The 121,483-nt window shown below is 36.6% G+C and overlaps 8 protein-coding genes and 1 long non-coding RNA gene across 13 annotated transcripts; 5 read left to right on the top strand and 4 right to left on the bottom strand.

Annotated features, from left to right (window-relative positions):
• Positions 1 to 3,226: 3,226 nt before the first annotated feature.
• On the bottom strand, positions 3,227 to 6,414 carry LOC131801179 (ATP-binding cassette sub-family F member 3-like). Its single transcript, XM_059119375.1, has 8 exons — positions 5,695 to 6,414; positions 5,397 to 5,614; positions 4,694 to 5,341; positions 4,464 to 4,637; positions 4,225 to 4,405; positions 3,851 to 4,160; positions 3,690 to 3,781; positions 3,227 to 3,616 (listed from the first exon to the last, which is right to left on the bottom strand). The coding sequence occupies exons 1-8, from the start codon at positions 6,037 to 6,039 to the stop codon at positions 3,464 to 3,466; spliced, it is 2,121 nt and encodes a 706-aa protein (XP_058975358.1). The 5' UTR covers positions 6,040 to 6,414; the 3' UTR covers positions 3,227 to 3,463.
• A 5,569-nt stretch (positions 6,415 to 11,983) lies between these two features.
• Positions 11,984 to 33,249, bottom strand: LOC101901319 (histone-lysine N-methyltransferase ash1). Its single transcript, XM_011295764.3, has 6 exons — positions 32,606 to 33,249; positions 25,633 to 25,740; positions 19,339 to 25,569; positions 17,015 to 18,679; positions 14,682 to 14,936; positions 11,984 to 14,609 (listed from the first exon to the last, which is right to left on the bottom strand). The coding sequence occupies exons 2-6, from the start codon at positions 25,717 to 25,719 to the stop codon at positions 14,430 to 14,432; spliced, it is 8,418 nt and encodes a 2,805-aa protein (XP_011294066.2). The 5' UTR covers positions 25,720 to 25,740; positions 32,606 to 33,249; the 3' UTR covers positions 11,984 to 14,429.
• A 1,415-nt stretch (positions 33,250 to 34,664) lies between these two features.
• On the top strand, positions 34,665 to 39,905 carry LOC101901036 (transcription initiation factor TFIID subunit 6). Of its 2 annotated transcripts, none has more exons than XM_005187211.4 (6): positions 34,665 to 34,824; positions 34,912 to 35,855; positions 35,921 to 36,366; positions 36,432 to 36,617; positions 39,150 to 39,513; positions 39,697 to 39,905. In XM_005187211.4, the coding sequence occupies exons 2-6, from the start codon at positions 34,977 to 34,979 to the stop codon at positions 39,781 to 39,783; spliced, it is 1,962 nt and encodes a 653-aa protein (XP_005187268.2). In that variant the 5' UTR covers positions 34,665 to 34,824; positions 34,912 to 34,976; the 3' UTR covers positions 39,784 to 39,905. The 2 variants fall into 2 exon arrangements, with proteins under 2 accessions (XP_005187268.2, XP_011294065.2); XM_011295763.3 differs by having other exon boundaries at positions 34,905 to 35,855.
• Positions 39,906 to 43,357: 3,452 nt separating this feature from the next.
• LOC131801178 (uncharacterized) lies at positions 43,358 to 55,981 on the top strand. Of its 2 annotated transcripts, none has more exons than XM_059119373.1 (3): positions 43,358 to 43,933; positions 44,118 to 44,142; positions 51,685 to 55,981. In XM_059119373.1, exons 1-3 carry the CDS (start codon positions 43,670 to 43,672, stop codon positions 51,978 to 51,980), a joined length of 585 nt encoding a protein of 194 aa, XP_058975356.1. In that variant the 5' UTR covers positions 43,358 to 43,669; the 3' UTR covers positions 51,981 to 55,981. The 2 variants fall into 2 exon arrangements, with proteins under 2 accessions (XP_058975356.1, XP_058975355.1); XM_059119372.1 differs by having other exon boundaries at positions 43,371 to 43,933; positions 51,670 to 55,981.
• On the bottom strand, positions 44,162 to 46,210 carry LOC109613374 (general odorant-binding protein lush). The gene is made up of 5 exons (XM_020038101.2): positions 46,021 to 46,210; positions 45,816 to 45,956; positions 45,716 to 45,751; positions 45,226 to 45,340; positions 44,162 to 44,295 (listed from the first exon to the last, which is right to left on the bottom strand). Exons 1-5 carry the CDS (start codon positions 46,087 to 46,089, stop codon positions 44,207 to 44,209), a joined length of 450 nt encoding a protein of 149 aa, XP_019893660.2. The 5' UTR covers positions 46,090 to 46,210; the 3' UTR covers positions 44,162 to 44,206.
• A 6,481-nt stretch (positions 55,982 to 62,462) lies between the features above and the next one.
• Positions 62,463 to 75,812, top strand: LOC101887352 (venom protease). Of its 2 annotated transcripts, none has more exons than XM_059119371.1 (6): positions 62,463 to 62,760; positions 68,142 to 68,278; positions 70,893 to 71,062; positions 71,805 to 71,941; positions 72,804 to 73,383; positions 75,405 to 75,812. In XM_059119371.1, exons 2-6 carry the CDS (start codon positions 68,194 to 68,196, stop codon positions 75,675 to 75,677), a joined length of 1,245 nt encoding a protein of 414 aa, XP_058975354.1. In that variant the 5' UTR covers positions 62,463 to 62,760; positions 68,142 to 68,193; the 3' UTR covers positions 75,678 to 75,812. The 2 variants fall into 2 exon arrangements, with proteins under 2 accessions (XP_058975354.1, XP_058975353.1); XM_059119370.1 differs by having other exon boundaries at positions 62,464 to 62,760; positions 68,139 to 68,278.
• Positions 75,813 to 76,479: 667 nt separating this feature from the next.
• Positions 76,480 to 77,444, top strand: LOC131801177 (uncharacterized). The gene is made up of 3 exons (XR_009341726.1): positions 76,480 to 76,780; positions 77,066 to 77,238; positions 77,392 to 77,444. It is a non-coding gene; the product is annotated as an uncharacterized LOC131801177 (long non-coding RNA).
• A 117-nt stretch (positions 77,445 to 77,561) lies between these two features.
• LOC131801176 (lon protease homolog, mitochondrial-like) lies at positions 77,562 to 84,199 on the bottom strand. 2 transcript variants are annotated; one of them, XM_059119368.1, is made up of 9 exons: positions 83,644 to 84,199; positions 83,321 to 83,573; positions 81,596 to 82,067; positions 81,404 to 81,533; positions 80,165 to 80,699; positions 79,910 to 80,102; positions 79,122 to 79,844; positions 78,096 to 78,285; positions 77,562 to 78,020 (listed from the first exon to the last, which is right to left on the bottom strand). In XM_059119368.1, the coding sequence occupies exons 1-9, from the start codon at positions 84,025 to 84,027 to the stop codon at positions 77,850 to 77,852; spliced, it is 3,051 nt and encodes a 1,016-aa protein (XP_058975351.1). In that variant the 5' UTR covers positions 84,028 to 84,199; the 3' UTR covers positions 77,562 to 77,849. The 2 variants fall into 2 exon arrangements, with proteins under 2 accessions (XP_058975351.1, XP_058975352.1); XM_059119369.1 differs by having other exon boundaries at positions 81,596 to 82,013.
• Positions 84,200 to 97,419: 13,220 nt separating this feature from the next.
• Positions 97,420 to 114,452, top strand: LOC101900237 (cysteine sulfinic acid decarboxylase-like). Its single transcript, XM_059119367.1, has 6 exons — positions 97,420 to 97,946; positions 108,609 to 108,796; positions 108,964 to 109,089; positions 109,485 to 109,833; positions 113,568 to 114,056; positions 114,115 to 114,452. Exons 1-6 carry the CDS (start codon positions 97,665 to 97,667, stop codon positions 114,295 to 114,297), a joined length of 1,617 nt encoding a protein of 538 aa, XP_058975350.1. The 5' UTR covers positions 97,420 to 97,664; the 3' UTR covers positions 114,298 to 114,452.
• The last annotated feature ends 7,031 nt before the right edge of the window (positions 114,453 to 121,483 follow it).

Genomic DNA, 121,483 nt, shown 5'->3' with positions numbered 1-121,483 from the left:
ATTCACACAGTTTCTCTCAGCTGAGTTGACAGTCGCCAATCACTGACGAGTGATAACTCAGGTCGTTGCCGGCTATTCACTGGAAAATGTGGTACCAACAAGAACGACACCTTTCCATGAATATTCATCCGTTACAACGCAACCAAATATTTAATTGAATTCATTTGTATAATATAAGGCCTTAAGACCATAGAATCATATTATACATGGTACAACAAAACGGTAAGGTAGAGCCAGCAGCTGATTACAATTTTTTTTCTAAGTATGCCCGACTTCTGCCAATTTTGTGTATGTATTTATTATTTTGAAAAATGAAAAAAAAAATCTTTTCAAACCAATGTGTGGAAGAATCGTACACTGCGGCTTGCGCATCAAAGCTATTTACCCGTTTAGCCATTAAATTGAAAATTTGAACAGTTTGGATTATATTTTTGATAGAAAATCCAGACATTCCATTTATTTTTCGCACCCGTTCTAAAAAAAGGAAAATATGAAAAAAAAATGAAAACAACTTTTTGTATATAATTTTGAATGGGTCTGACAGGAAGCGGGCGTTGCCTCAGGGATGTATTTCTGTACTTTTACGAAGCTGTTCTACCTCTTTATTGTACCATGTCGGTTAATACGAGCGCAGACGGACCATCGGCTGTTATGGCGGTCCACACCATCACCTTGGCCGGCGCTTGAGTTCTGTTGGCCAAACGAAAGTGCACATTTTCACCTGGTCTCTTTGGCAAGTATGTAAACGCGATCATTTTGTTTGTTTAGAAACTGCTGGACAACTATTGTTTTCTCATCGGAGAAAACCAAATTCGACAGTTCACCATTTTCGGCCAAGCGAAGCAACTCTTTAGCTCTTTTGAGTCTATTTTCTTTCTGGTGCGGTGTAAGTTCTTGAACTTTTTGGAATTTAAATGGCTTTACCCTGAGCTCTTTTTTTCAACATTTGCCGAATGGAATATTGCGATATGTTCAGCTCACGATCAAGTCGCTTCTTTACTTTCGAACCATTTCTGCTGATGTTGCTGTTTTCTTCCGTCCACCTCCTTGACATCGGGCTACGCTACCAGTATCACGGTAACGAGCGATGGTACGAGACATAAAAGATTTATTCACATTTAAATGCTGGAGTGCTCTAACGGATATCCACTTGTGGTTTTCAGCCAAATATAAAGAAATCACACCATTACGCTTGATTTTCATCACGAATAACTTATTTTCTGGAAAATTCTCACCAAAATGCTTTTGTATCCAAACTTGTTAACAATATAATGAGCTGTCACTGGAATAATTTTAACAGCTATTGGATGAGTGGATTAGAAATGATAGCAGTCTGTAGTTGGTTGCAGTTTTTTCATCTTACCCTGTATGGCTGTATGGTTATTCAAAAAAATATTAATGATTTGATTTGCTCTTAAGTAAGGAAAGACTTGATAATGGAATTGTAGAATTTGTCTTCAAAATTTCATTTGGCTGCGACAATATCGCATGCAAAACAATAAAGGTAAACTCATTTGCTAAATTGAATATGGCAACCCTTTTCTGACGAATTCGACCTTGTCATTTTTTAAATAAAATCTATTTTCATATCTAAAATATGTTCGTATGACGAGTGGCAGATTTAAAAAAAAAAAATAAATATTTTATTTTTGACGTTCCTTGGAACGTAAAAACAGTTGTTTATTCCATAACTCAGGACTTAAACATATAAAGATAAATATTTCAAACTCATTAAGTGGAGTACATAGGAAATAAAAAGAATACAGGTAATCGCATCGACACAGCTGCTGGGACAATGAACTGTCAAATCATTTTGGGAATTGAAAATTTTGAATAAAAAATTATTCAAATTTGTAAAAATTATTAAAAATATATATATTTCCAATTCGGACTTGTGTTGCCCATTTGGTGCACAATTAATTTAAAATCGGACAAAAATATATATGGGAGCTATATCCAAATCTGAACCGATCTCGATAAAATTTGGCAAATATATTTCTGAGCTATATTTGATATATTTCCCTCAATATCGTTGTTACGAGTGCATTACGGTTGTGGGTAACAAATATAATAAATCGGATGAACAATATATATGGAGGCTATAGCTATATCTGAACCGATATTCACCAAATTTGATATACTAGCTTCTCAATTCGGTCGTAAATGCCAAATTCCATCCCATTTAGACAAATATTAGACGTTTGGTGCACAATAAAAGGTAAATCGGACGAAGTTATATATAGGAGCTATATCCAAATCTGAACCGATCTCGATAAAATTTGGCAAATGTATTTCTGAGCTGTATTTGAAATATTTCCCCAAATATTGTTGTTGCAGAGTGCATATTACGGCTGCGGAGAACAAAAATAACAAATCGGATGAACAATATATATGGGAGCCGATTTCGATAAAATTTGGTATACTTATTTTCAGGCCTAATTTGGGTTTATATGCAAAATTCCATTCAATTCGGGCTGATATTACTCGTTTGGTGCACAATAAAAGGTAAATTGGACGAAGATATATATGGGAGCTATATCTAAATTTTGACCGATTATCTCCAATTTCAATAGGGTTCGTCCTTGGGCCAAACAAATGATCTGTGCAAAATATCATCTGGATTGGGCAATAAATGCGACCTGTACTTTGTTTACAAAAATACATGGATATGCATACATTGACTCAGAATGTGATTCTATGCAGATCATCAAAAGGAACTATGGGTCTATCTCGTTTCCTTTTGCCTGTTACAAACAAATGCACAAAGACATAATACCCTGACCACCTTGTGGTGTAGGGTATAAAAATTTGACATATCAATGTTCCCAAGCGTTGATGCATCTACCTGTATTCTTCTGCCATGATAAAAAGGGTTAATAGAAAAGTGTGAATGTTTGGGATTGAAAGAGCCCACATTAAAAAGAATTAAAATAGTTTTCTAAAAATATCCTTTCTTTTATTACAGGTTTGGATCATGGCCTACATAAGGCCGGCCAGTAAGCCCATCTGGCAGAGTCAAATCACAACAGTGCATAAATTGTTGTCCACAGTAGATGTCCTGGACTACCCTATGTAGCCTTGGCATGAACCATGCGTATTTGAATAATACGGCAGGGTGATTATTTTGCATGTCAATGTTAAAATAAATAAATTTTATGTTTTAAAAAATAAAAAAGATATCTCCAGTTTTTTTTTTGCTTATAAACAAATTTATTACAATAGTGTATTTGTTGTGGTGAGTCGAATTTTCTGCATCAATATTATTTATTAAATAAATTCTTTCTATTTTACTTAATGTCAAGGCCAACCTTTATTCCACTTAATCTCATGTGTATAGATTACAAAAAAAAAAACTTTCATTTTTTATTGTTGGCCTTAGTTTATGAATATTTGTATAAGTTTAGGACATTTTTTCTGTTAACATGAAACCCCGCTTTAATTCAGTGGACAAACAAACAGTCATTTAACTATTGGCTTCAATTTCTTTGTAGACTTCACGTTTATATTCATCTAGGCCGCCTTCGATTGCTCGTACAGTTCGATTGCCACAGACCCATAGTTCTTTGCAAACAACCTTAATGAGGCGTTCGTCGTGAGATACCAGAATGACACCACCCTAAAGGAAGATACATTGAAAAAAAAAAAAACATTATATATTGTGTTATGGAAAATTGCGCAAAATTGCGAACCTTGAAAGCATTAATGGCCTTTCCTAGGGCATCTATTGTTTCGATATCTAAATGATTTGTAGGTTCATCGAGTACTAAGAAATTTGGCTCAGCTGAAATGCAAAAGATTTGATATTTGTGTCCACTGCGAAAGTACGAAATTAAAACAAATCCATACATACCCATACACATTTTCGCCAAGGCTACACGGGATTTTTGTCCTCCCGACAAACTGGCCAGACTTTGTAAAGCCAAGGTGCCGGATATACCAAAACTACCGAGTTGACGGCGATACTCTTCATCGGGCCTGCCGGGAAACAATTCAGCCAATACCCCGACACATGTCAAATTCATATTCAAATGATCAACGTGATGCTGGGCGAAATAACCTATTCTGAGACTGCGATGAAGTGTTATGTTACCAAGTGGGGTTGTCAGTTGACCCACAATAATTTTTAACAGTGTCGATTTACCTGCACCATTTTCACCAACCTGTTGAATGCAAAGCATAGGTTAGGTAATTACAAAAACACGCACCTTAAAATCGCATACATACAATGCAAATTCTTGAGTCTGAGGTAGCTGAAAGATTGACATTCTTAAAGACGGGTAAGGTATCCTTTGGATTGTATCTAAATTCAATGTCGGATATTGCCAACACGGGTGGATTTAATGGTTCAACATCGGGGAATTTCAGTTTGACTTCAACTTCCTTTTCAACTGGTTTCAATTCAGGCCTAAATTCAAATTCAATTTTAACTAAATCAAATATCGATATATTCCGCAAAAACTTACAGTTTTTCCAACATTTTGATTTTTGATTGTACCGAAGCGGCACGATTTGCATTGTAACGGAAACGATCAATAAACTCTTGGACATGTTGTCTATGGGCCATTTGGGCTTCATATTCACGTCTTTGGGCCTTCAGCTTTTCGTTTTTGGTCTTCTCAAACTGTTCGTAGTTGCCTCTAGGAAAGACAAGAGGAAATTACTTTAATTTTCATTGTTATATAGAAGTTCGTACTTGTAAGCTTCCAGTTGTTGGGAATGTAAGTGAATAATATCTGTTGGTACGGTATCCAGGAAGTTGCGATCGTGGGAAACAACCAATATGGTGGTGGGCCAAGTTTGCAGATACGTTTCTAACCATATAATGGCTTTAATATCCAACATGTTGGTAGGTTCATCAAGCAACAGCAGATCGGGTCGTGAAAACAAAGCTCTGGCCAAAGCTAAACGCATACGCCAACCACCGGAAAATGACTTGGTCGGTCTCTGTTGCATGTCGGTGTCGAAACCCAAACCTTTTAGAATCACAGATGCTCGCGCCACTGCCTTGTCGGCTTCGATGTTTTGCAATGCCGTATACACTTCGCTCAGTTCGGCATTCAATTTTGCATCCTGGGTACCGCTATTCAACAGTGACATAATTTCCTTTTCTCTGGCCAATAGTCTGGTACGTTCGGTATCGCATTCAAGCACACTGTCAACGGCCGGTGTATCATCGCCCACAACTTCCTGTTCGACATGAAGTACCGAAATGTGCGAAGGTATTTGTAATTGACGTTCGGATATCATACGTAATAGAGTGGTTTTTCCCAAACCATTACGACCCACAAGCCCATAGCGGCGCCCGAACGACAAAAGGAGATTGGCATTTTGCAGCAGTACCCTTAAAGGAAGTTAATTAATAATAGTTTATCATTAAAAATCAAACATAATCCTACTTGTCTCCGAATGCCAAATCAAAGTTCTCAATTTTAATGTCCATGGAGCGATTTGTTCCCTTGGCATCCATTTTTGTGGCTTTTTTATTCGTAACCTGGGAAGCTGTGGCTTGCTGTAACTTAACTGGAGCCTGAGGCCCCTTACTGGCATCTTGCCGCTTCTCTTGTTTCTGTTGTAGCTTGGCCTGGGCTTTCTCCAATTTTTTGGCATCAACTTTCTGCAATAAAATATATCATTTTTTTAAAAGTCAAATTCTTGGAGATCTTTTAATGAGTTTAAGCTATCATAAATACCTACATTGCCAGCATCTTTATTGACCAGCCATATGCTGTGCATGTCACTGTCACCGGATTCCATATTTTTGGCCATTTCAGCAATATTTACCGGAGCATTGAGCACCTTTTGTTGGGTGGTGTTGTTATTGCCAATATTCATGATATTAAAAAATTGCTCACACAGTTGACGAACATCATCCTCGGACTTTTCACTGTTGACACTTTGTAATATATCACCCACAGCATCGTAGATGTCATCAGCTGTTTCAAAATCCTCAATGGATTCGAGCACACCCTCAACATAATCCTTCGACTCATTGTCCATGGCCGGGAATTCCTTTTTCAGGATTGCAGTAAATTTACTCATTTTATTGGCGTCGCTGTTGCTCTTGTCGTATGGATGAATGGAAAAGGAAATTGTGGTCTAGATATATGATTTTTCCAATGGCGAGTATTTATGTGACCGTGAAAAACCGAAATACCCCTTTTGCAGAATCCACCGAGTTCAACTCTCACCAGTTGCTGCCAAGTGACGTGTGTCTGCTAGCTCTCGTTTGTTGATTAATTCTATTGAAATTTATTTTGTGAAATTCAGATGAGCGTGAGTTACAGTTTGTTGTTTAAGTTATCTTTAACACTCTGGAACACGCTACAATTGTATTTTTAATAATTTTCTGAATTCCCAACAAAAATTAATCAAACCACACGTCCCCAGCAATGCGTGAACTGTCAAAAGTGTTCTCTTATTCTTATTACGTTTAGCAGTCACAGTAAAATGGTAGCTCTTAAAACAGTAGAACAGGTTGAGAATTTTAACGGAAGCTATTTAAAAACAATTTAAACGTTTAGCCATGGTATAATTATTACAGGTAACAGCAAGTCCCAACTGATTTGACTCTAAAGTAATACAAGTGTCAAATTCGTTATGACGTTTTGTGATTTAATTCCATTTCGTGATATATAATAGGTATACCCCTTTTTTTTTAATAATTTTTTGCCTAACAATAGAAAAAAATCGCCGTTGTACTTAACAAAACACCAAGGGCGATGGTTCGAAAACTTTTTTGCGGTTAAGGAACAGCGACACCACGTTAGATAAAATATTCGTATATTTCATGTTTCCTAAAATTGCAAAATGTTTAATACTTTATGTATGTATGCTTTTTGGGTTCAACTTGAAAGGGATGTTGCCTTTTCCACGATTTTCTAGTTATTGCTTGAAGTGTTGAAAGATAAGGACCAACAGCAAAAAACTATACATTCAGGGGAATAATGTGAAAGCATTAAAATTAAATATTTTAAGAACTTTTCTTCTGCATTTTTACTTTAATAATCTAAATTTTAAAAATGTATATTTTTGGAATTGAAATAATTTATTGAAAATTAATTATTTTGTTTACATTGTTGGACACATAACTCTGACACTTGTATTACGTACAAAAACAAATTTGTATGTGGTTGTTGTTACGATTGTTGTACAACAACACTTGCTGTTACCTGTAATATTCTACCATGACGTTTACCCATGATATCATGGTAGAAGAATATAGATATCGACACAGCTGCTGGGACAATGAACTGTCAAACCAATTTTGGAATTGAAATTTTTTAATGAAATTTTATTTAAATTTGTAGAAATTGTTAAAAAATGCATACAGTAACAACCTCCAATTGGCGTCGTATAGGAAAACATATACAAATCTACTTATTTTTGAAGAAATATTTAAAATTTTTTGACGTATCAATGTCCTCAAAGCGTTGATATACCAAAAATATTGAAAAATATCTCCAAAAATAAATTAATTCTAAAAGATTTTCTTATACAATGACATTCAGAGGTTGGTATGATAGGTGATTTTCAACAATTTTTACTAACTTAAATAAATTTTCATTCAAAATTTTGAATTCCAAAAATGTTTTGACAACTCATTGTACCTGTTCATGCGCCTACTTATATTATTTTACCATGCATTTTACAATGAAGACAAAGTAAGCGAACTTTGCGAAAACTGTTTCAGAACCTGCAAGAATCCAGGATGCAATAAGGAGGTACAACAGCTTCGTAAAACTACTGGAATACAGCCCATATTCTCAGGACGAACTTTTGCTCTGCAAGAATCTACTAGTTTTGCATTTTTTTTTCGATTTCATAAAGAGAAAATCGGTTAACACATATATGACGCACTCTTTTACTAATTAGGAAAAAGGTAATTAGCATGGTTACCATGGTAGAAGAATACAGGTACAGGTGCATCAACGCTTAGGAACATTGATATGTCAACAATTTTAAAATGTTTTTGCATAAAGCATACAAGCATATTTTTACAAGTTTTCTTATACGATTTCAATCGGAGGTTATTAAAATATGCGTTCTTAAACAATTTTTACATTTACATTTTTAATTCCAAAATTGGTTTAACAGTTCAATGGCCCGTCTGCTGGCTGTGTCGATGCGCTTACCTGTATTCTTCTACCAATAGTTTCCGTTCCCTTACATTCTAACATTTCTTTCTTTTACTAGCTTTATAAAATATGAAAACTTTGAAAAACGAGAAAACTTTGTGGTGTCAACAAAATCGATGATTATTTTTTCTAAATATTGACATCTGTAAGCTATCCATTCTTGGTGATTTCTTTGGATTGCATCAACTATCAGCTGTAAAACAAATCATATTTGTGTTGTGCTTTGAGGCCAAACATCGAACAAAAGAAAAAAAGAAACAAATGAGCAAATGACCCAATCTTCAAAGCCAGTTGACTACCAAATTTAATGTTAAAATCATAGAACAAAAGATAAACAAATAGCCAATAAAGTGTATAAAAAAATTGATAATAAAACTGATTTTCAAAACTTGAAAATTTATGGGAACACCCTGTTATTGCGCCATGGATGAAAAAACCTGGTTTGCGACTCAACTAACCATGGTGTTTTTGTAGCTCGAGACGTATTTACTAACTGCACATTGACTCGCTCGTTACAATCACCGAATACGGGGAATAACACTGTTGAGCCAATTTATTGTATTTCATGATTTCAAGACAAACGCATTGCGTTCGCCGGATTAAATCAAAAACTTTAACGTATGTCTGGTTTATTTTACTGCCAACAAAAATATGTCCGAAATTTGCGAGTCTATCTTTGAAAAAAGAACATTCCAATATACTTGGAAAATTACAAACTGGTCTTTGATTATACCTGGAACAGTAGTGGAAGCCTCTACTATAAATTGGACGTGTGGCAATATAAAAACTACATGGTGTCTAAGTCTAAACAAATCGGTTCCGATAAGAATATCCGTCGATGTTGATCTTGGATTCGGACCCCTAAACTTAGTTTTTCGAATTTCTTTATCAGGGGTGAAAAACAATGAAGTGCAGTTTAATTATGTCGTCGAATGGATCGAAATAATAATAAAAATAATAAAACGCGGACTCGTGTCTTTGAGATACAACAGCGTGATATCGATAAGATTCTATCAGAGGATGCAGTGAAATTTATTTTCGACATACAAGAACGAGGGCAATACTATAATGTCAAATTGAAACCAATTCCCTTCGTTTGCAACTTGGCAAAAGATCTTTCCAAGATGTTATCCAGCGGAGAGTTCAGCGATGTAACTCTCGTTGCACAAGATGGAAGTGAATTTAAAGCCCACAAGTTTATATTGTGTGGGCGTAGCGATGTTTTCGCAGCAATGTTCCGTAATGAATTCCTGGAGAGCAAAACCAATCGTGTGTCAATTGATGATATGGACGCCGAGGTAATGCAAGAAATGCTAAAGCATGTATACACTGGGAGTGGAATACCCACACATATGGCTCCAAAACTCGCGGCTGTTGCCAACAAGTATGCACTTTTGGATTTGAAAAACATGTGTGAAAGTGTATTAAATGAAACAATGAATGCCGCTACAGCTGTTGATACGCTTCTATTGGCTAAAGGATATTACATGAAACGTCTTGAAAAAAATGCTTTTGATTTTATAGTAAACCACTTTACGGCCGTCGCCGAAACACCAAATTGGAAAAATTTCAAAAGTACGTATAAGGACTTATATGTTGAAATTTTGGAAAATGCAATGGGCAGACGTTTGTAATTCCATGTCGGGTGCAGAATATTAATCAGCCATTGACTATTTTTTTGTGTTTTCATTGAATTTTTTTAATAAAGGTGTGTTTATTTTTAATTTGTTTGTTTTTTCCTTTAGTTTTTAATTTGGCTCTGCTTAACACATCGTTATGGTTGTACGGAGCAAGATTTACAGATAAGATCTGTTGTGAACTTTATTTTAGCAAATTGCCATTGCGATCATTGCTGGCCATGGTTGCACCAGAAGTATGATTAGGTTCTTGAGGAAGTGCGGCACCTCGTATTGACGCTAAGTGCCTCGGTACTGTCCTTGAACAAAAATTAATTTGGAAAAGGAACATCGAGGAGCGAGCGAAGCGTGGCTTAATCGCACTTTATTCTTGTAGAAACTCTATAGGGAAGAGTTGGGGACTTAGCCACATATCAAATCTTTGCTATCAGGAAAGCCATGGAAAACAGAATCAATGAACTGAACAGACCGGTGACTATATATGTGGAAAGTCAGGCGGCCTTAAAAGCTCTCAGTGAAGCCACCTTGACGAAATCTGACCTAAAACTTATGGTGGGCCTAATTACAGGTCACTGCAACATAAGGACCATGACTTAAAAATGGGGGGGGGGGGGCGGTGTTGGGGAGGCAAATCCGAATACTGCAGGCTCTGTCAGGACGAGTAAGTGCTCCATCGTCTCTCTGACACTAACCAACACTTTATCGAGTCAGACTTGTCCTCTTTCTGAAACCGAACCAGCAGTCATGCCTCAATTTGCCAGAAGATGGCTAAAGACAACACGCTGATCACAACGTGGATAAAGGGTGAGATAAAAAAACTGCAACAAAGTCAAACGGCATAATTTTTACATTTTTTTTAATTTTATTGAATGAAGCAAAAAATATTGGAAATAGCATCAAATTTTCGAATAAGTTTAGATTTGCTCGAATTGGTCACCTTTGGCACGAATTATGTCCAATGAAATCGTCACACGCTGCCCAAATGTTGCTCTGCGGCCCATTCCCGACGAAGCGCTTGCTTGAGGTGATCGACACTTTGGTATTTTTTTAGTGCCAACCTTGCTTTCCGAAAATACTCCAGACACAATAGTCCAACGGATTGGTATCCGGAAATTTTGGTGGCCATTGTGTGCTGGAAATGAAGCGAGGAACCTCATTTTGTAACCATCCTAGGGTGGCGCGAGCTGAGTGCGTCCTGTTGAATGTCCAAGGTCTGCGGCAAAAATGTTTGCGTGCCCAAGGCTTTAACACAACCCTCCAGAATATTTTCGCGATAACATTCGGCATTTATTCTGATGCCACGGTCGATTAATACGAGCGGAGAGCGACCATCGGCTGTTATGCCGGTATGCTGACCTCTTTGGCAAGTAAACACGATCATATTGTTTGTTTAGAAACTGCTGGACAACGAAAGTTTTCTCATCGGAAAAAGCCAAATTCGGCAGTTCACTTTCACCACTTTCGACCAAGCGGAGCAACTCTTTAGCTCTTTTGAATATATTTTCTTTCTGTTGCGGTCTAAGTTCTTCGACTTTTTGGAATTTCAATGGCTTTACCTTGAGCTCATTTTTTATATTTGTCGAATGGAATATTGTTCAGCTCACGAGCCATTTTTTTTATAGCCAAATATAAAGTAATCACACTATCACGCTTAAATTCCATCACGAATAGATTTTTTTTTGTGGAAAATTCTCACCAAAATGCTTTTGTACGCTTGTAAACAATATAATGAGCTGTCACTGGAATAATTTTAACAGGTATCGGACGAGTGGCTTAGTCATTTCTTTCTTTCTTTATTTAATTCAAACTTAATACTAAAGCCTCCAAGGCCAAGCAGTCTGAAATTTGTTGCAGATTTTTCAACTCACTCAGTACACTTTCACCCTCTTCGTTTCTTCCTTTCCTTCTTTAAACTTTCCCTTCTGATATATTTTCTTATTTCCCCTTATTCTCCCATTGAACTTCTTCTTCTCACCGAGTAAAGTGGTTGTGTTTTAAACATATCATCATCGCATCCTTTAACCTAACCTAGTATTGATGATTATGCCAGGGTAAGTTGAAAAGAAAACTAAAGCTGAATTCGGTTTTTTTTTTGTTTTGTAAAAAATATATATGTATATTTCAGTTTTATTGAAAAATGGTAATAATAATAATATAAAAAAACAATATTAGATAAAATTTTGTTTAGTAAAAAAGAAATAACAATGAATATGCATTAAACCATGTTTTGCAGAATTTTATTATTATTATTATTATTGGAGAAAAAATGTGCTACTTAAAAATAACTAAGTAGAAAAACTATGGTGTATAAAAAAATAAAACTATATTCAAAAAAAAAAAAAATAGGTTCAGAATAAAAAGAAAAAAAAAAACAGCTAAATTCAAAAAAAAAAAAAAAATTATAATAAACAGCAATAACACAACATTAGTTCAATAAAGAGCAAAGTAATAATACCTAAAATTGTGGAAAGGGGTTGGAGAAGTATGTTCAATATATTACAGCATTAAATGTTAAACAAGAGTTGTTATAAATATAATAAATTCATGATAATTGGGTGTGGGTGTGTTGAAGTTGTACGGGCAAATAAATTACAAACAAAATTTCCTATAATTTTTTCAGGTTAGTTTCGAATACTAACCCTTTGATTTTTCTTTTGTTAAATTTACAAACTAAATATAAAAAAAAAACAATATACATATTATGTGTATGTATATAAGAGAAATATTAAATAAATAATAAGCACAATTATTGTTAATAAATTTTGTTTAAAACAAAGTCCACCGATATAGGTATATCTTCCATATAAAGTCAATAAATCATATAATAATTATTATGTAGTCATCATCATAATCATGTGAGTGCGTATAAAAATCGTATAAAATATTGTAAAATTTGAAGAAAAAACAAGGCTTTTTAAAAACAAGAATCTTTTTTCAGAAGAAGAAACAAGTGAAAAAAGATGTAAGTTCGGCCGGGCCGAACTTTAAATACCCTCCACCATTTGGAACGCATTTGGTAATTTTCAAAAACAATAAAATCCGTTGGAAATTCTGTTAAAATCTTAAAAATACTAAATGTAACTGTCTATACGACGACATGGACCTGCATAGGTAATTTTTGTCATAAGCCATTACAATATTCAAATGCGAAACTTGAAAAAAAATCGTCGAATAATGTAACGTTATACGGAGGCTATACGAAGACGTGGACCTGTACAGACAATTTTCTGTCTCAGGCTGTAGTATCCATTACGAACTTCAAATGCCAAATTTTAAACATTTCTGGTGAATAATGTCGCTAAAATTATCAAAATACCGAATATCGGGAGGTAACGTTATACGGAGGCTATACGAAGACGTGGACCTGCACAGGCAATTTTCTATCTTAGGCTGTAGTATCCATTACGAACTTCAAATACCAAAGTTGAAACAATTCCGGTGTATAATGTCGCTAAAATCATCAAAATACCGAATATCGGAGAGTACCGTTATATGGGGGCTATACCAAAACGCGGACCCACATGGCAAATTTTCAATACCAAAAGTCCTGCAGAAATAATATACATTTTTTTTTTGGACTGTCAAGCGAGCTCTCCTATGTTGTAGAGAGCATTGGCGATCCTCAGGATACAAAAAGCCAGGTTGTACTCCAAATGAAGGTAAATTCGTAGAAAGTGACCTCAAGTCCAATAAGTTTATTTTTCAAAATGATTTGCCAGATTACTCCACTCCAATGAATTTATTTTCCAAACTGGTTGGCCACTAGTGAAATCGATTACAATCCAATCAGCGTTTATCCCAACATGGTTTGCATAATATACATTTGAGAAAATTTTTATCAATCTAATTCAACAATTCGTTTGGAAGCTAGAGTGATTTCCACAGACGGACAGATGGATAGACGGACGGACATCGCTAAATCGACATAGAAATTTATGCTGATCAAGAATATATATGTATACTTTATGGGGTCTAAAATGTACATTTCGAGGTGTTACAAACGGAATGACAAATGGTGGAGGGTATAAAAATAAAAGGGTTGGGCATTTGAGTTGTTTTTTTTTTTACTTAGCCAACAATTTGGATAGGAAACCAATGTTTTTTTTTTTTTCGATGCTGAAAATTAGACTAAAACTGGGAAATGATATTTGTTCTGAGAATAAAAAAATACCAAATTAAACATCATAAAAGGATGATTTGTTGGGTTTCTTTTCGATTTGATTCTTGATCACGTGCAGTGTGTATACAGAAGAAGACGACTCATATTCTTAATATCTATAATATATATCATCTTAGACTAAGATCAATAAATAAAAAAAGAAATACCTAATAAAATGTACAATTTTGTAGTTCCCTAATGTAAATGTTTCTTATTTTTGCAATCATTTCGAAACTCTTTCTTTCTATACTAAAAAAGTGTTATAATGTCTAATTTGTAAAATACATACATACATAATTTATGTAAAATTGATAGTAGAAGCGTGTCGTTTTAGTGTGGATGTGGGTGTGTGGTTTTGTTAGGTATATAGATTTGATTATCTTAATTATAAATCTCAAATTTATGTTACAAAAAAAAGGGTGTTTATTTTACAATTTGTTTGTTATTGTTTTTAATTTTCCTTTCAGCAGCATTTATGCTTCCATGGACGAAGCAGCATTAAACAAAATCTTTTCGTATTGCAAGTGGTGTTTTTCGCTGGCGAGCTCCACGTCCTGACAATAAATAGGACAAATCTAATGGTGTTTCGTTATTGTTTGCCATTGGTTTTGTAAGTTTTTGACGTAGTTTGAGGGATTTCAAAACATTTTCCAAATGCGAACGTTTCTCTTTGAGGGTCTGCAAGAAGAAGAGAAAAAAAAAATGAGCATAAGATAAATAAGAAAGGATAAGACAAATTTCTAAACTTACAATTTTTGGTGAGGCGGCAGTTCGTATCGGCATAGTTGTTGTTGCAATAACTGTCGCTGGGCTCTTGCTACTTTGCCGTTTCGATTTGTTTGAGCTTTGTGGTGTTTTATTCGTATCCAACTGCTTTGTTGTATGACCTCCACCAACAACATTATTTTCAGCAGCTACTGCTGGTGAACTCGAAGCTATGCTTGGACATTCACTGTCAGTCTTTTGTTTACGGGGTTTTAACAAAGCCGGATCAACATCGTGTGGCTGCAAAGGAGGGGCATACAACATGGCAAATAAGTTATTAATAATTTAAGCAGATACTATTTAGGGCCTCCAATAAATAGATGAAAACATGTTTAGCCAACCTCAAAATCCCTAAAATGTTAGAGGCTATATCAAATTCTAGCTGATTTGTTTGGAAATTGGGCTGGCAGCTTGAAAATCCAGAAATGCCGATATGCCTAAAATTTGTTGGAAAAGTAGATTAAATTAGGTTAAAGGATGCGTGGTTGCCTAAAACACAACCACTCCACTCGGAAACCTACTCGCCCACTGTGTCCATCCTTTTTAGAGAAGAAGAATTCCAATGTAAAAAGAAAATATAGCAGAAGAAAAGTTTAGAAGAAATAGAGGAAGAAGTAAAGAGGGTGCAATATATATCCACGTTTTTTTTTTGAAAATTTCGACCTTTTGTGGGGGAGGTACCAGAAGGAGTGGGCCGATATTGTTCATCTTAACACAAGACCTTGGGTTAATATAAATATTGGGATGTGTGGAATTTGAAGACAGTCGGACTCTTACATAACATTTTATGAGAGTTGTAATTATTCAAAATTTTGACCATTTGTGAGGGAGGTACTTGATGGAGTGGACCGATATTGTCCATTTCCACACCTGCCCTAGCACTGACGCAAATATTAGGATTTGCAAAGTTGGAGCAAATTTGGATTATCCTTTCTCTTTCTGTGCAAAGAATATATTTTTTGAACATTTCGACCTTTTGTGGGGGAGGTACCAGAAGGAGTGGACCGATATTGTTCATCTTAACACCAGACCTTGGGTTAATATAAATATTGGGATGTGTGAAATTTGAAGACAATCGGACTCTTACATAACATTTTATGAGAGTTGTAATTATTCAAAATTTTGACCATTTGTGGGGGAGGTACTTGATGGAGTGGACCGATATTGTCCATTTTCACACCTGACCTAGCACTGACGCAAATATTAGGATTTGCAAAGTTGGAGCAAATTCGGATTATCCTTTCTCTTCCTGTGCAAAAAATATATTTTTTGAAAATTTCGACCTTTTGTGGGGGAGGTACCAGAAGGAGTGGACCAATATTGCCCATCTCCGAACTCGATTTAAGTTTGACAAAAATATTACGTTGTAGCCAATTTGGACCAAATCGGATACTCCATTCGAGAGTTATCGTGCGCACCAGCCAGACAGACGGACGGACATCGCTAGATCGACTCCAAATGTTCTGAAACGGATTTGGTCCAAAGAGACCTAGGGTCTAAAACCGTTATTTCGACTAGGCACGTTTTGGCCGTATCAAATGATATATACCCTCTGTAGCCATATGGCTGAGGGTATAAAAAGATATTACATCGCCTTCCAATCAGCCAGTTCTGATTGTTAAAATGTTAAAACAACTGAACACGCGAAAAGTTCAGAGCCCGACAAAAGTTCTGAACCTGTCACTACCCACCCTCATCATTTTCGTAGCCAGTGCCGGATGATCCCGCTACTGAAACCAGCATAGACGAATCATGCCAATGAGTTGAGTTCAGTTGTGGGTGAGATGAAAAAACTGCAATTAACTTCAGACTGCTGTCATTTCTAAACCATTCGTTCGACAGCTGTTAAAATTATTCCAGTGACAGCTCATAATATTGTCTACAAGCGTACAAAAGCATTTTGGTGAGAATTTTCCAGAAACAAAAAGATATTCGTCATGGAATTCAAGCGTGATAGTGTGATTTCTTTATATTTGGCTGGAGACCCACAGGTGGCTATCGTTAGAGCACTCCAGCATTTAAATGTGAATGAATCTTTTGTGTCTCGTACCAACGCTACAAGCCCTCGAAACTTGAAGCTAAAACAGAATCAACAAAAATACAACACACCTTGTGAGTGAAGCTGTTGCGGATAGCCATCTACAATTCCAAAATGTCAAATTACAGCTACTTTGGTTGGCAATTGAGGATCAATACTTTCCTATTGAACTATTGCAAAAAGTGAATCTGCATTGAATATGTTTTCCAAGTAGGTAAACCACCCATTTCTTTCCGTAAAGTTATCATATTTTTTTCTCGAAATTTTCCCATTTACTTACCGCATACGTTTTCGATATTCGCAACTTCTCATCGAATTTACGAAATGCATAACTTTTCGTACAAGTCGGATGATTTGTTTTCGCCTTGGAAAAGAAACGCGCCGACTTATCCACCCGCAACTCACATATGAAACAGTGCGTCTCATCGTTGCACTCGATCGGACGTCCCTTACAAAATGTCGTACGATCCAGAACCCAACAACGGCCAATGACCAAATTAATGGGTACAACTTCGTAGAGGGGAACGCGAACCACTTCGTTGGGATAGAATTTACGTGATGGCTCATGGAATGTCTCGTGTGGACGTAGAAAATGATGACCGAATATGAAACGTTCTCCCTTGTCGTCTTTCCACAAACGTTCAACGCGAAAAATATCGCATTCATTGTAATCGATTCCGCCAATTGTCTCGTAGGTATGCTTCTGTGTGGGCACCACATTACCGCCCGCATCTTTGACGGGTATGTCACGTAAAACATAAACAGCATCACCCTGACGCACCTGTAAGTCCTTGCCACGCATCAAGGTGAGATAATAACGATGGCCCTCTTCGGTGAAATCATCCAAGGGTATTTCTCGGTCCACTTCACGTGGTTCGCAACGTTCACAGAGATAGTTGTCGGCTTTCACATCGGCTTTGGTGCATTCGGTGTGTTGCCATACCATGCAGCGGGCACATTGTATCATCAAACCTTCGTCCTTGAATAGGCCACATATACAACGTATTATGTCCTCATTTGACGTGGAGGAGGAGGAGGAGCAAGGCATTGAGGGATTGTGATCTGTTGTTGTTGTGTTGTTTTGCTCATCTTGCTGTGCTGGAGTAGTTGGGGTTGCTGCCAATGGTTCTCGGAAATCTTTGAGCAATGCTTCATCACCAAGTATTTCCAATAAGGCTGAGTATTGTTTTTGTTTTTCCTCCACAAAGGATTTTTCCAGCGCTTCCAATAGCTGCAGCTTTGCCGCATCATTTTTTTCCAGCAACATTCGTGTGTCCTTGAAGAGTTTTTCCATATCCATATTGAATTCACTTGGCTGTTTATAGAAACCTTGCTCAACATTACTTTGTATTGATTTGAAATCGTGGAGCTCGGCTTTCTGTTGACTCTTCAGGGAGGCTTTTTTCTTTTTATTGGCCCCTGCCAAAGTGGAATTTGATAAGGTCAGTGATACCAGAGAGAGATTATTCTCGGGATTCTTCACGGCCTCCAGACTTGTGCAAATGTCCCGCAAGATCTTGGCCATTTTTGCCATTTTCTCGAGTTCAGGATCCTGCACGGCCAATGTTAGACCGCGTGTTTTAATATTTCGAGCTGTGCACAAGGCTGTTATCTGGGCCGCCAATGATGCTGGTGTTGAGGGACGTCTTTGGGATATGGCGCCCGGCATTAAAGGGCTGGGACTCGTTGCCGGCGTTGTTGAGGGTGTTTGTGTTTCTGCTCTATCGGCCGCTTTACGTAGCATAGTTTTTGCTCGTATCTTTTCGAAGTTCCTTATCAAAAATATTGAATATTGTTTGACAAATTTTCGCTCTCTCTCGGACAGAGGATGCATTCGGGTTGGTGTCGGTGCATCTTTTGGCGTTTGTTTTTGGGTATTCTTCTTGGCTTTACGTTTTCGTTGTCGGCCCTTGGCATCGCCCTTCGACGGGGTTTCACTGGGCGCCTGCAAAGGAGAGAGAGAGAATTGAGCATTAGAAGAATTCAAAAAAAAAGAGATAAGTTCGGCGAGGCTAAACTTTTTATATCCTGCAACATAAGCGACTGAAATTGGAGCTAAGATATAACTATCTATTGCTATAACTACCGCAGCAATGGAAAATACGGATGGGAAATTCTAAATACGATTCCAAAATCGGGACCTATGCCTTTTTTGCGAAAATGTGTTTAACCTATTAGGACTACAAAATATTAAATTGCATTAGTGCTTTTAAAATCACCAAAATTGGAAGAATTTTTGTGTGAACAGCAAACTACTGTGGGAAGAGCCCATAGGTTATGAAAATCTATCTTCAGCTTATTTCATTGTTAAACCTGAAGCTTGTTCCTTCAGCCCTTGACATACTTCAGGCTTGTTTCATAAATCGATTTAAAAAAAATCAAGTTCATCATGAGGTTTCGAACGAATATTCTAAGACATTGCAATCGTGGCCCCGTCCCGTATTCCCAAACACTAGTACTCGCTTGATTCGTCACCTATTTCTAAAGGACTTTTTATACCAATTTTCTTTTCACTCTTTCTTCGTTTAAGTTTTGGTCTCCTTATCCTTAATTTCAGACCGCCCCTCGAATTTCCCCCAAAAACCTTTTGCGGATCACACTTACCTTCGCCTCCACGGGCAACGGTTTAATGCGCTGTGACTTGCCACCAATCACCCCGCGACAATTGGGCGTATTGCAACGACACGGTTGGCCTTCCGATGGATTGAAGAGCGAAAAATTATAATCGTATGTCAACTCCTCGCCCTCCTGTATCGGTCGCTTGGCAAAGAGGGCCATACGTGACAGTCCGTTGACAGACCACTTTTGAATTTCACAATTTGGCTCACACGAATGATTGACAAAACGACAATCGCTACCCATGCGATGGCCATCAATGACCAGACCACCATCCAGATGCAGGCAATAGTGATGGGTGTCGTTGAGATAAATACTGGCCATGCGATCTTTAAATTCTCTCTCGGTAACCACCTCACCCACGTATTCCAGGATGTAAGTGCCCTTGGGTATGGGCAGTTTAGTGCGTACACCCCATCCCTTGTTTTCGGTCATAAAACGCTCCACACCCGGTGCAATTTCATGTTTTTGTATCTTCTGATTGCGACACTTTTCGCGCGTGGGACAATTCGAGGGCGAACATTCGGTGTAGACCATGCGATTTAGACAGTTATCACCACATCCCATGTCGGGTTTACAATTACACATGGGATGGTCGTAGGCTGCAATCGGTGGTGGTTTTACATTTTCGGCATAGATGTTGGTGCGTATTTTCCGGAAATTCCATGAGGCCACGGTGATGCGCGACGGCAGTTTGGAATTGGTATAGGCCCACCATATATCATAGGGTAATTCAAAATCATATTGGGTACGTCGAAAATACCGTTCACAATAGGGTGGTGGAGGCAAAGTTGGCGTTACTGCCATCGTTTCAATGACCTCCTTGGCATCTTTTGCTTCTGCAATCTTATCGCCAGCCCCCAATTGTTTGTTATCTCCATCGGTCTTTTTATCTCCACTGCCATCTTTCTTATGGGCACCCTTCTTGTTGCCACTGTTATTCCCATTACTGCCCGCTACCGGAGTAACTTTGAAATAATCCGAAAATAATCCCGCAACCAAATAGGTTTTCTTGCCCAGCTTCGATTTTTTGGAAGACGACGATGAGTACGTTGATAGTTTCTCCTCGCTGGTATCACTTTGTTCGGCTCCTTCAGTACTCACATAGTGGAGATTTTCATGCAAAGGTAAAACATCATGTTCCTCATAGTTCAAGTTGCAATCTTTGGCTGCTGCTGCTAGTTCTATTTCCTCCCGGGTTGGTTCGATTTCTATGGGCAGAGACGGTCTTGGGGCAACAGTCTGGCATTTTGCTGTTATGGCCAGGGGGTGTATGGAGTTACGACGCTTCAGTTTGATTTTACAACTCATCAAGGAGCTGGGATCGATGCCAGCCGGTAATTTGATATTGGCATCCAAAAGAGATTTTACCGTTTTTGATATGGCCGAAGGTGCTTTCCGTTTAGTTGTTGTAATGTCTCCAGTGGCTTCCTTATTACTTGCCTTGGTTTCTTTGAGGGGTTTAGAGCGTCTTCGGGCTCTTGAGGCCAACGGTTTATCATCATCATCGTCAAGCGTTTTTGCTGGCAGGGATTTGGACAACTTTTGAACCACAGTGGAACTGACATCCACCACCACCTTTTCTTGTTTATCTAGTTTCCTTTTCACCTCACGCCTTCCATGCCTTGACTTGGGTGTAGTTGGCTGTTCAGTCTTGGCATTTGGATCCTTGGTCGCTTCAGCTCTTTCCGTTTTTTCCCTATTTGTTTGTGGAGATTCCTGTAGTCTTTCGAGAGCCACCACCGACAGCCGTGGCGTACGATTGTTACGTTCCATAAATGTTTGTGATGTCTCACCTTCCTGGGGTACACGATCACACTTTTTGGCCGGGTGGTTAGTTAAAGAACCTACGGTTGGTGAAACTTTGGTGGGAGAGGAGTCCATTCGATGATCCCCCTCCTCAATATCAGCAGTAACATCATCCAAGCCTAGATTTTCCTGGACCTTACGTTTTTTACGCCTTATCGTTGGAAATCCGGTGCGGTTTATTTTCTTACGTTTTCTTTTCAATATCAAATTGCCGCCGGTTTTGTTAAGCAATGATTCCACAACACCGCGTTGACCATTGCTTTTGGGTGGCACAACCTCATAGCTTTTATTTATGTCCATAAGCAGAGGCGACTCAATTTCCGATTTGGTAATAATACCCGTTGCTGAATCGCTTAACTTGGCCATGGGAGGAATTTGAATCTCTAACTCAACGGAAGGTTCAAATACGCCCGGCGGTGGACAGGAAGATGATTCCGATTCAATTTGCAGAGTAGATGATAATTGAGATTTATTTTTTCCAGCACCCACTTCATCGCCCTGATGGTTGGTGGTAGCTATGCGTGATACCAAGCCCTCCAGGCGGGACCTTTTTTTGTTAACAGCTTCGGTGACTTGTTTGAGGCTATTTAAGGACTGCGGACTTATGTCCAGTAGTTTGCCACCGCTGATGGAGTCACCCACAGCCACGCGTAGTGGTGATAGTGTGCTACCAGTTTTATTGCTACTCGAGTCTTCACTTATCGAATGGGGGGCGTGATGATGATGATGATGGTGACCCTGGTGTTGTTGCAGTAGATGTCGCTTCTTTGGTGTCAAATTCGCTTTTGCTGTCCGGGCATTGAATTGCTGCTGAGATTTTGTGTTTGCGGTGGTTTTGGCTGCCGCTGCAGCTGCCGCCCATGCCTCCGAGTTATTGGCAAATAATTTTGCCGCCACTGCCACAGCAACTTCACTGGATTTTTCTCCCGGCGTTAACAGATAATGACGCTTTTTCAGTGGCAGTTTGTGATCGTCGGGACTAGAACTGCTTGCCTTTTTGTGTCGTCTCTTGGAGGAGGAGGATGTTCCTTGGTATGGTGTCCCCGACGGGGTGGCGGCGCTACCTTCTGCCCTTGCCGAAAGCATGGCAAAGTCAAGATTCTCGGACATTTTTCGTTTCTTAAGGGATTTTTTGTCACGCGCATCTCCTCTTTTACTGACCGTGTTGGAGGGCAATGCCACCGTGTTAGAACTTGATGCTGCCTGGGCCGCGGCCGCAGCAGCCGCAAAACTTTGCTTTAGTTTATTAGCCTCAGCCATAAGTTTTTCCTTGAGCGAAACATTACCACCACTCGCCGCTGAAACCTTGTCACTTATTCCCGCCGCTGCCGTTGTTGTTGTTGTTTGTATTCGACATCGTGAGGCAAATGTATTGGTGAGTATTTCTATTTCCGTTAGTAATTTCGAATCGATAACAGAATTTTTACTTGACGAAGAATTGTGGAAACGAAAAAGTTTCTTTCGTCGTCGTTTTCGGATTTTGGTGGTGCCCACCGAATAAAATGAACTACAATAACTGGCCACCGAGGAGCGCCGTGATTTTATCTTACGGGCCGGATGTTGTGCCCCCGGCAACTGCATTAACAAATCATGGGCAAATTCGGAAGTTGTTGAATTTTTACGCTGATGTAACGCAATTTTGGCTTGCGTGGGTGTGCCGGGCAAATCCAAGGATAGATCAAATATTTTCGCCTGATTACTGCTGCTCAGACTGGCAAAAGATTTACTTGATGATCCTCGACCAAAATATTCCCCCGTCGCTATATAACGATTTATTTCACCATACTTTTTACTGGCACTGGTGGTGGGTAATTTTTCCAATGATGGCTTACAGACATATTCATTGGACTCCTCACTGCTCTGACCCAAAGATAAACCGGCCAGCTGTAAAATATCCTGTTCGTCTTTGAGCGAACCCATTGTTGATTTCGGCATAATGGAGGCGCGTCGTTTTCGACGAAATTTCGAGGATTTCGATGAGGTGCCCAAAACACTTTCTTTACAATCGCTTCGATAACCGCACGATTTGGCTCGTGACTTGCGGGAGGCACAACTTTTGGTGCTGTATCGACTTTTACAGCTAGCATCACTTTTGTAACCCGAATTATGGGAGTGTTTTGAATGTTTCGAGGTCACGCGAAACGATGACGAACCGTAATCAGAGACATAGCCACTCTTGGCTGCCAAAATTTTACTACAAACTGTGGATTTAATGGAGCGATCCCGTATACTACGACGATCGGTGTCAGTGAGACCACCATCGCTTTTATAACCCCCACCACCGCCACCCCCGCTGTTGCCACCACCCGTGGTGCTGCAAACACTGGGACGACGAAATTTACGATTTACATCGATTTTTCGCCACACAGGGTCAAGCTGCAAATCATCTTTTGTGGCTGTTATTTGATGGGAATTGTTCGCCGGCGCATTGTTGCGACATTTTTCGCCAGTTGCACCTGCCCCTCCCCCCAGTGCAGCACTCATTGATTGTCTACGCTTATTTCTGGGCGGAGGATAAAGGACTCTTTCGGTGGCATACATACGTTTGTCCAGCAGGGCGATATCAATTTTAGGTTTGCTTGTACTTGAAGAGGATGCAGTCTCATTGAGCTGCTGGTGCTGCTTTTCGGGCGTATTATTAACAGTTTTATTGGGAGAATGTGGGGAGGAAGTGGCATCATTGCCAGATGCCGATGAAGCCAGTGTTGTGCAGGGATGTGGTGATGTACTTTGCGTCGATATACTTGTGGTGGAAATGACCCCCGAGTCAGCCGATTCATTTATATTCGCCACTTTGTGTGGCAGCATATTGTGAAGCGGTGATGACGATGACATTGAATTTTGTGTCACATCTCGAAGCGGTGGTGGTGGTTTATCGGGTTTTTTGGGTCTACCTCTACGTTTTTTGTTCACCACACTTGCCGACGACGAGGCCACACTCTCCGACTGAGAATTACTGTTGATGTGGGCCAGTATTTCATGCTGGGCCATCACTTGTGATATTTTGGGAGGTTCGCTTTCGGATGATTTGGAATTTTGACCCAACATTTGAGTCTTTTCATTGAAATCTTGCAATAATGTTGATTGATATTTCGTTTTGGCCTTGGGATAATGGGATAACATTACATCGTCATCGTCGTCATCATCCGAATCACCTACCACTCTTTCAACAGCTGCCCTTATATTGGGTAAATCATTATCGCTGCTGGATAGACCAATGTGATCACTACCTCCACCAACTCCCCCACCACCGGTAGTGGAAGAATTCAAGGTTAAGCCAGCTAACAATTGACTGCCCAGCATATTATTTGAATTGTGTTTAACACCCACTGCGGTTAGTAGCAAACGTGGAGCCCTTTGTGTTGTTGTTGCTGCTGCAGCTGCCGCTGCCACATTAGGCAACAATTTATTCGATAAGGGTTCATCATCTTCTGAATCCGTTGAAAATGCATTGTTTTGCTGAGAATTAATGAGGGTTTTCAATGTCTTTAGGGTACGCTTGGCTTCGAGGGCGCCCTTCAGCAAAGCTTTTTTTCGTTTTACTTTTCTCTTGGAGGGTTTCTCGGGACCAGTGGTTGCAATTGTTGTATTAGTAGCCTCTGAGCAACCAGAATCGGTAATATCACTCTCCGCCCCACCACCAGCCATTGTGGTTTTTGTCAGTGATGGAATCAGTGATGCCAATGATAAATCATTCTTCTCTCTAACGGCACATGGACTCACAATGACAGACATTGGTGTTGTTGTCATCATCGTCGTAGTAGTCGTCGTGGATGATGTCGATGCTGTTGGTGGTGTTGATGATAGCAATGTTTTCATTTTTTCTTCAGACTTATTTCGTTTACTCTCTCCAACACCGGATGATGATGATGATGTTGTTTGTTTATTGGCTGACGTTGACGGCGGTGGTGGTGGAGAAATTTTCAATTTAATTGATTCTAAGCTATGGCTGATATTTACTAGTTTTGCTTCTCCTTGGTCTTTTGGTGCAGCCACAGCCGCCGCCGTTGCTGACGCTGCTGCAGTTGCAGTTGCTACCTTTTTATTCTGCCCACCTGTTGCTGTTGTAGAAGGTCTTATCGCTGATATTTTCATACGCAAACAACCATCCGAATCGGTACGTTGTATACTGAATTGCGTGGCTAATGCAATATTGGAAACGTGGAGATGGCTGCTGTTGCTATTGTTGTTACTACTGTTGCTACTGGTGGTACTGCTGTTACTGGTGCTGGTATGACTGCTGTTGCTGCTGTTACTAATGCTGTGGTTACTGCTGCTGCTGCTCCTGCTATTCGATGTCGCCGCTGAGCTCGAAGACGTTGATGCTGCTGTTGCTGTGCTGTTTGTGATTTTCTTCTTTTCATGTCTTTTTTTATGTTTATTATCTTTTTGTGAGCTTTCATGTTCATTCTAAAATAAAAGAAGTCAAAATTGTATATTTAAATGTTTTTCAACGACAAAGAGAAACAATACCTTGTTTTCGTGTGTAGTTTGTTCTTTACGTTGCTGATGCTGCAAATCCGAAACATTCCTTGTTTTTGCATCATTCGATGTGCTCATTATTTATTGGAAAACTTGTTCCTGCAAAGAAATGTTAAAAAATGAGAGAGATTAGTAAAATGAAATGTAGAATTGCCGGTCTGTTCGAAAATCCTTTCGGTGGTTTATTTATAAAGATTCTCTTCTAAACCAGAGATATTAAGAAACACATTTCGGTCGACTATGCTCTTGGTATGAAATATATAAGAAAATCTTCCTATAAAAGATTGCTCTAAAGTTCCTTTTCGCACTTTCATTGATACCATGGAAAATAATACTTTTGACAGGCATACAAATTTTGATTTCAAAGTGAAAAGCCCTACCCTTACGCTTTTTACTTTTATACAATTCGTGGAATATTGAGACTCTGTGCGAAGCAAAATTAAAGACCCATATGTTGAGCAATGTTAAAGAACGAGTGGTCGAGCTTCATGGAACAATAGCGATGTCCGCCTGTCTGGCTGGCTGGTGGGCACGATAACTCTTATAGGGAGTATGCGATTTGATCTAAACTTGGTACATCGTAATATTATTGTCAAACTTAGATCGAGTTCGGAGATGGGCAACATCGGTCCACTCCTTCTGGTAGCTCCCCCACAAAATGTCAACATTTTCAAAGAAAATATTTAACCGCACAGAAATAAAAAGGATAATCCGATTTTGCTCCCACTTTGCGAATCCTAATATTTGCATAAGAGCTAGGTCAGGTACGAAAATGGACAATAACGGTCCACTCCATCAAGTACCTTCCCCACAAAATGACACAATTTTGAATAACTATAACTCATATAAAATGTGAGGTGAGAGTTCGATTGTCTTCAAATTACACACATCACAATATTTGTATTAACCCAAGGTCTGGTGTGAAGACACGGTTGCCTTTTTCGGATTTTGTGATCGTTGTCAATGATTTGAATAACCAAAACGATCACAAAATCCGAAAAAGACAACCGTGTTTCTCTTTAAATTACACACATCACAATATTTTAATTAACCCAAGGTCTGGCTTGAAGATGGAATATATGGGTCCACTCCTTCTGATACCTTCTCCACAAAGTGTAAAAATGTTGAATGTTAATAAAGCTCTTAAAACACGAAATTAACATCAGATTCCATTTAGACTTGGCATATCTCAATATTTCCATCAACACAAGATCTGTTATAAAAATAATAGATATCAGACCATTCCTTCTGGTACCTCCCCCACAAGTGGTCAACGTTTTGAATAACAAAAACGATCATTAGATCCGAATAAGCATCCGGTTCTCTTCAAATTACATTCATCACAATATTGTTATTAGTCCAAGTTGTGATGTGAAGATGGAATATATCGGATCACTAATTCTGGTACCTCCCCCACAAAGGATCAAAATTTTGAATATTCATAAGACGCGAAATTAGCATCCGATTCCATTAACTCTTTCCATAAACACAAAATCAGTTTTAAAATTATAGAGATCGGATCATTCTTTCTGGTATCTCCCCCACAAAGGGTTCAATATTTTGAAATACAAAACGCTCCATGAAAGCGAAATAAGCATCCAACTCTATTCAAATTTCACACCTCCAAATATTTTGCTAATATATATCTGCGAATCCCTTCTGGTACCCAACCCACAAAAAATCATCAACATATGCGGCTGTCTTTTTTCGAAGTTGGTCAAAACTCACAAATATTTCATTGAACATCAGGAGCCAAAGCAAGGGTGAGGGAACACCTCTCTGTGGTGTACCTCTGCTGACAGTTTTCCTAATGCAACTTTCTACTAAGCTTTATCTTGTTTTTTAGCATTCTATCAATCTATTTAATGAGAATAGAGGAAATACCAGAGGCATATAGCTCATTATGGATCTACTCCAGCTACACATTATTGAAAGCCCGGCTATCGCTATACCTTTTTCTGCATTCTTTTCTTTACTCTTTTTTTATTCCGAATAAGATCAATGTAGCGTCGAACTTTGAGTAGAGTGTAGATAGCCACTACAGCCATGCATTCAATATTTAATTTTCTGGCAAGTACCAAAAGAATCAAACCCCCCACTGTAGTTTAAGGTGAAACTTCCGAATCCAACACCAGCATGCATAGGCAAGGAGTTAACAATTTTTTAGTCTTAGGTTATGTTAAGTTATCTACACGGATCACCTCAAAAATATTAACCTATGTTGCGCCATTTGGGTTGTGATTTCAGGGTTTTTTTTAAAAATATTACCATATGTGGCGCCAATATGTCCAGATTTCGAAGGTATTACATTTTTCAACAAAAATTCATTATTCACAATATATAGGATAATATATATGGGAGCTACAGCTATATCTGAACCGATTTCCACAAAATTTGATGTACTTGCTTCTAGACTGAATTCGGACGGATGTTTGGTGCACAATTAACCGGAAATCGGTTGAAGATATATATGGGGGCTACATCCAAATCGGAACCGATTTTGATAAAATTTGGCAGAGGTACCAAAGATCATTGTTGTGAAATGCATATTACGAATTTGATGGACTTAAATACCAAGTCGCTATATCTGAAGTACCGGTTTAGTTTAGTTTAGTTTATTTCATACAAGTAATGCAAGAAGCTGTATTTAGCCGAAAATATACATTACAAATACATACAATATGGCAGCATACAAAAATTCATTTCAATTTTGTGATATAAAATTACTGTATCAAAAAGTGTGAATATCTAAATATATATCAGTAAAACAATTGGTTCCCCAAAAATAAATAATATAATTGAATTTAATTCAATAATGATCATTATTTTTAAAGAACTGCTACATAAGAAGAGGTTACAGTCTAGTTCAAGTTGCAGTGAATGATATGTATTTATTTTTAAATACACTGGATGGATAGACAAAAGTACGAAGCTGGACAGGAAGTACATTCCATGTCCGAGCAACCCTAACAATAAATGATCGTTCAAACACTAAGGAGGAAAAGCGTGGAATAACAATCTGTGTATGACGGGTTGAGTGAGAAAAAACAAAACTGGTACGCAATACTACAGGAGAGTTAGACTGAATAATTTTATAGAATATCATTAATAAACGTTGCTTAACATATGTATTGAAAGTCGAACCTAAAAATAGTATTGAATAATTTGAGACGTGATCATAACGTTTTAGCCGATAAACGAAACGTAATACCATATTATAGAGTTTCTCAATCTTTTTAATGTTCTCTTGGCAAGTTCCGGAAACAACCTCAATGCAATAACTAATTCTGGACATAAGTAAAGCATAACCTAACTGCTTTCGAACAAATTGAGGCAAATACATATTATTACAATACAATTGACGTAATGTAGACATAACAACTGCAAACAGAGACTGAATATGGCTATCAAAATTGAGTTTATTATCAAGAATACAACCCAAACATGTCATCTCATCAACACATACTATGCTAGAACCATTCATATTAATTTGAAGCCTAGGACTTAATATACATCTCGTTGATTTAAAAAACATATATTTAGATTTTTCCACATTAACAGAGAAGTTGTTAACTATAAGCCAATGATTAATTGACTCTAAAGTGGAGTTAATATCTACTTCCAAATTAGAAATCAAACTATTCTTAAAAAACAAATGCATGTCGTCAGCATAAATGAACGGTGCACAAGGGTGACTACTGATCTCGTCTGCGATATCATTTATATACAATATAAAAAGAAGTGGCCCCAAAACAGATCCCTGTGGGACACCACTATTAATAACTAGTTCCCTAGATGATGTTCCATTAAGGCACACAAACTGTGATCGGTCATGCAGATACGAATATATTAATTTACAAGCAGTGCTACTAAACTGAAAGTTATTCTTCAACTTTTGTATCAGCAATACATTATCGACCCTGTCAAAAGCTTTCGATAAATCAAGAGCTACAAGTACACCAAAACTGCCTGAATCAATAGCCTCCCTTATCGTATCCGTGAGGTGAAGCAAGTGAGTGACAGTGCTATAACCACGCCTGAAACCGAACTGAAAATCGCTCAGTAACTTTTTATCTTCAATGTAATCCAAAATTTGAAACTTCATAAGATGCTCTAATACTTTAGAAATTGCAGGGAGAATACTTATAGGACGTAAACTTTCCATACTATTACATCCTTTGTTCTTGGGAATAGGTACCACACGTGCACTTTTCCAACAAGAAGGAAATTTAGACGTCATTAAAATAGTATTAAAAAATCGCACAAAATAGGCAGATAAATATGGATAGACAAGCTTTAGAAACTTTACAGGTATGCCATCTGATCCAACAGCTTCGGACTTAATAGCACCTAAGGCACGAATAACGTCACTATCAAACACACAGTTAAATGAAAAAGAATGGTCTTGGCCAAGATACCCAGTGAGATCCACGGGTCTCGGTCCCAAGGAGGAGGGAGGCTGGACAAAAAATTCGTTGAGAAGATTAACATCAAACGTATTCTCAATAGAATCTGAATCCTCGCCCAAACAACCGCCAGCGCGTATCTTTTTCCACATTTCAGCGCAATTCAGACCTGCAAACGAATTTAAATAGAATTTTCTCCTCTCTTTCCTCAAAACGGATTTGGCTTTGTTTCTGTATACACAAAATATTTTCCAATTTTCCGACAAAGGTTGCCTGAGATACTCATGATATGCCATATCACGTAATGATCGAGATAACATAGGATGGATGAATTCAGTCGTAATTGCCAAAATTCAGTCCATTTGGGCTGATATTAGCCGTTTGGTGCTCAATAAACATGATATCGGATAAAGCTTTATATAGGGGAGATATATCCTAATCTGAACTGATCTCGATAAAATTCGACAGAGGTATTTTCGAGCAGTATCTGATTTCCGGTACAAAATATCATTCTTGGGGAGTGTATATTACGCATCTGGGGGACTTAAACCCCAAATCAAATGAAACATATATATTTGATGTATTTGCTTTTAGACGGAATTCGGTGGGATATGTCAAAATTCGGGTCATTTGAACGGATATTGACTATTTGGTGCAAAATTAACCAGAAATCGGTTGAAGATATATATGGGAGCTATATCCAAATCTGAACTGATCTTGACAAAATTTGCTACACTTATTTCAGAGCTGTATCTAATATCTGGTACCAAAGATCATTGTTGTGGAATGCATATTACGCTCTAAAACCCAAATCGTATAAAACTTATATATGGGAACTATAGCTATAGAACTGATTTTCTCCAAATTTGATGTACTAGCTTCTAGACTGAATTCGTTTGGATATGTCAAAATTCGGATCATTTGAACTTATATTGGCCATTTGGTGCACAATTAACCTGAAATCGTTTGAAGATATATATGGGAGCTATATCTAAATCTTATCCGATTATCACCAATTTCAATAGGGTTTGTCCTTGGGCCAAACACATATTGTTTGCAAAATGTCATCTCACGCGGATAATAAATGCGACCTGCACAAAAATACATGGACAGACGGACGGGCTGACATGCATAAATCGACTCAGAAAGTGATTCTATGAAGATCCTCAAAAGTAACTATGGGTCTATCTTGCTTCCTTCTTCATGTTATAAACAAATGCACAAAGACATAATACCCTTATCACTATGTGGTGTAGGGTATAAAAATTAGGTTTTGAGGCTAATATTGACATTTATCCATAGCCAAGACGATTTTTTTTTGCCTAGGCGATGTTCGGATCCATCCATAGGTGAAAGTTCTTAATTCCCGGTGCAAGGCCAGCAACCCCGAGAGCCTTAAGTAGTCTATGGTATTGATGAGTTTTAACTTCCTTCTTAGGTTTTTAATTTCATTGGTGGAGTCAGCACCCTGTATGTGAAAGGATACACATATAGGGCGATTTCAAGGACCATATATTGCTCTTATGCAATTCCAAAGTCATTTATATGTTGTTTCTTCCGTCTTGCTGTCATCCTTTCGATATTCCATTAGAAAACTCGTTTCCACACCTGTAAATGCACTACAAATCCGTTTACTTAACATAGTTTCTTAACTTTTTGAAATTTATTATTTTAAAGTGCCTCGAAAACTCAACCACAATATTAAGAACCAAAAAATACAATACGTGCGAGTCTTGTTCACCGTACTTTGTGTGTGCGTGTTTCATTATTTACCCCCTTTAAGGGGCGAGAGACATACATATAAATTTCGAAAGTGTGATTGACACACAATAAATGCAAATTACAAATGAAAGGAAGGAACAAAAAGAAAAGAAAAGAAATGCAAAAAACGCGCGATCATATCAATTAAAAAACCAACCACATAAACAACAAGCCAACCAGCCATTCATCCAACCAAACAGTCTGCCTGTTAAAGAAACTCGAACGAAAGTGGCGGCACAACACGGCAACGAAGAAGAATGGCTGATACAAGGCAAACAAACAAAACAAGAATTTCCTCCAAATCCCTAGCAGAAAAAAAGGACATAACATCAACAATAGCAGTAACGGGAATAGAGGCAGATGTTTTCACAACACCACCACAAAAAGAAGGGGAAATGGGAAGGACTACAAAAATTGCACTACATGCCACCACTGGAGGCTACAAATGTACGCCTAGTCTAATGTTTGTCTAAAGCTCTTCTTCTTTCTCAGGTACATAGACGACTTTTTTTTGTTCTTCGTGGACAATTTTGTTTTAAATTAGGTCACTGCTTTAAGAGGCCCATGTATGATATGACATCAAATCTCAGGGCCATTTCATTTGTAATCCACAAAATACACACTTCCACTTCTCTTCTACATTTGCTTTGTACGTAATAAAATCCAATTCTCCAAGCCAATTTTGGTTGGTTATCAAACCTTAAAACTCATTTGGCCACCAGTTTCACCTTAAATTTAATGATGAAAGTTAAAGAATCAGTGAAAAAATGTTGTGTATGCAGCCAGCATTCACTTACACAATTTAAGTTTCATGTATCTGCTCTGCTGCTGCTCTTGTTGTTGTTGTTGTGGACACATTCATCTATACTCGATTGTTGCAACTGCTGCTTTGAATTTTTTTCTTTTCCTTTTTTGTGAACAAATAGAAGTGAAAATTTTCTCACAGTCCACAAAAAAAATTAAAATAATTAAAGAAATAAAAACACAAAACCGAATTTACAACACTTCACTTTTGTTTGATCTGTTTTTTGTTTCTTCTTCTTCTTTATCGTGCACTCTCTGCCTTTTATATTTTCTTTTATTTTTAACACATTCTTTTGTTTTTTCTTAATGCATTTGGCTGCTTTGCTTTGTTTTTTCTTTTCTTTAAAATGGCGCCGTTTATTTTTTCTTCTTTTTGGTGGTGGCAGACAAAATTTTCACTTTAGATTTTTTCTTGTTTGGACACGTTCTGTTTAAATATTCCAGGCTTTTTCCATTTCACCATGAAGCTTAGCTTTGAGATTTAATATTTTTTTACAATTTTTATAACTTTTTGTTAGTTTTCCGTAATATTATTCGCATTAAAAACTAAAAACTTAAACCACACGAAAATAAAAATGACAATGTAATCGATGGAGAAGAGACATTGCGGGATGTTCACACGGCATGCTCTCGATTAAGCAGGGTACACACCATCAGCTGTTCATGACATTATACTCATGTAATGACGTGTTTACAATACAGATTGCTGCAGAAATTACTTTTAAAGGAAAACTTATATCAAGTTTAAATTTTAAAATTGGCAATTTTATTTAACTTTTAATTCCAATGAAATGTAATATGCATTTGTGTGGCTAAGTTTTCATTTACCAACAGATAGTGAATTCAAAAATTATTCTTCCTTTGCTGGGAAATGATTTTTTCACGAAAAATTCCCTGAAAACAAGCAAACTTACGAAAGAAGACAAGGTTGTCAGCAAAACTAACAGGGCTCCAAACGATACGAAAAAAAAGTAAAAGTACGTTTAGATTCGGAAATCCACTAGATCTCAAATGCCAATATACGTCAAATAATATCCATGGGATTTTTTTTTTTTTTGATTACTATTAACATGACGTATACGCTGAGAAATTGACATTTTAAATCGAGTGAATTTAATAGTCAAAACGCTTTCTAATAGCATATTTAAATAAACGTTTTTTTTCTTTATGTGTATTTATTTGACGTATTTAAACATACTATAAGTTATTTTCAGCGAGTACATACAATGGATCATACTAACAAACAAAATGTTTCTAGACAATTAACGAATTTGAATAAATTTTCATGCAAAATTTTCAATTTCAAAATTGGTTTGACAATTCATTGTCCCAGCAGCTGTGTCGATGTGACTACCTGTATTCTTCTACCGTGATTCATATCGAATGCTTGGCATTAGGAGGCGCATTGTTGTTTTCAATTAAAGCACCCATGGTAGAAGAATACTGGTGATGCATCAACTCTTGAATACATTGACATGTCAAAAATTTTAATTAAAGAATTTCCTAATGTTTTTACACATTTCAATAATTTTTCATTGAAAATGTTCAATTCCAAAATTGGTTTAACAGTTCAGCTGTTTCGATGCGACTACATGTATTCTTCTAACATGGAAGCACCGTGAAGTTGATTTTTTCTAGCAATAATAGGTTTTGTCAAAGTTATTTGTTTATATTTGCATGTTATGTAGAAGCTACCATTCCGCTGCGAATGCTGAACGTAATAAGATTAAATATATTTTTTAAAGTTCACGCATTACATGTGTGTTTCTATTAATTTTTGTTGGGAAATACTTAAATTATAAACAAACACCTGCCATCTATATATTCGTTATTCGTGTAAACAAATTACGCATTAACATCGAGGAACGTTTTTCATTTTGTTTTCATTGACCCTTTACTTTTCGTGTTATCAATGCACTGTGATAACATGGAAAACAAAGGGCTAATTCCACGGTTCATTTAGTGAATGCTTCCAGCTGATTGTGTTGTCCTCATGTCTCATTCGTAAACAACTGAGATACTTGGTTTTTTTTTCTTTCTGTTTATTTTTCTTGGACATTATATTTTGCCTTCATATTTGTTTCATTGGGGACGTCTTTTATTTTGGTTTGTTGCGACACGGCATTCACTCTGCACAAACAGGAGGATATTGGAATTGTACACATTGTTGGGACGGGATAATCAGGAATATTTTGAAAAATAACAAAAAACAGTGAGTAAAATCCCAAAGTTTTTTATTCAATTAGTGAGCTAATTGACATGGGGTTTGTCTGATATGATGCTTACCTTTAGTTTCTAGGTTTCCGTGGACTTTTACTACCCGGCGATAAGACTTAACTTATTAATTTTCCAAATAAGAAAGAAATGAGTTCCTCAGCGGCAGCCACCACGGTGGGTGATATGATGTATGGCACCACCTTATCGGCCGAGTCCATGAAAGTTATTGCCGAAAGCATTGGCGTTGGATCACTACCCGACGATGCCGCAAAGGAATTGGCTGAAGATGTTTCGATAAAAATCAAACGCATCGTTCAGGATGCAGCCAAATTCATGCATCATTCCAAGCGCGAGAAATTGATTATGAGCGACATTGATCATGCCTTGAAAGTTCGCAACATAGAACCACAATATGGATTTACATCGAACGATTTTATACCATTCCGCTTTGCTTCGGGCGGTGGCAGGGAGTTACATTTCAATGAAGAAAAAGAAATGGATTTGACGGAGATTGTCCAAGGAAACGTGGCAAAAATTCCACTGGACATAACATTGAGAACACATTGGTTGGCCGTTGATGGTATACAACCTACCATACCAGAAAATCCACCACCACTTTCCAAAGATCATCAAGCCTTGGATTCGGTAAATCCTGTGGTAAAACTGGAACAGGGCGTGACCAAGGATACAGCTGGTAAACCAGCCACGGGTAAAATACACAAACTTAAGAATGTTGAGACGGTGCATGTCAAGCAACTGGCCACCCATGAGTTGTCTGTGGAACAACAGCTGTACTATAAAGAGATTACAGAAGCTTGCGTGGGCTCGGATGAACCACGTCGTGGTGAAGCTCTACAGTCTTTGTCCTCAGATCCAGGTCTACATGAAATGCTGCCACGTATGTGTACCTTCATAGCTGAAGGTGTCAAAGTGAATGTGGTGCAGAACAATTTGGCGCTATTAATCTATCTGATGCGTATGGTCAAGGCCATGTTGGACAATCCTTCGCTGTATTTGGAGAAATATGTAAGTTGCGATGGATGGGGTTGAAAAAGTGTGAATTCTAAAAATATATATTTTTTCTTTTGCAGCTCCACGAATTAATTCCCTCGGTGACCACATGCATTGTTTCCAAACAATTGTGTATGCGCCCCGAGCTGGACAATCACTGGGCGTTGCGTGACTTTGCCTCTCGTCTTATGGCTCAAATTTGTAAAACTTTCAACACTTCCACCAACAATTTGCAGACCCGTGTTACTCGCATCTTTAGCAAAGCTCTGCAAAATGACAAGACCCACTTGTCTTCACTCTATGGCTCAATTGCTGGCCTCTCCGAATTGGGAGCAGAGGTGATAAAGGTATTCATAATACCACGTCTTAAATTCATTTCGGAACGTATAGAAAGTCATCTATTGGGTTCGTCACAAAGCAATACAGATAAAACAGCAGCTGGTCACATTCGGGCAATGTTGCAAAAAGTTTGTCCACCAATTCTAAAGCAAATTCGTTCACCGCCTGATTATGCAGAGGAATATAAGTATGGGAAACTTCAAGTTGTTATCATTTAAATTGAAATATTATTAATGTGGTATGTCTTTTAAGGAATGATTTTGGTTTTCTGGGTCCATCATTGTGCCAGGCCGTGGTCAAGGCTCGTAATACTCCATCTTCCACAGTAACAATTACCGGTTCCAGTGCAATATCAAGTGGAACCATTACATCCGCGGCTCAAACAGCCACCACAATTGGACGACCTCAAGTGACACAAATTACGCCGCAGAGACAACCGTAAGTATTTGGAATAGGTTTCATGCATTTTTATACCCTCCTCCACATAGTATGGAGGGTATATTAAGTTTGTCATTGCGTTTGTTAGACACCGCAAAGTATATATAATTTTGATCAGCATAAAATTCAATGTCGATTTGGCGATGTCCAACCGTCTATCCGTCTGTGGAAATCACTCTAGCTTCCGAACGAAAAGAAGTAGGTTGATAAAATTTTACTAAAATGTATATTATGATGGCAGGACTTTTTGTATTGAAAATGGGCCACGTTTTGGTATAGCCCCCATATAACGGCACCTCCCGATATTCGGTATTTTGATGATTATAGCGACATTATTCAAAGGAATTTTTTAAAATTTGGTATTTGAAGTTCGTAATGGATAGTACAGCCTAAGGTAGAAAATTGTCTGTGCAGGTCCACTTCTTCGTATAGCCCCCATATAATGGTACCTCCCGATGCTCGGTACTTTGATGATATAAGCGATATTATTCACCGGAATTGTTTCAAATTTGGTATTGGAAGTTCGTAATGGATACTACAGCCTATGACAGAAAATTGTTTGTGCAGGTCCACGTCTGCATACCCTTAACCATATGGCTAGAGAGGGTATATATCATTTGATATGGCCAATACGTGCCTAATCGAAATAACGATTTTAGACCCTAGGTCTCTTTGAACCAAAGTCGTTTCAGAACATTCGGAGTTGATGTACGTCAATCCGTCCGTCTGTCTGTTGCGCACAATAACTCTCGAAAGGAGTATCCGATTTGGCCCAAACTTGGTACATCTTAATATTATTATCAAAGGTCGAAATTTTCAAAAAAATGTTTTACTGCACAGAAAGAGGTTGGATAAACCGATTTTGCTAGAACTTTGTAAATCCTAATACTTGCATCAGTGTTAAGTCAGGTGCGAAAATGGACAATATCGGTCCACTCCATCAAGTATCTCCCCCACAAAGGATCGACATTTTGCAAAATAACAACTCTTATAAAATGTGATGTATTAGTCCGATTGTCTCCAAATTACACAGATCACAATATTTTTATTAACCCAAGGTCTGGTGTGAAGATAAAATATATCTGTCCACTCCTTCTGGTACTTCCCCCACAAAGAGTCAACATTTTGAATATCTATGACGCTCATAAAACGCAAAATTAACATCCGATTCCATTCAGACATGGCACAACTCAAGGTTTCTATCAACACTATATTTGTTAGAAAGATGGTAGAGATCGGACGATTCCTTTTGGTACCTGCCCCACAAAGGGTCAATATTTTGAATAGCCAAAACGATCATAAAATAATAAAATAAGCATCCGATTCTCTTCATATTCCACACATCCCATTATTTCTACTAACACAAGATCTGCTGTGAAAATGAAATACATCGGTCCACTTCTTCTGGTACGTCCCTCACAAAGGATCAACATTTGAATATTCATGAAGCTCATAAAAAGCGAAAATACGATATTATATTCTATTCAAACTTGGTACATCTTAATATTTCCATCAAAACAAGATCTGTTACAAACATGGAAGAGATCGGAAAATTTCATCTGGTACCTACCCCATATAGGGTTCAAGATTTTGAAAAACAAAACGCTCAAAGAAAGCGAAATAAGCATCCAACTCCTGGTAGCTCGCACACAAAGGGTCACAATTTTCAATACTTTTATCTGTCATAACTTGCTATACAAGTCTGCGATTCTTTACAACTTGCAATATCTAAGTGTTTCTCTCAACCAGAAATCTGATATGAATGTGGAATTTATGATTTCGCAAAAAATTTGATAGAAATGTTCGATTTTCTTGTAATTTTGCCCATACAAATATATTTATCTGTATTAAATAAAGTTTGAAAATGAAATACTTCGGTCGGCTATATGTGGTACCTCACGTACATTTTAACATCTTCCAAAAATTGCCACATATCTCATATAAAGTAAAGGAAGCAGTCGATATAGTCCAAACCTGGCACATCGAAATATTTATATCATATTTACTTAGGTGCGATACGAAATGGACAATATTGCCCCATTTCCTTGGAACCTACTCCATAGAGGGTTAACAATTTGAATAATCATAACAAAAGTCAAAATATATTTAAACAATCGAACATTGGCTGAGGTTATACATCTGTCGGCAAAACTGACTGATATTTTTTAACCTTTTTTTAAGTCCCTTCAATTTTAAAATTGAGTTTTTTTTTATTAGCTTTATGATCCATATGTTTCCCCAATGGCATCCCTCTTATAGTTTTACAAGTCTTTCCCATCCAATACCCAATCAAGTATTTAGAATAATTTCCTCATCTCATGTTTAATCAGTGTACATAACACGATAACAGCTAAACTAATATCCTGAAATTTTATTGTGTTTGCTAGCTGGCAAAAGATTGAAGATAAGTTCCATAGAATCATTACACTTGACCTCAATGCTACCGACCAACACACACACCAGCACACATAGTTTTTGTTCATTCAGAAAAAAATGTAATCCTATATTATATTTGCTTTTGCATATTTACAGAAGTCCTGTCATCACCACCATACCCCAATTGAGAGGCATACAACAAACTCAAATACAACAGCAGCCACAAACCCCACAGCCACAAAAATTTGTTATTGTACAGGCCCAACAACAGATTCAACAGCAACAACAGCACCAGCAACAAACGCCGCAATTAGCAAGTAATTCATCGTCAAATGGTACCAACAGCAGCAGCAGTATGACAATTGGTTCGGTGGTGATTGGTGGAAATGGTGGTGTAGGTAGTGGCGGTGCTGGTGGTTCAATGGCCCCCACAACAAGTTCCGCCAGTAGTCTTTTTAGCACCGTAGGCAATACGGTTGTCATTGGCAGTAGCAATAGCCTGTTAAATAGAAATGAAAGGGTAAGTACCCTCCACCCATCATATCCTATTTGTAGTTTGCTCCTTGTGTCTCTCGCGATTGTGACAAGAGTCACATAAATAGCAGCTTATCTGAGCAGATTACAAATTTATGATTTCCGTTTGGCACTTCATTCATGGTTTTTGTTTTTATTTTTTTCTGTTTCTTTCTTTCTCGATTTTCAGACATCTGTTGATTCGAATAACATTATAATTGAAACGGAAGAAATCCGTGCACCACCGGAATTGGATGACCTATCCCATTTGGAGTGAAATAAGTAATGTGGGCAGTTTAAGTGTAACATTATCCTGCTGTCCTTTATAGATTTTTAAGATTTTTTTCTTTTTGAGGCGTATTCATTTAAATAAATTGTAAATGTAATATTGGAAGACAATGCAACTGTTTCATTGACTCTTTGTTTGGTCTGGTCATAAAACCAAACAAAACAAAGGTAATCACAAGTGTTCTTGGCTTGCAACTCTTTATGGCGAGAGTAGCTCTCTTTGTTGTTTAATTGACACTGTTTCGCTGTGAAACACACAACAACAACGCATGTGCTGTTAGTGAGTAAATATCGATTTTTCTACGTACACTACCACAACTAACTTAACCTAATACAAAATTCATTTAATAACACTTGTGCCCGGACCAAAAATGGGGGAAGGATTGCTCAAAATGGATACAAGGGAAATCGAAAGCGTAATCAGGGACAGTATTTTTAAGAAACTGCGGCTTTTAAAAAAATATTTATAAGTATAAACACAACATTTAAAAAAAACAATGTTTTCAATAAAATAATTTTTGAAGACCCACAAAATCTTCGATTTTCTGAATATAGAATCTTGAAATTTTGCACGAGACTGGTGCGTAGGAGTGTGATAAGGCTGGGTTTTTTTTTTTTTTGGAAATTCGTATTAAAATGGTAAAAAAAGTACTAAAATGTACAAAAAAAATAATACCTTGTATTTGACAAACGGAATGACATTTGGAAAGAGAGTCATTGATGGAGTGCAGAATAGATGTAGCAAAGGGTTTATGTAAATTCAAAATTTAAGCTTATGAAAAGTTTTAAAATGGTATCATTTGATATTTAAAGGGATAGAGCTAAAAACTTGTAATATGGCATGAGAAGCAAGACTGGAAAATAAGTTTTATATATACAGGGTGAGATGAAAAAACTGCAACCAACTTCAGACTGTGTCATTTTTAAGCCACTCGTTCGAGAGCTGTTAAAATTATTCCAGTGACAGCTCATTATATTGTTTACAAGCGTACAAAAGCATTTTGATGAGAATTTTCCAGAAAAAAAGTTATTCGTGATTCGGAATTCAAGCGTGATAGTGTGATTTCTTTATATTTGGCTGGAAAACCACAAGTGGCTATCGTTAGAGCACTCCAGCATTTAAATGTGAATAAATCTTTTTTGTCTCGTACCACCGCTCGTTACCGTGATACTGGTAGCCTAGCCCGACGTCAAGGAAGTGGATGGAAGAATACAGCAACATCAGCAGAATTGGTTCGAAAAGTAAAGAAGCTACTTGATCGAAACCCGCAGTGTCGTAAAAATGGCTCGTGAGCTGAACATATCGCAATATTCCATTTGGCAAATATTGAAAAAATGAGCTCGGGGTAAAGCCATTGAAATTCCAAAAAGTCCAAGAACTTACACCGCAACAGGAAGAAAATAGACTTTGAATGGTACTAAATTTGGTATTGGGTAAAGGGATAGGGCTGGAGTCCTTAAATTTGATATTGAGATCTATGTTGGTATCTTCATCTCTGTTGGCACTGCATATACTATAATTGTACGAAAAGTACTAAATGGTAGTAAATTTGGTATTGGGTGAAGGAATAGGGCTGGAATCCTCAAATTTGATATTGAGGTGTCTGTTGCTGTCTGGAATAGAGACTTGGCGGTCGCTTTGGAAAATGTATGAAAAATTGTTAAATGGTACTATATTTGGTATTGGTTAAAGGGATATAGCTGAGTTCCGAAATTTGATATTGAGTTCCCTCTTGGTGCCTGGAATAGAGATTTGGCGGTGGTTTTGGATATGCGACTATTATTGTACTAAATGGTACTAAATTTGGTAATGTGAGAAATTACAGATCTAAAATTGAAAGTTTATATTGAAGTCATATGGAGACGTTGAAATAGTTTTTGGCCAGAAAAATTCGGAGTGGGTCCATTGTGCAATGGTTTTACTAAAATTATCCTTGGTAAACTCAAAAAGGAAAGATCTTTTAGTACAAAAGGTAAAAATTTTCTTATTATTCTTTTCGAAAAAGGAAAATCTTGAGATTGTGAAAATTTAGTACGATGTATGACGTTTTTTTTTTTTGTAAAACTGAAGAAATCGTTCATTTAAGTTCTAACAAGTAAAAATGCCTAACTTTGAATACCCTTCAAAATTTGGAACGAACGAACGAAATATAAATATATAAAATATAAAATCCGCTAAAAATTATGTTTAAATTTTAAAATTACCGAATGTACCCGTTATATTAGGGTCTATAGGACGACGCGGACCTGCATAGGCAACTTTTATCATAAGCCATTAAAATATTCAAATGCGAAAATCGGTGACTAGTGTAGCTAAAATCATTAAAATACCGGATATCGGGAGGTGTCGTTATATAACGGCCATACGAAGGCGTGGACCTGCACATACAATTTTCTGTTGTAGGCTGTATGGATACTACATGAACTTCAAAGACCATATTTGAAACATTTCCGGTGAATAATGTAGTTAAAATCATCAAAATACCGAATATCGGGAGGTACCGTTCTATGGGGACTATACGAAGATGTGGACCTGCACAGACATTTTTCTATCTTAGGCTGTAGCATCCATTACGAACTTCAAATACGAAATTTGAAACAATTCAGGTGAATAATGTAGCTTAAATCACCAAAATACCGAATATCGGGAGGTGCCGTTATATGGGGGCTATACCAAAACGCGGACCTACATGTCCCATTTTTAATACCAAAAGTCCTGCAGACATAATAGACATTTGAGTAAAATTTTATCAACCTACTTCATTTCGTTTGGAAGCTTAAGTGATTTCTACAGACGGACGGACGGACATCGTTAAATCGACATAAAATTTTATGCCGATCAAGAATATAAGTATATACTTCGTGGGGTCTTAAATGTATATTTCGAGGTGTTACAAACGGAATGACAAACTTAATATACCCTCCATACTATGGTGGAGGGTATAAAAAGGCGTAAGACAAACTATGTTGGAAAGAATCTAAAACTTTAAGCTGGACTTTTCGTTGATTTTGCAAGAATCTTAAGGGACCCTTAAATCGTGAGACCTTCGCAATGCCACGTGAATATCTAGCAAAAAAATCATGGAATCTAAGCCCGTTCCTTAGATTTCATAGAAACTCTAACATTCTTCTCTTTTAAAATAACGTAGATCCCATAATCATCTATGGGTTTGCCAAGAGCAAATTCTGGCAAGGCAAACCAACTGTAGTACGGGTTTTGTGAGGCTACTTTCTATCTACTTCCCAGACTGGATCAGCTGTCTGTCCGACCTTTTCAAATTTTGCCATGAAAAATGACGAATAACAAAGGAATTCCAATAATGCCACATGCCAAACATTCCCCTATTGTGAGTATTGACAGCAAGTGGGTGGCTTGTTTATAGGGGTGGTGGTGGTGGTGGCGATGATGATAATGGTGGCGGTAGTTGCTATTACTTACCGTTTACATTGACTGTAGTGGGAATGGTCCGGGGTGTTGTTATGAAAAAAAGAGAGTGTTGATGGTGGTGCTATGGCTGGGGGTGGTTGAAATTATTATTATCTTTTTACGCACACACACACACCGAGAACCATCTGTGTGTGTGCACGCATTTTAGGAGCAAACCATTACCAATACACACACTTACTCGCTCCGACCCAACTGAAAGTAGATACCATCCATTGGCAAAGAGCGGAACACAAAATATTCTGTGGCATTGTTGTGCAGCAGTAGTTTATAGATACACGATTCGGAATATCCTTGCGCTTACTGTGGCAAAGGCACAAAGGATAATAAAATTTTTGATTTAACAAAAACCTGAAAATTTTAAAAACAATTTTAAACAGTGAAATTTGAAAAAATATAAGTTTTAAATAAAAACCTAAACACCAAAACCATGCGAGCTCATTTTGATATACCTGCCTCTCCCGACACCGATGATGGTGGTGTTTTGGAGTCGAAAGATGGTGGCAATGGCCAAATTGCAGCACATGCTGGCGGCGATGAATCGCACGAGCAATTGCAAACGCGTATTATGGAATTCAAAAGTGATTCGAGTAAAATGGCCGTGTTGGGCGAGTTCATTGATGAAGTTTTGGAAAAGGCCGAAGAGGAGGCCAACAAACAACAGGACAACGGTGACACCAGCAATTCGCAACAGGTATGTATGTACATACAGCATGTAAAAAGGGCGGCAGAAGGGTCACAACAACTCTTATTTTGTGTGAAGATATGTCAACGCATACACACACACCCACACCCATGTATCAGCTACATATGTGGCTTGTGTTAGGCGCCTGAGAAGAGAACTAATTACTTTCTTTGTTTTTCCCTCTTTTTTCCAGAACAAAAACAAATCCCAAAAACAAAGTAAGTCAACACTGAATCGTTTTTTTTTTTTCTGTCCAACGAGTTATCTTTATTTTGCTAAATATTATGGAAATTTGTATACCTCAGGTTTGAAATTATACACACACTTGGTTGTAAAGAACACCTTATCGCATGAGTCCTTGTAGTCCTTTTCTGTAATGGCAACCAAGAAAAAATGGAAATATGTAAATATTCTCCTTTTTTAGTTTTGTAAACTTGTAGTTAAAAAACAGAGATGGTTTTGGGAGCTTTGTATACGTCATAAAGGTCTAAATCCTTACAATTCCATGAGGAAGAGTGCTACAAAAACGGATTGATCCAGAATTATACTCTAAACACAAGGATATCACTGCGAGGTCTTTTTCTAGACGGAAGAGGACCTCTCAACGAGGTCTTCTTCTTCTAGGCGGAGGAGGACCTCTCAACGAAGTCTTTTTCTTCTAGGCGGAAGAGGACCTCTCAACGAAGTCTTCTTCTTCTAGGCGGAAGAGGACCTCTCAACGAAGTCTTCTTCTTCTAGGCGGAAGAGGACCTCTCAACGAAGTCTTCTTCTTCTAGGCGGAAGAGGACCTCTCAACGAAGTCTTCTTCTTCTAGGCGGAAGAGGACCTCTCAACGAAGTAATCTTCTTCTAGGCGGAAGAGGACCTCTCAACGAAGTCTTCTTCTTCTAGGCGGAAGAGGACCTCTCAACGAGGTCTTCTTCTTCTAGGCGGAAGAGGACCTCTCAGCGAGGTCTTCTTCTTCTAGGCGGAAGAGGACCTCTCAGCGAGGTCTTCTTCTTCTAGGCGGAAGAGGACCTCTCAGCAAGGTCTTCTTCTTCAAGGCGGAAGAGGACCTCTGGTCGGTATTCTTTTGTCCATACACGCCAGAAGGGATGTTCTAGATCCAGAAATGAGAGTGAGAGGGGTCCGTAGATAACAACGACAGCCCTCATTTAAACAAATTAAAAAAACTCAGACCATCTCTGTTTAAAATTGTGTATAGTACAGTAGATATCCTTGCAACTCCCTTCACCGACCCCCCCAACACAACCACCCAAATATCGTGATACGCAACAATATCCTAGCTTAGCTACTACTTACGAACTTCCTTGCATGAATTGAGTGCATCCCTTGCACTATCCTGTATTTCCTTGGGCAAGATAATCGGTATTTGTGCGGTGGCCTTTGGTATACTGAAGTCACCTTTTTTGGTTAACTGGAAAAGAAATGGTTCGGATTGTTGGAAAAAGGAATTAAAATCGATGTTCTGATACATGGGAGACCATTAAGAGGTATTCTGTCTATAGAGAGCTCTTAGAAGGTATTCTAGCCATGGAAGTCCTCTAGAACATCTTTTATGTATTGGAGACCTATAAAAGATCTTCTACGTTTAGAAGACCGCTTATGAAAGAATTTTAAGATGCGTTCCTAATCTTTATAATCTTTTTGATGGCTATAAAAAGTCCAATGGATGTTCATCTAGATATAAAAGGACTTCTATCAATAAAATACCTTCAAAAACTCCTTGAACCAATAAAATATCATGAATTATCCTTTCACAAATTCGGTGTCACATATCCTCTCTACTTACCGTTCCCGCCAGCTGAGCAATACACTTTGCATAGCACTGTAATAAAATTTAGAATTTCTAAGCACACTTCTTTGAAAACTAGCATTCACCTTCCCCTCACCTTTATGTCCGTTGAACTCTCATCGATTTGTTCAAATCTTCCAAAGCGCAAGGCATCCAGGGTCTCTATAGAGTTTTTAAACTTGGGTGCACAGCCATTACGCATCATATCTAAGCTTTGTTCGAATTGTTCCATGGTAACCTAAGAAGAAAATCCAAAAATATTTCAAAATTCCCATCTAGCAACTTCCCCATTTCGCTCTTACCGAATTTATTGACGGTATCCATGTTAGATGTAATAGGCATAGTTTTATTAGGATATAGAAAATGAACATTTTTTGCGATACAAATTTTGCGAAAATTCCGTTAATCGATCGAAAATTTTAAAAAACAAACATTTGCCATATTAGGAGTGCCATATATTTATAGATTCGCATTCCATTTGGTTGGTTTGGATTAGGAAGCGAGACAACATGACATGCTGTTATTTTTAGTGTCGTTTTAATTACAGTTTAACCCAAACATTCCAACATTGTAATTAAAAAAATATGTAGCTACAGTTAGATTTTTAATTGTTCGCAATTGCGTTTGTCGTTTTAGTGTCACAGTCGGTTTTCCTTAAGTGGAAATTCGATTATCTTTTTTCAAAAAATAACTTAAACAAAGACGGTCAAAAAATTGAAGGCAATTGCATTTCGAAAGGTGAGAATATATAAAAGGAAAAGAACAAAGGAGCATAGGGCCAAAATCGAACTAAGTCAACCTAAAACTCTTTATTTCCTCTACAAAGAAGCTAGCCGATGACTTAAGACAGAAAAAACTGCTTCCGCTCAATTGTGCTTACCGTGGGGGATAGTGTTTTGAAATAGAAAAAAAAGTATAAAGGTGATTGAATTCTAAAGGTGAGAATACACAAAACTCTTATTTGACTGGCCTAAAGCTGGAAATACATAAAGCGCTTATCTGACTGGTTTAAGGCTGGAAATACATAAAGCGCATATTTGGCTGGCTTAAGTCATCGGCTGGCTTCTTCGTAGATGAACAAAGGAGTTTTAGGTTGACCTAGTTCGATTTTGGCCCTAGGCTCCTTTGTTCATTTCCGAAGAAGCCAGCCGATGACTTAAGCCAGCCAAATAAGCGCTTTATGTATTCCCAGCTTAAGTCATCGGCTGGCTTCTTCGGAAATGAACAAAGGATCCTAGGGCCAAAATCGAACTAGGTCAACCTAAAACTCCTTTGTTCATTTCCGAAGAAGCCAGCCGATGACTTAAGCCAGCCAGATAAAGCTGGAAATACATAAAGAGCATATTTGGCTGGCTTAAGTCATCGGCTGGCTTCTTCGGAAATGAACAAAGGAGCCTAGGGCCAAAATCGAACTAAGTCAACCTAAAACTCCTTTGTTCATCTACGAAGAAGCCAGCCGATGACTTAAGCCAGCCAAATATGCTCTTTATATATTTCCAGCTTTATCTGGCTGGCTTAAGTCATCGGCTGGCTTCTCCGTAGAGGAAAAACGTGATTCTAGGTTGAATTAGTTCGATTTTGGACATACGCTCCTTTGTTCTTTTCCGAAGAAGCCAGCCGATGACTTAAGCCAGTTAAAAAAGCGTTTTATGTATCCTTAAGCTTTTAAATAGGAGGAAAGGTGAGAATACATAGAAGAACTTTTTCTGACATTAGTCATCTCCTGGCTTAATCTAAAACACTATTTCTGGCATAAAGGTCCAGGTGTATAAAGAGCTTTTTTTAAGTCACATCATTTTTTGCTTCTCTTTTCTTTGTGGACATGGCGAAACAAAACATGGCTAAATTGAATCTGGCAACGAACTCGACCTTGTCATTTTTCAAATAAAATCTTTTTTCATATCTAAAATATTTTCGTATGACGAGTGGCAGATTTTACAAAAATAATAAATTTTCGGCGTTCCTTGGCACGTAAAACCAGTTTTACATTCCATATCTCAGGAATACTAAATTTATTTATCTGTTCTTGGACTTAATCGTATAAAGACAAATAATTTATTTGTAGGCCTCAAATGAGGTTTTACTTTAGGTCCGATTTTAAGGATCAGATCCGCAGATCTACCAACTGATAAATTTTGCCAAAATCTTGACAATATCTGCTATATGAATTCTGTACTGAAACGAAAGCTTACACTAACAAATTCTTGTAATGCATTTCATGCAAATTCGACTAAAAATGAGATATGAGAATCTTTTACATGTATTGTAGCAAATAAGGCGTGATATTTTCTTCATACCTTTGGTTTGGACTAAAAATGAGATATGAGAATTTTTTACATGTATTGTAGCAAATAAGGCGTGATATATTCTTCATACTTTTCCTTTGGTTTGGTTTCATTCAACCATTCCATAATTAAGTCTTACATGACTTAACAGGCTAATATTTTAGTTTTCTGTTTTAGATTATATTCTTACTTGACTTCTATAGCTAAAGGCGTGAAAATAAAAAAAAATTGTCTGAAATTAATTAAAAACTCTTGCCAGCGTACGCCCATATTTAAGGAAGAGATTGTCAATGAAGGGACATAAAAGAAAAAATTGCAATCGTTTGATCGCATGGGATTACCTTCGTTTTTGTACCATGGTTGAGGATGTATACGTAAACAAACATCAGCTGGGCGGCATTTATGTCCATCTAAGTGTGTATCCATGTTGGAACTGAGAAGGTAAAGTCATGCAATCATATGTTTATTTTTTTTAATTATATCTTTGACAACATCCCATTGTCAAAATGTTCATTCATGAATCCATTGTATACACACAAATCAGAGAAGGGAACCTATTTTCTATGCAGCTAAATTTGACAACGTAAATTACAAAAAATGCGGAGCTGCCTTACTTTTTTATTGTACCATGACCCTAAAGTTGGGAGTATATGGGTAGAAATACATAAAGCGCATATTTGGCTGTCTTCTTCGTAGATGAACAAAGGAGTTTTAAGTTGACTTAGTTCGATTGTGGACCTAGGCTCCTTTTTTCTTTCCCGAAGAAGCCAGCCGATGACTTAAGCCTTTTGTCCTTTTATGAAGAATCCAGTCCATAACTGAAGACAGTCAAAAAATGCGTTTTATGTATTCTCGCCTTAACACTTCTGTCGCAATGCATAGAAATGCTCCTAGTTGTGATTATTTAGAATCTACTGTTTACAAACAATTTATACACGGGTCCATCTATACACCTTAAATAACTATAATCTTATTGTTTGACAGAAAACGCAAGTAAACGTATGATTGACATAAATCGATTGCATTTTTTGCATAGTCATCATTGATATAACAGTGGGAGGGTATTGATGTTATAGAACACACATTCCCATCCACATAGCAGGAAGACTAAATGGTCTATGTAAAAAAAAAATAATTCATCTGGTACATATCATGGCAGATTTGAAGAGGTAGTTTCAATGGTAATGGCAAAATTTTTCCATATATTAAAATAAAATTAATAAAATTCCATAAAGGTGAGAATACATAAAGCGCTTGTCTGCCTGGCTTAAATCATTGGCTGGCTTCTTCGGAAATGAACAATGGAGCCTACGGCCAAAATCGAACTACGTCAACCTAAAACTCCTTTGTTCATCTACGAAGAAGCCAGCCGATGACTTAAGCCAGCCAAATATTCGCTTTCCACCCTAACTATTTAAGCAAGACGAGGGTCATTTTTGTGTAGAATTTACAAGTAAAGTCGTCTGACGTTTTTTTTTTTCTAGTTTTCTAAACGAAAATTTTTGAGCAGTTACACTATCGGTAAAAGGAAATGATAATTTACTTAACTCTACGATCTACACACGGCAGAATCAAGAAAGTATTTTCATTTCAAGAAAGCCTATCCATATCTACATTTCCCGCGTGAAAATAACGAATTATTCGGTCTGAAATAAAAGCAAAAATTCTTGCCAACTGTACGTCCAAATTTAAGGAAGAACTACAAAATATAAATTTGACAATGAAGGGATCATGGTCAAATTAAGAAGCTAAATTCATTTCAAGTAAACATACCCATCTCTTCATTTTCTATTATTTACCTGGTCAAATTTCACTGCATAAAAACTAGGTTTCCATCTCTGATTTTTGTATTTACAATGGATTTATAAATACATATTTTGACAATGAGATAGATGTTGTCAAACGAATAATTTTGAAAAAAAAATGTAAACATATGTTTGCATAACTTTACCTTCTTGATTCTACCATTGAAGGGACATAAAATTAAGGTGAGAATACTCAAAACGCTTTTCTGATTGACTTAAGGTGGGAATACATAAAGCGTTTATTTGGCTGGCTTCTTCGGAAATGAACAAAGTAGCCTAGGGCCAAAATCGAACTAAGTCAACCTAAAACTCCTTTGTTCCTCAACGAAGAAGCCAGACGATTACTTAAGACAAGAAAATAAGGGTGGAAATACATAAAGCGCTTATCTGGCTGGCTTAAGTCATCAGCTGGCTTCTTCGTAGTTGAACAAAGGAGTTTTTGGCCCTAGGTTCCTTTGTTAATTTCCGAAGAAGCCAACTGATGACTTAACCCAGCCAGATAAGCACGTTATGTACTTGCACCTTAAGCGCTTTATGTATTTCAACATTTAAGTTATCGGCTAGCTTCTTCTTAGAGGAACAAGGGAGTTTTAGGTTGACTTAGTTCGATTTTGTCCCTACGTTCTTTTTTAATTAGTAGATTTTTATATATTTTCTTATACGATACCTATCGGAGGTTGTTGTAATATCTATTTTTTCAAAAATTTTAACGAATTTGAATAATTTTTCTTTTAAAACTTTCAATTTCAAAATTGGTTTGATAGTTCATGGTAGAACACAGGTTGATGCATCAACGCTTGGGTACATTTACATGTCACAAATTTTAATTTTTTTCAAAAATAAGTAGATTTATGCAAGCTTTCTTATAAGACGTCAACCGGAGGTTGCTATGGCATGCATTATTCAAAAATTTTTATAAATTTGAATTATTTCTCATTGAAAATTGGCTTGACAGTTCATTGTTCCAGCAGCTGCGTCGATGCTGCTTAAGATCATAGTAGAAGAATACAGGTAGATGCAGCAACGTCATTGAAATGTCAAAAAAATTTTAATGTTTCTTTAAAAATAAACAGATTTTTCTATGTTTTCTTTTACGACGTCATTCGGAGGTTATTATAATAAGAGCTTTTGAACAATTTTTAAAAATTTTAATAATTTTTCATTCAACATTTTCAATTTCAAAACAGGTAGTCGCATCGACACAGCTGCTGGGACAATGAACTGTCAAACCCATTTTGAAATTAAAAAAATGAAAATGAATGAAAAATTATTAAAATTTGTAAAAATTGTTGAAAAATTCATATTATAACAACCACTGATATGCGTCGTACAAAAAACTTTTAAAAAATCACTTATTTTTCATAAAACATTTTCAAAATTTTGACATATCAATGTTCCCAAGCGTTGATGCATCTTCCTATATTCTTCTATCATGATCTTAAGTCTAGGTTATAGCATGTTTACATAAGAACTTTTTGCAGTGTTCACCTCCTTCATGAGGATTTTTTTACGTTTATGCAATGGAATTGTCAATTTACCATTAGATTAGATACTATAATATACATTAGGTTTTCCATACTTAGTTTTAAAAAAATATTCTTAGGTTCATAAAGGGTCTGCAATCACTCACCGATAAAAGTTGCTACGCCTTTTGCGATTCCTCTTTGATTAAAAATTTATATATTAAACATATAATATTGCTTTAGCATGATTTATACAACTAATATTTTCTTTTGTCTTTTTTGTCTTCTTTTATTTGTATGGCACCTTCTCTTTTATGCTCTCTTTTTGCATCAACTGTAAACAAATAACGCTTTTATTACACATAACCTCAATATGCATATCGTAATACTAAATAAAGCTTTCGCTATACCAGATTTCAAGAATGGCAAAGTGGTCAACAAGGCACGAGGATTTGTGGTGCGTCTCTTTGAGTCGATATGTAATTGTGCCAATAACGCCACCGCCGCACCGGTGGCCCGCTTCAAGTTCCGCAGTGGTAAAAGAGCTGCCTCCACCACCGATGCTCCGGAGACAAATGGCAAAATGGAAGCCAAAAGAGAGGAAAAGGTTAAGAAGAGCGTATCGGTGAAAGAGAAAAAGAACGATAAAATCAAATTTGAGGATGAAGCAAATGATGGTGAACCACAGGAGGCCATTGAGTTGCAATAAATAAGCTGGAGAAAAGAAGAGAGGCGGTGCAATGGCAACGCAATGCAAAGAAATTAATACACCACATTCAAAATTTTTAGAAGACTTACAAGAATAACATACAACACTAATTTATAGCAATACTAAATAGCTTAGAACTGAATATCACCACAATCGGATGTAAGGACAAACACAAGAGATCTTTTTTTTAGTTTTTGTTTTGGCAACACTGTGCTCAACAACACCATCCAATGGTTTCCTAGACTAGTTGTAAACAAATTTTCAAAGAAAAAGAGAAAAAAGAAGCAGCAATAACAAATAACTGGAAATCCTTTTAGTCTAGGGAGTAGCCGATAGATGGCGCAAGGCACCTATGGGAGTAAAGTTTCGCCGTAGCTGAGCTGAACTCCTTCCTCTCGCCTCTCGCGCCCTATAATAATAATAAAAATAGCACAATATTTTCTATAGATGTAATTATTAGAGTAAGTAATACAATAACAATCACTTCTAAATGTCAATATAAATGGATTTTTACAAATCATTCCGGTAGGAACGCAATGGTCCACAATCACTATCTTTAAATAGTAGTCAATAGACTTGTAATATACCAAAATAGAATTCAGGATGGGCGTAGATTCAAGAAGAGACAAAACTAAATAAGCGATCGAAAAAGAGGCGGATTTTTTCAGTCTTGAAACAAATTCGATTCGAAAAAAATATTTCGAGAAACACAGTTTTTACCTCAAGCGTTTAGAGCATTATTCGAATCCTTGGAAGTCTTCTGATATTTGAGGAAAGCCCCTGATATCGATTCATATCAAAGTGAAAGGAAGAATCCAAAAAGAAGAAGTTGTACTAGAGCCAGATACCCAATTTCTCTGTTATTTTCCCTTAAAGTCCAGCTGATGTCTTAAGTCAGAAAAAAATCATCTTATCCGATTATACCTTGGAGGTGGAAATACATAAAACACTATTTTGACTGGCTTATGTCATCGGCTGGCTTCTTCGAAAAAGAAAAAGGTCATACGCTCCAAAATCGAACTAAGTCAACCTAAAACTCGTTTGTTCCTCTACGAAAAATCCAGCCGATGACTTAAGCAAGTCAAAAAAGCCTTTTATGTACTTTCACTTTAAGGATAAAACCCCGAAGCTGACATGTCAAATTTGTTGATTTGTCCGAAACGAATTAGTTCATCAAAAAGGAACAAACTCTTTTCCATTCAGTTTCATTAGTTCACCTGGTTTCTTTGTCAATCCTATTGGTACTGTTATGGTAAAACAATTGTGGTAGTCTCATTTGCTAAATCGAATATGGCAACCCTCAAGAACTCAATTTACTCACATTTTGCAAATAAAAATTACTTTCAGAACCTAAAATATTTGCGTATGACGAGTGTCTTACTTAACAAAAATAATAAATGATCTCATATTTTCTGGGTTAATTGGAGCAGAAAAGACAGATATTTGCTCCATACATTGTAAAATTTAGGAGGTAAAGTTATTTCAAAAAAGCATATACATATCTGCATTTTCTGCAATTTACCTTGTCAAATTTCACTGAATAAAAAACAGGTTCCCATCTCTGATTTCTGTGTATTCAATGAATTTACAAATATACATTTTGACAAAGAGATGTTGTCAAATTTTTGAAAAAATGTTAAACATATGACAGCTTGACTTTGTCTTCTTCTTAATTCTACCATGGCTAATATGTTAAGGTGAGAATACATAAAACGCTTTTCTGACTGGCTTAAAGGAGCGTAGGGTCAAAATCGAAGTAAGTCAACCCCAAAATACTTTGTTCTGCCAAAAAATCTTTTAATGTACTCTCACCTTTAGTTCTCTGGTTGAGATCTTATTCATTCTTAATAGAAAGTATAAATTGAGTGATAATGATAAAATATTTAGTGGGAAATAAATGTAAATCTCTTTGCCAGTTGTACGTCCATATCTAAGGAGGAACAACAAAATATAAATTTGACAATGAAGGGACAACAAATAAAAAATGTTGTAATCGTATGACTTATGAGATTACCTCTGTAATTGTACCCTGGGCTCGGCGCTTTTTGATGAAGGAACTATCGACAAAAAAGGGTTCAAGGAACTAATAACAGCTACATCTATGCAGGCATATGAAGAAGATTAAAGGTGAGAATACATAAAACGCTTTTCTGACTTGCTTAATTCATCGGCTGGCTTCTTCGGAAAAGAAAAAAGGAGCATAGGGTAAAAATCGAAAAAAGTCAACCTAAACCTCATTTGTTCCTATACGGAGAAACCATCCGATGACGGTAAAAAAACGTTTTATGTATTCTCACCTTAAGTCTACTCATAGACATTCAATGAAAAAACCGATTCTAGGATAGGATATTCAATCATCCTAATACCCATTTTGCTCACTTTTCCTTATCCAATTCTATTTTGGTATATATTTTGAAAAAAAAAACCAAATCACAAATGCTCTGCAATGCAATCATTAAATAAAGAATATTCAAAATACACTTGTTTTACAACACCTAACCTACAATAACAAAAATTGTAACTTACAATATTAATATAGATAACTTATATGAAAAATAATTTAAATACATATAAATGTATTATAAATTAGAACAAAAAAAATGGGAAAATTATATTGAATTTACGCACACATACACGCAAAATACATAATAAATATTTGCAAATCATAGATATATTCTTAGAGAAATCGTGTGAAATAAGAATCAATCAAAATTATTCAGGACACATTCAAACTACACGTTCTCTATGCTTGCACATGGGAAATTTTGCGTTATCCTACTCACAAAGTTCATTAAATTAATATGTTAAGAGGATTTTTGCATGCAAGTTTGATGTGTGGCCTGACAACTTAACAAAAACGTAATGCGCGCGTCATGGTAAAAGAATTCACGTAGTCGCATCGACAGCTGATGACACATAGAACTGTCAAACCAATTTTGGAATTAAAAATTTTGAATGAAAAATTATCAAATTTTGTGAAAATTGTTGAAAAATGTATATCATAACAACCTCCGATTGGCAACGTATAAGAAAACTTATATAAATCGACTTATTTGATTTGATTTTTTTCTCATTTTTTTAAAGAGCTAAAGCGGCGAAAGTATAAATATATTTGTATAAAATACAATATAATCAGAAGTAATCAAAGGAAATTTAAAAAAAAAAAACATATGCAGATGTGTGATAGCAAAAATTATGAGTCGTATGTAAAATGATAATTTTGATATACGTGGATAATAAAAGTGACAGAACATATGTAAAACCTCTTCCATCTGATGATGGATCTATAATGAGTAAGAAATCACCGAACTTTGTGAGTGGGAATACAAATGCCATGTGTGCATAGAATAGAGATCAATTTTTGACATATATTACACCATAACCTAACTTTTGTTCATCAAAAAATTAAGGAAACCCCGCAAAAAGAAATTTCAACAAAAATAAAGATATTTTCTAATCAATCTATCAAAATTTTACTATCCTCTCTACAAGAAGTAATATTTATACACTGTGTATTTACATATACTATAAAGCAAATTATAGAACATTTACTAATATGTATGTATTTATATAACCTATATTTTTGTGTATGTATTGTATATTTTTATATGCCTATAATGTATTGTATTTTATATTGAAATCAAAAATTTTGTACCTTTTATTTGAAACTACCATGGCCTAGAATATAATAAAAAAAAAGAAATGATAACAAATAACCCCATCCCAGATCCTGAATTCCCCCCATTATTTTGTAAAACAACCTTCCCATGTTATTCTTTAAAAAAAAGATTGCAAATATTAAATTATACTAAACTGTGCAACACTAATGCCCACCGGTCGATCGGTCAGTTCCGGATGATACATCCCTCTGTTGTTTAACAGAAAATTTGCTCAATCCAAAGCAGTATTGTCCTATAAATGTTAGAAATTTTCTAGGTTAGGATATTAACTAACCTAGAAATTTTAGTTATGTGTGAAATAAAAATTGATAAATGATGACACTTTTAGTGTGCCAATAAATAGAATAACTGAGTTATAAACTTTGTTGTTATAATGACCGTGTTCCCCAAAAGCAATTTGTTGTAACAGTATTAAAAGAAAATAATAATAAATTATTAAAAATAAAATACAACAATAAATAATTGGAAAAGAAAAAGTTGATGGTATTTTATTCATTTATTTTTGGATAAAATTTAAAAGGTAGGTGTGATATTTTAAAATTCTAGAATTTCGGGTACTACCGATTTTTTGATTTTTGGCATATAATTCAAGGTGAGAATACCTAAAATGTTTTTTTTTTCGATGGCTTCAGTCATCGACTGGCTTCTTCGGAAATTAACAAATGAGCATTGGACCAAAATCTAACTAAGTCAACCTAAAACTCCTTTGTTCCTCTACGAAAAAGCCAGTCAAAAAAGCGTTTTATGTATACTCACCTTTACTTTTACTGGTGATTGCAGCTCTAATGTCATGTTTACGTTAGAGCTTTTTTTGTCAGGGTTAACCTACTTTATAGGTGTTTATTTGACAAATATGTAATGGAATTGAATATTTAAGGCCACTAGGACTAGTTAATCGGGTGATCTGTAAACATACTTTAAAGTTGAGAACACATAGCACAAGTTCTTTTCTGGTCTTAAGGCGAAATTGTAGCGCATTCATTTTGCTTTGTCTTTAAAAAGACAAAGAAGTAGGAAGAATAAACAATTGAGCTAAAATTAAATATTGAACTATAGAGAATGATGGAACTAGTTCCTTTTAAGGAAAGGGGCAAAAGTGAACGATCAAAAAAAAAACTATTCACCCTTTTTCCGTAAGAACACATGAAACGCTTTTTTGACTGGCTTAAGTCATCGGCTGGATTCTTCGGAAAAGAAAAAAGGTGCGTAGGGCCAAAATCGTACTAAATCAACCTAAAACTCCTTTGTTCCTATACGAAGAAGTCAGCCGATGACTTAAGGCAGTCAGAAAAGCGTTTTATGTATTCTCACCTTTAGTCATCGGCTGGCTTCTTCGTAAAAGAACAAAGTAGCGTAGTGTAAACAAGTATAAATAATGGGCCGAAGTTGAACTAATCTCCTTCGTTTTTTTTACTAAGAACAGCGGTGACTTAAATCAGTCAAAAATGTGTTTTATTTGTTCTCACCTTAAATGGGGGAACATTTCTTTTTTTTCGTTATCTTTGCCCCTTTCCTTAAAAGGAACTAGTTCCATCATTCCCTATAGTTCAATATTTAATTTTACCTTAATAGTTTATTTTTCCTAGTACTTTGTCGTTTTAAGGACAAAGCAAAATAAATGCGCCACGTTTTTTCGAGAGATGCATCGGAATCGTTTATAGAACCGCAATCTGTAGCGGCAGCGACAGGTTCCTTTGAACTAGTTTATTCCGGTACGATAAATCCCTAGATGAAATAATGGCGAAAAGAGTAAGCAATAGGTCTGTCTGATTGTATTTTATCTTATGTGTAGAAGAGAAACTAATGTATTATTTGGACCCAGTGGAATTAAATTGTCAATTCCAGCCTTTTATGTATTCTCACCTTTAGTTATCAGCCGGCTTTTTCGTAAAAGAACAAAGTAGCGTAGAGTAAACAACGATAAATTATGGGCCGAAATTGAACTGAGTCAACCTTTATCTCCTTTGTTCTTTTACTAAGAACCCCAGTGACTTAAATCAGTCAAAAAAGCGTTTTATGTATTCTCGCCTAAAAAGGGTTAATAGTCATTCTTTGATCGTTCACTTTGGCCCTTTTCCTTAAAAGGAACTAGTTCCATCATTCCCTATAGTTCAATATTTAATTTTAGCTCAATAATTCATTCTTCCTAGTTCTTTATCCTTTTAAAGACAAAGCTAAATAAATGTGCCACGGTTTTTCGTGAGATACATCGGAATCGTTTATGAAGCCGAAGTCTGTAGTTGTCGTTTTCACTTATTTTTTTCGCGGAATGGTTCCTTTGAACTAGTTCGTTCCGAAATGACAAAACTCTAAAAAAAGCTTTCATAAAAATATATAGGTTCTATTTTCCTGCTGTATTATGCAATGTTACAGAAAATGAGACTGCCAGCAAAAATATGCATAATTAATGACATCCTTTGGCAGTAGATGAACTTTAAAGGTGAGAACACATAAAAGACTTTTTTGTCTGGCTTAAGTCATCGGCTGGCTTCTTCGTAAAAGAACGAAGGAGTTTTAGGTCGACTCAGTACAATTTTGGCCTAAAATTTATACTTGTTCACCCTATGTTCCTTTGTTCTTTTACGAAAAAGCCATCCTAAGACTTAGGGTGGGAATACATAAAGCGCATATTTGATTTGCTTAAGTAATCGGCTGGCTTCTTCGTAAAGGAACAAATAAGTTTTAGGTTGACTTTGTTCGATTTTGGCCCTAGGATCCTTTGTTTATTTCCGAAGAAGGCAGCTAGAAAGCGCTTTATGTATTACCACCTTTAAGCCAGTAAAAAGCTCTTTATGTTGCAGCACCTTAAGCCTGGTTCGCATGTCTACATCGACTGAGTCTTTCAAACACAATACCCAAACATACATTTGTATGTGTATAGGATACCATTGTTTTCTCCCTTTGCCAATTTCATTGGTATAACGGATACCTACTTGACATTGAAGTTGGTGTGCATGATAACCTTCACCCTGGCCATGATAAGTGCACTGATAAAATATTAACCTGTTTTGTTTGATCATAAAAAAATGTATTGTTATTAATAGGCCTTGTTAAAAGGTGGCGACAAAGAGACTACGTTTACCAGATCTTCTCTCAGGAAACGGGTTTCTACGGCCTAAGCAAAAATTAATATAACAATAAAAAAATGAATTAAATAAGATGATGAGGCATTGATGATGAGTGAAAAGGCATACTTAGCTGTAAATTTGATACCTGCATTTTGTGATTTTTACTAAGGATTCATATTAATTCAAAACTAGATTGGAATGTATTTGGAGATTATCTCGAACCAAAAATTTCACTTACAACCTTGTATCCAAAAATTATTAGAGCAGAAACGACATGACAACATGCAAAACAAATTTCTTCTCTTGAATTTCTATAACCTTTATAATATGCAAAATTTCGGAATGATAAGGCAACATAATGTTTTTTATTATAATTACAGGAAGCTCTGTGTACTTAGGAAGATACAAAATTTTGTAAAAATGCCACTATAATTAATATAAAAATTCCGAACATAAAGTGCTAAGATAAAAATACATAAAAAGGTGGGAATATATAAAGCGCTTATTTGGTAGGCTTCTTCGTAAAGGACATGGCAGAAGAATACAGGTAGATGCATCAACACTTGGGAGCATTGATATGTCAAAAAAATGTAAATGTTCTTTAAAATATAAGTAGATTTTAATATGTTTTCTTATACGACGTCATTCGGAGGTTATTATAATTCGTGTTTTTCAACAATTTTTGCAAATTTAAATAATTTTTCATTCAACATTTTCAATTCCAAAATTGGTTTGACAGTTCATTGTCCCAGCAGCTGTGTCAATGCGTCTACCTATATTCTTCTACCATGGTAAAGGAAAAAGGAGTTTTAGGTTGACTTAGTTCGAATTTGGCCCTAGGCTTCTTTGTTAATTTTCGAAGAAGCCAGCCGATGACTTAAGCCAACCAAATAAGAGCATTATGTATTTCCACCTCAAGTCAACCGCTTGCTTCTTCGTAGACAAAACAAAGGCATTTTAGGTTGATATAGTTCGATTTTAGCCCTACGCTCCTTTGTTCTTTTCCGACGAAGACATGCATATAGAAATACACATGGGTAATAAAAGTGACAGCAAACAGATAAAACCCTTAGCGTCTGATAGCAACCTTAACAAATAATATATTTGTTGCTCTTCGGCACATACAATAAAATACAACCCGACTGACCTGTTGCTTACTCTTTTCGCAATTAATTCAGTCTAGAGTTTTGTCGTACTGGAATGAACTAGTTCAAAGGAACCAGTTGGTTTTGAACCACAACTACAGATTGCGTTTCTATAAATGATTCCGACGGATCTCACGAAAAACTGTAGTGCATTAATTTAGCTTTGCCCTTAAAAGGACAAAGAACTAGTAAGAATAAACTATTTAGATAAAATTAAACATTGAGCTAAAGGGAACGATGGAACTAGTTCCTGTTAAGGAAAGGGGGCAAAAGTGAACGATCAAAAAAATTACTTTTTAGGTGGGAAAACATAAAATGTTTTTTAAATGCTGAGTTACTGGTGTTCTTGGTAAAAGAACAAAAATGTTTTAGGTGACATAGTTCAATTTTAGCCCATAATTGCTTACCTTACGCTCTATTGTTCTTTTCCGAGGAAGCCAGCCGATGACTTAAGCTAGTCAAATAAGCATTTTATTTATTCTAACCATTACGAATTAAAAAAATCCTCGCTGGCTCTTCTACTTACATACGATTCTTTCAAAATAGTCTCTCTTTAGATGATCCTTAAAAATCTTATGTCAATAGAAGTTTAACATGTTATATCTATTAATTTTCTTATTTATTTGCGGAAGGAAATACGACCATGCTTCCCTTTTAACAATGTAATACAGTAAAAGATGATCAGGTTTATAAAATGTATACTGTAAGCCGATATATTTGTGTTTTTGTTTCTTTTGAATTCAAGATAATTTTTTTATTTCATAACTTGTGGCGAAAAGTTCTGTTGAAACTTGCAGATGATAGAGGCGATCAGTGAGACCATATGACATATACATATGTATTCACAGTTTATAAACCCCCCACCTACCCCTTCAACGGGTCTACGTATTTAGTAAGTGCAGATATGCATATGGTTGTTTTGAAACGTTCAACAGTGTGACACAAAAGTGGGTGACTTTATAGATGTCTTTGTATAAATTTTAATTCAGTTAGTTTAATTCAGGGTTGTTCCCATGGTATATTAATTTAAGCTAATCTTATTTCAAATAATAATATCCAGCTCGGAGATTACTGTAATTTATCTTTAAGGTGGGAATACATAAAGGGCTTATCTGGCTGGCTTAAGTCATCGGCTGGCTTCTTCGGAAATGAACGAAGGAGCCTAGGGCCAAAATCGAACTAAGTCAACCTAAAACTCCTTTGTTCATCTACGAAGAAGCCAGCCGATGACTTAAGCCAACCAAATATGCTCTTTATGTATTTCCAGCCTTAAGGTGGGAATATATAAAGCGCTTATTTGGCTGGCTTAAGTCATCGGCTGGCTTCTTTGGAAATGAACAAAGGAGCCTAGGGCCAAAATCGAACTAAGTCAACCTAAAACTCCTTTGTTCCTCTACGAAGAAGCCAGCCGATGACTTAAGCCAGCCAAATATGCTCTTTATGTATTTCCAGCCTTAGTCTTTTCCAGAACTGCAAGAAAGTAAATGTTTTTACTACGATAACCGATTTTCCCTTTATGATATCGGACAAAAATTGCAAAACTAGTAGAACAGAGCACTTGTTAAAATTAACTTCATTAAAAACTGGTTCCCATCTCTGATTTGTGTAAATACCATGGTAGAAAAATACAGGTAGATGCGTCAACGCTTGGGAACATTGATATGTCAAAAAAAAAAATTAAATGTCTTTTCAAATATAAGTAGATTTGTATATGTTTTATTATACGACATCATTCGGAGTTTATTCTAATACGCGTTTTTCAACAATTTTTGCAAATTTAAATTAATTTTCATTCAATATTTTCAATTCCAATATTGGTTTGACAGTTCATTGTCCCAGCAGCTGTGTCAATGCATCTACCTATATTCTTCTCCCAAATACATAGAAAGCTTTATTTACTGACTTAAGTATGGTAGAAGAATACAAGTCCTCTGTATGTGATGTTGTCAAAGGTATACTTTTGAAAAAACTGTAAACATATAATTGCACAAGGTCGCCTTCTTAATTCTACCTTTTGTTTTTAAATAGGAACTCTTTTATTTAGCCGGACTATTAGTACGTATACAGTTTGTCAGATTTAGTAAATCCAGTGTATTTAAATTGTCAATGCCATAGGAAATAGAGGTGAGAATACATAAAACTCTTCTTTGACTGGCTTCTTCGGAAAAGAACAAAGGAGCGTAGGGCCAAAATCGAGCTAAGTCAACCTAAAACTCCTTTGTTCCTCTTAAAAGAAGTCAGCCAGATAAAAAAGCTTTTCATGTATTCTCACCTTAAATCCTCATAAAGAAGGTTATCCCAACAAAAAGCTCCAATGTAAACATACTATAAGTTGGAAGTTTTTAAACGTAATTGTATTTTTTTCACTTTTGTCCTGCACTGTAGGTGGCCTGTGTTTCATTATTTTTAGATACACGATAAAGACGACATTTAATTCGAACTTGAATTTACTTAAAACACAGTCAACGTACGAAAATAATCGCATAAAATTTGTTGAAAACAAAAAACACACACACGCGCACACACAGCCAAACAAAATTAAACAAAAAAGCGGGAAATCAACCGGCAGCCAAGCAGGCATATAATATTTGACCGGCATATGATAACTGGTGGCGGTAGCGGCCAAACAATCCGAGCAAAATGTTGCCGAGAAACATTGAAATTCACAAAACTTCAACAACTTATTTTAGTCACTGACAGTTGCCGTTCGATTTCAGTGGCACTCGGACGACCATCGTTCGTCAGAAGTTAAGTTTCGGCGTTGCGCGAGCAAATAAAGTGCAGGTTTATCAATTTTAAGCGGATTAATTGGAGTGTTGGCAAGATTTGAATCGGAAATAATCATAAAGATTTGTGTGATTTTTGAGAATTTTGGAATTAAATAAAGGTGATTTTGTTAAAAAATAAAGTTATATTTTGAGTTCGATAAAAGTGTAGATATTTGAGTGACATTAAAATAAACAGAGATTGACATTATAACTGAAGAACATGGGATTTCATTTGAGGAAAATGTGGAAATTCCCATTTCGAATAATGGAAATTCCCTTCAAAGCTTCGTATCTTCAAAGAAGAGAAGTGTTTCGAAACATACTTTATTATTTTTATTTTAAAGGCGAGGATACATAAAACGTTTTATTACTGGCGTTTTTTTACGACTTGCTTCCTCGTAGAGGAACGAAAGAGTTTTAGGTTGACATAGTTCGATTTTGGCCCTAGGCTCCTTTGTTCATTTCCAAAGAAGGCAGTCATAAAAGCGTTTTATGTATTCTCACCTTAAGATTTAAAAAGTGCAGTGATTGGGAAAATATGGTATTATTTGATTTATCAAATGATCTGAGAAACACGAGTGATATCCAGGGTGAGATAAAAAAAACTCCAACAAAGTCAAACGCCATAATTTTTACATTTTTTTTTAATTTTATTTTATGAAAGCAAAAAATGTCGGAAATAGCATCAAATTTAGGAATAAGTTTAGATTTGTTCGAATTTGTCACCTTTGGCTCAAATTATGGCCTTCAAACGGCCAATGAAACCGTCACACGCTGCACGAATTTCGCTGTGCGGCGAAGTGCTTGCCTGAGGTAATCGACACTTTGGCATTTTTTAGTGCCAACCTTGGTTTCCAAAATACTCCATACACAATAGTCCAACGGATTGGTATCCGGATATTTTGGTGGTCATTGTGTGCTGGAAATTGAAGCAAGGAACCTCATTTTGTAACCATTCATGGGTGGCGCGTGCCGAGTGCGATGGTGCTGAGTCCTGTTGGAATGTCCAAGGTCTGCGGCCACAATGTTTACGTACCCAAGGCACCCTCCAGAATATTTTCGCGATAATATTCGGCATTTATTGTGATGCCACGATCGATTAATACGAGCGGAAAGCGACCATCGGTTGTTATGGCGGCCCTCACCATGGACGGCGCTTGAGTTCTGGTGGCCAACCAAAGGTGCACATTTTTAGCTGACCTCTTTGGCAAGTTAACACGATCTTTTTGTTTGTTTACAAACTGCTGGACAACGAATGTTTTCTCATAGGACATCGGAGAAAACCAAATTCGACAGTTCAACACTTTCGGCCAAGCGAAGCAACTCTTTAGCTGGGAATACATAAAGCGCTTATCTGGCTGGCTTAAGTCATCGGCTGGCTTCTTCGGAAATGAATAAAGGAGCCTAGGACAAAAATCGATCTAAGTCAACCTAAAACTCCTTTGTTCATCTACGAAGAAGCCAGCCGATGACTTAAGCCAGCCAAATGTGCGCTTTATGTATTTCCGCCCTTTACCTCTTTTGAGTCTATTTTCTTTCTGTTGCGGTGTAAGTTCTTGCACTTTTTGGAATTTCAATGGCTTTACCCCGAGCTCATTTTTCAATATTTGCCGAATGGAATATTGCGATATGTTCAGCTCATTTTTCGGCCACTGCGACGCGGGTTTCGCTTCAAGTCGCTTTTTTACTTTTCGAACCATTTCTGCTGATGTTGCTGTTTTCTTCTTCGGTCCACTTCCTTGACGTTGGGCTACGCTACCAGTATCACGGTAACGAGCGATGGTACGAGACACAAAAGCTTTATTCACATTTAAATGCTGGAGTGCTCTAACGATAGCCACTTGTGGTTTTCCAGCCAAATATAAAGAAATCACACTATCACACGCTTGGATTCTATCACGAATAACCTTTTTTTCTGGAAAATTCTCACTAAAATGCTTTAGTGCGCTTGTGAACAATGTAATGAGCTATCACTGGAACAATTTTAACAGCTGTCGGACGAGTGGCCTAGAAATGACAGCAGTCTGAATTTGGTTGCAGTTTTTTCATCTCAACCTGAAAGAAGACTTCCATGGTATGTACTTTACTTATGTATTTCACAATTGAAATGTCGTTCATGTATCACACGATGTGTGCAACTTCTACATATGGAAAATTTGACATTACATATGTAAAAATCTATTCCTTCTCTCAAAGCCTTTATAGTAGTAATAAAAGAGAGCGCTATGTTTGTGTGTGTGTTCTTTTCCTTTGGCCTGCAATTTTTACTAGTGTTTCAAGAATTTTCCGAGGTCTTTCCGGGTTTACTTTTATTAGCAACTTCCCTTTCTCTCTCTCACCTTTCGTTGGAGTGGCATCCTGATTGACCGTTTTATTACATGCCCAACATGAGGTAAATTGAGGAACGTAAGGCTGGAACACATAAAATGCGTTTTTTAACTGGCTTAAGTCGTCGGCCGGCTTCTTCGGAAAAAAACAAAAGAGCGTAGGGGCAAAATCGAACTAAGTCAACCTAAAACCCCTTTGCTCAACCTAAAACCCCTTTGCCCGATGACTTAAGCCAGTCAAATCACCTCCTCCAATTGCTTCTCGCTTCTTAAGGTGAGAATACATAAAGCGCTTATCTGGCTGGCTTAAGTCATCCGCTGGCTTCTTCGGAAATGAGCAAAGGAGCTAAAATCGAACTAAGTCAACCTAAAACTCCTTTGTTCATCAACGAAGAATCCAGCCGACGATTTAAGCCAGCCAAATATGCGCTTTATGTATTTCCGTCCTTAGATAGAAATTGAGTGCTGAGCCTTCCTATGAACATCCTTCCTATAAACATTATTGTTCTTTCACTTTTTATTAAAAAAAAACTTAAAACAATCTTGTGGTAAGGTCATGTCACAAACATTTTTGACACTTTCTGTCATGCATTTGTGTTGTTGATAAGTTAACAGATTACAGTTTTACTCCTAATCCTGCCTGGTAAATTCCCAATTGAAAACAAAACTTTGGTTTTATTGAAAATGAAGATAAACACAATTTTTTTAAAGCCCCGATTATTTCGCCCTGTTTTGTGATTCATTGTTCTGTGGATATTTTGTTTGTTTCATGTGTTTCTCTTTTTGATAGTGGTTTCGATTGCAAATGTGTGATTCGAATAATAATGACCTTAATTAGTAAGAATAAAAGTAATAACACTAAACACATATGTATATCCATACAAATGTATGGAGCACACATGGTGTGATAGGTGTTTCCTCCTCCACCTTCTGACGAGAAAATTACATCAACATTACATCAATGTCAAATAATATGACAGGAATCACAAGTTGTTGGAATGTAAAACAAGAGCTATCTTCCCGCCAATGTTGCTACTTTTAACCAGAAAACAACTTCTATTTTAGTATGCGTTTCAAAATTAAGAAGATAAAGTCATTTCAAATAAGCATATCAATTTCTGCATTTTTTGTAATTTTCCTTGTCAAATTTCACTGCAAAGAAAACAGTTGTTGTGTGTATATACAATCAATTTGTAAATATACATTTTGACAATGAGATGTTGACAATTGAAAAATTTTGAAAAAAAAAAATATAAAAAAATTTAATTGCATGACTTCCTTCTTAATTCTACCATGGTAATATGATTACATATACAAATTGGCTCTTATATTTCTATTAAAGGTATTCTTAAGTTACCCTGCTTGTGATCGACTGTAGTTGGTAAAGATGATCACATATGACACTTGACGAAATGTCAAAAATTGTAAGTCTTTCTTATGTTTGAAAAATATTCGACAGTAACAAAGTGAAATGCAATTCTGATGCCAATTTGTTTTGTCGTGCCAAAATAGTAGCCCTAAAGGTGAGAATACATAAATCTTTTTTTTTTTTTTGACTGGCTTAAGTCTTCAGCTGACTTCTTCGTAAAATGACAGAGAAGCCTGGGGCAAAATCGAACTAAGTCAACCTAAAACTACTTTGTTCTTCTGCGAAAAAGCCAGCCGATGACTTAAGGCAGTCAAAGAAGCTTTTTATGTACTTTCGCCTTTGGCCGGTCTCGATAAAATGTTTGAAAGGTATTTCCGAGCTCTATAAGATATTTGGTATCAAATATCATTGTTGTCGAATGCATATTACGAATGTGAGGGACTATAGCTATATCTGAACTGATTGCCACAAAATTTGATGTACTTCCTTCTAGACTGAATTTGGTTGGTTGTGCCAAAATGCAGGTCATTTGGACTGATATTGGCCTTTAGTGAACAATTAAGCCGAAATCTGTTGAAGATACATATAAGAGCTATATCCAAATCTGAACCGTTCTTGATAAAATTTGGCAGAGGTATTTCTGGGCTGTATCTGATATCTGGTACCAAATATCATACATATTACGAATGTGAAGGACTTAAACCCCATATCGGATGAAACATATATATGGGAGCTATGGCTATATTTTAACCGATTGTCACCAAATTTGATGTACTTGAAATAAAAAAGTCTGTTTGACACAACAAGACTTGAGTACAGAGTTCATAGGAATTGCCAACGTTAATTACACAATTGATTATGTGACGTGTGAACATGGTAATACAATGTTCAGCATGAAGTATGAAGACATGGGGTTGCCATCATGATACAAGAATACAGGAAGATGCAACAAAGCTTGGAAACATTGATGTGTCAAAAATGTTTAAATGTTTTTTTTCGAATATAAGTAGATTTTTCATATTTTTTCTTATACGACGTCAATCGGAGGTTATTACAATATGCATTTTTCAATAATTTTTACAAATTTGAATATTTTTTCAATTCCAAAATTGGTTTGACAGTTTATTGTCCCAGCAGCTGGCTTCTTTGGAAAGGAACAAAGGAGTGTAGGACCAACATCGAACTAAGTAACCCAAAACTGCTTTTTTTCTCTACGAAGAAGCCACCGATAATTTACGCTAGTCAAAAAAATTTTATGTATTCTAACCTTTAAGGTGAGAATACATTGAATGTTTTTTTTTTTAACTTGCTTAAGACATCGACTGGCTTCTTTCTAAAAGAACGAAGAAGGGGTAGGGTTAAAAAGTATTAATGGGCCAAAATTAAGCTAAATTAACCTAAAGTTCTTTGGTCTCAGATATTCCTTCATAATATGCCATGATGCCAAGCTGTTTATGTATCATCACCTTTAGGTATGCTTCGCTATTTAATTCCATTACAAACGGTTTACTTTCTCTGATTGATAGGATATATGCATGCAAATCCGCAAACTATGTATATCCGTTTATTAACAAGACAGCAACAATTATTTGTTAAATTTTCCCTTCATTTCAATTTTCTCAGAAAACTATAATTGAGTAAATGTTGAACATGTCATAAGAATCACTTGCCAATGTTAGCCACAACATTTGAAAACCTGCAATGAAAAATACCTGCTGGTTAACCACATTACTTTGAAAAAAAAATGAAAAATAGAAAAATTATATTTTATATTTAATTTTGTTCTTAATTCTTTTCACAGCAGCTCATCTTAAATGCCTACCTAGATAACCGGATCGGAATATTAACCCATAAACATGCCGCTTAAAATCGCATTGTTAATTGTATTATTCACACAATTATTGGGGCTGTCAAGCTGTCTTCTCTCCAAAGATTATATCGGTAAGTTGATTGACTTTTTGCTTTAAATGTTACGGGGCAATTACACTCGAGAAAAAATAGCAATTGCAGTTTCTTAAATAATACTATCACTGGGGGCATATCATGGGTTTAGAAAAGGGAAATAAGACTGAGTTTACGTTGTAGTTGGCAATATTAACCTGTTCTTTTTTTCTTTAAAATCCTTTCTTTATTCTTTCTTATTATTAATTGTTTGTTACTTGTTACTAGTTAATGTAGGATTTAAAATATGTATATTTTCCATATATAAAAATTGCACACATCGTGTAATACATGGACGACATTTCAGCTGTGAAATACATTATTAAAGTACATATGTACTTTTTCGATAGTAGCGAGCCCTATTTTCATCGAAGAAATATAACTTAATCAAAAGTGTTGTTTGTGGTGTGAAAACCTATTAAATTAAATTTGCGGCAAAAATTCTTCCATAAATCATTATGAAGTCTTAGAAAATACAATATAAGCACAATGTAACCAAAGGAAATAAAAAATACATATGTATGTGTGTGATAGCAAGAATTATGAGTTTTATGTAAAATATAAATTTTGACATACACGTAGAAATACACATGTATAATAAAAGTGACAGCTCATACAGGGTGAGATGAATAAACTGCAACCAACTTCAGACTGTTGTCATTTCTAAGCCACTCGTCTGACAGCCGTTAAAATTATTCCAGTGACAGCTCATTATATTTTTTACAAGCGTACAAAAAAGTTATTCGTGAAGCGCGATAGTGTGATTTCTTTATATATGGCTGAAAAACCACAAGTGGCTGTCGATAAAGCACTCCAGCATTTAAATGTGAATAAATCTTTTGTGCCTTGTACCATCGCTCGTTGCCCTGATACTGGCAACTTAGCCCGACGTCAAGGAAATGGACGAAAAAAAACAGCAACATCAGCAGAAATGGTTCGAAAAGTAAAGAAGCGACTTGATCGAAACCCGCGTTGCAGTGGCCGAAAAGTGGCTCGTGAGATGAATATATCGCAATATTCCATTCGGCAAATATTGAAAAATGAGCTCGGGGTAAAGCCATTGAAATTCCAAAAAGTGCAAGAACTTACACCGACTCAAAAGAGCTAAACAGTTTCTTCGCTTGGCCGAAATTGGTTTACTGCCGCTTTTTCCGATGAGAAAACATTCGTTTCCCAGCAGTTTGTAAACAAACAAAATGATCGTGTTTATTTGCCAAAGAGGTCAGCTGAAACTGTGCACCTTCGGTTGGCCACCAGAACTCAAGCGCCGGCCATGGTGATGGTGTGGGCCGCCATAACAGCCGATGGTCGCTCTCCGCTCGTATTAATCGACCGTGGCATCAGAATAAATGCCGAATGTTATCGCGAAAATATTCTGGAGGGCGTATTAATGTCAGGCAAACAATCGGCACCATGTGTTATCAATTCCAAATGAATGATATGTTAACTATCATAATGTAAACATTGTTTAAAAGTATATATGCATGGTAGAAGAATACAGGTAGTCCCATCGACCAAGCTGCTGGAACAATGAACTGTCAAATTAATTTTGTAATTAAAAATTTTTAATGAAAAATTATTCTTTTTTTTTTAATTGTTTGAAATTGCATATCATTACAGCCTCCGATTCGTGTCGTATAAGAAAACTTGTACTAATCTACTTATTTTAGAAAAAAAAAAAAAAACATTTTAAAAATTTTGACATATCAATATTCCCAATTGTTGATACATCCACCTGTATTTTTTTACCATTGGTAAGACTTAACGACAACTTCATTTTGGTCGCGTGGTAAAATTAAGAAGGTAAAGTCATTTCATATATCTTTGCATTTTCTGTAATCAAATTTCACTGCATGTAAATAATGTCGCCATCTCTGATTTGTGTATGTACAATGTATTTATAAATAATTTACTGAAAAACTGAATATATGATTACATGACTTCACCTTCTCAATTCTACCATGTTTTGATCGTTAGCCGAAAATCTTCGTTAATTACCGAAAAGCATTTAATTTTACCGATTTTTGTCGGTAAATAAAAAAATGAATTTGAGAATCGAGCTACCGGTCGTTTTAAATTTTATTGAATTTCATTTCATGTCAGAACTTTTTTAAGGTCCATAACTGGCCACATATAATTCTTGTTTGAAGAAATCAAAACCATGATAGAATTAAGAAGAAAAAGTCATGCAATCCTATGTTTACAATTTTTTCAAAATTAGTCATTGTCAAAATTTATATTTACAAATTCTCACACAACACAAATCAGAGATGGGAACCTGTTTTCTATGCAGAGAAATTTGACAATGTAAGTTACAGAAAATTCCGAGATGGGCATGTTTATTTGAAATTACTCTACCTTCTTAATTTTACCATGATCCAAACCTTACAGACAATTTTCTTTGAGTGTAAATTATAAATTAATGTTATTAATATCCCATCTCAGTCAATTATAAAACAACAAACAAAAAACAATAGAATGACATTAAATGAACCAAAGATGATATTATTTTCCGTTGTTTTTTTTATTAACTGCATTGTATAACTGTTTTGTTAATTATACTCTCTACGCTCTAACTCTCTTCTCCCAAAAAAAAACAATACTTTGTCATTAGATTTACTTGACTTGGCGGACAACGACGAATTCTATTGGGGACGGCAAGAGAACAATGTCGCTGCAGTTCGTGCATTACACACACATAGTGAGCAATCTGAAAATGTAACTGATGCCAGTATACGTCATCATTATAGGAAACGACGTCAGGCTAATAATGATTTAATACAGGTAAGTTGGTGATAAGAAGAAGGTGATGCTTTTATAAAGACGTATGGCTGAGTTGTAAATGCAAGTAATACGGTGTTTACACACGGTGGTAAACTTTGTGTCAGTGTGCATTTAAAAACATAAATGGCGCGTTTTATGATAATTCCTCATTTATTTGACTATAATGAAAGAAATTGACAGTCAAAACAACATTTTTCATAAAAACATGTTCGGTGTAAATAAAGTTGACTCTTCCATTATTCTCATGGTAGAAGAATACAGGTACTCATAGATGCATAAACGCTTGTGAACTTTGATATGTCAAAACTTTCAAAATGTTTTGACAAAAATAAGTCGATTTTTATACGACACAAATCAGGGGGTTGTTATAATATGCAATTTTAAACAATTTTTACAAATTTTAATAATTTTTTATTCAAAATCTTCAATTTCAAAATTGGTTTGACAGTTCATTGTCCCAGCATCTGTGTCGATGCGACTAACTGAATTCGTCTACCATGTATTAAGGTGAGAATATATAAAACGTTGTTTTGACTGACTTAAGTCATCGGCTGGCTGCTTCGTAGAGGAACAAAGGAGATTTAGGTTGACTTAGTTTGATTTTTGACCAAAGCTACTTTGTTTTTTTTTCTCGATGAAGCCAGCCAATGACCTATGCTTTTATGTATTCCCATACTATTCTCACCTTTACTCTTAAGCATTCGTTTGCCATTATGAATTAAATGTTTTTGTTGGTTTTTAGGAAAATCGTTCCTTTGGATCTTGTCGTACTCCGTCGGGAGAAGAAGGCACCTGCCGCCATATTATCTACTGTCGCATGCCAGAATTGAAAGATGATGTTTGGCGTTTGGTATCACATTTATGTGTCATTCAGGGAAGGTAAGAATAAAAAGGGTAGGCCCATGGCAGAATGAAGAAGGTAATGTCATGCAATCATATGTTCACAATTTTTTCATTTTTTTTTTGTCAAAATTAATTTTTGAAAATACATTAAGGTGAGAATACATAAAACGCCTTTTGACTGACTTAAGTCATTGGCTGGCTTCTTTGGAACGTGGGCCCAAAATCGAACTAAGTCAACCTAAAACTCCTTTTTTCCACTAGGAAGAAGCCAGCCGAAGCGTTTTATGCATTCTCACCTTCATTACACAAATCAGAGATGGGAACCTGTTTTTAAGCAGTGAAATTTGGCAAGAAAAATTACAGAAAAAAAGAGACGGGCATGTTTATTTGAATTGATTTTACCTTCCTAATTTTACCAAGGGTAGGGCCTTAAGAGATGTATGTAAGACAGAATACCTTAAAAAAGTTACCATAAAAATGTAAGATTTATAAAAAGATTCTACAGGAGATCAATCCTTGTTCTATAAAAATGTTAATTTCAAATGGAACATGTCCAATGCAAAATTCTATAAAGAAATTATTTTTGAATTTCAAGCAGACTTGTGGAGCTCCTTTCAATACTACCACTAAAAGGGGATGCCCTTGATTTTCTATTGGCCTTCCATAAATTGAAAATTAAGGCGAAAAGGCTTTTTGTACTGGCTTAAGTCTTTGGCTGCCTTCTTCGTCTACAAACAAAGGAGTTTTAGGTTGTTTTAGATCGATTTTGGACCTAAACTCCGAAAAATCCAGCCGATGACTGAACCCAGTAAAAGGAGTTTTTTTTTTTGTATTCTCACGTTTATGCTTGAGTTTATCGAATTTAATTTCTGTTTTAATGTTTCTCTTCTCCCTCCAGCACCATTGGCATGTGTTGTCCTATGCGCATCATTAATCGCTTGGGACCTCAAATACTAACGGATGAGGATGTGACCGAACCACGTGTTGTTGACAACCATCCCGAGCAGAGGGGTTGTGGTGTAACAACGAAACAATTCCCTCGTGTCTCTCGTGGTCGCCCAGCCGAACCCGACGAATGGCCATGGATGGCGGCTTTGCTAAGACCTGGTCTGCCGCATGTTTGGTGCGGTGGTGTTTTGGTAACAGATCGTCATGTCCTTACCGCCGCTCATTGTGTACATAAAATTCGAAAGGAAGAAATATTTGTACGGCTCGGTGAATATAATACCCTGTTGATGAATGAAACACGGGCACGTGATTTCCGCATCGCCAATATGGTCATCCATATCGATTATGATCCGCTGACCTATGAGAATGATATAGCTTTGATACGTATCGATAGGCCAACGATATTTAATACCTACATTTGGCCGGTGTGTATGCCACCGATTGGCGAGGATTGGAGCGGTAATATGGGTATTGTTACCGGCTGGGGTACACAGACATTTGGTGGACCACATTCGGATATTTTAATGGAGGTAGGTGAAGGATATTCATTCATTGTTTTAAGAAGGGCAATATAAGTTAAAATACAAAATTCTGAATCAAAGGTGTACGTATATAAGCAGCATGAAGTCCTCGTATGGCATATTTTATGCCTTATTATAAGGTATTCCAGAGCCGAACTCGAATTCTTAAGGTGGGTATATAGCGCTTATCTGGCTGGCTTAAGTCATCTGCTGGCTTCTTCGGAAATGAACAAAAAAGCCTAGGGCCAAAATCGAACTAAGTCAACCTAAAACACCTTTGTTCATCTACGAATAAGCCAGCCGATGACTTAAGCCAACCAAATATGCGCTTTATGTATTTTCACCCTTAAGGTGCAAGTACATACAAAGCTTGAAGTCATGGCTAGGTATATTAATGTTAAATTATAATGGAAAACGACAGCAGGATTTTAGTGCGGCTCTGTGATCACTTTATGAAATATCACAAAATAAGCCTTAAAGTGGGAATATATAAAGCGCTTATTTGGCTGGCTTAAGTCATCGGCTGGCTTCTTCTGAAATGAACAAAGGAGCCTAGGGCCAAAATCAAACTAAGTCAACCTAAAACTCCTTTGTTCCTCTACGAAGAAGCCAGCCGATGACTTAAGCCAGCCAAATATGCTCTTTATATATTTCCAGCCTTACACCTTTATAATTTGGCATTAATATGCCTAGCCATGATGCCAAGCTGCTTATGTACCCTCACCTTAAGGTTGGCAGCACTGTTGCTTTCGGTAGTTGCTAACTTGCCACAAAATGTCTTTAATTATTGAAATTACATGGTATAATTATGCAAGGTAATCTCATGTTAACATATGATATACAATTTTTTTTTTCAAAATATTTCAAAGACGACATCCAACTTTCAAAATTAGTAATGAAAAATTCTCCCTTCGAGAATAGTATGGATTATAGAAAATTAAAAGATTGCTCTTACCGATAAAGTGATCCGATCAGATTTAAAACATCCAAAAATTGTTCCATTCAATCCATGGTAGAAGAATATCGGTAGACGCGTCGACACAGCTGCTGGGACAATGAACTGTCAAAGCAATTTTGGAATTGAAAATGTTTAATGAAAAATTATTTAAATTTGTAAAAATTGTTGAAAAACGCGAATTATAATAGCCCCCGAATGACGTAGTATAGGAAAACGTATAAAAATCTACGTATATTTGAAAAAATATTTAATTTTTTTTGACATATCAATGCTCCCAAGAGTTGATGCATCTACCTGTATTCTTCTGCCATGATTCAATCAAAACATCAGAAGGCATTATTATCTAATTTTAGAAAAAAAAAAAAAAATAATATAAAATGCCACTCGTCTTACGTAAATATTTATGGAATAAAATATAAACCATAAATGAGTTCCAATCATGGTAGAAGAATACACATATTCTCAATGTTCAAATGCGTTGATATGCATGTCCAAATTTTTACAATGTTTTGTCAAAAAACAAGTAGATGTTTATATGTTTTCTTATACGACGCCAATCGGAGGTATTCATAATATGTTTTCTTCAACAATTTTTACAAATTTTAATAATTTTTCCTTCAAAATTTTCAATTCCAAAGTTGGTTTGACAGTTTATTGTCCCAGCAGCTGCGTCGATGCGACTACCTTTATTCTTCTACCATGGTTCCAACATAAAAAGGGTTGCCATTACCCAATTTGGCAAATAGGATTACCTTTTTCATTTTGCAATGCTGAAACTAATATAATTTTACCGATTTTTGCCGGTAAGGGGGGAGAGTACATAAAAGGCTTTTTGACTCACTTAAATCATCGGCTGGCTTTTTCGTAAAGGAACAAGGGAGTTTTAGGTTGACTTAGTTCGATTTCCGTCATAGGCTCCTTTGTTCTTTTCCGAAAAAGCCAGCCGATGACTTAAGCCAGACAAAAAGCGTTTTATGTACTCTCACCTTAACTCAAAAAAACTGTTAGAGAATCCCACTAATGATTGCATATCCTCGGATTTAATCTGATCACTTTTCTTTATTACATTTAGGCTTCCTTACCCATTTGGAAAATACAAGATTGCCGTGATGCCATTGTGGAACGTGTACCCGATACTATGCTCTGTGCTGGTTACCCTGAAGGTGGTCAAGATTCGTGCCAAGGTGACAGTGGCGGTCCGCTGCTGGTTCAATTACCCAATAGACGTTGGGTAACCGTTGGTGTAGTTTCCTGGGGTATTCGTTGTGGTGAACCCAATCGTCCGGGCATGTATACCCGAGTCGATAAATATTTACATTGGATTATTGAAAATTCTGATGTATAAGTTGTGTAACAGTAAAGTGATATGCCGTATTTTATTATTGTCATATATATACATTAAAGAAATTAGATTAAGTTGCATAATTTGATTTAGAATAAGTACGATTTTGAATAAATAACAAAACTGTTATGACAAATATCTTTTATTGCGGTTCTAACATAACGTTTACACAAGACAAATTATCTTCAATGAGTGTGGCATTTAACTATCACAGGCACAGGTTTGGTTATTTTCGATACTATCAAATGCTAAACTTTTTTGGAGCCACGAACAATAGAACAGGGATGATAAAATTAAGAAGGTAAAGTTATTTCTGATAAGCATATCCATCTCTGCATTTTACTATAATTTACCTTGCCAGATTTCAATGCCTAGAAAACCGTTTGGCATCTATGATTTGTGTATGTACCATGGCAGAAAAATACAGGTAGATGCATCAACGCTTGGGAGCATTGATATGTCAAAATAATTTAAATGTTTTTTCAAATATAAGTAGATTTTTAAATGTTTTCTTATAAGATGTCATTCGGATGTTATTATAATTCGCGTTTTTCAACAATTTTTAGAAATTTAAATAATTTTTCATTCAACATTTTCAATTAAAAAATTGATTTGACAGTTCATTGTCTCAGCAGCTGTGTCGATGCGTCTACCTATATTCTTCTACCATGGTATGTACCAAGCATGGTAAAAAAATACAGGTAGATGCATCAACGCTTGGGAACATTGAAATGTCAAAAATTTTAAAATTTTTCCAAATTACAATAAATTATCATTCAATATATTCAATTCCAAAATTCCAGTTTGACAGTTCATTGTCCAAGCAGCTGTGTTGATGCGACTACTTGTATTCTTCTTCCATGAGATGGACTTACTTGCCGACCTTCAGGGTTACCGTTGTGCGACTAAAATTGCAATTTGTCACCTTTTTGACACCCTGTGTTTTTATGTAAAACTTTTTAAAAGATTTTGTGACTTTTTGGAATTTGTGCGAATTCTTTCCCCTATTTTTATGTTTTTCATTTTTTGTAAAGGTTATAAGCAGAAAATGTTTGACACGAACTTATAAGGTTCAAGTCCATAGAAGGCTTTTTGAAGGCTTAAAGGTGAGAGTACAAGTCATCGGCTGGCTTTTTCGATATGCTTCGTAGAAGAATGGAAATATGTATACTTATTTTTGACTAAAAGTTTAAAAAATTTTGACATATCAATGTTCCCAAGCGTTGACAAGTCAAAAATTTAAAAATAATTTTTCAAAAATAAGTAGATTTTTAAGTTTCCTTATAAGACACCAATCGGAGGGTGTTATGATGATGTGCATCTTTCAACAACTTGAACGAATTTGAATAATTTTTCATTCAAAATTTTCTTTTTCAAAATTGGTTTGACAGTTCATTGTCCCAGTATCTGCGTCGATGCGACTCCCAAATGACGAATATAGGAGACAAACTAGAGCTCGATAGTGTCCACATTTCACCTGTAAATCGCATCAGATATAGCCACCAGCCCATCATAGAACATATACTAAAGGAAGAATAAGAAGACAACCTGTGTAGCAGATGAAGTAAGCTCTAACATACAAATTAACTAACATTTATTTATGGAAAGAAAAAGTATTCGTTTTTGGCTACATTGTCCTCTAATGTTCTTAGATTTTTAATAGATCTTTCATAAATGGAATACATACTAATATCATTTTTTTTTTTTGAAATATTAGATTTTTAGAATATTCCGTATTTATAAAGATGACTTCTTGAAGCCTTCTACAGTTATCACCCGACCCCAGGGTAGACAAAAAAAAATGTTCACATTAATTTCCACTGTGGCCACATGTGTTCTATATTTTTTATTATTATTATTATGTATATAACTATTATTACCTTTGTATTTTTATATTATTAACAACATATATTAACTCACTATAGTTAAGATTTGTTTTTTTAGGATTTCATTTTTTTACAAGAAAATTGTAAAAAAAAAAATAAATGTAATAAAAACGGTTAAAGTATAACAGTTTCTTACAATATAATACAATTAAATAATGGTCGTGTCTGAGAAAGAAAGCAAAGTCAATAGAAAACAAAACAAAATCAAATTAATGTTTTTTCATTTAAAAATAAAAACTTGTATAATGCTTAGCATTAATAACGCAATGTATTCGTATTTAGTCTAATATTATTGTTGCTGTTTCTGATCCTCTGCATGGCCAAAAGCAATTCGATAGACATCATCATAGACAGAGGCAAAATGAACTTCAAGACCATCTGTTATAAAGGCGGGTAGTTCATCGTAATCTTTGCGATTTTCTTCGGGTAGAATAATGCATGTCACGCCACTACGCTTAGCCTGAGATAGACAGAGGAAAAGAAGGACAATTAGTTGTGACAAGCAAGGAATAGAAGATGTATTGGGGATACTTACTGCAATTGTCTTCTCTTTAATGCCACCCACAGGTAATACTCTGCCTTTCAGTGAAACTTCACCAGTCATGGCAATATTTTGTCTTACAGGTTTATTCAAAGCCAAGGACATAAGGGCCGTAACTATGGTCACACCTGCACTGGGTCCATCTTTGGGTGTGGCACCTTCAGGAACGTGTAAATGAACATTGCTGAAAAAATTAATAAAATTCACAGCGGATAATAGCTTTGATTTCAAAATTAAATAAAGAGGAGGTGTTTAAAGCCCTTTTTAGGCTATCAAGGACCATTCTATTCTTAGGCATAAAAACAGAGGGCTTCGAAACATTTTTAAAAAGGCTTCTATTTCAGATTGAAGATAGTTAAAGGAAGAGAAGACAGATGAAAGGCTACTGGAAGACCTTAAATTTTCAACAAAAGATCGGTAAAGGACTTTTCCAATAACACCCCCGAAAAGCCGTTCCAGAGTTTGTATTTTCAATAGCAGACATTTTCAAAAGGAAGCCGTCCAAGAGCTTCTATTTTCCATAGTAGGCTGTTCAATGACTCATATTTTTAACAGAAACGGGCTATTTTCAAAGAAATACCATTAAATGGCTCCTATTTTCTGAAGACCGCAGGTAATATGCATCTATTTTTAATAGAAGACCTTTGAAGGGCTTCTGCTTTAAATAGAAAACCGAAAGACGGGTTTATTTTCTATGAAAGACCATCAAAGGGCTTCTACTTTTAATATAAGATCGTTAAAAGGCCTCCCTTTTTTTTAAAATAGGGCCGATGAAGGGACTTTTTCGTTCACAGATACCATTAAAGGTCTTATATTTCAAATAAAACGTCATAAAGGGGCTTCTATACCCATTTAAGGACCTGCATATTTTAGAGAAGTGCTTAAGGACCTTCTTAAAAAATGTTTAAAAATGATCTTATTCCATAAAAGAAGTCTATGAGAAGTCGTCATTATAATCCATGATTATAGCCCTTAAAGTCCTTTTCGAAAATATGCCACAGCTAACTTCTCCATACTTACGTGGTATCTAGGAAATTATTGCTGGCATCCACAGTGCTCATATAATTTCTGGCCACTGTCAAAGCAATTTGTGCTGACTCCTTCATGACATCACCCAAATTGCCGGTGACATTCACACTACCACTTGCACCTTCCGATTTCGAGGATTTGGCCAATGATCTAGGGGCCGTTTCAATATACAATGCTGAACCACCCATTGCAGTCCATGCCAAACCCATAACTACACCGGGTGGAGTTTGTTCATACATACGATCGGATGAGAAGACATGTTTACCCAAGAATGTGGTCAAATTGCTGGCATTCACTTCGAAATGTTCACCTTCTTTTTGTACCAATTTGAAGGCAACTTTTCGCACCACCTTCTCCACCTGTTTCTGGAGATTACGCACACCGGATTCACGGCAATAACTGCGAATCAGAGTGTTCAAAGCATCATCGGTAATGGTGAGTTGTTTTTCATCTACACCACAATCACGCATGGCTTGTGGGATGAGATATTGTCGGGCAATGGCAACCTTTTCCTCAGCCACATAACCGGACATTTCAATTAGTTCCATACGATCACGCAACGGCTCGGGTATGGTGTGAATAACATTGGCGGTACAAATGAACAGAACACGAGACAAATCCACAGGAACATCGAGGTAATGATCTAAGAAATTGGCATTTTGTTCAGGATCTAAAAGTTCCAATAAGGCTGAACTGGGATCTCCCTGGTAGCCCCTGAAAATGAAATTGAAATATAATTTATAAATTATTATTTAGTAAAAAAGTGTGGGTGAGCTCACCGTCCAATCTTATCCACCTCATCGATAAGTACCAAAGGATTTTCAGTCTTGGTCTTCTTCATGCATTGGATTACCTTGCCTGGCATGGCACCCACATAAGTACGGCGATGACCCTTGATTTCGGCCACATCGGTCATACCGCCCACACTGAAACGGAAATATTCTCGATTCAGGGCACGGGCAATGGAACGAGCTGTAATAACCCATAACATCAGAATACTTTTTCTAAAGGAGTTCAAATGTATTTCCGCTTACCAATACTGGTTTTACCCACACCCGGTGGTCCATGGAAGCACAAAATTTTACCCTGTGTCGTGCCCTTCAGTTGTGACACGGCAATAAACTCCAAAATTCTCTTCTTAATATCATCCATGCCGTAGTGGTCATGATCCAGAATTTCTGTGGCTTGTTCTAGACTAAGATTTTCTTCGCTTGAAACACCCCATGGCAGGGTTGTCAACCAATCCAAATAGTTACGGGTAACATTAAATTCTGAACTATGTGATTCCAAGAAATTTAGCTTATTCAGTTCCTCATCAATGACGGCCATAACATTTTCGGGTACATTTTTATCTTTGAGTTTCTCACGATATTTTTCACCAATGGCATCTTTATCATCCTTTTCAATGCCCAATTCCTTTTTGATGGCTCGCAATTGTTCGTGTAGAATATATTTACGATGTTGCTGCTTGACTTTTTCTTCTACTTCGCGTCCAATTTTCTGTTGCAGTTTTGAGAGTTCCAATTCCTTTTTCAAAATGGCCAAAGCCAGGTGGAGACGTTTGGTGATCTATGGGAAGGGGTAAAAAGGAGGAAAGAGAATTAGATGGGAAAATCAAAAAATTTAGTTCTGAAATATTTAAAAGGAGGTCTATGTACGGCCTATAAGTTGTTATATGGGTAAGAGAGAGGGGCAATTAAAAAATCTGTCATGGACAGGAGGTCTGGTCATCAAAATGCTGCAATGTTTAATAAAAGAACTTAAAGAGGATGTAATTTTCCACAAAAAATCTATAAATTGATGTTATGTTCAACAGAAAACATATTTGAGAGACTGTTCTGCTTAATGGGAGACCATCAAGGGGGTGGTATGTTCAATAGGAAACATTCGAAGGATTTCTTTGTTCAATGAGACCCCTTTAAAGGACTAAAGGACTGAGAGACCATTGAAGGAGACCTTTAAAGGAAAACCTTTAAAGTTTTATCATGGATGGGAATCATTAAAAGGCTACTACGTTCAACAGAAGACCTATCTGTAATGTTCCAAGATTTACTATTCCACAGGAGTCATACAGTTTTCAATCGAAGACCTTTAAATGCCTTTTATTTTTAGTTGGTGACTCCGTGAGTCCTATTGGCTTCTAAGGACAATATCAGGACTTTATAAATTTTCTTCAGATATAACACCTTTCGGAGTCTTCTACAAACACCAAGTATTTTAATGTTTCTCTTAAGATAAGCATTTTAAAATCTACGTAGATTGTTTATACGTACATCCATTTCTTCCATAACTTTTTGCAGCTCTTCGGGATCAGCAGCCGACAAAGAGGCACCCAAATCGCAAAGATACACGGGGTTGTCAACCACACGTTGATTCTGGTGCAACATTTGTTGTAAACTCTCTCTGCAAGAGAAGGAAAAAATATTAACTCCAAAATATATATATCCCTTTTAAAACATGCTTACCTATACAAAGGGTTCATAATAACAATATCCCGTATGGTCTTTATGACCTCCTGGGTCAAGGCCTTAATCTCTTCGGTTTGTTTGAAATTATCATGTTTAACATTGACAACTTCAACCATTAAGACCGGCAATGGATCTGAGGGGGTTTCAGCTTCAGTTTCAGTTGTGGTAGTCGTTGATTCAGCGGCCTCCTTTTCCTTGGGAGCAACATTTTCGGTGGAGCCTGCTTTAGCATCTTCTGGCGTTGTTGGTGTTTTCACAACATTGGCATCATACAATGTCTCCGTGGTTGAGGTAGTTTCTGGTGGAACTTCACGTTTCTGCAACCGACCTGTTCTGGCCTTACGTGCCATTTTACGACGTTCAAGATCTGCGGATGATTTACTGCTGCCACTACCAGTCTGAGCTGTTTCATCAGCTGGTATTTGCATTTTAATATTAAATAGTGGATAATGTATTGTTGTTGTTTTTTCTGAATAAAAGAAATTCGTAGTGAGGAGACAGTAGAGATACATAAAATGTGTACTCCGATTATGGGGGGAGAATACATAGTGTGAGGTGAGGTGTGGAAAGACAGATAAAGGATTTTTAATAGACCTGTTATGGTTAATAGATGTCATATGGCCAATAGAAAGACTTCAAAGAGTTTGTAAAATTAAGGGTAGGCACTGTTTATACAAGTCTTTTCTTGGCCAATTGGAGGTCTTGAAAAACTGGTCTATGGCCGAAGGAAGATCTTGGAAGGGTTTATCCAGTCTCGATTAAATGTCTTCTAAGAGCTTATGTGATTTGTAAGATTATACGGACAAGAGAAAGCAATCAATTAACAATTAAAAATATTTAAAAGACTTCCATAATTTGTGGAAGACCTTAAATGTCTTCAATTTACTTCCATGCCTATGTTACCTGTAAAGCTTTTAAGGGCTTCTGTGGTCAATAGAAGGCATATGGTACATCGAAAATATCGAAAGGAATTATATTGTACCGTGAAGATGTTCAAATAACTTCATTGGGCTGTAGAGGCACTTTAATGGGATTCTATGTCCAATTGGCTTTCAAAGGGCTTCTCAGGAAAAAAAATGTCTAAAAAGGCTTCTGCATTCAAAAGAATATTTTTAAAGGAGTTCTATTGCCGCCAAGAGACTACCTTCATAGAGCATTTACAATAAATAGGTGTTAGGGTGTAATGTCAATCTTCAAAAGAATTCCATAGGGAATAAAAAGTACTAACATTTCTTCTGCGATCAAAATAGGAGCTGAAGGCTTCTGCGTAAGTAGAGGTCCTTTAATGTTCTTTTTCATTATGTCTCCAAAAAGCTTTCAAGGGGAGTTCACAACTTTTAGGGAAATTCAACGGTTTAGAGTAGTCCTCTAAAGGATCTTTATTGCAAAGTGAAGATATGCCAAGGACGTCTATGGTGAAAGGGATTCTATAATCCTTTAAAATACTGATATAATTAGAGGACCTTCTACAGATCTGCTATGAGGAAAACATTTTCCCCAGGTTTTAATTTGTCATTTATAATAAATCTTGGCAACCCTAGACAAAAAAGTATTTTTGGTCGCTCTTTGCTACCGATTTCTCTTAGAAATCTGCAAATGACAGATCTCTTTTTACGCACAGCTGAGTTTTGAATGTTTTGGGGGAAATATGACAAGATAATGAATTATGATACGAAATGACTCGAGGAGTTACATCTAATTGGTCTTTGTTTTGTTCTTTACCTTGTGGCAATAATTCTTCCAAAATTTGCCCTGTTATCTTTATCCGCCTGTGGGCCACCACAACCATTCTTAATTTATCGCCAAGATCTTGCAATTCCTGGATCTGGGCAAAGGTTCCCACCTTATAGACATCATCCAACTTTTGTACAACTTCCGCTTCATTTGTGCTATCTTTTTTAAGGAACACACCAACATACGGCTGATTTAAGTTCACTTTACGTCTAATTAAATCAATTAATTGGGGATTTGTGATCTAAATGAAACAAAAACAAACATGTTTAAACACCTCTCCCAAATTTTACATAAGCGACGGCAATACTCACTTCCATGATTTTCATAAAACGAGGAAAGACCGGATTACGATGTGTTGCCAGCAGTGGAACATGTGGCCATACCTCCGGCACTGCCACAGTGGCCGGCAACTTTTGATCTTTGTTGACAATGAAATCTTGTGAATCCAATAGATCTTCATCTTCGCCCTGTTTATTATTGCTACTGCAATATGTTCTCGAACATACGGCCCCTATTGCCGTCCTCCATGGTTGTTGTTGTTGCTGCTGCCGTTGTAGATGAACATTGAATGGCCTTCTTGCTATCAGTGCCGTGTTACTCGGAGAAGCTACTCTGTATGCTGCCGCCGACGTCAACTGGCCAAAGTTGCGTACATGGAATAGCTGCCGCTGTTTTGTGACCAAACGAGCCAACATTTCACTGGAACTTTTAATTGATAAACACTCCGAGAAAGAATCAAAATGAAATCAATCAAGTTGCTGATGCAATGTTCTTGCTTTCTGGACAAAATTGCCGCCGCTTCTGCTTGAGACTTCTTAACACCGCCAATTTCTCTTACAATCTGAAAAATTTCTGATGATTATGTGATTGCCGAGGCAAATGTCAAAATATTAAGAGAGAAAATGTCCAGGGGGTTGCCATATTGGCGAGTGAGATGTGTTCTTGTTGCCATATGATATTAGTGTGAGTAAGTTATCGTTATCGATTATCGGATGATATTGTGGCTGTTATTTTGAAAGGGATTTTCTCTCAGGCTGAAGAAATCAGAGCATATTGCGCCCATGATGGAATTTTTCAAGCAAATACACGCATAAACATATCGTGCATATGTTTTGACAGAATAGGGCCACCAAAAGAAAAAGTCGTGCTTACCTGAAAGTTTTATTCTGACTTATGTTATTGTAGCGTGGTTCCTAAGAAATAAATACAGATACAATTTTTGATGAAAACACTTTTGGGCTATTCCAGGACTGCAAGAATGTAAAAGATTTTAGTACGATAACCCATTTTCCATTCATCATATCAGAAACAAATTGCAAAACTAGTAGAATATTGCAGGATCATGGCTAGAGAGCGTATACTATATCATATGATACTGCCAAAACGTGCCTCATAGAAATAACAGTTTTAGACCATAGGTTTCTTTGGACCAAATCCGTTTAAGGACATTTGGAGTCGATCTAGCGATGTCCGTCCGTCTGTCTGGCTGGCTGGCTGGTACGCACGATAACTCTCGGAGGGAGTATCCGATTTAGTCCAAACTTGGTACATCGTAATATTATTGTCAAACTTAGATCGAATTTGGAGATGGGCAATATCGGTCCACTTCTTCTGGTACCTCCCCCACAAAATGTCAAAATTTTGAATATTCAAGAAGCTCATAAAACACGAAATTAACATCCGATTCCATTTGCACTTGGCAAGTCCCAGTATTTTCATTAACACAAGATCTGTTATAAAGATGGTGGAGATCGCACCATTTCTTCTGGTACCTCCCCCACAAAATGTCAACATTTTCAAAGAAAATATTTTTTTTTTTTTGCACAGAAAGAGTATCCTTTCTCTGATTTTGCTCCAACTTTGCAAATCTTAATATTTGCATCAGTGCTATGTCAGGTGCGAATAATATCGGTCCACTCCATCAAGTACTTCCCTTACAAAGGTTCAAAATTTTGAATAATTATAACTCTTATAAAATATGAGACGAGAGTCCGATTGTCTTGAAATTACACAAATAGCCCTAGGTCTGGCGTGAAGATGGAATATATCGGTTAACTACTTCTAATAACTTTCCCACAAAGGGTTAAAATTCTGAATATACACGAAGCTTATAAAACACGAAATTAACATCCGATTCCATTTAAACTTGACATGTCTCAATATTTTCATCAACACAAGATTTGTTATAAAGATGGTGGAGATCGGACTATTTCTTCTGGTACCTCTCCCACAAAGGGTCAAAGTTTTGAATAACTAAACGATCATAAAAGCCGAAATAAGGATCTGGGTATCTTCAAATTACACACATCACAATATTTGTATTAACCAAAGGTCTGGTGCGAAGATGGAATATATCGGTCCACTATTCCTGGTACCTCCCCCAAAAAATGTCAACATTTTGAATATTCACGAAGCTCATAAAACACGAAATTAACATCCGATTCCATTTAGGCTTGGCACATCTCAATATTTCTATCCACACAAGATCTGTTATAAAAATGGAGGAGATCCAACCATTTCTTCTGGTACCTCCCCCTCAAAGGGCCAAAGTTTTGAATAACTAAAACGATCATAAGATCCGAAATAAGCATCGAAAACACATCCCATTATTTCTACTAACACAAGATCTGCTTTGAAAATGGTGTTTATCTGCCAATTCCTTCTGGTACCTCACCCACAAAGGGTCACAATTTTCAATACTTTTATCTGCCATAACTTACGAAACAAGACGATGATTCTTTTCAACTTGCTATATCTAAATATTTCTCTTAACCAGAAATCTAATATGAACATGAATATTTATCCGAATTTATGATTTCACATAAAAGTGGATATAAATGTTCGATTTCCTTCATACCAATATATTTATCGATATTAGATGAAGTATGAAAATGGAATTCTTCGGTCCGCTACATCTGCTACTTCATGCATATTTTCCAAAAATTGGCATATATATAATATAAAGTATAGGAAGTAGTGGATATAGTCCAAATCTCCCACGTTGTAATATTTATATCAGCCTTAGGTCAGATACGAATTGGTCAATATTGGCCAACTCCTTCTTCATAAAGGGTCAATAGTTTGAATAATCATAACTCAAGGTTTAGAGTATACATTTGTCGGAAAAACCGACTGATACTATTTTCCTTGTTATATTATCACAAATTACGTACGTTATCAAGTTTACTCCTTTGGTTGTACTATGCGCCTAAAAGTATGCTTTGCAGAAATGCCATAAACAAAGATTTTCTGTGTTTCGATGGCAAACGACAACGTTTAAAATAAATAAACATTTCTACTGAATTGTTAGGCCATATTAATGTGTAATTGAGTTTTTAAAAATATTTGAAACCGAAAAAGAAAATCTCTGATTTATGGTTCTCATCAAATCCGGCTTTATTCTGATTTTGTTTCTTTTAATTTTCTTATACTTAAAAGAGTAAATGCTGGTATATCAGCGAAATTCCGTCGAAAATGAATAATTTTTTTCTTGTAAAGTTTATTGCTTGTAGCAAGTAAGCAATAATATTGAATATTCCTACATTAAAAAAAAAAACAAAACAAAAAAAAAATGTCGTACAATTTATGAAAAATTGTTGGAAACCTAAAGGAATGGTCTGATAACATTTCTCCTATAAAGATCTGTTATGGGAATGAAATCTTTCAAATTCAAGGCCATGGCAGACATGGTCTGTGAACACATAAATCTGTGGTCTTCTCAAAAATGTTCAACTTCTAGTATTTTATAAAGACATCCATCCATGATAGATTTTGCAACAATTCATAACTTGTATTCTGGAATATATTATATTGTTTAAATTCTGTACTAAATAATTAAGCCAACCAATCTTGATAGGAAAGAAACTCCCATCCCTTATCGTTAATAAAAAAACTTCCATCCCCGGTAGTCTCATACCCAGTGATCAAAGCATTAACTGACGAACATAAATATCGATAAAGGCATGTATCACTGGTTGTGTATAAAGACTCCCATTGCTGGTACTTTATACGGACTTCCATCTCTGGTCCTTCTAGTCCTTTATTGACAACCGCAAATGTTGCTAAGGCCATATATCAAAGGCCGTCTTTAAAGATTCTCATCTGTGAAACTTTACAAAAACTTCCCATCACTGGTAGTTTATTCAGATTCGCATAACTTCTATAAGGACAGCTAGCTGTAGCAGTCTATAGAGCAGGTCTAGCCAGCCACTACCAAAGCTTTGATTGTTTATGTTCCACACACATGACCTTTGAGACAGTAACTCTTTCTCTCCCTCCCTTTCTCTTGGTAAACATTGTGTGTGCTAATCTTGAAATTAAGGGCCCGGACCATCTTCTTCATTGAAAGCTGAAAAGCTAACGTCTGTCTGGAAATCAAATTTGTTAGGACTTCCTGGCTCGTCTATGAAAATTGAATCTTAAGCTCATTTAAGGCAATAGACTACCTGGTCAGTCCGACTTCCTGGTTCGTAAGTCCGACTTCCTGGTTCGTAAGTCCGACTTCCTGGTTCGTAAGTTCGACTTCCTGGTTCGTAAGTCCGACTTCCTGGTTCGTAAGTCCGACTTCCTGGTTCGTAAGTCCGACTCCATGGTTCGTAAGTCCGACTTCCTGGTCTGTCAGTTCAACTCCAGCGTATCTGTGAAAATATAGACTCCCAGGTCCGACCGTTTGACTCCAGTTCGTCTATGGAAATAGACTCCCTTGCCCCCCGCAAGCTCGTCTATGGAAATAGACTCCCTTGCCCCCCCGCAAGCTCGTCTATGGAAATAGACTCCCTTGCCCCCCCCGCAAGCTCGTCTATGGAAATAGACTCCCTTGCCCCCCCGCAAGCTCGTCTATGGAAATAGACTCCCTTGCCCCCCCGCAAGCTCGTCTATGGAAATAGACTCCCTTGCCCCCCGCAAGCTCGTCTATGGAAATAGACTCCCTTGCCCCCCCGCAAGCTCGTCTATGGAAATAGACTCCCTTGCCCCCCCGCAAGCTCGTCTATGGAAATAGACTCCCTTGCCCCCCCGCAAGCTCGTCTATGGAAATAGACTCCCTTGCCCCCCGCAAGCTCGTCTATGGAAATAGACTCCCTTGCCCCCCCGCAAGCTCGTCTATGGAAATAGACTCCCTTGCCGCGCAAGCTCGTCTATGGAAATAGACTCCCTTGCCCCCCCCCCGCAAGCTCGTCTATGGAAATAGACTCCCTTGCCCCCCCGCAAGCTCGTCTATGGAAATAGACTCCCTTGCCGCACAAGCTCGTCTATAGAAATAGACTCCCTTGCCGCACAAGCTCGTCTATAGAAATAGACTCCCTTGCCGCACAAGCTCGTCTATAGAAATAGACTCCCTTGCCGCACAAGCTCGTCTATAGAAATAGACTCCCTTGCCGCACAAGCTCGTCTATAGAAATAGACTCTCTTGCCGCACAAGCTCGTCTATAGAAATAGACTCCCTTGCCGCACAAGCTCGTCTATAGAAATAGACTCCCTTGCCGCACAAGCTCGTCTATAGAAATAGACTCCCTTGCCGCACAAGCTCGTCTATAGAAATAGACTCCCTTGCCGCACAAGCTCGTCTATAGAAATAGACTCCCTTGCCGAACAAGCTCGTCTATAGAAATAGACTCCCTTCTTCGCCAGCTTGTCAATAAAAATATATTCCCTTTGCCTCATTAGGTTATAAAAATCGATTTCCCGATCCCTGCCGCTCTTCTACAAATGAAAATGCCCTTCTCTATCCCTCGCTTTTCCAAATCACGTGATAATTGCCTCACAATTTCCTTGTTTATTATTTTCGAATTTCTTTTTCATTTTATTGAACCCGAGAATTTCGTGATTTGTCCGGCTATTGGCAACAGATTAATTTAATTAATCTAAATTAATGAGAAGGTTATTCAAAAGGTGTTAAGGGTTAAGTAGCTGCAATCAGTAAATAATCGCAATTTAATAGACGAGTGTAAAATTGTTTTACTCTGGCAAAAAAAAAATCTCTTAGAGATGCGACTCATGTCTGTCCTCTTATCAAACAATGGGGTTATGTTTTTTTGATTTATGTCTACATAACTGCATACATATGTATGCATATGTATGTGAATCTGTGCAATTCATTAATTAATAGATTAAATTAATAGCTCTAGACAGCTGAAGCAAAAAAAAAAAAAAAAAAGAAAAACGACCATCACATGCTCTAATTAAAATCCTGTTAATCTAGCCGGCAGATTAAATGTGCAGTTGGATTGATTTGTTGGAAATCATATGCAAGTGCATATGTTAATCAGCACATACAATATAAGTCAATATGTTCATGTATAGGTTAGTTAGGATCGTTACCCTACAAGAGGTCTTTCTGGAATTATTTTTTCATTTAAAAAAGAAAAACATATATTTTCCTTTACGTTGGGCGCCATTCACAACTTTCTCGGGAAAAAAAATTGCATTTCAAACCAAACAAAACAAATATGTTTCCACACGTTGGGCGCCATTTAGAACTTTCTCTTGAAAAAAAAAAAAAAAAACTAAATTAAGCAAAATACATATTTTCCCCACGTTGGGCGCCATTCAGAACTTTCTCTGAAAAATTTTCATTTTAAATTAAACTAAACATATATTTTTCACACGTTGGGCGCCATTTATAACTTTCTCTAGAATAAAATTTAATTAAGCAAAACATTTATTTTTAGCAACGTTGGGCGCCATTTACAACTTTCTTCATAAAATTACATATTATCACATATCTCTTATAAGGATTCACAAAACTCTTATGAGGACAGCCAGCTAGAGTAGTCTATAAAACATGAATCTACGGTCTATTACAAAGACCTCTACCTACAGTGGATTACAACTACTCCCATCTCTGCATCCATATCTGGTAAACAGGTCATTTAAGGTAGACTGGCTTCACTAAGGTAAAAAAAAATTGGCCAAAAAAAGTAACTCCCATCTCTGATCACATTTTATAATCAATCCCGATAGTCCCACACCTCTGATATTTTCCTTAATTGACAACTACAAATATCCATAAAGGTATGCATCACTGGTTGTATATTAAGACTCCCATCGCTGTCACTTTATACAGACTTACATCTCTGGTGGTGTATAAATATTACCTTCAATCAATCCTTTATTGACTACCTCAAATGTCGGTAAGGCTATGCATCAAAGCTCCTCTATAAATAAACTTTATAAAAACTCCCATTTCTGGTACTCTATTCAAAATTAAATCTCTAAAAATTCTATAAGGACAGCCAGCTGTAGTAATCTATAAAGACATCAATCTATGGTCTGTTACAAAGTCTCCCACTTTTACTTATTTAGAAAGACTCCCATCTCTGCCAATATGTTCATGTGTAGGTAGTTAGGATCTATAATCTACCATAGGTCTTTCTGAAAAAAATATATTAAATTAAGCAAAACCTACATTTTCCCCACGTTGGGCGCCATTCGGAACTTACTCTGCAAAAAATCATTTTAAATTAAACATATCTTATCTTTCCCCCACGTTGGGCGCCATTCAGAAATTTAAAGAAAAAACTACATTTTACCAGCGAAAAATAAACCTGTTGCCCTTCTCAAACTAATCAACAACATTTCCAACATCTACACATAAAAAGACCTAACTGATTCCAGTCAAAGTTAAGTTCCTCAGAATTCAGAATCAAATCTCTAAAAATCCTATAAGGACAGCCAACTGTAGTAATCTAAGAAGACATCAATCTATGGTCTGTTACAAAGTCTCCGACTTTTAGTAATTTAGAAAGACTCCCATCTCTGTCAATATGTTCATGTGTAGATAGTTAGGATTAATATCATACAATAGGACTTTCTGAAAAAAATATATTAAATAAAGCAAAACCTATATCCCCACGTTGGGCGCCATTCAGAACTTTCTCTTGACAAAAAATTTAATTTTAAATTTAACAAACCATATCTTTTCCCCCCACGTTGGGCGCCATTCAGAACTTTCTCTGGGAGAAAAAATCATTAAAAATTAAGCAAAATATATATTTTTCCCACGTTGGGCGCCATTCAGAAATTTCTTCAAAAACCTACATTTTACCAGCGAAAAATAAACATGTTGCCCTTCTCAAACTAATCAACAATATTTCCAACATCTACACACAAAAAGACCTAACTGATTCCAGTCAAAGTTAAGTTCCTCAGAATTCAGAATTAAATCTCTAAAAATTCTATAAGGACAGCCAACGGTAGTAATCTATAAAGACATCAATCTATGGTCTGTTACAAAGTCTCCCACTTTTAGTAAGTTAGAAAGACTCCCATCTCTGTCAATATGCTCATGTGTAGGTAGTTAGGATCAATAACCTAAAATAGGACTTTCTGAAAAAAAAAATATATTAAATTAAGCAAAACCTATATTTTCCCCACGTTGGGCGCCATTCAGAACTTTCTCTTGAAAAAAAAATTAATTTTAAATTTAACAAACCATATCTTTTTCCCCCACGTTGGGCGCCATTCAGAACTTTCTCTGGGAGAAAATTCATTTTAAATTTACCAAAACATATATGTTTCCCCATGTTGGGCGCCATTCAGGATTTTCTTGAAAAAACTACATTTTACCAGCGAAAATTAAATTTGTTGTGTTACTCAAACCCACCAACAATGTTAAGAGCATCTACACACCACAAGGCCTAACTGATTCCAGTCAAAGTTAAGTTCCTCACTTTTTATACCTTACCTAAAATTTGCAAAACCAAAACGAACTTTCATCATAATTTCTATAATTTAAATTTTTATGTATTTGTCTTATATTTTTAGAAACAATGAGCTATTAAGTCAGCGTGAGCAAAAATGTGATCGAACCTGAAATGGTGGCAGACCAATTAAACGTTATCATGTTTGACGAGACCATTGAATTGGTAAACATATGTATGATACAAACATGCATTTGGAAAACGGGCAATCTTAAGCAGAAGGAACAGTCAATAAACCAGGAGGTGTATGACTCCTCTTTTGGGAAACCTGAACTCTACTTGACTTCACAAAAAAAAAAAAAAAAAAAAAAAAAAAACTCGAGAATCTAAGGAACTTTGAACGGCTGCCACCCCAAACGTGAATGTAATTTATTTTCATAATTTTTTTTTTCGTTATTTCAATTCCCGATTATGTCAGCCCAAAAAAACATTGCTTTCAATGCATCCCAAAATCCTTATCAGCAATCAAATTTGACAGTGAAATTCTGTGACTTTGACTTTTGTTTGCTGAGTAGCAAAAAAAAAAAAAAAAAAAAATACATTCATAATGACAAATTAATGTGCGGACATATTTTATTTTAGAAGAAGCGCCAAAAAAATCTTTTGAAAAATGTAGCATTTGTTCGAAATACGATAAGCAAAGGTCAATTCGTTTTGGTTCTCAAAAAACAAAAAAAAAAAAAAAAAAACGAAAAAATGTGCCCCGTCTAATTTGTTAATTTTTTTTTGATATGTTATCACATTATGTTGGGAATGAATGAACAGATATGTTTTAGAAATTCTGCAAGGCACATGTTTCACATTTACGGTGATGTAGATTTCCATCTCTGGTGGGCCATAAAGGCGTTTCTCTTTGGGGATCCAAAAAGTCCACATTTTTGTGGTTCATTTTGATTGTCTGTCTTCAAGAAACACCACCATTCCAGAAATTCTAAAGTAACTCCCATCCCTGATGGTAGTCGATAACTCCCGCCCTTGGCAATCTACAAAAGGCACTACTGGTAGTCAATAAAAAGGTCCAAATCTGGTATTTTATTTATTTATGGTAGTCTAAAATATGTGTCATCCTTGGTAGGCATTTAAAGTGAAGGCACGCATCACCGGCATATAAAGACTCCTATCTCTGGATTTTTATTCAAATTTCGAGCTAAACACTCTACCAATTCTGTCATGTGTGTTAGTCAAAAAACACAACAATCTGTGATCTTTTAAAAAAAATGTCCTACTTATAGTACTTTATAAAAACTCCCATCTCTGGCAGGTTTTACAGACATTCATAACTTGTAGTCTGGCCTATATTATTTTATTTTAATTCAGTTGGTTTCTTAATAAAGCTAACCAAACTGGAGAGCATAGAGACTCCCATCCCTGATCTTTTTAAAAATCGTCCATCCTGAATAGTCTCATACAAGTGATAAAATGCCTTAACTGATACGGATATCAATAAAGGCATGTATGAATGGTTGACTATCCCCATCTCCTATCTTTGGTACTTTATACTGATTTCCGTCTCTGGTAGTGTATAAACATTGCCTTCTGTGGTAGTCTGCAGGAACATGAATCCTTTATTGACTACCACAAATGTTAGTAAAGACATACATTACTGGCCGTATATTAATACTCCCATCTCTGGAACTCCACTCAGATTCACATCTCTAAATATCCTATAAGGACAACCAGCTGTAGTAGTCTATAAAGACATCAATCTATAGTCTGTTACAAAGACTCCCATCTCTGGCGAAGGCTTTACAAAACTTTCATAACTTGTAGTTTGGTCTACATTTCTGTATTTTATTTTCATTGTTAGGCTTTATTAAATTCAACCAAAAAAATGCTATGCTCCCATCCCTGATTATTTAAAAAAACGTCCATCCCGAATAGTCTCATACCAGTGATAAAATGCCTTAACTGATACGAATATCGATGAAGGCATGTATGAATGGTTGTCTGTCCCCATCTCTCATCTCTGGTGCTTTATACAGACTTCCATCTCTGTTAATGTATAAAGATGGTCTGCTACTGTAGCCTGCAGAAACATAAATCCTTTATTGACAACCACAAATGTCAGTAAAGCTATGAATTACAGGCCGTATATAAATACTCCCATCTCTGGAACTCCACTCAGATTCACATCTCTAAATATCCTATAAGGACAGGCAAATTTAGTAGTCTCTAAAGGCATCAATCTATGGTCTGTTACAAAGACTTCCACTTTTAGTAATTTAGAAAGACTCCCATCTCTGGCAAAGGCTTTACAAAACCTTCATAACTTGTAGTTTGGTCTACACTTCTGTATTTAATTTTCATAGTCCCATCTCTGATCAAATTTTATAACTTCTATCCCCGGTTGTCTTATACCTCTGTAATTTTCCTTAATTGACAACCACAAATATCATAAGGGCATGCGTCACTGGTTGTGTATAAAGCCTCCCATCGCTGGTACTTTATACAGATTTCCGTCTATGGTAGCATATAAATATTGCCTTCTTTTATTGACTACCGCAAATGTCGGTAAGGCCATACGTCCAAGGTCATTTATAAAGAAATTTTAATACAACTCCCATCTCTGGAACTTTATTCAGATTCTAAATACGGACAAACAGCTGTAGTAGTCTATAAAGGCATGAATGTATGGTCTTTTACAAAGACTTCCACTTTTAGCGATTTAGAAAGACTCCCAAATCTCTGCCTCTGGCAGAGGCTTTACAAATCTCTTCATAAATTGATATGTGGTCCATATTTCTGTATTTTATTTTCATAGTTTGGCTTCAATAAAGTCAACCAAAAAAAGTGTATAGTAACTCCCATCCCTGATCACATCTTATAACTTCCATCCCCGGTAGTTACACATCTCTGATCTTCATATTTTCCATAAATGAAACCACAAATATCAATAAATGCATTTATCACTGGTTATGTATAGACTCCCATTGCTAGTACTTTATACAGACTTCCGTCTCTGGCAGCATATAAACATTGTCTTCTGTTGTTAATCTTTCATTGACTAACGTAAATGTCGGTATGGTAACACATCAATGGCCATCTTGATCGAAACTTTATAAAAAGTCCCACATCGATCACCTCAAGCAAGCACTTCGTCGGGAATGGGCCAAAATACCGCAGAGTAACATTCGGACAGATTGTGATGGTTTCATTGGCTGTTTGAAGGCCATAATTCGTGCCAAAGGTGACCAATTCGGACAAATCTAAACTTATTCTGAAATTTGATGCTATTTCCGACTTTTTTGCTTTCATTCAATAAAATTAAAAAAATATGGCGTTTGTATTTGTTGCAGTTGTTTTTTCTCACCCTGTTTATAAAGACATCCATCTGTGGTCGATTGAAAGGAATTCTGTCTATAGTAGGAATCATGTCATTGCTACCAGAGATGGGAGTGAGTAAAACTTCCATCTCCTATCGATTTTCAAAATCTCTCTTTTTATATAAACACTTTATCCAGAATTGATAGTCCGACTGCCAAGAATGGAAATCTTTAAAGATTGCTAGAGATGGCTACCAATCTCTGGTGGCAAATATAACTTCTAGACCTGGAAGACTACTAATGCAATATCTAGCAATATAAAAATATATCCATCTTCCCACAACAGTACTACATAAAAACTCCCATCTCTGTAGGCATTTATAGACTTCCATGTCTGGAAGACAGATTTGTTAGCCGTGATTGGGGTGGTGTTTAAATGAGAGATAAGGAAGTCCAAATAGCCTCCCACAATCCATTTCCGATCATACTTAAAAATTGCCATCCCTGTTCAAAACTGGTCAGGCTCTGTTTCCAAAGTGATAAGTTCAGTATTTGTCTGTTGTTTTGGTTTGGCTCGGGTTCGAGCTGCTCTGTGGAAAAATTGAGTATCTGCCCCACATTCCAGGTTCTCTGTGAAAATATATGTAGACTCTCCGAACAAAGTTCCAACTCATCTTTGGAATGGACACTCTCTGACCCCACTCCAGCTCGTTTGTGCAAATATAGACTTTCTGGTTGGTACTCCAGCTGGTCTCTTGAAATATAGACTCTCTAGCCAGCGTTACAGCCTCGTCTATGGAAATATGGACTCTCTGGCCCGCGTCTGGACAATATAAACTCCCTGGGCCGCGTTCTCGCTCATCTGTGGACACATGGGCTCTCTGGCCGCGTCAGTGGCAATATAGACTCACTGGCCCGCGTTTATGACAATATAAACTCTCTGGTCCGCGTTCCGGGTTATCTCTTGAAATATAGACTCGCCGGCCCGCGTTCTAGCTCGTCTATGGAAATATGAGCTCTCTCGCCTGCGTCTGTGGCAATATAGACTATCCGGCCCGGGTTCTGGCTCGTCTATGGAAATATGGAAACTCTCGCCCGCGTCTGTGACAATATAGAGTCTCTGATCCGCGTTCCCGGTTATCTCTTGAAATAGAGACTCTCTGGCCCGCGTTCTAGCTCGTCTATGGAAATATGGGCTCTCTCACCTGCGTCTGTGGAAGTACAAGCTCTCTGGCCCGCGTCTGTATCAATATAGACTCTCTGGTCCGCGTTCCGGGTTATCTCTTGAAAAATGAACTCTCTGGCCCGCATTTTGCCTCGTCAATGGAAATATGGGCTGTCTCGTCCGCGTCTATGGCAATATAGACTCTCTGGCCTGCTTTCTAGCTCGTCTATGCAAATATGGGCTCTCTCGCCCGCGTTTGTGACAATATCGACTCTTTGGTCCGCGTTCCAGGTTATCTCTTGAAATATAGACTCTCTGGCCCGCGTTCTAGCTCGTCTCTGCAAATATGGGCTCTCTAGCCCCCGTCTGTGGCAATTTAGACTTTCTGGTTCCCGTTCCTGGCCATCTCTTGAAATATAGGCCCTCTGGCCGGAAACGCGGGCCAGTTTGGAAACTATAAGTTGTTTGGTCCATCTGTGAAAACATATGATCTCTAGTCCTCCAGCTCAAACTTGGAAATCCCTTTTGGTCCAGTTCATCACTTCAAGAGTTCCTTCGCCGTCACTCGTTTTCGATCTAATTGTCCTCACTTTGTCTCATTTTAGCCCACTGTGCATTGAGGTAAACAAGTGAAATAATTTGTGGTTTTCTTTTGGATTTTGTCTCCAATGAAAGTAAACTGCTACTCTTCGTTCTTCTTTGCTGTTGTTGTTGGCGTTGGTCTAACCAGAATACGCCGCTTGAATATTCAACATAACGATGGTGTGTAGTGAATGAGCGAGTGGGGAGCGTGTACGGTGTCATAAATGCTGGCTAGCACTTGCCAAACAATATTTGTTGTTTTTTGGAATTGTACAATGCAAAATGATAATGACTCGGGTGGGGAATGTGGTCGGTTGGTTCGTCTGTTCTGTATTCACTTAGCAATCTGCAATCAATTGTAGGCGAGAGCGAGGCCCTTTGATATTTAGAGCAATGAGCTCAACAGCAACAGCAACGAGCATAGTAGTGATAATACACGGAAAACATAGCTTTGGTAAAACTTTCAAGTATTCTGAGATGTCATAACGTTCGCGTACCTTGAATCAGGCGGTTGTTATTGCGATTTGAAATAATTTTAAATGAAATTTTGAAACAGAAAAACGAAACGAAAAAGAATTCGCAAAATAAAAGAAAAAAAAAACAAGTGATAAAAGCTACTCATTATGTTGTCGTGCAATGCTACCTCGAATTCCGGCAATAGCCTCAGAATGTCGTCGTCGACGACCGCTAACAGTGCCACAATTAACCCATCAAAAAATACCACAGCCGGCCAACAGCAGCAAACAACGCCTAAAGAGGTGTCAGAGATACGTCTCAATTTGGCCAACGATTGGAAAGTCTTAAGTTCCATCCATCAAATGTTGGTGGATGAGAAGGCATTCTGTGCCGATCCCCAGGAATGGCATGAGAAAATTGTGGACTTTGTGCAGCCGGACGAATTGAAGGTAGGTGTTTGCACTGGACTGAAGAACAATGAAAGTTGAATGGCGTAATAAAAGTATGGAGATTTTTTTGTCATTGAAAATTGGTGAGGGAGGAGGGTTCAATTTTGATGTAGGCGTCAGCCATACCAGCCAACCATACATAGCATGGAGGGCACATTAGGTTCGTCATTCCGTTTGTAACTCATCGAAATAATAATTTCAGAACCAACAAAGTATATATATTCTTGATCGGCGTAAAGTTCTAAGACGACTTAGCCCTGTCCGTCCGTTCGTCTGTCCGTATGTTGCAATCACGCTACAGTCAAAACCAATTAAGATAGGAAGCTAAAATTTTGCACAGATCTGTCTTTTGTCTACAGGCTGGTCAAGTTCGAAGATGGGCTATAGCGGCCCCAGATATGGTATATCCCCCATATAAAGGCACCTCCCGATTTTCGGTATTTTGATGATTTTAGCTACATTTTACAACTAAATTGGCTGACAATTTTACACAAGGAGTTCTTTGTGAGTACTTTACCCCCCGAAAGAGAATTGTCTATATAGGTCCACGATATCGTATATCCCCAATATAACAGTACCCCTCCCTATATTCGGTATTTAGATGATTTTAGCCACAGTTTTCAATGGAATTGTCTGAAATTCTACACAAGGAGTTCTTTATGAGTACTTTACCCTCTTAAAGAGAATTCTCTATATAGGTCCACGATATCGCAAATCCCTTATATAACGGTACCCCCACCTATATTCCGTCTATTGATGATTTTAGCCACAGTTTTCAATGGAATTGTCTGAAATTCTACACAAGGAGTTCTTTATAAATACTTTACCTCCTTAAAGAGAATTATTTATATAGGTCTACGATATCCTATATCCCCCATGTAACCGTACCCCTCACCTATATTCGGTATTTTGATGATTTTAGCCACAGTTTTTAATGGAATTGTCTGAAATCCTTATAAGGAGTTCCTTGTGAGTACTTTTTTCCCTACAAGAGGACGACGTCTTCGTATAGCCCCCATATAACGGCTTTTATTTAAGCTGTATTTTCCGAGGGAATTTTTTGGAAAATTTTCAAATTTCTTCCGAATGGTGGAGGGTAAAGAAAGTTAATAAAAATATTGCGATGTGTGTAATTTGAAGAGAACCAGATGCTTATTTCGGATTTTATGATCGCTGTGGTTAATCAAAACGTTGACCCTTTGTGGGAGAGATACCAGAAGAAATGGTCCGATCTCACCATCTTTATAACAGATCTTGTGTTGATTGAAATATTGGGAAGAACTAAGTCTGGAATGGAATCGAATGTTGATTTCGCTTTTTATGAGCTTCATGGATATTAAAAATTTTGAGCCTTTGTGGGGGAGGTACCAGAAGTAGTGGACCGATATATCTCATCTTTACAGCAGATCTTGTGTATGTAGAAATAATGGGATGTGTGTAATTTTAAGAGAACGTGATGCTTATTTCGGTTTTTATGATCGTTTTGGTTATTCAAAACTTTGACCCTTTGTGGGGGAGGTACCAGAAGGAATGGTCCGACCTGTACCATCTTTATAACAGATCTTGTGTTGATAGAAGTATTGGAATGTGCCAAGTCTGAATGGAATCGAATGTTAATTTCGCATTTTATGAGCTTAATGGTTATTCAAAATGTTGACCCTTTGTGGAGGAGGTACCAGAGGGAGTGGACCTATGTACCCGCATTTCACACCAGTGCTTGGGTTAATAAAAAATATTGTGATCTGTGTAATTTGAAGTCAATCGGACACTTACATCACATTTTATAAGAGTTATAGTTATTGAAAATATCGAACTTTTGTGGTGAAGGTACTTAATGGAGTGGACCGATATTGTCTATTTTCGTACCTGACCTAGCACTGATGAAATTGTTAGGATTCGCAGAGTTGGAGCAAAATCGGATGATCCTTTCTCTTTCTGTGCAGTAAATTATTTTCTTTGAAAATGTTGATATTTTGTGGGGGAGGTACCAGAAGGAGTGAACTGATACTGCCTATCTCTGAACCCGGTGTAAGCTTAATAATAATATTACGATGTAGAAAGTTTGGAACAAATCGGATATTCCCTTCGAGAGTTATCGTGCGCACCAGCCAGACAGACAAACAAACGGGCGGACATCGCTAGATCGACTCCAAAAGTTCTGAAACAGATTTGGTCCAAAGAGACCTAGGATCTAAAACCGTTATTTTGACTGGGCACTTTTTGGCCGTATCAAATGATATATACCTTCTCAAGCCATATGGCTGAGAGTATAGTATAGGTATATTTTTTACATTTTCTCTTGAGAAGTGGAAGTGAGAACTAAGAATCTCCAAATCTGAAAATTCATCTAAATTCATTTTAAAGAAGGTCGTTCTGATAGCTTCAATGAAAAATTCACAAAAGTACACAGAGCTACTCTTCTAAAAAACAAAGAATATAGGAATCCACGATTATAGGCCTAATATACTCTTTCTCCTACATTGCATTGATTTTCCTTATCACAGAACGCCCTGCTTTTTATTAAGGAAGTTTTTTGCTTTTTTCATTCTGTAGATGTTTAATCAATTATAATTTAATTGGCCTAGTAAATGTTTAAATTCTTATATTATGGTTGGAGGCTTGAGAGCGATAGATAAGCAATGGAAAATTTATTTCATAGTGGAAAATTGAGTATGGTAATGTTAAAGCGTATTAATAATCCTAAACGATTGTAAAATGCCTTCTTTTGGTTAATTTTAAATGAACGGCGAACTATTCCCATATTTTCAGATTGGGCGCCATTCAATAATCAGACCACATTTGTGAGTGCCGTAGTTGAACCTATAAAATATTTTACTTTGATGATGTTGAACAAAAAGTTTCTAAAAATCATAGCTTCTACGTTGGGCGCCATTTGTAATTAGTAAAGGCCAAACTTCGGGGAACTATGGAAAATTGAGTATGGTAATGTTTCATTATTAATTTTGGGTTCCATTTTTGTGTGTACGAATACATAGTTTTCATTTAGGTAAACTATATTATAAATTGTTTTATTTGATTTGGTGCGCCGTAGGGGTCCGATAAGTAAATAAATAAACATTCCTCTCAAATTGTGAGATAGGTTTAACAAAGTAATCGTTTTGTTTTTGTATAGCGTAAATATCTAATCTATAGAACCCTTATAAATCTAAACACCCCATATCTAATCTTGGCGCAATTAGAGACGCCTATCTTATCTAGTGACACCTTTTAAAAAATAAAAGAAGAGATGTATAGTTCATTTGCAAAAAATGTTCTAATGTTTGTTAGCACGCGCTCCCTCTCTATCTCCTTCGTTCACTCTTTATAAAATTGGAGAGTCATTTTAAAATAGCTCTCTCTGAGTTCTCAACGACCTAGGATTGTCGTCAGCTCAGAATTCCTAGCATCCTTAGGAAACCTTTCTCGTATTTGACGTTGGGCGCCTAAATCCTTAATGAGAGCTGCAGTGATAACTGTAAAATATTTTTCATTTAATTAAAAAAATTGAATTAAAAGGTTTCAAATATGCAATTCTTTTAACTTCTACGTTGGTCGACATTTCCAATTATTAAAGTCTTCACTTCTACGACCAGTTTTCAGTTTGGGAGTCATTAAAATGATTATGCTACCACCTACATAAGTGACCTAAAATATTTTACCTTGACTGACTTTCAATAAAATGTTTCCAAACCCAACTCAAACTTCCCTATGATCTCTAGAGTATCTTTCTCATATTTCACGTTGGGCACCATTGAAGAGTATAAATAATCCTAAATGATTGTAAAATACCTTATTTTGGTTGATTTTGAATGAAGAGGTTTTAAAAATGAGTTTGTTATATCTTTTCGTTGGGCGCCATTTCCAACTTGTAAAGACTTCGGGAACTACTCCCAGTTTTCAGGTTGGATGCCATTAAATAATCTGACCACATTCATGAGTGCCGCAGTTGTGTCTTTAAAATATCTTACTTTGGCTGATGTTGAATAAAAAGTTTCCCAAAATCACAGCTCCTACGTTGGGCTCTATTATTCACTTTGGGAGTCATTAAAATAATTATCCTACCATCATTATGAGTCCCATAAAATATTTTACCCTGACTGACGTTCAATAAAAAGTTTCCAAACCCAACTCAAACTTCCCTATGATCTTTAGAGAATCTTTGTCATATTTCACGTTGGGCGCCATTTAAGAGTATAAATAATCCTAAATGATTGTAAAATAACTTCTTTGAAATAATAAGTTTTCAAAAATGAGTTTGTGATAGATTTTACGTTGGGCGCCATTTCCAACTTAAGACTTCGGGAACTACACCCATTTTGAGGTTGGGCCCAATTAAATAATCAGACCACATTTATGGGCGCCGTTGTCGTGCCTATAAAATTTCTTACTTTGGCTGATGTTGAATAAAAAGATTCCCAAAATCACAGTTTCTACGTTGGGCGCCATTTGTAATTAGTAAAGGCCGAACTTCGGAGAATTATTCCCATTTTTCAGGTTGGGCGTCATTAAATAATCAGGCCGCATTTATAAGTGGCTATAAAATACCTTACCTTGGCTGATGTTAAATAAAAAGTTTCCAAAAATCACAGTTTCTACGTTGGACGCCATTTGGAATTAATTAAAGCTCCGGAAATATGTGTTTGTGAGAAACAATATCCAATTGCTTGAAGCTAAATCCTGAACTACCTGTCGTAAATGCAGCATTCTTTGGTTCTTTAGCGAACCTTTCTAATATTTAAAATTGGGCGCCATGTGAGCATCTAAAAGCCTTAGCTATTACGTTGGGCGCCATTTGTAATTAATTCAAACTATTGAAAAGTGTGTACTTAGTAAGATCCTGCATGGATCTATGCTCCTGCACGTCCTAGGAGTGTCGTCAACTCAAGGCCTTTTTGGGGAATCTTTTTTATACCCTCTACCATTCTATGGAGGCTATATTAACTTTGCCATTCCATTTCTAACTCCTCGAAATACTCACGTCAGACCCAACAAAGTATTTATATTATTGATCGGGATAAAATTCTATGTTATAGTTTTGCGATTTCCGTCTCTCTGTGCATCTGTCTGTCCGTCTTTCTGTTGTAATCATGCTATCTTTCGAAGGACCTGAGGTAGAAGGCTAACATTTTGAACCCCCAATAACGATCCTCTCTATATTCGGCATTTTGATGATTTTAGCAGTATTATTCACCAGAATTGTTTTAAATTTCGAAAATGAAGTTCGTAATGGGTTCTACAGCCTATGAAAAAAAATTACTTATGAAGGAAAACGTCTTCATATAGCCCCCATATAAAGGGTTTCATTTGAAAAGCATTTTTTTACCGATTTTTTTTGAAAATTTTCAAGTTCCTTCAAAATGGTGGAGGGTATAAAAAATTCGGCCCGACCAAAGTTAGCTGCTTTTTTAAAATATCTGATTGGATGCCGCTGGGCTAATTGCTGCTGTTGTGCCTCTAAAAAGTTTTCTTTGCATGATGTTGAATGGAAACGTTTCAGCAATTTGTGTCCTATAGCTTTCACGTTGGGCGCCATTTATATAATTCGCATAAATGGGTGTGTTTTGCAAGTAAGGCCATATTTGCATGATTTTTTACTAATTGAATCATATCTCCAATTGTGTGGAGATTTTAGGTTAAGCTGGAACAATTTTCAGTTACTTACCCACACACTGGCGCTAGGGCAATGACATTATCAGAACATTTGCAGGGAATTCGAAAAAATTTTAAGATTGTCAAAAACAAGTAAAATAGTATCATAATAGTGTCAGAATGGAATCGGATGTTAATATGGCGTTTTATGAGCTTCATCTATATTCCAAATTTTGACCCTTTGTGGGAGAGGTACCAGAAGAAATGGTCCGATCTCTACCATCTTTATAACAGATCTTGTGTTGATGGAAATATTGAGATGTACCAAATCTGAATGGCATCGGATTTTAATTTCGCATTTTAGGACCTTCATAAATATTCAAAATTTTGACCCTTTGTGGGAGAGGTACCAGAATTAGTGGACCGATATATTCCATCTTCACACCATACTTTGGGTTAACACAAATATTGTGATGTGTGTAATTTCATGACAATCGGACACTTACATCACATTTTATAGGATTTCTAATTATTCAAAATTTTGACCCTTTGTGGGTGAGGTACTTGACGGAGTGGACCGATATTTTCCTGACCTAGAACTGAGGCAAATATTTGTATTTGCAAAGTTTGAGCAAAATAAGATTATCCTTTCTTCCTCTGTGCAGTAAAATGTTTTCTTTGAAAATTTCAACCTTTTATAGGAGAGGTACCAGAAGGAGTGGACCGATATTGCCCCTCTTCGATCGGGATCTAAGTTTTATAATAATATTACAATGGATCAAATCGGATACTCCCTTCGAGAGTTATCGTGCGCAGCAATCAGCCAGACACACAGACGGACATCGCTAGATCGACTCCAAATGTCCTGAAACGGATTTTGTCCAATGAGACCTATGTTCTAAAACCGTTATTTCGATGAGGCACGTTTTGGCTGTATCAAATGATATATATATATATATATATCCTCTCTAGCCATATGGCTGAGGTTATAACTAACCATATGGCTGAGCGTATAAAAATTCTTGATTTATTCTGTGCGGACCTTTAAGGAAATATATTTTGCTTTATTTATTAGGGACCCATTGAAGTCCGGGGCGTATTTTCTCTTTCATTTTGTTTTACAACATTTCAAAAATAATCTGGCATTAGGTGATGACAACACTGATCTTCAATGGCAGTGAGGCCTACCATGTGCCTACCACCTACCTCCAAAGATTGGAGAGTGAAATATCACACAAAACCATAAATGCCTTTCATTTCAATGGCTGACTGGCTGGCTGCCTGGCTAGCTGAGAGTTAAACTTTTGAATGTTAGGCGGCTAAGCGTGCGCTTAAAGCCATGTTTTGGCGCTTGAAGTTGTTTTCGTTGGTGTAACTTGTCATGGATTTGCAATTAGAAATGTGTGTCAAGTTTGGCTTTGCTTTGTGGAAAAATCGGTTTTCTTCTTTGCGGGCGTTTTCACTTGAATTGTGTGATGACTGGGTACGAGTGTGTGTGTGTGAATGTATGTGCGAGAATGTGATCATAAAGTTGCCCGCCTTAGTCCGAGGCCGTGTGACCAATCATCTGCGGCAATGTTTTGTCAACATGTCAGTTACAAGCCACAGGCCGCCACTGCGCCGCTCACTGGCCATAGTCGAAGTTGGAGTAAGCGTTTGTTGGCAGTTGCCATTGTTTGTTCGCCAGTAGTTCAAGTAGCTGTGTTCATGTTGAGTGTCAACCGTTTTGGGTTATGTTTTGCCCATTTTTTTCTTCTTCTTTTAGTTAGTTTGTCATCACATTTTCCAAGGCGATCATCATCACCATGGGCATTGTCGGCATTGTAGTGAACTTTGCGGAGTTTTTTTGGGCAAACTATGGACTGAATCTCCCCATAACAACAATTGAGACTGCACCTCTATTTTCTGGTTTTTTTTTTTTTCATCTTCGAACTGTTGGCATGTCATCTGGACAGGTGCCTTGGTGTGTTTTTCTTTTTGTCTGTTCATTTTCAGTTTCCATTGTTTGTGAACTTGGAAATGTCATAATTTTCTTGTTGCTGAGAGAAAACTCTTTGTGCGAAAAAATGGCCCCATAGTTGTTGGCGGGGGGTATTTAAAGTAAAACAACAACAACAAAACACTTTCAAGCAATTCATCATTTGTTTGTCAACGCAAATGGCAACGGCACAACAAACGCTTATCAGATTCACAGGCCATAAATACTGAATCGCAAGTCTAAATATAACGCCTGCCATAAATCACAATTGCTTGATTAGTTCGGACATGATTTAGAGTGATGCCAGCAAAACTTTCTACAGAGTTCGTTTGGGTTTTCTTTTGGGATATGTGATGATGTTTACATGGCGATCTAACATACACTCACTTCCAAAAATGTGTAATTTAAAATTTTGTTAGAAAACACAACTTATTGTTTATGTTGGGCGCCATTTTTAGAAGGAATTCACTGTACCAATGTACCTTCACTGTAACTTCTTTATAAACTGGTAAGGAAGATTTCATCTTTGCCATTTCCATTTTCACTTTTATTTAGGCTTAGCATTCTCTGTATATGAAACGTTCATCAAATTACCCAAGTTTTGTTATATATCCAGAAAAAAACTATTTATTTTTAATATTGGGCGCCATTTTCAGAACAAACATATTGCTTCCATATTTCCCCCTTTTTATACCCTTTGTCATATGGCTACAGAGGGTATATATCATTTGATACGGCCAAAACGGTTTTAGATCTAGGTCTCTATGGGCCAAATCCGTTTCAGGACATTTGGAGTCAATCTAGCGATGTCCGTCCATCCGTCTGTCTGTATGGCTGGCGCGCATGAGGAAGTATCCAATTTGATCCAAACTTGGTACATCGTAATATTATTATACAACTTTGATCGAGTTAGGAGATGGACAATATCGGTCCAGTTCTTCTGGTACCTCCCCCACAAAAGGTCAAAATTGTCAAAGAAAATATTTCACTAAACAGATAGAGAAAGGATTATCAAATTTTGCTTTAAATTTGCAAATCCTAATATTTGCATCAGTGCTACGTCAGGTGCGAAAATGGACAATATCGGTTCACTCCTTCAAGTACATCCCCAACAAAGAGTCCAAATTTGGAATAATTATAACTCTTATAATATGTGATTTAAGAGTCCGATTGTCTTCAAATTTCACAAATCCCAATATTTACATTAAACCAAGGTCTGGTGTGAAGATGGAATATATCGGTCTACTCCTTCTGGTACCTCCCCCACAAAGGGTCGAAAGATGAAATATCCATGAAGCTCATAAAATGTGCTCATTAACATCCGATTCCATTCAGACTTGGCACATCGCAATATTTCTATCAACACAAGATTTGTTATAAAGATGGTAGGGATCGGATCGTTTTTTCTGGTACCTCCCCCACAAAGGCTCAAAATTTTAAATAAATATTAAGCTCATAAAACGCGAAATGAGCATCCAATTATCTTCAAATTTCACACATCGCAATATTTTTTCTTAAGCTAGATGTGGTGTGAAGATGGAATATATCGGTCCACTCCTTCTGGTACCTCTCCCACAAAGGGTCAACAATTTTAATATTCATGAAGCTCATAAAATGCGACATTAAAATCCGATTCCATTCAGGTTTGGTACATCTCAATATTTCCATCAAAACTAGATTTGTTTTGGTGGAGATCGGAACAGTCCTTCTAGTATCTCCCCCACAAAGGGTCAAAATTTTGAATAACCAAAACGATCATAAAATCCGAAATAAGCTTCGGGTTCTCTTCAAAATTCACATATCCCATTATTTCTACTAACACAAGATCTGATGTGGGATGTATCGGTGCACTCCAATTGGTACCTCCCACAAAAAGGGTCAAAATTTTGAATATGCATGAAGCTCATAAAACACGAAATTAACATCCGATTCCATTCAGACTTGGTACACCAAGGTCAAAATATATATATTTATTTAAATAATCGAACATTGGCTGAGGTTATTCATCTGTCTTCAAAACCGACTAATACTTTTTAAATTGTATACGTTAAGATCAGAGAAAGATATGACAGTAGTCATTAAAAAATCTATGCTTCCAGCATCCTTTGAAATGTCACCTAAAAAAATCTTGTTTTTCAGGCATTGGATAGATCTGAGAAAAGTTTCCCAGTACCTCATAAAATTTTAACTTTGGGGGAGATATGAGTTAGGCTTTTATAATCCACGTTTTCCATGCTTTTGGGACAGATTTTTAGATTCAAAAAATTCGTGTTATTTCGGATATCTGAAGGTGATAAAACGGCTCCCTCACTAAATATTCTATGACTTGATGCCAAGCAGCTTATGCATTCTCGCCGTTCTACGTTTTGTAGGCTTTGAGGACGATTCTGAAACCTTTAAAAATTCAGGTGGTGGGCTTTGGAAAAGATCTGAAGAAAGTTTTTCTAATATCTCCAAAAATCCTCGTTTTGTGGGTCTTGGAGAACATTTTCGGTAGGTACCTCTGAAGTCTTTACAAATCCACATTTCATAAGCCCTGGAGAAGATTTGTTGGAGGCCTTCTAGAAGCTTTTAAAATTCACGCTTTCATGTTTTGATTACTGGGTAAATTTACCCCTTATTTCCAAAAAATATTAATTTTTAGATTGGGCGCCAGTTTTAAAGTTGTTGAAGTTTCATGCTGGGCGCATGTTTTACATTGGGCAAAGGCTACTGATCCTGAAAATTATTAATTTCTGATTCCTCTTATTTTTTCCTTGGACACCATTTGTTACTAAGCTCCCTGGACCTTGGTAATGCATTTATATTTGTACCTGGAGGTTATGTTCTTTTTAATACAGCCTGATTTGTATTAAGCAGCCTTGTTGATTAGATATTTATTTCGGAGATATTGATATATTCGTTGTGCGCCATTTTTAAAATACAACTTCTTAGTTCAATTTATGTCAATGGATTCTCTTCCCATTTTCTTAGCAATTGTCTGGAAATGATTTTTCTTTGGGTGCCATTTTAGAAATGAAAAATCGGCAATAAAGTACCTCATGAATTTTCTGAATTGATTTGAATGCATATTTTTATTTTTTTTATATTTGCAGAAATTAATTGACCTGAAAATTGAGGAGAATCAAAATTACACCCTGGAAGAAATTCAAAAGATTTGCCAGCAGGTAATTCGCTATTCGGTGAAAACGAGTCATGGACGTTTTCACAATCAATTGTTTGGACAAATGGATCCGTATGGCCTGGCTGGCAGTTGGATAACCGAGGCCCTCAACACAAGTGCGTAAGTTCGAAAAAAAGAAAGAAAGACAGCGAAAAAAATGTCCTGTGGAGAGGATTCTAATTGAGAAGATGTTGTGCGGCACACCTTGTTTGGTGTTCGCAGCTTATTTTGTTGCTTAGTTTTTCAATGTCATTTGTTTGTCTGTCTCTTTCTCTCCCTGCCGATAGGTATACATTTGAAGTGGCGCCGGTCTTTAGTTTGATCGAAACTGAAATTGTGCGCAAGGTATGCGAGCTGTGCGGTTACGGTCAAGGTGATGGTATCTTCTCGCCCGGCGGATCAATATCAAATATGTGAGTATGTGGCGCTTTGTAGCCAATTCAACAGGGCAATTTCGAAATTTGCAAACACACTTCGGCTAAGGCTGAGAGAATTCCATTGAAGTGGTATTATTTGACCTGAGGCCATAAATCATAATAACGAGGAGTGGGGTGTGAGTGTGTGTGTGTGTGTGCGGCTTTGTGTTGCGCCGCACTTGATGTCCATTCAGTCATAATGGACACTTGACACTTGAGCCACCAACAAAAATATGTATTCAATATTCACAAAATTGTCAAAAAAACAAATATGCAAAAGTTCCGACCATGGTCAAAATTAATTAACTGTTGTTATTGTTTTGTTTGTTGTTCGTTTGAAGTGACCTTTATTGCTACAACAAATGTATTTATTTGCCTAATTTCTGTTACAGGTATGGCGTGGTTTTGGCCCGCTACAGACAATTTCCAGAAATCAAATCGAAGGGCATGTTTGGTATACCTCCTTTGGTCATTTTCACCTCGGAGGAGTCGCATTACAGTTTTAAGAAAGCTGCCCATTGGTTGGGCTTTGGTGTGGAGAACTGTGTTATGGTCAAGACCAATGACCGGGGTCAAATGTTGCCCGAAGATTTGGAGCTAAAAATCTTGGAAGCTAAGGCCCATGGCAAGGTGCCACTTTTTGTCAACGCCACAGCGGGCACGACGGTGCTGGGAGCGTTTGATGATTTCAATCGGATAGCTGATGTCTGCCAGAGGCATGAACTGTGGATGCATGTTGATGTAAGGAATCGTAGATATTTAAAGGATATTTTAGATAAAATTTTTACAAGGACCAAAAAGCCTGGATTTTAGGGGATAACATTTTTCAAGAACCGTCAGAGAAATGAAGGACGATTTTTGAAGCATATTTTGTAAGGATCATCGAATCAAAAAAAAAAAAAAAATCGGGTATTTTGTCAAGGACCCAGATACCAATTTTTATTAGATTTATTTTAAGGGCCATTAGACCAATAAACAAGCCTTTTTTTATTTTCTCGCGTGAAGGATTATAAGTCAAATAAACGTTGATTTTTTGGGATATTTTTCAAGGACATTCAGACCAATAAACGTGAATTTTAAAAGGATATTTTTCTAAGGACATTCAGAGTAATAAATATGGATTTATTTAAGGATATTTTTTCGAGAACCTTCGCTGCAAAAAGATTGGATTTTAAAATGATATTTTCTAAAGGACATTCATCCCAATAAATGTGGATTTTTTAAAGGATATTTTTTCTAGCATCCTCATGGCAATAAATGTAGATTTTTTAAAGGATATTTTTTTCAAGACCATCGCCGCAATGAATTTGGATTTTTAAAGGATATTTTTTTGAAGACCATCGCAGCAAATCGACGCATATTTTTTAAAGGAATTTTTTCTAGGACCATCATAGCAATAAACGCGGATTTTAAAGGATATTTTTCCAAGGATCATCAAATCAATAAACATGGCTTTTTAAAGGATATTTTGTGGAAAGGATGTTCTCGAGAACCATCGCAGCAATAAACGTGGAAATTTAAAGGATATTTTTTCGAAAGGATATTTTCGAGGACCATCGCAGCAATAAATGTGGATATTAAAAGGATATCTTTTCGAGGAGCAATAGACGTGGCAGCAATAGAAGTGGATTTTTAAAGCATATTTATCCAAGGATATTGATCCCAATAAATGTGGATTTTTAAAGGATATTTTTCCAAGGACATTCATCCCAATAAATGTGGATTTTTAAAGGCTATTTTTTCGAGGACCATCATAGCAATAAACGTGTATTTTAAAGGATATTTTGTCAAAAGGATATTCTCGAGAACCATCGCAGCAATAAACGTGGATTTTAAAGGATATTTTGTAACGCAGCAATAAACGTGGATTTTTAAGGGATATTTTTACGAGGATCATCGCAGCAATGAACGTGGATTTTTAAGGGATATTTTTACGAGGATCATCGCAGCAATGAACGTGGATTTTTAAAGGATATTTTGTAACACAGCAATAAACGTGGATTTTTAAAGGATATTTTGTAACGCAGCAATAAACGTGGATTTTTAAAGGATATTTTTACGAGGACCATCGCAGCAATAAACGTGGATTTTTAAAGCCTATTTTTTCGAGAACCATAAGATTCAGGTGTGAAGTTTAAGACTTCTTTTATCAGGTGTGGATTTTTAAGGGTCACCAGATTTTTTAATCATCTTTTTTTTTCTAGGATCATCAGATATTCAGGCGTGGATTTTTAAGGATTTTTTTAAAGACTCTCCTAATAGAATCACCAGATATTTAGACGTGGATTTTTAAGGATTTTTTTTCAAGGACTATTCTACTAGGATAACCAGATATTTAGAAGTAGACTTTAAGGATTTTTTTAAGGACTATCCCACTAGGATAACCAGATATTTAGGCGTGGATTTTTAAGGATTTTTTCAGGGACTCTCCTACTGGGATCACCAGATATTTAAGCGTGGATTTTTAAGGATTTTTTTCAAGGTATACCAGATATAACCAGGTATTTAGGAGTAGATTTTTAAGGATTTTTTAAAGGACTATCCCACTAGGACAACCAGATATTTAGGCGTGGATTTTTAAGGATTTTTTTCAAGGACACCTACAAGGATCACCAGATATTTAGGCGTGGTTTTTAAGCATTTTTTTCAAGGACTCTCCTACTAGGATCGCCAGATATTTATTCGTGGATTTTTAAGGATTTTTTCAAGGACTCTCCTACTAGGATCACTAGATATTTAGCCGTAGATTTTTAAGGATCTTTTTATACCAGGACCATCAGATATTTAGGCGTGGATTTTTTAAAGATCTTTTTATATAAGGACCATCAGATATTTAGGCGTGGATTTTTTTAGGAGTTATTTGTATGTATCAGGGGTTGATTTTTTAAGGATTTTTACTATGACCCTTTAAAATTCAGTGGTCGATTTTAAGGACTTTTTATAAAGAACATCAAGTATTCTGGCTTTCAAAGAAATTTTCTATTAGGGCCATCAGATGTTCTGCTGTGGATTTTAAAGAACTCTTCTAGTAGGACCATCATATAGATATTCAGATATGGATTTTTACGGAAATGTTTCTAGGACCATTAGATATTCAGTCGTGAGTTTTAAGGACTTCTTATTAGGACCATCAACTATTCTGGTCTCGATTTTTAAGGATTTATTAAAACCATAAAATATTCAGACGAGAATTTTAAAGGACATTTCTGCTAGGACCATAAGATTTTCAGGGGCGGATTTTTATGGATATGTTTTGAACCCGTCGATATTCAGCCGTGGATTTTCAATTTTGTTTTTATATATTTTTACTAGGCGTGGATTTTTTAGGAAATTTTTACTAGGACTTATAACAGACATGGATTTTTAAACGACATTTTTACTAGGGCTTATTATAAGCGTGGATTTTTAAGGACATTTTTTCTAGGACTTATAACAGGCGAGGATTTTTTAGGACATATTTACCAGGACTTATACCCGGCGTGGATTTTTTAGGACATTTTTACTAGGACTTATAACATGCGTGGATTTTTAAGGACATTTTTACTAGGACTTATAACAAGCGTGGATTTTTAAGGACATTTTTATAAGGACTTATTGCAGGCGTGGATTTTTAAGTACATTTTTACAAGGACTTATTGCAGGCGTGGAATTTTAAGGACATTTTTACTAGGCAGTGATTTTTTAAGGACATTTTTAGTAGACAGTGATTTTTAAGGACATTTTTTCAAGGAGTGGATTTTTTAGGACATTTTTACTAGACGGTATTTTTTTAAGGACATTTTTTCAAGGTGGGGATTTTTTTTTAAGGACATTTTTATTAGATTTTAAAGGACATTTCTACAAGGACTTATAAGAGGCTTGGTTTTTTAAGGACGGCGTGGATTTTTAAGGACATTTTTATAAGGACTTATTGCAGGCGTGGATTTTTAAGGACATTTTTACAAGGACTTATTGCAGGCGTGGATTTTTAAGGACATTTTTACAGAGACTTATTGCAGGCGTGGATTTTTAAGGACATTTTTACTAGGATTTTTAAGGACATTTTTACAAAGACTTATTGCAGGCGTGGAATTTTAAGGACATTTTTACTAGGATTTTTAAGGACATTTTTACAAAGACTTATTGCAGGCGTGGAATTTTAAGGACATTTTTACTAGGATTTTTAAGGACATTTTTACAAAGACTTATTGCAGGCGTGGAATTTTAAGGACATTTTTACTAGGCAGTGATTTTTTAAGGACATTTTTAGTAGACAGTGATTTTTAAGGACATTTTTTCAAGGAGTGGATTTTTAGGACATTTTTAGTAGACGGTAATTTTTTAAGGACATTTTTTCAAGGTCGGGATTTTTTAAGGATTTTTCTTAGAGGTTTGGAGGTTTTTTACTTTTGGTTGGGAATTTTAAAAACTCTTTTACTGGGCGTAGATTTTTTACAGACCTGACTTTTTTGACAATATTTTATTCATTTTTTTAGGCCTGCTTGGGTGGCTCCGCCTTGCTGTCCTACAAAAATCGCCACCTCCTAAAGGGTTTGGAAAAATCCGACTCCTTCTCGTGGAACCCACACAAATCTCTCGGCGCTCCTTTGCAATGTGCCCTCTTCCTGACACGCCACGCTGAGCTATTGCCCCAGGCGAATAGTACCGCCGTTCATTATCTCTTCCAACAGGATAAATTCTATGATGTCTCCTATGATACGGGCAATAAGAGTATTCAATGTGGCCGTAAAATTGATGCCTTTAAATTTTGGATAATGCTCAAGGCTCGAGGTTATGGTAGCTTTGGTCGCCTCGTCGATCATGCTTTGGATATGTCGAAATTATTTATGGAAAAAATGAAGAGACGTCAGGGGTATCGTTTGGTCATGGAGGATTATCAATATACGAATGTGTGTTTCTGGTATGTGCCGCAGAGTATGCGCAATCAAAAGGAGGATGAGAAGTGGTGGCAGAAGTTGTATGAGGTTAGGATGAGAAGAATGAAATTTGTTAATTGTCTCATATTTGGTTTGGATTTTCCAGGTGGCGCCCAAGGTAAAGGAGTTCATGATACGCCAAGGCACCCTCATGATGGGCTATTCCCCGCTGCAGTATCGCAATATTGGCAACTTTTTCCGCATGGTCTTCACCTGTTTCCCGGTGATGCAGGAGGCGGAATTGGATTTCATTTTGGATGAAATTGAGCGATTGGCCGACAGCTGCTAGTTCTTAAGGGCAGGAGACTTCAAAAAAGTGAAGTGAAAATTTCAAATATTATCTGCCAAATGTTCGTAGTTCGTAGGCTAGTCATAGGTTTAGTTGTGTAGGCAAATGACATGTATTATTTTTTTTCGGTCAATATAAAATATTTCTAATCGGTAGGCGGTTGATTTTGGACACCAAATTTTGTGAGGCATTCCGGTATTGAGGGTAAGTACCCATCATGTCCAAATTTGTCAATTTGCGAGGTTCATTACCGATTTTTCGTTTTTTTGTGATTTCCATTGCCTAATGTCGTGTCATGCGTGATTCGTTCGACAAAAGACCATCGGATCATCTACAGTTGATGAGGCTGTGTGCCTCATCAACATTGTCGCCTCAAAACACATCGCATCACAGCCATTCGTGATCCATTGGTGATAATGATGCTGGTAAGACGTTATAATGGATAGTGATGATGCAGAAGGTGGTGTTGGTGCTGGTATTCACTGGCAATGACATCTCAAAAAAAAAAAAAAAAACGATCTACAATGTCTTCAATTACACATGGGCCATGGTAGATGTTTAAAATCATGTTCGAGTTGTTTCAGATCTTTTTTTCGAAATTATTTTTTTGTTGGATTAAAAAAAGCTCAGACTCCAACGCATTGAAAAGGACTGCATTTGACACACATGTGTTGCGGAAAGTTTTGTATTGCGCAGTAGGAAAATATTGAATGGTATCATTTTCTCAAGGGGTTGGGTACCATCCATCCTTAAGGAATCTCTAGATTTTGATGCATTTTTTAAATAGATCATTAGACCTTCCAGGCGTAGATATTTAGGAAGTTTTTTACCAGAACTAAATACATTTTACAAGGACCACGTCTCAGGTTAGAATTATTTGAAATATGGATTTTTTAAGATAAATAATTTTATGATTGGCTTCCTTGATCATTGTAAATGGATAAACGGATTTTCAAGCCGTGTTTTTTAGGACCATCTACACGGACCAAAAGACCCTCCAGGCGTGGATTTTCTGAGTTTTTAAAGGGACCAACAACCTTCCAGACGTGGATTTTTAAAAGGACCAACAGAATTCCTGGGATCTTTTACGAATACGAAGAACCTTCCAGGATCAACAACTTTCCAGGTGTGATTTTTTAAATAGACCAAAAACCTTCCAGGACTAAGAGCCTTTCAAGTTTTTTTTTACAATGACCAACAGACTTACTGGGATATTTTAAAAGGACCACGAGCCTTCCAAGCATTTTTTTACAAGGACGAAGAATCTTCCAGGCGTGTACCTTTAAGCGTGGATGTTTAACAAGGATCAACAACCTTCCTGGTGTGGCTTTTTTAAATAGACCAACAAGCTTCCAGGCGTAGACTTTTTACGAGGACAAACAATTTTCCAGTTGTGGACCTTTAAGCGTGGATTTTTAACAATAATCTACAATGATGAAATGGACAAACAACTTCCAGCCGTGGATTTTTTACATTAACCAACACATTTCCATGGATTACTTACAACGACCAAGAGCTGTCCAGGCTTGGATTTTTTACAAGGATCAACAGACTTCCTGGGATTTTTTACAACGACCAAGAGCCTTCGAAGCGTGGACCTTTACGAGCGGTTGTTTAACAAGGATCTAAAACATTCCACGTGTTGTTTTTTTTTAAATGGACCAACAACCTTCTTGACGTGGATTTTTTGCAAGGACGAACAAACTTTCAGGGATTTTTTACAATGACAAAGAGGTTTCCAAGAGTAGATTTTTTACAAGGGCCAACAACCTTCTAGGCGTATATCTTTAAGCGTGGCTTTTTAAAAAGGATCCACAACCATCCAGTTGTGGCTCTTTTAAATTGACCGACAACCTTCCAGGCGTGGATTTTTTACAAAGCGAGGATTTTTTACTTTTTACAAGGATCTTTATGCATAGAATTTATAAAGACTCTTATTTGGACCATCAAACATTCAGTCATGGATATTTTATAGGGGAGTGGTATTTAACTTCTGACATCAATGCTTGGATTTTTAAGGACATTTTTACAAGAACCATCATATATATATATGGGGTGGATTTTTAAGGACATCTTTACAAGGATATATATTCAGATGTAGATTTTTGAGGACTCTTTTTTACAAATATTCCTTCAAATCCATCAAATATTCAGGCTGAACAATTCAAGAACTTTTAAAGAAGAACAATTAGATATGAGAGATGTGAATTTTATAGAACTATTTTACCAGGACCATAATACGTTCAGACCTGGACTTTTAAGGACCGTTTTTAATATCACAATCAAATGTAGATTTGGATTCCTTTTTTTTCTGCCACCATAAGACTGGATTATTTAAGAACTATTAAAGAAGGACTTTTTTACCAGAACCATACGATACTTAGGCCTAAATTTTTGAGGACTTAAACTTTCAAGCTTGGAGTGATTTTAGTAGAAATTTGTCTTTAAACACTCACGCAAAAAGTTCGGTTGGTCCTTGTGAAACTATTTCGCAAATTTCCGCGCTTAGAGGTCTCTTATTTCCAGTAAAAATCCAAAAATGTCAAAAAATCCCATCCAACCCACCAATCCCACCAACGTGAAAGTAATTTAGTTCCCAATTTCCACAATATAACGAATAATGTGGGCGTTATTATTAACTTCCACATTGGGCGCCATTTGGAAAGATGATTGAAATTAGACATTGAAAGATTGTAACTCTCACATTGTGGGTAGTCAAGGGTCGAATGCGAATGAAAAACATTATTCCAAATAAGTTTTTTTACTCTACAACATTATGTGTTGGGGGTATTATAACTTTGATTGGGCTAAAAATTATGTAACACCTCGAAATATTGGTTCCCGATGTAGGTAACTATATAAGGATCTTCCTATCTCGCCAAGCTCAGCCGTCTGCCCGTCTGTCCATGTTAATTTGAAATCACGCTACAGGTCACGATTACGGCCCGATAATCACGTAATTGAAAATGGAGGTGGGGTTAGGGTCATAATAGAAGCCTATTATTTTTGGAGATGATCGCAAAATATTAAGTGGTTGAAATGGACCAAAAACAGAAAGATTTTGCTGTTGCCCTACAGGTCGCAATTATGGACCAATCAACGCGAAAGTTAGCGTAGGGATAGAGCTTAGGGCTGTGTAGACGCATTCCTATTTGGATGGTAATCGGGTAATATTTAGTGGGTGAAATAGACCAAAATTGCTGTGTTAAATAAAAGTCAAATTTTCCACTAAACCGCGAATAGTTTTAATCCCGGCGGACAAAACAAATGGACGGAAAGGTCCGGTCTGACCGTTACCAACAACTAAAAATATTTCTGATTTTGCAGCCGTTATAAAGGTCACAAATAGAAACCAGAGGACACGAAATCTCGCACAAAGTTAGAGTTTAGGACAACGGGAAGAATGGACCACTAATTTTGTGTAAAAAATACCAACATTTCCATTATACCGAAATGCTGAAAATAACTTACAGCTGAAATCCAAAATACACAAGTGGCAAATTTCTGACTTTTTATGCTGATTTTTGTTGCCGAATATAGCCAAATATCGTAGACGAGCAAATCATATAGATGAGTTTAAATTTGGAGATACAGAGGGACCTCTTGTATTTGGAGATGATCGCAAACTATTTAGGGTTTCAAATGTAGCAAAAACAGATAAATTTTCCTCATCCCACAATTGAAACCAATTGACACGGAATTTCCTCTGAGAAGAGAGTTAAGGACAACGAAGAATTCTAGTATTTTGGATGACCGTTGGATTTCACTTAGCTGTTAAATGCACCACATCAACTAACAACACGACGGAGTGCGTAAATATTGGGCAAATGCGTCTGGTCAAAAAGCTAAGAATAATATCTGGGCAATGCTCTATGACATAATTTCAAAAGCGAATTCTTCTAAAACCGATTTGGACATAAGGGGGTCTTCTAATATATTGTAGTATTGTAGGGTATCACATTGTCGACCCAGAACAACTATAGTCTTTGCTTACTTGTTTTTGGATAAAAAATGTTTCTGCCTTACAAACAGTAGGTCCGTTTCGTATATAGAAGGTCAACGAATATTTGACCTTATCTGAAGTTTTTACTAATATTTTAACATTTATTATTTTCATTCCAAAAAAACTGATAAACGCTTTCTCTTCTTTATTTACTTTGGAAATTTTTGGAAATTTTTGGAAATTATGGAATATTAGTTCACGTTGGGCGCCATTTGGGCATGCGAGGAATAAATGAAATATTGTTTTTTTTTTGTACAAAATATCGTTGATTTACATACAGAAGTTTTGTTTGGTAGATATTAGATCATATGTTGGAATGTCGACTAAATATTTCCATGAAGTTTTGGGAGTATAGGGCTTTTTTAATATTTTCATTTTTATTTTCTAATCTAGAAACTGGAAACCACATAATTTCCAATCGTATAACAATTTCCAGCGCATATGAAGTTTGAAAATTAGTTGACTTTATGGGATATTGACGTTGGGCGCCACTTTCCAACACGGCCGACAGATTTTTATTACTGACTCCTCATTTTGTTTTCCCGTTTCTATAATTTTCTCATCGAAAAACCGTTTCTAGTGCACATGAAGCTTTAAAATGAGTTGGATTTTTACGTTGGGCGCCACTTTTTACTTGGCCGTCAGAGTTTAAGTTCGACCCTTAAATGTTTTCCCTTTCCATAATTCCTCCTTCACAAATCCGTATTCACTGTGTATGAAGTTTTAAAATTAGTTGAATTTATGGGCCCTATTTTGTTTTCCTCTTTCTTCTTTCGGGAACTTCATTAGCGCTTCTAAGAGTATGAACAGGGACGAAAATATTTTGTCATTTTTATTTAATTTCTTGTAAATTATAAAATTAGTTTTTTTTTTACGTTGGGCGCCATGTTTAACTAGGCTACCAGTTTTTTAGTGCGAACCCCTTAAATGTGCGTGTTTCCCTCCTCATATCTTCCTCATCGAAAAATCAATGTTTACATGGCATATGAAGGTTTACACTGAGCTGACCATATTTTATATTCACGTTGGGCGCCGCTTTCCAACTTTTTACCGACAGATTTCTGGGTTTCTCCTTTCCATAATTTCTCCCATCGCAAGGCTGTTTCTATTGCATATAAAGCTTTAAAAAGTGTTGTCTGTATTGAAAGTTGACGTTGGGCGCAACTTTCCAACTTTGACGCCAGATTTCTTGTTTTTCCCCTTTCCATAACTTCTCCCTTCACAAGGCTTTAAGTTTTTTCACAAACCTCTCATTTGGTTTTCTCCTCTACATATTTTCCCCAATCGCAAATCATCAATCAAATTATAAAATTAGTTTTTTAACGTTGGGCGACATATATGTATGAATTTATTGATGGAATCTTAGAATAACCACAGGTTTTTTAAAAAAAGTGTTCTTGCCTGGGTCACAAAGGATCCGTTTTTTTCACACAAGATCTAAGTTCCAAGCCATAGGCATTTTAACAGAATCTGATCTTTGAATGTTGGCCCATCAAATATTTGTTTTTGTTTCTAAACTTCGCCTATATATTTTAAAGTTCTTGGCGAGCGAAACCCCTTAACGTATGTGTGACACATGTGGCTGTTTGGCAGTTCGTAAAAAAGGGCTTTAGCCAGGAACACCACTCCTTAGCGATTTTGGGGCAACAACGTTTTTTTTTATTAATTTTTCGTTGCAGCAGCATTCGTTTTCTGTCCCCCTACCCAAAAGTTGTTTTCCGCCTGAGTTTCTTTTTTTTCGTCGTGCTCACTCCTTTTGTACGATTCAAGTTCAAAAGAAATCATGGATTGCTGTTTTTTTTTGCTGTTGTATTTATTCTTGTGTAACTTGTTGTTGTTGCTGTTCTTGTTGTCGCTGTAAGTACATGAGCACAGCTTGAAGGCACGTTTCATTTGTTATTGCTTCTCATTTACTGAGCGTGTGTGTGTGTGTTGGTGCTCGCGCTTGCCAATTGTGGAGTTGGTGTTCCTGTTGCTGCAATCGCCCCATTTTGGGCTTCCAGGCAAAGTTGGTGTTTGTTGTTATTTTTCGAATCGCCAACTTGGCTTGATTGTTGTGAACGATTACTAGAAGGCGAGGAAGAGGGGAGGAGATGCGTTTCTTTTGTGTTTTTTTTTGTTCTCAACAAAGTTTGTTAAGCCCCTGTCATTGTGCGAATCGGGGCATTGTCATCATATGTAAGTGTGTAGATATATATGTGTGTGTGTTTTCTTGTTTTGCATTTGTATGTATGCTCACTGTAAATGTCAAAAATAATAATAATACTGTTCGTTTGGAGTGCATTGGCGGCGTATGCATTGCGGTTCGCATATATGGTTGTTCTTTATGTTGTTCTGGGCATTGAATTGTTTTTTTTCTTTTTCTTATGTTATTGTTTATTTGAGTGCCTCTGCCTCTCTGCTCCGCTACAAACCTCATTCGTGGCTTTAGTTTTAATATTTTTTAAATCACTTAACACTTGCATGATATTTATGCGTCCACTGGCATTGAGAGGCTGTAGTTCTCAAACTTTGGTTATTATAGGGTAAACGAAAACATAAACCAGTAAAGAAAGTCTTAAAGTCGGACGGGGCCGACTTTGTGATACCCTAAACCACTTTGCTAATTTAGTAGAGGTGCGCATAACAATTAAAAGTTTTCATGGGAGAATTCAATCATACACTATGATTATAATTATAATTTAAAGTTCAAAGGACTAAATATGCCGAAGCATTTGTATCTTTTAAATTCGGACTTGTATTGATCATTTGGTGCACAATTAATTTTAAATCGGATAAAAATATATATGGGAGCTATATCCAAATCGGGACCGATCTCGATAAAATTTGGCAAAGATATTTCTGAGCTGTATTTGATATATTTCCCTGAATATCGTTGTTACGGAGTGCATATTACGGCTGTGGGTATCAAATACAACAAATCGGACGAACAATATATATGGGAGCTATAACTATATCTGAACCGATCTTCACCAAATTTGACATACTAGCTTCTATACTCAGTTCGGTCGAAAGTGCCAAATTTCATCCCATTTGGGCAAATATTAGACGTTTGGTGCGCAATCAAAGGTAAATCAGACGAAGTTATATATGGGAGCTATATCCAAATCTGAACCGATCTTGATAAAATTTAGCAAATGTATTTCTGAGCTGTATTTTATTATTTCCCCAAACATTGTTGTT

Source organism: Musca domestica, unplaced genomic scaffold (genome assembly GCF_030504385.1).
Source record: "Musca domestica strain aabys unplaced genomic scaffold, Musca_domestica.polishedcontigs.V.1.1 144, whole genome shotgun sequence".
Taxonomy (NCBI): Eukaryota; Metazoa; Arthropoda; class Insecta; order Diptera; family Muscidae; genus Musca; species Musca domestica.
This window is presented reverse-complemented; position numbering and strand designations above follow the sequence as displayed.

What these genes read in the sequence shown, in the direction of transcription:
- LOC131801179 (XM_059119375.1), bottom strand. Translation starts at nt 6,039, where the DNA reads ATGAGTAAATTTACTGCAATCCTGAAAAAGGAATTCCCGGCCATGGAC. An exon ending in GATTTGGCATTCGGAGACAA is followed by an intron (nt 5,342 to 5,396) that starts GTAGGATTATGT and finishes ACTTCCTTTAAG; the next exon opens with GGTACTGCTGCAAAATGCCA. An exon ending in ATCAAAATGTTGGAAAAACT is followed by an intron (nt 4,406 to 4,463) that starts GTAAGTTTTTGC and finishes ATTTGAATTTAG; the next exon opens with GCCTGAATTGAAACCAGTTG.
- LOC101901319 (XM_011295764.3), bottom strand. Translation starts at nt 25,719, where the DNA reads ATGAGCACATCGAATGATGCAAAAACAAGGAATGTTTCGGATTTGCAG. An exon ending in CGTTGCCCGTGGAGGCGAAG is followed by an intron (nt 18,680 to 19,338) that starts GTAAGTGTGATC and finishes TCTCCTTTGCAG; the next exon opens with GCGCCCAGTGAAACCCCGTC. An exon ending in GAATATCGAAAACGTATGCG is followed by an intron (nt 14,937 to 17,014) that starts GTAAGTAAATGG and finishes CCTCCTTTGCAG; the next exon opens with CCACACGATGTTGATCCGGC.
- LOC101901036 (XM_005187211.4), top strand. Translation starts at nt 34,977, where the DNA reads ATGAGTTCCTCAGCGGCAGCCACCACGGTGGGTGATATGATGTATGGC. An exon ending in GATTATGCAGAGGAATATAA is followed by an intron (nt 36,367 to 36,431) that starts GTATGGGAAACT and finishes ATGTCTTTTAAG; the next exon opens with GAATGATTTTGGTTTTCTGG. An exon ending in TGTTAAATAGAAATGAAAGG is followed by an intron (nt 39,514 to 39,696) that starts GTAAGTACCCTC and finishes CTCGATTTTCAG; the next exon opens with ACATCTGTTGATTCGAATAA.
- LOC131801178 (XM_059119372.1), top strand. Translation starts at nt 43,670, where the DNA reads ATGCGAGCTCATTTTGATATACCTGCCTCTCCCGACACCGATGATGGT. An exon ending in ACACCAGCAATTCGCAACAG is followed by an intron (nt 43,934 to 44,117) that starts GTATGTATGTAC and finishes TCTTTTTTCCAG; the next exon opens with AACAAAAACAAATCCCAAAA. An exon ending in AAACAAATCCCAAAAACAAA is followed by an intron (nt 44,143 to 51,669) that starts GTAAGTCAACAC and finishes TACTAAATAAAG; the next exon opens with CTTTCGCTATACCAGATTTC.
- LOC109613374 (XM_020038101.2), bottom strand. Translation starts at nt 46,089, where the DNA reads ATGTTCATTTTCTATATCCTAATAAAACTATGCCTATTACATCTAACA. An exon ending in TTGCTCAGCTGGCGGGAACG is followed by an intron (nt 45,341 to 45,715) that starts GTAAGTAGAGAG and finishes TTTCTTTTCCAG; the next exon opens with TTAACCAAAAAAGGTGACTT. An exon ending in CAATTCATGCAAGGAAGTTC is followed by an intron (nt 44,296 to 45,225) that starts GTAAGTAGTAGC and finishes TTGCCATTACAG; the next exon opens with AAAAGGACTACAAGGACTCA.
- LOC101887352 (XM_059119371.1), top strand. Translation starts at nt 68,194, where the DNA reads ATGCCGCTTAAAATCGCATTGTTAATTGTATTATTCACACAATTATTG. An exon ending in CTAATAATGATTTAATACAG is followed by an intron (nt 71,063 to 71,804) that starts GTAAGTTGGTGA and finishes GTTGGTTTTTAG; the next exon opens with GAAAATCGTTCCTTTGGATC. An exon ending in TTATGTGTCATTCAGGGAAG is followed by an intron (nt 71,942 to 72,803) that starts GTAAGAATAAAA and finishes TTCTCCCTCCAG; the next exon opens with CACCATTGGCATGTGTTGTC.
- LOC131801176 (XM_059119368.1), bottom strand. Translation starts at nt 84,027, where the DNA reads ATGTTGGCTCGTTTGGTCACAAAACAGCGGCAGCTATTCCATGTACGC. An exon ending in TGTGGGTAAAACCAGTATTG is followed by an intron (nt 80,103 to 80,164) that starts GTAAGCGGAAAT and finishes GGGTTATTACAG; the next exon opens with CTCGTTCCATTGCCCGTGCC. An exon ending in TTAAAGAGAAGACAATTGCA is followed by an intron (nt 78,021 to 78,095) that starts GTAAGTATCCCC and finishes TGTCTATCTCAG; the next exon opens with GCTAAGCGTAGTGGCGTGAC.
- LOC101900237 (XM_059119367.1), top strand. Translation starts at nt 97,665, where the DNA reads ATGTTGTCGTGCAATGCTACCTCGAATTCCGGCAATAGCCTCAGAATG. An exon ending in TGCAGCCGGACGAATTGAAG is followed by an intron (nt 97,947 to 108,608) that starts GTAGGTGTTTGC and finishes TTATATTTGCAG; the next exon opens with AAATTAATTGACCTGAAAAT. An exon ending in GGTGGCAGAAGTTGTATGAG is followed by an intron (nt 114,057 to 114,114) that starts GTTAGGATGAGA and finishes TGGATTTTCCAG; the next exon opens with GTGGCGCCCAAGGTAAAGGA.